This window comes from Enoplosus armatus, chromosome 2 (assembly GCF_043641665.1).
Source record: "Enoplosus armatus isolate fEnoArm2 chromosome 2, fEnoArm2.hap1, whole genome shotgun sequence".
Classification (NCBI taxonomy): Eukaryota; Metazoa; Chordata; class Actinopteri; order Centrarchiformes; family Enoplosidae; genus Enoplosus; species Enoplosus armatus.
The window spans coordinates 806322-913726 of NC_092181.1; the positions used below are offsets into that span (position 1 = coordinate 806322).

At 40.1% G+C, this 107405-nt stretch overlaps 6 protein-coding genes and 7 non-coding genes across 14 annotated transcripts; 11 read left to right on the plus strand and 2 right to left on the minus strand.

Moving 5' to 3' along the window:
* Positions 1 to 18943: 18943 nt before the first annotated feature.
* On the minus strand, positions 18944 to 20946 carry LOC139298822 (fibroblast growth factor 20-like). Its single transcript, XM_070921606.1, has 3 exons — positions 20613 to 20946; positions 19362 to 19465; positions 18944 to 19189 (listed from the first exon to the last, which is right to left on the minus strand). The coding sequence occupies exons 1-3, from the start codon at positions 20944 to 20946 to the stop codon at positions 18944 to 18946; spliced, it is 684 nt and encodes a 227-aa protein (XP_070777707.1).
* A 4147-nt stretch (positions 20947 to 25093) lies between these two features.
* On the plus strand, positions 25094 to 51753 carry micu3a (mitochondrial calcium uptake family, member 3a). Its single transcript, XM_070918938.1, has 15 exons — positions 25094 to 25357; positions 29259 to 29406; positions 30785 to 30816; positions 31379 to 31457; positions 34187 to 34234; positions 35436 to 35518; positions 36923 to 36994; positions 38311 to 38352; positions 40431 to 40526; positions 47347 to 47441; positions 47590 to 47761; positions 48291 to 48299; positions 48973 to 49081; positions 49222 to 49379; positions 51655 to 51753. The coding sequence occupies exons 1-15, from the start codon at positions 25094 to 25096 to the stop codon at positions 51751 to 51753; spliced, it is 1506 nt and encodes a 501-aa protein (XP_070775039.1).
* Positions 51754 to 54648: 2895 nt separating this feature from the next.
* Positions 54649 to 54864, plus strand: LOC139281808 (small nucleolar RNA U3). The gene has a single exon (XR_011596939.1). It is a non-coding gene; the product is annotated as a small nucleolar RNA U3 (small nucleolar RNA).
* Positions 54865 to 55713: 849 nt separating this feature from the next.
* LOC139281810 (small nucleolar RNA U3) lies at positions 55714 to 55929 on the plus strand. Its single transcript, XR_011596940.1, has one exon. It is a non-coding gene; the product is annotated as a small nucleolar RNA U3 (small nucleolar RNA).
* Positions 55930 to 56735: 806 nt separating this feature from the next.
* On the plus strand, positions 56736 to 56951 carry LOC139281814 (small nucleolar RNA U3). Its single transcript, XR_011596944.1, has one exon. It is a non-coding gene; the product is annotated as a small nucleolar RNA U3 (small nucleolar RNA).
* Positions 56952 to 57518: 567 nt separating this feature from the next.
* Positions 57519 to 57732, plus strand: LOC139281813 (small nucleolar RNA U3). Its single transcript, XR_011596943.1, has one exon. It is a non-coding gene; the product is annotated as a small nucleolar RNA U3 (small nucleolar RNA).
* Positions 57733 to 58309: 577 nt separating this feature from the next.
* On the plus strand, positions 58310 to 58525 carry LOC139281815 (small nucleolar RNA U3). The gene has a single exon (XR_011596945.1). It is a non-coding gene; the product is annotated as a small nucleolar RNA U3 (small nucleolar RNA).
* Positions 58526 to 59264: 739 nt separating this feature from the next.
* LOC139281812 (small nucleolar RNA U3) lies at positions 59265 to 59478 on the plus strand. Its single transcript, XR_011596942.1, has one exon. It is a non-coding gene; the product is annotated as a small nucleolar RNA U3 (small nucleolar RNA).
* Positions 59479 to 60231: 753 nt separating this feature from the next.
* Positions 60232 to 60447, plus strand: LOC139281811 (small nucleolar RNA U3). Its single transcript, XR_011596941.1, has one exon. It is a non-coding gene; the product is annotated as a small nucleolar RNA U3 (small nucleolar RNA).
* Positions 60448 to 62645: 2198 nt separating this feature from the next.
* vps37a (VPS37A subunit of ESCRT-I) lies at positions 62646 to 70202 on the plus strand. 2 transcript variants are annotated; one of them, XM_070919558.1, is made up of 12 exons: positions 62646 to 62885; positions 64675 to 64749; positions 65551 to 65668; positions 66120 to 66223; positions 66656 to 66884; positions 67205 to 67275; positions 67429 to 67556; positions 67670 to 67728; positions 67849 to 67917; positions 68211 to 68354; positions 68490 to 68578; positions 68795 to 70202. In XM_070919558.1, exons 1-11 carry the CDS (start codon positions 62776 to 62778, stop codon positions 68568 to 68570), a joined length of 1188 nt encoding a protein of 395 aa, XP_070775659.1. In that variant the 5' UTR covers positions 62646 to 62775; the 3' UTR covers positions 68571 to 68578; positions 68795 to 70202. The 2 variants fall into 2 exon arrangements, with proteins under 2 accessions (XP_070775659.1, XP_070775666.1); XM_070919565.1 differs by having other exon boundaries at positions 66659 to 66884.
* A 2029-nt stretch (positions 70203 to 72231) lies between these two features.
* nsmce1 (NSE1 homolog, SMC5-SMC6 complex component) lies at positions 72232 to 76107 on the plus strand. The gene is made up of 8 exons (XM_070923955.1): positions 72232 to 72265; positions 72867 to 73008; positions 73334 to 73455; positions 74022 to 74099; positions 74395 to 74541; positions 75061 to 75177; positions 75405 to 75531; positions 75980 to 76107. Exons 2-8 carry the CDS (start codon positions 72891 to 72893, stop codon positions 76012 to 76014), a joined length of 744 nt encoding a protein of 247 aa, XP_070780056.1. The 5' UTR covers positions 72232 to 72265; positions 72867 to 72890; the 3' UTR covers positions 76015 to 76107.
* A 1171-nt stretch (positions 76108 to 77278) lies between these two features.
* LOC139298781 (trace amine-associated receptor 13c-like) lies at positions 77279 to 78271 on the minus strand. Its single transcript, XM_070921549.1, has one exon. It carries the CDS (start codon positions 78269 to 78271, stop codon positions 77279 to 77281), a length of 993 nt encoding a protein of 330 aa, XP_070777650.1.
* Positions 78272 to 89327: 11056 nt separating this feature from the next.
* Positions 89328 to 93741, plus strand: caly (calcyon neuron-specific vesicular protein). Its single transcript, XM_070926830.1, has 4 exons — positions 89328 to 89456; positions 90108 to 90227; positions 91480 to 91593; positions 93502 to 93741. The coding sequence occupies exons 1-4, from the start codon at positions 89328 to 89330 to the stop codon at positions 93733 to 93735; spliced, it is 597 nt and encodes a 198-aa protein (XP_070782931.1). The 3' UTR covers positions 93736 to 93741.
* Positions 93742 to 107405: the final 13664 nt, after the last annotated feature.

Here is a 107405-nt window from a genome sequence, read left to right on the forward strand (position 1 = left end):
TGGGGAAAGCACACCAACGATCCGGTGTTAACAAAGTTACTGAGACACTCCATCCATTATTTTGCACCCACTTATCTCGTGCAGGACTTTTCAAACACTTATCCCACATGTTTGCCTGTATTTGGGAGTTTAATTACATACTCACATGTGTAAATGTACAAATAAACAAATGAAACAATTAAGGAGCAGATCACACAAGGCAAAAAAAGTTCTCCATTTGCACCTGAACCATAGATGCTGATTTTTTTACAGTAACATGTAGCCTAGAAGAGACTGAGTGGTGTTATCTGCGGATCAGCCAACTCCCCGTAACAAGAAAGGGAATCAAAGCAGTGGAGGAGAGACGGGGAGGGGCGACGGGGGCGACGGGGGCGCGGGGATGCATGGTAGAGAACTTCAAAGGTGAACACAGAGTTCACACAGATATGAGGCTCAGACAACAGAGTAGAGCCCACATGGACTCTACAGAGAAGCGAGAGGGCAGGACGGAGAACATACACATAACATACACTCTGTGGGGGGGCAAAGCTGCCAATACTGTCAACAATAACATCCTTCATCCTTGTGTGTCTGTGAGTGAAGAAGCCAGCTGGCGGGCAGACAAGAGGAGGAGGAGTTTGGGGGCTTTGGGGGTCCAGTGGGGACTTTGGAGGGCGAGGTGGTGAGTGGGTGCTGTTGTGGGGGTATGAGCCAGGTATCAGGTGTATCTGGGCTGAGAGGCCCCTCGCATGGGCATCCTATTCACCTGCTGCCTGGTCCTGGACAAAGGCTGGGGCTCTGGGGCTCCGCTGGTCCACAGACAGGCCAGGTAACCCTAGAAGGTCTTAATGGCTCCAAGGTGAGGGGAAGATGGTTAGAAGAAGATTATCACATGGGAAAATGTTGGGTTTAAAACCGAGCTTTTTGATGATCTGAGGTTCCACCATCAACACTTTTTCCTATGCAGCCGTTTTGAATAACTGAACAAGGAGTGTTTATTTGTGTTTATTTATATGGTCCAGAAATGTCTGTATTTATTTATTCAACATACAAACATACAAAGTGAACATCAGACTGAATAAATCAATAACGCTTATCATAATACCAGTTTTGTGTTCCTCATACCCTGATCACCCTATGACACAAAGATCTAGATGAAAATTAGATTATGATTATCAAAACAGCATTTTCAGGGCAAACGTTTTTGCAGTTTCATCATGACTTTGATTGATTCTGTCTCATTGGCAGTGTGATCAGAAGATGTTTGGCATTTCTTCTCAATTTTCTATGTAATTTTCATTACCAGAAGCATATTCTGAGCTGTATTTGTAATGTAAGTACCTTGCTTACAGTAAATGTCCTCTTCGAGCAGGAAGCAAGGAAACAATTCCAGGTGAAAACCAGTTTCAATGAAAAGTTTGACAGTTTGGGAAATTTTTCTTATTTGCTTTCTTGCTGAGAGTGAACTGAGAAGATCAAAACTACCCTCATCTGCATCAAGTGCATCAAGTATGGAGCTGGAGCTTGGAGGCGATTAGCATAGGTTAGCATAAAGACTGGAAGCAGGGAGAAGCAGCTAACCAAAAAAAACGCAACTGAACAAACAAAATATAAGTGTTATTTGGTGAACTATTTGGTGCTGGTACACAGACTTTGTTACCTTCGGAGAGAAGAGGCAAGCTGTTTCTCGCTTTATGCTAAGCTAATCGTCTCTTGGCTGCAGCTTCATATCTTACAGCCATGAGAGTGGTATCAATCTTCTCATCTTACTCTTGGCAGGAAAGCATTTAAGTTTATTTCTCAAAATGAAAATAATGAGCCTTGACTGAATGTTGGTAAATGCAAATATAAATATATATATTTACCAGTAAGTGTGCACATTTTCTAGTAAGACAATAAACATGAGGTAAATCTGTATATTGCTGGTTAATGTGAGCATCTCTGTTAATCAATTTCATGTTTTTTAAAGCTGATGATGAAATCGTTTTCCTCTCTTGCAAAGCGGTATTAACATCAGCTAGCTGTGTGCAGCTTAATGATGTCATGTCATTTCTTAATATTGAAGTGCTGGGAACTCATCTCTTGCTGTCGTTTGTGGTTGATTCATCAATATGTACACTGTAAGTGCACCTTAATGAATAGATATGGAATGAGAAAAACTGGCTCATGGAGTTGAACAGACCAGGCCAGGCTGATTTAGCTAGTGGCCTTACTCATTGCTCATCAATCTTGAAATGTTTGGAAATAGACAACAAAATTCCCTATTGAAAGAGTGAACAAAAAGCTCACATACTGCGTCTGTGTGTGCCTGTTTGTGTATGAGTGAGTATGAAACTGATCCGTGTTTTAGCGCCAGGGTGTCCCCGTGCAACAACAGCAGTGACATTTATGAAAGAAAAGGAGTGTGGATTTCGGCATTGTTCTGAAGACACATACCTACTGCAAAAGGGCTGAATCTAAACAATAATTACCATACCGGACTGACATACACACAGACAGACAGATGTGTGTGTGTGTGTGTGTGTGTGTGAGTGTGTGTGTGAGTACGAACAAATGATTCTTCTTGTTTGCTCATGAAGACTTTTTTTACTTTTTATTGTAAAATGGCAATCGTACTGAGACAAAAACGAATCAAGTCAAAGTACTTTTTAGTTCTATGACATTTAGATTCACTACCAAAAAACATGTTTGTTATTGTTGTTTTGTTTTACCTGTCAATCGATTTAAATTTTCCTATTTGTTTTAAAGTTTTGTATATGTGTGGTTTTGATGTAATTTCATTTTTGGATGTTAATGTTGTAACTTTGTTGTGTGCAAACAATTGTTGGCTGTATGTACTTTATTTGAATATGGACCCCAAGGAAGTTGCCTTGGCAACAAGTACTGAGAATCCCAATAAACAATCTGTCATTTGGCTGAATATTAAGCAATTTTTTTCACCAGGAAAAAATGCTGCCTTTGGGCTGACATAATAATTTCCAGCGCTGTTTTCCTTGTTTTAAAACTTTTAAAGCCGTGTCATTTTTCAGCATCTAGTCCAGAACACATTGGTGGTGGACAACACATGTATTAAGCAGCGGCAGACACCTTGTTTTCTGTGTAAGACGTGCATCAAGTGACACTTTGAGAAAAGTTAACTTTGTAACATTAATTTGTCAGTTAATTTGTTTTATAATTGGGTGATGGAATGGAATATTTTAGCCTTCAACAATAGGCTACATGACTTGTTAAGATGTACGGTTAAAAAAAGGTCAAATACTGTTCGTCTTTAAAAGTTGTAAACGGTTGTAATAACATTATAAGAGATGAGATGATGGGATATAGAGAGCTACAGTAGTGAACAGTGTGTGTGTGTGTGTGTGTGTGTGTGTGAGAGAGAGAGAGAGAGATGCAAGTAAGGTGGGTAGGATGGAAAAAGTAGAGACATCAAAGAGCAGTGGAAGAGAGAAACAGCTGGTCAATGTGTGTGTGTGTGTGTGTGTGTGTACTGTATGTGTGTGTGTACATGAACACACCTTCAAAGGGGACCCTAGATGTGCCAGCCCCCCTGACTTCAAGCTTCAGTATAGGGACACATACACACTCATGTAGACACTCTTGCAAACAGACGCACATACACTCTGAAATGAACACACACAGTACACACAGCGACTGAACTCTCTCACATACACATGTACTGTATCTGCAAACCCCACCTGTCACGGTGTCTGTGCATGTGCCTGCATGTGTGTGTGTGTTTCTTGTCAGTGATTAAAGTGCGCAAAAGTCACACACAGATAAATCACCAGTTCTGTGGATGTTGCGGGGAGTGTACGTGTCCTGACATGCCCAGACTCAGTGCACCACAGCTGGGCAGGATCAGTGGGATTCAGCCCCTCTGGAGGAGAGAACCAGACTGTAGTTAGAGGAATGTTATATATGTATTTATGTGTGTTTATATGTAACTGATTCACTGTGTACATTTGCGTGTTAAATCTTAATAAAGACTTTTTAATAAAAAAAAAAGAAAGAGGAGCTGATGAGGCCAATGTCAGATTTTTCCTGTGCATAGTTTCTGCATTGTAGACACTTTATCTGTCATGTTGCAGAGGAATTTCATGTCTTAACATTTGAGTCTAAATTTTAGTCATTAAACCCAGAGCCGCTTTTAAGCCATCTCAAGTTTATGCAAGTCAGAATGTAAGTCAAGTCTTTCAGGTCTCTGCTGACCATTAACATTGACAATGATGACAAACTGTAGCCAATTAAAGGAACACAAATTATTTTTGTCTTCTTACTCAGAGTCAGATGAGAAGATCCATGTAAGCTTCTTTTCTATGTGTTCAGTACAGATATTGGTCCAGGACGGGTTCATTTGCACAAAGGCTGCAAGCAGAGAGAAACTGCTGGCGTACAGCCAGATTTTCATCCAATTGTAGTGTCAATTTTTACAGAATTTACTGAATATCAACAAAAGAAAATGTGAATGAATGCGTGTTTCAATCCACTACTGTTGTGCAAATATTAGAAGTTAAGTGCAGTGAGATGAACAGCTGGTGGCACCAATTTTCCAATCAGGTGCCATTAAATCATTGTAGAACAAGATGGCGCAACAAGATGATGTAATGAAAAAATAGCACCAGTCAAACCTCATTGCTCCAAACTAATCAGATTTTTTTTTTGTCTCACGTGCACCATAATTCATTTGCTAAGTCTGTTTCCATTGCATTTTGTCGCATTTTTGTGATATTTTTCAAAATGTGGGTGTTTCCATCCACTTGTATATTTACGATCCTGAAGTACATAATAGGCTAATATTAAAGCACTTTATAACATGCATATGTGTATTCGCACATAACAATCTCAGATCGTTTGTGTCTAATAAACACAATGCCATTTATTCCTGCTGGTGCCATTCACGGCCATGCACTGAGCATGTTTGTAATTGTCATGAGATGCAACCAAGGTCTGGTTTGTTTAACTGAAGTAATGCAAATCATTACCTGTCCACTGTGCATATTTTTATTTTTTCTTGCCAGAGAGCGATTTTAAAGTTTAGTTTCTTTGTTATCCCAGGCTAAATAATCTCTGTATGAATTGAAATGTATTGATAGTGCATTTTTGCACATAGGCAAGGTATTCATGTATGCGCGTGCATGTGTACAAAATACCCTGCCAACCCCCACCCTCGAAAAATAGTGCAATAGTGTAATTTGAACACTGATGCGCGCATGTGTGTGTGTGTGTGTGCATGTGCTGACCTGCACTCATGAGTGCGTAATTGAGATATATCTAAGAACAACCTGAGGTGACGATGTTGTTTATCTCCTGGCGGGTCAAAGCTGCTTGGAAGTGGTAAGGAGTACACACACACACACACACACACGCACACACACACACACACACGCACACACACACACATTAATTTAATAGACCTGCAGCCAGGAAAGGAAACTCCCTGGCAGTGATCACTCATATCCTGATCTTCTGATAACAACATGTGTATGGTTTTGGTGTGTGTGTGTGTGTGTGTGTGTGTGTGTGTGTTTGGTGTGTGTGTTCTCGGTTTTAACAGTGTTTCATATGTTTCTATTGCCATAGTTACTGACTGTGTTCGTTCATGAGTACAGCTGCTGCGGTACGTATAAGACAAGCATTCCATAGCTCTTCTGCCATTTATTCTGCACGCACACACACACACACACGAGCAGATGCTTTTCCAAATATTGTCTGTCACCTCCACATGTCGTAACGCCTCAGGTATGGATACTGTCATCACAGGCAAACACCTCTCTCTCTATCGCTCTCTATTTCTTTGTTGAGGTCTCCCTCCATTTAAAGAGAAGTCATCGGTGAGGCAGAGGTGACACAACTACTAAATAAGACATGATCAGATGCCTTCTATCTGTGTGCGTGTTTGTGCCTGTGTTCGCACAGCAGCTGTGACTGATAAGAACAAGCCCAATGAATAACAACATATTATTAGGACAATCCTCCTTTTGTTGTAGTTAACTGTTAAGTAAACACCTAAACCAAGTAATCTTACTTACATTAAGGTGATAATCTTGAAGCCTGGCTTCTTTTCCTCAAAAGGTCAGTGGGTGAACCAGAAGTACACAGGTCTGTTTTAGAATAAGAAGCATAACTAATGGAGGATAGAAAACATGTGTTATATCAAACACAGTAAGTACCATAAATGTTAAAATGAATAAAAATGTTCCTGTAGGCATAAAGCTTTCTGGACATGACATGCAAATAAGTTGCTCAAACCCTTCACAGCAGCTTTAATTTATATTTTTTCCATTAACAATAGATGACATCACTATGCGTAATGTAGAAACACAACACGTCTTGTCTTGTGATCAATGATAGATAGATAGATAGATAGATAGATAGATAGATAGATAGATAGATAGATAGACAGATGATGGTAACACACGTCTTGGGATAATTTAAACATCAAGATTATTCTACCCAATTTCCACTCTGCTAAAAATATTGCAATTAACACTGAATTGTTTGACTTCTGTATTTTTAGCATGACATTGTTGCATCAGCATATAATGTACTGTACTCTCTCAGAAGCTTTAATCCAGAAATATTAAAAAATCCAGACCAGCTGAACCCTGTGTGTGTGTGTGTGTGTGTGTGTGTGTGTGTGTGTGTGTGTGTGTGTGTGTGTGTGTGTGTGTGTGGATTAATCCTCCGTGTTTGCACTGACAGCTACATGTTTCATAAAAGAGCAACAGATAAAAGCACTGAGGAAGGCTGTGTTGTTGTGAAGTCATGTTTTGTTCTGAAAATCTGGCAACTCTTCAGCCTGGCCACTGTCTACGACTCTCCCAGCTGAGAACACAGTAACACACACTCACACACACACACACACACACTCACACTGAGACACACTCACACACTTGCTTTTAGAAGAGGTGTAATAAAACTTCCCTGTCAGTCTTTCATGTGTGAGGCTTAAGAGCTGTCACACTAACAGGAGGAAACCACCATGCTTTGATAGGCCCTCCACACTGAACAGATATCTGCACACAGCATGCATGGACGTGTGTGTGTGTGTGTGTGTGTGTGTGTGTGAGTGTGTGAGTGTGTGTGTGTGTGTGTGTGTGTGTGTCTGCCTGCCTGCCAAATATTCTCAGGTTTCATTGCTCAATAAGGCCACTTGATAGCTGAATATGTATTAAATAGTGGTAAGGTTAAACAGCACTGACTGTTTGAACTCTGCAGGATGCTACGCATCAACTTATCAAGTTATATATCAGTTGCATTTAAGATATTTACATCTGGTATAGACACTGTGGTAACAAACAATAATAGAGGATCATTCCCTAAAATTGCAATGATTTTGAGATTTTAATGATACTGTTGTTTTTAACCGTTAGCGGCACAATGGAGAAATGTTCAACTGACTGGGTCCCTGTTTCGTTTGTATTGCATGTTGTGCTCTGCTAGCACACACACACATATATGTGCTAAGCATGCAGGTGACGTGACATGATACACATTCCAGTCAACTGCAGAGTGCGGTAATGCAAATGCATAGTGCATGCAAGTCACGGTATTCCACTGCCTGACAGCTAGCTGATCTAAACAAGGATGCAAACATTGTAGGCCTTCATTAAAGCATGCGTAGAGCAAATTCTAAATGCATGTGGAGCTGACTGTATGAACAAGAATATTCACATCCCACATGCCAAACAAGGTCAACATATCTCTTTGAAAGTCCTAGTATCCTTAATGCAGAGTTACTTGTTGTTAACAAAAGTAGCAAACAAGAAAAATAAAGACAAAAAAACATCACAGACAATGAGGTTAAGATACTGTGGAAGTAAAAAATAAAAGATCCTTTATCGTGCCAGGAGCAGGCTTATATTAAACCACAGGTGCTGAGTGGTGCAGCACAAGAGAAATATGACAAAATCAAGGCATTAATGGCATCATTGACTCAGAAAGTGTTTACCTTGTTTTACAAAGAAAACGGAAATGCACATTTCAGGAATGATTGTTTACAATATATCCATAATTACATGATTGATAGTAGAGTTTGGAATTGGTGTGTCTGTAATTTAGCAATTGGTTTGTCTGCTCACGAGTGGCTCTAAATGTGCAGAAATATTCACGCTCAAGAAGAAATTGATAGATCGGATTCAATGCGTACAAATGAGCGTATGCACAGTTTAAGCACAAAACTGTGTTGATTGGTTGATAAATGAGGCCCCAAGTTTCAAATATTTGTAGAAAATGTTTCATGAGGAAGGATATGGATTGAACACGTGTTAGGCCATAAACATGTTTAAAGCAACCTTTTGGACAATTCTGCAAAATCTCAGTTTATGTTCAACGCCAGTGTTTTTAAGATTACTTCTTTCTACTACATCTGCACATGGCAGCTATGGGGTGGTTATGGTTAGGGTATGGGCAGGGTTAGGCAACTAAATGTAACTGTGCCACAGGCAGACTACAGGAATATGCTCTATGACCCAAAACTTGACAAACGCACCCAGTGAGCAGCTTACATTGGAATGAATGGACCCCTGTTCATTTTGTGTTTTGAGCACCTTTAGGGGTCATTTTCTGAGTGATGCATCCTTTCAGATGCCGCCTCATCTAATTTATGTAAGTGACTTTGTTTTACTTGGCCATCCATCTTGTTTTGCGCATAGGGGACATTTCATTTGGTTATTTGCTTATTCATTGTAAAAAGTAACCATCAAATCTCAAATCAAAAACAACTCTCACCAAAATGTTATGTTATTACTCAGCCTTTCAGATGTATCCATCGTATCAAACTCAACAAAATCAACACATCGAGAGAGAGAGAGAGAGAGAGAGAGAGAGAGGGATGGAGAAAGTGGGCAAACAGAATAAATGGAGAAGAAAAAGGAGCAGAGGCTTAGTCACACGGTGGGATGACTGAGCCACTAGATGCAAACCCACTTAGGATTGATCACAAATAGGATAAAATCAATTCAACTCCAATTGAATTCACATCAAGCAGAGGGGAATGGCATTTCAGTGGAGCAGCAGAGGCGCGCTTCTCCTCCACCATTGATGGTGTGTTTGACACACATTTGTCATGTCGAGACCTTGTGGAGAATTCCAACCGATTATTCAGTAAAAATCCATAGCTTTCTACCCCCCCGCTGTTTCTGGAAAATCTCTGCTGTCATTTTTTTTCTTGTCGTTTGTCATTCGCAGGGCTTTGTCCTCGGTGCAGTGCGGAGTCACCTCGGGTATTGGGTTTTATGATGACTATACACTCTATGTGGACTGAACAAACACACACACACACAGGCATCTCCCCAACGACGAACACACAAACGCTGGTCCATTGATCCGCTAATCTAGTGGGGTGGGGAAGAGCAAGACTCTCATTTAGTTAAAATCATTACCCCTCCCATAAGATAGATAGAGAAAAAGGAGAAAACAGGGAGGTGGAAAGAGAGAGTAGGGCAGATGAGGTGACAGGAAAATCTGAGAAAAAGAGGGAGAGAGGAGAAATGAGGGATGAAGAGAGAGAATAGCATGAAGGGCAATCCTAAAATTAGTTTTTGCAAATTCTGCTGCACAAAGCATCACTTTCTGTCTCTCTCTCTCTCTAAATTCTCCTGTCCTCTCTGCCTCTGTACTTTTCCCTCATTCACATCACACATACTCATATGCACACACACACTGCAGAGAGGAGTGTTTTGCAGAGGGAAGTATTTGCAGCGGTCGATAGCACTTGGCGAGTGATCTATTGACAGAGCGGGAGCGTGTGAGAGATGAGTTCAATATACTTCAATTTAGCTCCACTTGCTTTAATTACTTCCACCCTGTGTGTGTGTGTGTGTGTGTGTGTGTGTGTGTGTGTGTGTGTGTGTCTGTGTCTGTGTGTGTGCGTGTGTGTGTGTACCCCCAGAGGCTGAGTAGTGTTAGACTACCCATGAAGGCTGATAATAAAAATACAGCTTTGGCCATTATTGAATTCAGGGTCTGCTGAGTATTTAGGAGGGTCCTTGGGGGTTGTGACCCCTAAAGGTGTGCATTTGTTTAAAGATTATGGGAGATTTTAATTATCTCTAATTATATATTTTAATCTTTTTGTTTTTGTAAAATAATAAATATTTGCAGCTGCTAGATTTGCTAGATGCACACACTTATCTACAAACCATGTAGCTTTTCCATGAGAGACTGTCCTCATGAGAAAAATTACAGCATGAGTCTCTTTTAAAATTACCAAATGTTTACAAGGACCTCTTGCGGTCATGCAAATGATGACCTTTGTAGAGTAGTAGAGTGAAGTTCTTATTGTGCCCCAAAACCTCTTTGAGAGGAAGTCTGAATGGAGAGATGCATGGCTGCAGCAGTTGGTAGGATGTGTCAACCATTTAAGAAAAAGTTCAATATACTTTTATTGGCTGTCTTGCAAAGAGTTAGATGAGATGATCAATAACACAATCATGTCTGAGAATGGAGTTCCTTAAAGCGGGAAGTTATTAGCTTACCAAGGACAAAGATTGCATGCTAGAGGAAATAGCTGGCTCTGTCCAAAGCTTAAAAATACACCTACCAGCACCCCTGAAGTTTTCTGCCAAGCAAAGCAGCAACTCTATACGTAACTCCTCGTAAAACCATAAATGGTCATTTGTACATTTATATTTGTGTATAGATTAAACAAACAAGATGTGTTAAACTGTGTTAATTAGTGAATTTTAGAGGACAGAGTTAGGCTAGCAGTTCCCCCCTGCTTCCAGTCTTTATGCTAAGTTAAGCTAACCACCTCCTGGTTCTAGCTCTATACCAAACACATAGACATGAGAGTGGTATCGATCTTCCCATCTGACTCTCTGCAAAAAAGCGAATAATAACAAAATATCTAACTGTGTCTTTGGCCATAAAATCGATCATTAATCTCCTAAAGAAAGAAATTAAGTCATGATCCATGTGTTGTGGGACCTACTGTAAATACGGTAGATCCATCAACATGTGCAGTATATGCAGTAATTCTACTCTACTGCATCTCTCACCGTATGTTTCAAACTTCCCTTCTGTCTGTACTGTAGCAGATCTTACCACTCCCTCTCTGCCGCTGTCACCCTCTCCCTCCCAGTACCCCTCCTCGTCTGGCATGTTAATGGATGTTTCCACTCCTATTAAGAATTTAAGAGTGAATTTGTCTGTGAATCCATAGCATTGAGCGAACATGTCCGCCATAAGCCACATAAATGATTTGACACCACAAGGGTGGAGAACCACAGGGGAATAAGTGTCTGCCGTCTCATCTCTAATCCCTTCTTTTCCCTCGGTTCAGTTCGCAATACCTCTTTCTCTGCACTTACACTCAGTGAGCACTCATAAATGAGAGGTTTTAAAAGAAAAATGAGAAACATTTTTCAAGTTTCACAATTGGTGCAGTGACACTGATGGTTCTCTATAGACAATAATTAGATCTTTTTATTTTTTGCTCTGAAAGGTACGCTGCAGAGGTGCTGTAGAGGAACATGTACCCATATTGTTTGTATTTCATGTTCAAACAGCATGCACACAAGTGCACAAAAGCACTCCACTCCATTGAGAGTTTGTGCCAGATTTGTGTTGTAAAAGGGAGCAATGCAACAATAAAAAAGGAGAAGAAGACTGAAAGCTGAAAACATTCTGCAGCTTGTGGCGTGGCTCTTGGGATGGCAATGTGTGTCGGTACACCACTTTGATCAAGACTGAAATATCTCAACAATTATTTGATGGATTGACGGATTTTAAGGTTAGTCATTCATGGTGCCCAGGTGATGTATCCTAATGCTTTTTGTGATCCCCTGACCTTTCCTCTAGCGCCACCAGATGATCAAAGTTTTCACTTATCCTATGAATTATCCTGCCACCATGAGGTTGACGTTTGTGGTTTAGAACGAAATATCTCAACAACTGTTGTGAATTTCCATAGAATTTGGTACCCATCTCCAGAGAATTCATCGCTTTGTTTTTTCCCAAATATTTAAAATACTGAGAACGCATTCTACCATTTGAGTAAATACAAAAAAAACTGGGATGTGTGGCTGTAGTGATCTTTTCTGACTTGATTGCTTTATTTCCTCAGTCCTCATTTGACAGGAATAAGACCCCAGAGATTTCACACAGTACAACTAAAAGGAGGAAATTAACTTAAACTCACTTACTGTCCTATAGAGGATGTCCAGCTCAGCTAGTTATTCTGCTTGAGCTCATCGTCACAATGAGCATTTCCTGCACAGGTTCAACAAAAGCACACCTGTGTTCGACTGAGTTTGTTGTTCATTCTGCTGTGTGTGTACTGGCAAACGTGCATTAAGGGGCACCCACAAGCATGATTCAGACAGCTAAATTGATTAAAGTAAGCAGGTAGAAACAGTTTGCAGTCATACACAAACCACTGATTTCATGTAGAAGCCTTTCACCACTAATTATGGCCTGCTGATGTGTTTACATGACTGAAAAGGGAATTATTTGTGCCGGTACTGTTTTGTGACCTTAGGGCAGATGAAAATCTTTATGGTATCACCCATTGTAAACCAACAAATCGTGATTGTCATGATCATCTCAGAAACAAACTTTGTTGTTTTTAAAATATAATCTATAATATCTTGGGATCTGACAGAACTGGCTTTTTTGTTTCATGTTGTGTGTAATTTGTGGTTAGTGGATATGAGCTGAAGACAGTGGTTAGATTGGTATTTGACATGGAATCCGCACGGTGCCTTCTGCTCAACAACATGTTCTACGCCTGCTGCAGAACTGTCCATGATAACGATAATAGGGTTGAAAATATGTGCACCGGTGTGAATCTTTCATCTGCAATATGTCAGGTAACACTCTTTCATTGAAACAGACCGAGAGAAAACAGCATTAGGGTGTGGAGGTGCACATCAGGTACACTTGGTGTACTTTACCTTGTGATGTGGTTTAACTGTGTATTATTGTGTCTTCTGAGATAATTTAACACTTATTTTGTCCGACTTCCTCACACTGTTTAGGCTGTTCTTTCTATGATGTCAAATGTGTCCCCTTTCCATAATAATGATGCTGTTGTTACTCAGATACATTTCTGTAAAACTAATAGTCTGCAACATTTTAATTCAGAATATAGTAAATACAATACAGCTTTTAGTTGCTCATGTACACATCCAGCGGACACAGAGCAACAGTAGCATTTTATTCAGAGTCGTGTTATTGTCTACCTGTCTACCAAATATTCACCCTCCTTTTAGTTAGTGTGCAAAGACAGCGTCTTTATAACACCTGAGACTGTGGTCCATGTCCTGCCAACAGTCAACATTGGTTGCTTTTAAGGTGCTCTTTACCTTCAATTTCAACTTCACACGTGACCATGAGTTTTCCTAAAGCAAAACACACATGGATTACTTTTTGAAGGCCCTGTTCACATCTAAATATTTCGATTAGGAAAAAGACATTTGAACTCCATGTATTTCAATTGTAAGATACTGTATTTGGTATCTTTAGACATCTTAGGATACTCGATAGATTTTAAGTTTTGTGGGCTTCACACCACAAGTTTGTAAAGATGGAGCCACTAGTGGGTACGTCAGAGTTTAAATTTAAGTTTGAGAGGTTAAGTCATTTGTTAGTCAAAAGCTGGATGAGTTCATAGCTGTCTAATATGTCTAAGAATTTTTTGTCCGTGTGTCTGAATTCACCACAGCTGAGTCACTGCACCAGCACCATTAATCTCACATACAGAGAGGTGATGACAGACCATGTGCGCTTGTCTTAAGTGTGTGTATGTGCGTATGTGGATGTGTGTGTTGACGACTGCAGGAAGAACACCTGTGTGGACTCCGCTAGTCGCAGATACGTACCAGCAGAGATCACTGACTTCTACACCTGCCTGTTGAGAAAAACAAAAGCCACACACACTTTATGGCACATAAAGGGACAGTGGCTGAAAATAGCTTGAATTGTTTTCAACCTGACAAATTCTCTATAACATTAAGTTTGAAGGGGCCTAAAAATGCTTACTGTTCTTTCTGTCAACCTTGTCTTATGTGACATTTTTACTTCAAAGTGCTTTCAGTCTTGCTTTCATAAATGCAGGGTTGGGCTGAAGACATGAGAAGACATCTGTAATTGTTTGGACAGTACACTGAGGAGACAGACAGGAAAGATGCACGGAGGAGCTGAAACTATTTAAAGAGAAGGGAATCTTTTTCCCTTTTCTACTTCTTCTTCTTGCTCTGGTTATCTCTGCATGGACCATTACCTGCTGAATCCAACAGTGGAGATCTAACCAGTCAATGGAAAACCCCACAGAGGACAGACAGGGGGGTGGAGGCACGGCACTACACACACACACATCAGTCAGACAGCCCTCTAGTCAGGAGAACCCCTGGCTCACCTTCACACAGATTCACAGATCACACACACACACACACACACACACACACATAGAAGTTGTGCTGACATGAATCTACGCAGTCACTTTGACTCACATAAACATGCCTCCCCCTCCCTGCAAACACACACACACACTTCAAAGGAAGATTGTAACCTGACAGGCCGGCAACACTAAGAACCCACATACAGCTTTTTTTTCTAATTCTTCTTCTCAGAAACCCACCTGTTTCTTACCAACTTTCAAGTCATACCTCTCTCTTGCCTGGTTTTCAGATCTCTCCCTCTGTGTGTGTTTCTGACATACACTCTCAGTCAGTGTACGTATGCTGGTACTCTCTACTGTCGGTCTGATGCTCTCTCTGTCTCATCCTACACTGTATACCCTTATCAGAGGATTATACACACACTGAACCGTGTCTTAACGAGACACAACGTAGCCATGCTCCTGCCTGTACAACTGGGCAGATGTGAACCGCAGCACCCTGTAATCTTATCTGAAACACGTTGCCGAGCCGATGAGCCTCTATGCTGGAACCAACCTACACATGGCAATATCTCCTTGATGTGAAATGCAGCTGAAGACATAAAACTATTTGAGGCAAATCTGACAGAACTGGTGTTTCCCCAGTGTCAGGCAAACATAGGCCAGATGTTGAAGGGTACAGGCTGACAGGCACCTCTGAACTCTGCGTCAGTGCTGTGTAAGGTCAGTCAGGCTTTTTTCAGCCTTTTCGCTCACATCCCCAGTACGCTGGGGTCCTGTGGGTGTCACAGTAGGGGGTTCAAGCATTGTACTTCACTCACATGACACTATAGAGCCTGTTAGAGCATTTAGCCTGTGCTAAGTGGAACAAAGGTTACACATCATGTGGACACATTATGTATTATAGGAACGTACCCCAGTCCTATGTCACACATGGTCCCCAGGTAATTTTAGTCCCATGCAAAGAGGGCTTAAGGTGTGCCAAGGTAATTCAAAAGATTGACAAGTTACCACGCTCTGGTAACTGAATTATGCTTTCTCCAGTTTCACTCCACTTTCAGAGTAGGTTAGTACCTTAATCTGATTACACTTGAATTATTACAATACGTATAAACGCACTGACACACACACAGATTGATAAAAGGCCTCAAGGCCTATTTAGTAGCTGTTCTGCAGCTTTTCATCATACCACAAGATTGTCCTCAGCAGATGGAGTTTGCCCAGTTGTCATGGAATTTACTGTTCTAAGCCCCGCCCCCTTAGTTACTGTTGCTTCACCTGTCAAGTTTTCAGTTCTCGCACTGCACGCATGCAGTTCACAATGATACTGGGCCGCAGACATATCCTTCTAAATTCTAAGTCATTTTTCAAACAATTGGTCCTTAATTTCCCCACAGAAGTAAACAGCTCTCAGCTGTAACTGGCGACCACCAATTTTGCCAGCTGATATGATAACCGCCAGCATATTTTATCGTAGCTAGCGTGAGTTGGTTGAAAAAAGGGACTTAAATGTGCACTTGATGGCTACATACTGTACATAATATCATACTAAAAGACTGAGGCCAACCCCACAAACTAATGTAGGTAGCTAATATGCTGCTTGGTTTTGGTAGTAACTCTACATTAGTGTGACAACTGTAGTTAGTAAGCTCACTGGGCAGACATGCTAACATTTACAGTTTATGTTACTTACAGCTTTGTTCTTGTGTTTTTGGTTTTGGAAAGGCTAAAAAAAGATTTGTATGGCAAATACTGCTCTTACAGCAGTCCTGTGCACATCGCTGCCTGGAGAAATTCAAAGATTGACAGACCTTCCGTGCCTAGTTACAGTTGCTAAGCTGTGATTGGACAATCAATGTTTAGGGGAAGGGGTTAACAAACAGTCAAGTGCCGATGTTTAAATTTTCATTTTATCACAAAATGATCATCATATTGAAACATTAAAACTCAACACACAGAGCTGCCTTCCATCTGTACTTGTTTTTTTGTTTGCAATAGACTGCAAAACAAATATTTCTCATACTTGTCTTTCTCTGCCTTGCTGCATCATTTTTTTTAATTCCTCTTTCTTTCAACATAGCTCTCTTTCACTCACCTTTGCCAGAGTTGACATCTGGTCAATTCAGTCTCAGGTGTCATAAGAACAAGGGATGACTCACCCAAGACAGGCGGATGAAGAGAAAGATAAAGGGATGATGAAGGGGAGGATGAAAGAGTGAAGCAGTGCAATCGGCCTGCCAGTCAGTTGACTAATTGCAGTGTCTGTCAGAGGAAGCGTGTGCTGTCTCTTCACATGGATGACTTCATGTTATTTTTCTCCTCCTTTCCCATTACTCCCATCACTCTGTCTATCTCTTTAGTTGAACCATACTCCATACTCCATACTCCATACTGTTCAAATTAAAATATAAAACTAAAGATTCTCCTCATACTCATTTTATCTGCAAAAATTGTAAACTGGTTACACAGTATGATGTGTCCATAATAACACTGGAACCTGCCCACAAGAACCATTTGGAACTACAAAAATGCGTGAAATGGAGCAAATGTTTTATTCTTGAAGAAATTCAGGAAAACCTGGCTTTTATTGTTACCTAGTAGAGTAACACAGTCATTATGTGGCTCTTAATAAAACACTTTAAATAATTTAAAGGAATGATTTTGACCTTCAGCCTCAAAAAAGTGATCTGGAATTCAACGGTTTAACGTCACATACATGAAACACGGAGGAATTTGTTTGGAGTGAGTGAGTCTCTTAGCACCATCAGAGGTGTGGAACTGTAATTGAGCTTGGCCTCTTCCTCCTCGGATGGTTCCAATTAAAAATAAACTTTACAACAAGGATCAGCTCACAGTATCTCAAAGGTATCCTTTAGGTATTGGTGCTGTTGCAGGAATCATTGAATAGGCATGAGTAGACAAGTGGCATTGTCAGCCATGACAAGTATGACAATCCAATTGTCAATTTTTCAATAACATTATAGTCTGCAGGTTTGTGCTGCGTGTACTTTGCCATATGGATAGATTAGGTTTGAAGACTACAAATATTCAACACAAACTGAGGTTGAGGAGTTTGAAAGTCAAGGGCGTTTACCAGACAAGATGGGTCTGACAAAAGACGCTATCGGGTTGCATTATGGGAATTATTATCATTATTATAGGATCCAGTGTTTTCAGTTAATATCTGTCTCTGCTGCATCAACTTGGACCATTGTTTTTTTATGTCTCGAGCAAGTCCCCCAACTTTATTAAAGTGCTACAAACTCAAACTCCACTTTAACTTGTTGCTCCAACAACAGTTCCAGATCAAATTTGGGACAACCTGGAAGAACTGAAAAAGGTTATCTCAGTTTGTCAACCAGCAGATCAAGTTAACCAGATCAACCAAATCAGCTCAGATATCCAGGTGATAAACAGACTCAGTAGTGCACTGTGTTTGACTGGGACAAGACTTGTTTCATCACTGACCCATAAGATGCAAGGACATTTTACAATTCAATGCTGTGAAGTCTGAGCATAGGTCTTCAATCAAACAGTGAGAATAGCAAACAATAAATAAGAAAGATCTCTCATGGCTTGTTCTGAATATTTTTTATTTTATTTAATCTCATACCTGTAAAAATATATTCTCAAAATAAATAAATATATGAAATAAATATACTGTATGTCCTAGGAAACAAAAAATAAATAAGAATAAAATCTGTCAACAGGTTTGTAAAGGTGTCTCTGTCGGTGCTCATTGTTTGACTGCAGTCAGTGGGAGAACAACAGAATTCCTTCACTGGGTTCTAGAATGAGTCTAGAGTTCCAACAGAACACACAGTATTCCGCCAAGTCCTTATAAAACTCCACTGGATCTGTACTGTTCCTCGTGCACTTTGCAGCAAAGTCATATTTTCAGAGCAGCATATGTCTTTGGAGCACTTTCAGATGGAATCCATCCGAACAGTCAGTCTGATACAGGTGATTCCTCCAGGTCTCGTTTCCCAGAACAGACATGGCTGCTTTCCAGTGCATAAAATTACAGTTTTTGTGTAAACCAGCCACACTGTATACTGGATTATGCATTTTTAATATATCGTTTACTTAGCAGCCACAGTAGTGTTTTGAACAAAATTGAAAAGGCCTACTGAAAACAGTGGAATTGACAAGACTCACCAGCCACAGCAGTAAAAAGCTACTATCAGCCAAGCTGTTAATTAGTTCCACACTTTTGTCCTCTTGAACATGCAGTTTGGACTGGCAGGTAGTTCACTCAACTCAAACGAAATCCTTAACTCATCTGTTTGGCCACCAGAACCTCTGCATAGGCCAATAAAATAGCAATGGCAATATTACAGGGCCCAGGTAGCCTCTGTGTCTGTCATGAGGCCTCACATCTTCCACAAAAGATCCCTGGTGCTATTCAGTCAAACTCCTCAGCTAGTTTGCTTCAGAGATGGTCTTTTTCCTTCCTCCATGCCAGCGGTGGGGAGTGTTGATTTTGGTGCACTTTTTATGATCCTGTTTTGTCCAGAGCAACAAGATCTTCCATCCCCTCAAGAGGGGCTGAGGATTAGGTGCACTTGGTTGCTTTTCAGCTCAGACTGGCTCTGACAGGGTCAAGGTAACACCCCTTCAGTCTCAGCTCTGGCCCAGTATGTCCCCGTACAGCTCTGGTACTCTATCTGGGTCTACAGGCCTCGGTAGGAAGTGAGTGAACCTCTGATGTCGCCTTGACCTCGTTCCGTCCCTTGACGTCCCATCTTTGTTCAGAGCAACAAAGTAAAATGCTCCTTTTTCGCCATGCCGGTAGATGTTCGATGAGTAAGTGTTGTACCAGTTTTCTTCAAATTGCTCCCTAAAAACGGATTCTGCCGACAGCTTCTCCTGCAGAAAGAAAGACAAGCAGAGAAAATATTAGAGTTTAGTGATGCAAAATGTGCCACCTGCTGGCCGAGGGTTACACATCAGAAATGTTGAGAATCAGTATACAGTAAAGGTTGAAATATACATTTGTGTGCAGATGGATATGTGTGTACTCAATAGTGTGTGTACTCACCGATCCGTACAGCTCTCCCTTGCTGTTCATGGCTAGGTAGAGACCACTGTCCACCCCTCTGATGCTAACCAGTCCCACAGCCAGACTGATGAACTCCAAAATACCTGCGCACACACATTACAATACATTTAATTAATTACTTTTGTTCAAATACCTTTATAATATACTCATTCAACCTCATTAACACATCTGATAACACAAATAAACATTATTTTAAACAACATCTTGTAAGTATTCCACAGTTCCACTGCTTCTTCTTGTACACTACCATACATTATGGGGTATTTGTGAAATAATTTAGATATATAAGTCAAATTAAACACATCTAAAGATGGTCGATGATGAGGCTAAAATGTACCTGCACTCAATACATAAAAAGTACAGTAAATAACTCCACACCAGCTGACTCTGACAAGCAAGGCTGGTGTCTCAAGTGGCCTCTGGCATGAAGTTACTTCCAAGTCTCAAATGGTATGAATCAAGTGCCAGAAGTGCTACAGCCTTGCAGCACTAAAAGAAATCTCTAAGAGGTCTACTTTTGATCTGCAGTAAGCTGCAGCTGTTTATCTAGATAACTGAAGATAAGCCGGTAAAAGTAAAGAAAAGCTTCTGATCTAATCTCAAAGAGGAAATGTGGTGAAAATGTGCAAACATAAAATACTCAGTGTGTCCCATCTGGAAATCTTATTTAACTTGAAATAAAAATAATTATTGATGCATCATAATATCTACTGGCTCCTGACTACAGTTCAGTCTTACAGCAGCAGCAGCTGCCGCCACAGTAGCTTACTACATATGCTATTAGCATTTGATTATAGTAACCTGTATGACTGGAGAAGCATGGGTATTATCATGAGATATTAATAGTTTTCATGGTTATATAAAGTGGGTGCTCCAGTGGGTGGGAGTGGTGCCCCTGTGTTGTGAGCTGGAATCCCCCACCACAAATCACATTTTTATCTACTGTTCACTATAGAGCAAAGATCAGCGAAAATAGACATTCAAATTAAAACATTTCACTAAACTTTCTTCTGTCTTTAATCTCTCTCTGCCTCTGTGTGTGTGTGTGTGTGTGTGTGTGTGTGTGTGCTTCCACCATAAGGATACCTGTCAGTCTACCGTATCTTACAATAGAGCCTATAGCAGACATTTCGCAGTTGATTGTTGCTACTATAGCTACTACTAATAATAATGACAATCATCACCACAATAATATTAATATGGACTACAGGTTAGTGAAGGGGTCTGTACCGAATCTGCTGTGGTCCTTCCTGGTGCCCTGCACGGTGCCGTCGGGACGGATCTCCAGGTGGAAGCCGGTCCTGCAGTAGAGCTGCCGCCGCCTCAGAATCCCCTTCAGATGGCTGAGGTCCGCCAGGCTCCGGGACAGCCTCTCCGCGGACACCAGGTGCTCCTGCTGCTGCCCCTGTCCCCCCATCATCAGTCCGGTTACCGAGTTGTAGTCCACCGCCCCGGCTGGGGTGAGAACGAAATGAGAGCCAACGGGAGCCGGAGCTGCACCCGCGGCGCCGAAGCTGTCCAGAAATCCGTTGGCGAAGCTCCCAATCTCCGCCGCTGCCCCCATCACAGATAAGACACCTGATCCGGTTTACACCACAGGGGATCCAATTCGAGGTCCAAGTGATGAGCTGAGAGCCTCGATGCGTGCCAGCGAGCGAACAGGGTCAGCCCGTGAAGCGAGAGAAAAAGAAAAGTTGGACGTGCGGGCGGAGAAAATCCCCGATGAGTGCGCGTTGTGGCGCAGTCACCAGCACCGTTAATTAGATTGTCATCTAATTGAGGTTTAACTCCCGCGTTATCTTGATGTATGCTCCGGTTGCAGCAGCCCGTGTCTCTTCTTCTCCTCTCTCTGCTGCTATTTATCCCTCTCTCCTGTCCTCTGCCCGCTCCCTCTCTCTCCTCTTCACCTCGGGATACTCCCCTTTGCTCCGGAGCACTTCAGGGTTTTCCTCTCTCTCTCTCTCTCTCTCTCTCTCTCTCTCCCGCAAACACACACACACTACAGCCTTTTATTTCTGCGGTACCCTCCGCTTTCTCAGCTCCTCCAGCAGCAGCATGTAGCGCAGTGAGACCAGTACACTGCACTCCACATCTATATAACGCAACACTCCCTATGGAAATTCACCCCGAGTTGCCTTTTTATGCAAATGTCCCCCGATCTCCTCCCTTTATGGCTCATTTCTGGTCCCGTTTGAAACGTGCCCCTTCATCCCTCTCCTCATCGCTCCCCTGTCTCACCTTTGATGTTCAGTTTCAGTGCAAAGAGCGGAGGGAGTTGGAGAGGAAATTAAAAACTATAAAGATTGGCCTGACAGGCTTATATTCCCTTGTTCCCCCCTGCAGCAACACAGCGGCTTCCCTGGAGCTCATAGACACAATGTCATATTGCTCGTGGGCACTCCAGCAGAGACCGGTTCCAGATTGAACTGGGTGAGTGTGTGTTAGAGAGTCGCAGGGGAGTGCGCAACTCAGCAGCAACTTGTGTGTGAAATAGACATGGGGAGAAAGAGAGAGTGTGTATACGTCAAACAGTATGAAAGTGATATTGCCATTATCCTAAACGCTTTACAACCCCACGCCCCCATTTCGAAATGACTCAGGTGCGGCGGCAGAGAGAGGAAAGCCCCCATTTGTGTAATTTTCTCACTCGGCTGTTGATTTATTGCCCCCGTTTTATGTAACCCAGCCGCGCGTTTACAGCGCCCGCACAGACACAAACATAGCCTACACACACAATCGCACACAGGCACCCACACACACCTGTGCAAACGACATCACTTGACTGTCAATCCCTTCATTGATCTTTCCACGATGCTTTGAACAGCTCAGCCCATATATCCTTAATTGTGGTCTTAAAAGACGAATCAAAGACACAGATGCTTCAAAGTGCAGGGATCTTGTAAGAGGATCAGGCAATAACAACTAGAAGAAGGGAATATACCTGTTTGAACTGCAGGCTTAGATAATACCCCGACACTTGACACTTGAAGGGCCTCAGATAAAATCCATAGCTGTTCATTCTTTATGTAAATAAACGGAGCTTCAGTGATCATAACTTTGAACATATTCCATTGATTATATATTTGTCTAACAACTGACCACAATGTATCAGTCATTAACTGTATATGCAAGAAAACCCACTTGATTTTGAATTCAATTCTGCTATATTGGCAAGGAAAAATATGACGATTATAAATTGATGCTTGTTGGCCTTATGGTCACTCACGCACAGCTTGACCACCTTTTGTTTCTCTGCATGGCATTAACAAAGTCTTTTCTTTATCCATGCCTTATAATGTGTCCAGATGTGCGTTGCTTGGCCACGAGGTCAAACCGCAGCTTCCATGGTTGATTCAGACTGTGGTTTTATCTAAACAGTGGCACCAGGGCTCATGTCCCAGCCTATATGGCATTGATTTTGGCAGCTATACAGACACGCGCTCGAGCACACAGCTGCCCCCTCCCTGGGGACTGGCGTTGATAAATGAGTGAAGGTGCAGAGGTGTTTGTGTGCGCGCGCGTGTTTGGTCGCTATACGCAGGTCATTTTGCACTCACGTCGATTCTGCAGCATAACAGGAAGACAGAGGCACTGTGGGACAGCCGCAGGGCTGTGTGTGTATATATATATATATATATATGTGGGTACACACTGGTTGTGTGCATGTATGTGTGACTCAGACTGAGTGGGCATCTCTGTGTGTGGCGTGCATCCCTCTCCCTCTTTCCCTCGCTTCATTAGTATTTATGACCAGCAAAAAGGGAACTTTTTTTTAAAGGAGACGAGATCGATCGGAATCGCCTCCAGGCTGATCAGATCCTGATACATTGGATATCGACCTGGCCACAATGAAGATGTCAACTGCAATGCCACATTTCCACGCAGGCTTACAAGGAGCCGGTAAACAGTTCCCATGGTCACATGGTTTGCTTTAGAATATATTTTCTATAGGTTTACTGCTCTGTTTGTGACAGAGTGAAGCCAACCATATAGCAGCCATGGAAGAGGAGGAGGAGGCCCCCAGGGTTATACCCCCCATCCCACCCCTCACCCTCCCACACACACACACAAAGAAATTACAACCTAATCGAATGCCTGGATAATGGAATAACTGAATAAGTAGCCTAGAGGTTATTAATGCAAGTGGTTTCCAAATTGGGGTCTGGGGAACTCCAGGGGTCCTTGATTCAGAGGGCTCCTATATAAATGTAGACTTGTTTAATTTAATCATAATTCAGTCGGCCATATGCCAGTTAGAAAATGCATAAGCATAAGAGGTTGAAAATAACTTCTAAGGTGTGCAGGACCTAATGTGCTTCTGCTTGGAGCTCTGTTATATGTAAATATTTCAAATGGCCAGCTTTTATGCTTAAGTCAATATTGAATTGTCAAAGGTGTTAAATTGGATGTCAAAATTGTGGGCATTCAATATGTGAGGATTTGTTTTACAGGTCAGTTGTAAGTTTGCATTAATTATTCAACATTTCCATCTCCAGCAGTCAACCAATTAGGGAAACTTTTGTTATGATTAGTCACCATAATAGGCTAATCTTGTTTGGGTTATGAGCACAATAAAAATCAAAGAAACAAATTAAGGGCTTAATAGCTATAATTAACCTTTTAATGGTTTTATTCAAGAGGTTTTGATAGTCATTGTTTGATCTGTTTTCAACCTTTGGCTAAGTGTAGCTTATAGGTTACAGTGATCCACCTTGCTTCATGTGTGAACAGGTGACAGGCCCATCTATTAGACTTCTCTCCTTTATTCTCTCAGCATCAAAGTCATAAGAAAAGCCCCATCAGGTTAACATTAGTCCTACATGTAAAGACTTAAATGATGAGTTCATCTTTGATATTTGTTTGATATCTGCTCTCCATTGGGTCCTTTGATCCTGCACTCCCCACTGGAAATCTGATACCTCACTGACCCTCAATGAAAAGTGAAGATTGACAAAAGCTGATGTCATCGGTCACTTATAATTTCCCCCGTGTAAACCGAGATGTCTTTCAAGTTTATTCCAAGATGTAGACTCACATGTTGTCAGATATTTGAGGTAATAGACTTTTAACAAATGTGGCTTCTGTGATTGGCTTTCACTTTGCACATTTGCTCGATTTTGCATATGTGTCACAGCAAGCAAGTTTGCCAGTTTCTCATGGTAGTAGGTCTATAGAGAGGTGGAAAGTACATTTATTAAGCACAATTCTGAGCTGGTTTCTTTATAATTCTACTTCACCACATTTAAGTAGGCTACATTTTGATAATAATACTATAATAATACTAATAAAGTAGTTTTACTTAAGTACGATTTTGAATGCAGGACTTTAATAGTTAGAACAGAAATTGTGATAGGCTATTTCTATTTTTATTTAAGCAAAATATCTGATTACTTCCACTGGTAGTTGATAATAGGATGGTAAAATATTATCTCCAGTCGATCAATTACACGATTAGATTTGATACATCAACTTTAAAGTCATGTTATATAAATTTACTGTTACCGAATTTGATGTGTGTCCTATTGACAACTATGGTTCCTCTCACTCAGTGAAGCATCAACATCCTCTCCACTGTGTGTGGGACACTCCAAGCCTCAGCATCAACAGAGTGCCCGTACATCTCGCGATGACAGCGAGGAAACGCGATAGTTTTGTGCTGCCCGCAAAGTTATTATCATAGCAGCAGAGCGGCGGCAGCAACAACAGCAGCAATGGCCGCTTTCCGCAGAGTGGCAGCGCTGGCTGGAAAGCTAAACCTCTGGTCGGCGGCGAGAAACGAGTTTGTCGGTGGTAAGACGGCCAGTGGAGGAGGGACACGGAGGTGCCTGGCAGTCGGGATGTGTCTTGCAACAGGAGGCGCCGTGGCGCTTTACTTCTACAACGATATAACGAGCGGCAGAGGCAGGAAGAGGATGGGGAGTCACAGCATCAACGGTTTGCTACCGTTCATCCCGACCGTTGAAGCCAAGGAGAAGGTAGGAGGCTGACTTAAACCGGCGCTGCGACTGGTAACGGTAACAACACGGCTTTAATGACACGTCGCGACTTGGTAGGTCATTGGCAGAAAATATGTTGTCCTCTGTGTTGACATAGGGGCCTCTGTGTGGATGACTGTGGAGTAAGAACCACAGTCCACTGAGAGAAAAGGCAGAGAGCGCCGAGTGTTTTCACATCTCCTTCCGCTAAGATTAGACCCACGTAGGGCCAGTCAGACGGGCCTACTTCTGTTTTGTAGCCATGGTGTGGCTGGCAGTTTATCTGTTTTCCTCTCTGGTTAAACTGTGTCATTCATCCCCATCACGCCCAGTGGAAGCAGTTCGCTCACTGTTTGGCTGCAGGACGAGGTGCGCGCGCAGATGCAGGAATGGCGCTCTCCTCTCGAGCTGGTGCTGAAATGACAGCACGTGAGGATGTTACTGTCAGTCAGACAGCTGTGTGCAGGGACTGAGATCCCTAGGTAGTACTTACTAGTTCCTGCAAGGCCTAGTTATTAGTTATTATTATTAAATGTTAGGCTACTTGAGAACAGACAGATACTATTTCAAACCAGTATCCAGTGGTGGAAGAAGTACTGAGATCCTTTAGATCTCCTCTAGGATTGTAAGGGCGTGCTGTACTTTTCTTTGTCTTGTGTGATAGTAAACTTAACGTTTTGGGTCTTTGGGCTGTTGGTTGGACAAAACAATATTTTTATAGACATCACCTTGGGTTTAAGTAAACTATGAGTATGAGTATTTTTCTCTATTTTATAGACCAAACAATTAGTCGATAAAAGAAGTCCTAGGTATCTGTAAATATTTATGCTACTTTAATGGATGTATGCATAATGTGCCTACACAGTCATATATTTCTGTATGTGTGTGTATATGCATGCATTCATTCACTATTTTATGGCTGAGTACATTTCTGTTTTTCTCATTATTTATTTTAAAATAAAAACCAAATAACAATTAATCATTAAAGAATCATTCCTCAATCAGGTGGTCAATGGCACAAAGCCAATTGCTCATCATTTCTTTCTTGTGATGAACATATTAGTTACTACAGTAGTGTTTGCCCCTTCAGGTGGTGCATCATATTTAGTTGTTACTAGGAATGCACCGTTACTTAATGCTTATCTAACCACCATTTTTGTAGTCCCTCAAGTCAAGTAGAACATCCCCCGACTGACCTGACAAGTAGCTTCCAAAAGTTACCTGGGAATCCAGCAGTAATGTATAAATGACACCAGCCAGAGACAACAGAGTACTCAAAAATAATCATAATTCAGAGCACATTCACATGAATATTCACATCTAGATTTCAGAAAGACTACTAACTTAACAGCAACACTAGATGTTAGGCAGCTAACTAGTGAACAAATATTATATATACATATTATCTGCTTTATGATCATAGGGATGTCCTGATATCCTTATTTTGGCCCAGATCTGTTTAACATTGTCTGGTGCAACACTTGTATTTAGCTAAATGAGCACACTCAAGCCACAACTTGGAAATGAGCCAAGATAGAACTTGATTTCAGAATATACTCAGTGTTGATTAATTATGTATCTGGCACATTGAAATAACAGCTGTTTTTGTAGGCCTGCTGAAATGAACTGATACAGTACCAATGTTTTATTGCAGGGTAGTAAATCAATTTATAACTTGTGGTAAAAATGGCCATCAATCAATAATGTTAAATTGTAACTGTAAGGTGAGATATTCTAAACTGCCAGGGGTAGAAATGTTGCCTGTTGGGACACTGGGATGAAGGAGGGGTAGTTTGGATGCAGGAGAGCTAGCCCATAAGAAGACAGGCAGGCTACCCAACTTGGGAACAGAATAGCTCCGGTGGGGAAAGGGAAAAACAGCCATCTGTTACTCAGTAAAAGTAGCCTGTAAGGATTTTTAGGTTTAAAGAAACTGAGAGAACTTACCTGCAGGGAAAAAGAGAAAAGCTGCAGGGGAACCTACATTTTTACATGCTCAGAAACAAGACAGTGGTTATAAAAGGAGACAAGAAATCCATACTGCCATGAAACAAGAGAGTGGGTCAGTCGAGGACTAGCTAGCAAGAAGTGCCTGCTCTCGGGAACAGGCCTAAAGGGGTCCAGAAGGATTAGGTTATCCAAGACCCCAGAAAATTATCCTGCCCGGGTTCTGAATGACTGGCATACTGAGTGGCTTGAGGTCTGGTAGGCTGATGGGCAGTCTTGACACTAGAGACTACATGTAGAATTGCGTGAGGAGACAATGGCTCCACCATAGTGATGCTGGGCTGCATTTGGTGCGAGGACAAACACAGGACCTCTTGGGAATGTTTTAAGTCTGGCAGCTGGTTTCCTGTTTGTGCTGGAAGAATTCCTCATGTAGGTTAAGGAAAGCCAAGCAGTTTGGATACTGTTAGTCTCAGAGGCACAGACTAAGAGACCAGTTCAGCATTAGAAAACTGCTACTTCCTGTTTGCCTAGCAATTGAGAAAAGGAGCTGACAAACAGTTTTAGCAACCTCAAAACACAAGAGCTGGTTGATGTCTGCTGGAACATTGGCTGGCTAGATTGTACTTTGAATTAACATAACTGAAAAATACTAAACATGATGTCATGAAGATTAGGGTTAGGACAGTTTAGCTCTGAGAAAACTGAGGAGATGGACTAAAAGCTGCAGCTGTGAATGGAGAACACTGGGTTGCCTGAGAGGAAAACACCTGGAGCATCTGCTATGCAGTCAGGAGAACAAGACTAGGTGGCAGGAACAGGTTTGTGGCTACATGACATTATAACTACACAAGAACACAGTGTTCCACACTGCATGTAATTTCAAATCACTGCCATTTAATTTTTTTCCCCCCAAGGAGCTGACATAACTTTTTACATCATGTCATGCAGCATGGCATGTGAACCTAGCTGCCTTTGCAGAACTTTCTAAACTTCTTTCATTAGTGAGAGTCAAAGCCATGGGCGTCTATGCTCTTACACTTGATTACAGTGCATTCCTATGAAGCTGAGCGCTCATCTCCTATTCATGCCTTCAAAAGCCCCCTTGGTGAAGACAGCATCAAAGCTTTATGAATGAATCTGTGTGCTCATTAGCATGTTAGCTGAGCTGAGCAGGAACCTCGGTGCACTGGGCCCTGCGGCCAAACAGGTTTAAATTTGGAAACCTCTCTGCTAATTACGCAGCTTCATGCAGCACAATCTGTTGGCGTAGCAGCTCTCATACACTGCAGCTAATCAAGTTGAAGCACTGGCTCCTCGCAGAGAGAGAGAGAGATGCTAATCAAGTAGAAAGTAGTGACAAAGTATTTGTGTGTGTGTTCGTGTGTGCCTCTGTTCTGTTATTGTACTGCGCCAGAGGTGCTGACTGTTTAAAATCTCAGAGAGCTAAATGGAGAGAGTTGATGCCAAGTATAGATGGATCTCCTCATTATAGAGGTTCAAAAACAGTGAAGAGGCACATACAGTTTGGATTCTGCTGTCTGTTTGAGAGGCCAGAGAGTTTTCTCATCACAAAAAGCTGTAACAGCTGGGGAAGTCACAATCAGACTATAATCATTGGGGCAAATTAACATTGAGCACTGTGTGGATTATTTAAATCTGCTGATTAAATCGCCTACACTAAATATGATTTTCATAACGTGAGTAATGTAATAATAATAACCATGTAATAATGAAATAACCAAAATGCACTTGTTCCTTCTCCCAGCCTTACTGATAGTTGTTTTGTTGTAATATTGTAATTTCTTTTCAAATGTCTGCCACCTTGACATATTTTGATTGGAAGAAATATCCTGAAAATACTTAAGCCAACAAAAAATAGTGCCGCTAATCAGGAGGGCAACCCTGTCAATAACAGTGGATTTTGTTTTGCGTTGTGTTTTTGTGTCTGCAGGGACGTCCGTTTGACTTTGAGGACGGAGACGTGTACATGTCGTCCCACGAGCATCGCTTCCGCACGTTCAGCTCTGTGGAGTATGAAGGGCAGCTGTACATGACTCCACAGAACTTCATCGAGTCGGTCACCATGAGCGAACCTAGAAGTATGTTTCACACATTCACAATTGAGCTTTTACACTCGGGTTAAAAACTCTTAGCCTGGGACAGAATGTACTCAAATGAATGGGCTTTGTATTTATGTAATTGAGACTTACCTAGAGTAGATCATTGTTGCTGTTTGTGTATTGTAGAGACCATGCTTTCCTGGCCCAAAATATCCTTGAACTTCACTTAGAAAATGGCATTCCCTATCTGCATCAATTCTTAAAGACAGTTATTTTTATTACCCCGGTCCCACTTTCACCTTATATAAACATATCACTTATATTTGCATTGTATCTAGCTTTTGATTGATTACATTTACACTTGACATTAAAATATTTGGCATATAAATGTCTCTTTCACCATCTTACAGTATCTATTTTACTGAACATTTGTCTGCTGGTTGGATCCAAATATTAAAGTTAAGCTACATTTATGCAATTTCCATATTTGTAAATGTGTCTTTATGTTATTTGATAACCAACTAAATTTGATGTGTTTTTAATTTGTTGATGGTCATCTCTCTAAAATTGATTTCCCAATATGGATGTTAGTGCCAGGTGTAAAATAGGTCCTTTTTTTCTTTTAACTGAAACCAAGTGTTAAAACACTTTAAAATCCTGGGTTTAAACATCTTTGCTGTTTCTGTCAGCCTGCTGCCAGTCGTAACAGATTAGTCCTGGCCAGCCAGCCTCAAAGCAGATGGCTTTACAGCTATTGTTTAGTCTGAGGTTAATGTTAGTCACACACACACACACACACACACACACACTCCTCGACTTGTTCACATTCCATTTGCTCACATTTACCCTTTCTCTTAACCAGTAAATATCTAAACCAGACACTTAACTTAGTTTTTCCTTTGTGACAACTTTTTTAAAAATGTCCTCACAAGTTACACCTGACCAAAAAAAGCTACCATTCCTTTCCTCAGTGGGCACGTGTTTGTATTGCGTGCAAACTCTGCACCTGTATGTGTGTGTTTACATCTACCCTGGCTCACTGACATATGATACAGCCGCACCTACCCTCTCAGCAGCCGACATTCTCTAATGCCCCCTTTGAAGTTGAATTAGATGAACTTTGTTGTATAAAACAGAACAAAAGTAGTATGTGCTTTTACAGGGACATTCCACATACTACAAAGACAAGCACGGAGCACTTTAGACGGTACAAATGGGCCTGTGATGATGACAGTGTATATACAGTGAGTGTGTCTGTGTGTGTTGGTGTGTGTGTGTGTGTGTGTCTGTTGTGACTGTACCTGGCACATTAAGACCCATTTCTAGATCATACAGATGCTATCTGACCAAGCCCACCCAAACTCTCTTCTCCTCTTTCCCTTCTTCTTCTCTCCTCTTTTGTCTCGTTCCTTGGCAGACAAGAAGCCCTGGAGGTCCCTGACCAAACAGGTGGGAGACACACTGTTAATGCTTCTTTCTTCTGCTCCTCCTTGTTGCAGGCATCTGTTGCAGACTTTGTAGACTCTGCAAAGTTAAAATCCTGATTTTGCCAGGAGTTTCTTTATGCAAATGTAAAAGTTCTACATGTAGCATTAGTTAGCATTAATTATCGGAAAGAAGAAGACAAAGGAGACGCCTTTACTGGCCTCCTCACTGAATTTAACTCTGGATGCTGTTCCAGACATGAAATCTTTTAGATTGCATTGGTGCACAAAACAAGAAATGAAATAAAAAGAGACACAGTCAACATTTTGAGTAATTTCTGAGACAATATGTGAAGTAGAGGACATCTGTCTTGAGTTTATTGGCTACTTATGTGGGTCAAACGTTCTGTTGCATTAGACTACGCAGAGCAGTCCAGGTGTTTACAGTGTGATATATACAGTAGCTCCAGAGAGTATCCAGATCTCTTCACCTTTTTGAACACTTGTTTCTGTTCTAATTTTAATTTGAAACAAATTACATTGATGAGACAACTCACTCGTAAATTGTGTTTTTGTGCGTGTGTCAGGAGCTGGAGAAGATTTTGACAGACACTCCGCCAGTATGGAGAGGATCCTCCAAACTGTTCCGCAACCTGAGGGAACGAGGTGGGAGAGAGAGAACACATACACACACATGCACAAACAAAAAAAAAACAGGAGCAAAGGCACCTTGAGTACCTTTGCACTCACGAATACAAACGCACACAGTAAATAAGTAGCAGTCAGATAATAACAAGGTCAGTGAATGTCAGCATTTTTTAGCCATTACAGTTTAATATGCTTTATAAATGTACTCAATATATTAATTTCATTACAACTTATGTACAGTTGAATTTTTCTCTTGACATGAGGAGAAAGAGAGGAACAGTTTTACACATTTTACTGCATTTTTGCAGCTTTTTTAGTGCACATGCTTGTGCATATGTATACCAGGGCTTACCTGCCGATGTGTGACTAAATAGTGCTTGTGAGCTTGTGTGTGTGTGTGTGTCACTGTAGGTGTCTCTAATCCGGGGTTGGAGCCATGCTGTCCCTCCTTACAGCCAAACAACCTGCTGAAAAAACTAAACTAAAAATAAACCTCCTCTCCTCCTCTCTTTGCATATGGGAACAGAACAAATTATACAACACCAAAGAGAGAGGGAGAGGGAGAGTAGCTCCCCCTAATTAAAGCATTTGCTTCAGGAGTGTGTAACAGAGGAATCACACAGTCTGGGAGTGAGTCCCCGTAGTGATAATTACACACACACACACTGGGAGATGCTAAATATAATGCACCCTCTGTGTGTTACGTTTACACTTCAGGGACCAGTATCCAGGAGCATTGCCTTCATCCTTTTTTTAATCAGAGAGATTGAGAGAGAAAAACAGAGAAAACTGAGAGGAATTGAAAAAAGAGATGGAGAGAAGAAGAAAGGGGAGCAGAGAAAAAAAACAGGAGAAGAATGAGGAGTGAGGGAGTGAAAAGGAGACATTAAAGACATTAAAGAGGAGTGGGGAGATGCAGAGAAATTGAAGAAGTAGATTTAGTGTAAAGGAATGAATATATACAGAAAACCAGACTAAGTAGAGGGAGAGAGCTGAAAGAAAAAGAGGAAAGAGAGAATGTTTGTAAACCTATCTTCATGGTAAGAGGAAGACATTGTAGGTATATACAGTGCATGTCTATTCAAATTGCTGGTGGCACATTTCCAAGACCACACACACACCATCAGCATTGAACAGTACCTCTCTATGCTTATTTGTTTTTATTACCTTTAAACCACTCATTTGTTCATTCACACATTTATTCAGTTCAACCTTCTTACAATGCTGTCCCTCATATAAGTCATGTGACTAAGCCATATATGTATGTGTGTGTGTGTGTGTGTGTGTCAGGACATGCTCTCCTCGTCATACCATGACGAGCGAGGACAGTTAAAATCCTTGGGATGGCTTTGGATTTCTGAGAATGACAGACAAAGGAATGCATAGTGTTGCCCGAACATTGTTGACTATGTGTGTGTGTGTTGTGTCAGTGTGATGTCAGTATTGGTTGGCCGTGTGTTACACAGTAACCATTACTACAGTAATGTTCTTACTTTGGTTTAGAAACATCAGATTCAGCACTGTCATGACTATAGCTCAGTAAATATAAATCCATGTTGTCAGCTGTCAGACATATCAGCTTATAGTACAGTATAATGAGTTTATGGTTTATCTTTTACCTGTGCTAAAATAATTATTTATGACTAGAACAGTCCCATATCTTGGTATCTTGATCCCTAACTCTCTTCACTGGCTATCGTTTTTACTTAGTGTCTGTGGCATTTCACGTTGGACAATAAATGAATACAAGTGATTTCCTGCAGAAAACATCAGTTTAACTTTGTAGGTTATTAGGGATATTATGGAAGGTACTGTACCAACCTTTTAATTTACAGTTGTTGGCCCAATTTTAGACTGACATAGAACTTTAAAATGTACAAACTCATAGACACTCTAGCAAATATAAATCAATTGCAGAAATAAATTATAAGTAAATATGTTAACAGTTGTATCAAACTAAACAAACTTTTGTTTAGACTGATCATTGACTGAAAGCTGTTCACCTAATGATAACTACTACCTGGGGATCAGTGTTAACCCGCCTTTTTATTCTGCAGCATATGACTGAAAGTATGTGAGTGTAAACACGCAGAATGGATTTTAGAAACCTGAGTAGAGTGTATCTCCTGGTCTTTGCACAGCTCAGGATACATGGGGAAGAAGAGAATTCAGTTCCAATCCAGCTCCTCTACACAAAGCAGTCAAGCATCAGGAAAACACAAGGCTCACACTGGCCTTAGCTGGTGTCATGTTCACCTACACGCACATACACACACACATGGGAAAGCAGTCTCCCGTAACACTCAAGCGAGTCACCCTGAACTATCTGAACGATCAGACAGAAAGCGAAAAAGAGGGCGAGAGAGATGAGATGGAGCTACAAAGATTCCTAAATGGGCCCGAGGCAAGAAAGGATGATCTCCTAAAACATTTTTCACCTGCTTATCCAAACACAGACACATACACATGCACGCACCCCTACCAGGCAGTGTCTTTACTTTGGACACTTGGGGTGTTGAAAAAGAAACGGTGTGTGGCCAAATGGCTGTTGGCAGCTCAGCTCCAGAAGACACATTTTAAGATGCTATCGTCATGAAAGGAAGGATTATGTGTGTGTGTGTGTGTGTGTGTGTGTGTGTGTGTGTCAGGAGGCCCACCGTCTTTGAACATCTGTAAACATTGTGCGTGTGTATGTGTGTTGTATGTGACCTTTTCTTTAACTCTCTCTGTCTTGGTCTCATTACCAGGCATCATTTCATACACAGAGTACCTGTTCCTGCTCTGCATCCTTACAAGTGAGTCAATTCAGTCTCTCTACACATCCTCCTTCGCTCCACGTCATTTTCTACTTTGTTATTATATCTTTCTCTCGCTTTACTTTTAACAGTATGCTGTGCTTTTGTTTGGGAGAACAAGGTTAGCTAAGGTACATGATATGAACTATACTCAGGCCCACCCACAACTTAACAAGGGGCAATTATGACACAAATCTGGTGGTTTTCCCCTTCCCCTTGGGGTAAGACAGAAACTGTGAGAGAGAAGGAAAAAATACCTCTACTTATAACCTTTAAAAACTTAAATGTAGACAGGAATGTGACGCTTATTCCTCAAAAAAACTGCTGCACTCATTGCCCACTCATCAAGTAAAAGTATTTTTCTTATTACTCTCTGCAATTTCCTGCAGTATGTATTAAGATATTTCATCATTACACCTTTGAAATTATTGACTATGTCTGCTCTTCTTCCCCTCTAAGTCAGGAATTAAAGTATTTGTCTCTTCTGTAAATGATCAGTGTCGATGTTATTCTCCTTTTCTAACTGAATAAAATGAGAATTGCAGCAACTTTTCCTCTGAGAGAAAGTCACAGGAGTTTTGCATCTAATGCAGCTCAGTGTGTGTACACATCAAATGGGAGGGCAGCCTCATTAATCATGACAACATTAATCAGGAAAGCGTTTGTGTTGTTGCTGTTTGATCAATTTAATCAATGTTAATTTGAAATGCAGATGGAAAGATAAGGAAGAGCAGTGACTTCATATCTGACAAGTAAATAGAACAACTGTTATTGATGACTGAAATTCAGTTGGTAAATTTCAAACTAGTCATGTGTTCCTCATACCTGCATGAGTTTCAATAATAATACTAAATGAATGTGTATGATATCTTGGATTTTCTTACTCAGATCGAAGGACCAGCATAGGCAACAGTAGAGAGAATTCTTGTTTTATTTTTGGTTCATCTGTAGCAAACATGCATCTTGGTATTTTCAAAATGAAGACATGAGTGACCCAAGCTTTATCTGTGGTATAAAAAAATGTTAACTGTAGCTCATAGTCCATATAGATTTATCCACCTGCACCATCTTCCTCCTCTCTAACCTGTATACCACTTCTTCTCATGCTATTTGTGGATTTAAAATTGACTTTAACACACACACACGCACACATGCATTCACTCACACACTCACCCTATGTGCTCTCCTCTCTGTTCTCCAGAGCCCCATGCTGGCTTTAAGATTGCTTTCAATATGTTTGATGCAGACGGCAACCAGATGGTGGACAAGAGGGAGTTCCTGGTGGTGAGTCTCTGATACTGAGAGAAAATCCATCCCGTTATATGTTATTATTAACATTACCTTTTACTCCCATCCCAAAAGGGCAAGGTTAGGATATTAAAAATATTGACAATGAGTGCAAAGTGACTATCAGTGCTTACAGAGATACCGTATGATGTATAAGATTCCGCTTGAAAATGTGACTCCATTATGCGAGAATTCAGGTGAAAAACACATTTTGGGGAACACAGAAGTAGAGAGAGACAACAGAATTGAGATCCCACAAAACTCAACAGAAATTGACTGGGAATATAGCATCATCATCTCAGGATGAGCACAGGACGATTTTTTAAAATCTGAAAATATGAGGGGCTGTTATTATTGGGTTTTATATAATATATATAATATATTTGCATGTAAATATATTACCATCCAATAAACCACTGCCACCAAATATGATACCAAATAACATTTTGTTTCAGTTTAGTTTGTCCCTCTGGCACGCTCACTCTGTTTTCCTGTCTCTTCTTTGACTAGTGGTGTGGTCAGTCACATAGATTTTGTTTAGTACAGTTTAGACTGGACGATTACCTTAAATTCCCCACTGCCTTAAGCTGAAGCTGCATTGAAAGCATTTAAAAGCTGATTTTCTTTTTCTTTATTGAAGACAGCTTATTAAACAGCTGAGCAGCCTAACTGTAATAGCATTTCTTTAGATTAAAAACCTATAAGGGCTACATGTGTCTTTCCCTGTGGGATGGGACTAACAGATTTTCAATTGAAAACAAACACTGCTGCAGGCAGGAAGTGATCAGAATCTCTGTGGAGGCTGATGGGAGTCAGGGGTGATGGCTGAGGATCCTGTGGGAGTGGGCAGGTGCGGGTTTGGCAATAGATTTGATTTTTCAGTTGTCTTGAATTCAGACTTTGCCAAAAATGACAATATTTAATTTAAATAAACCCCAAATGAACCGTTGTGATCACAACTCTTAAAATGTTCCTTGAGATATCCCTTTCTAATTTATATTGCAGTGTTTTCTTTGATTAATGGAAAATTGTTTAGTGTATGAAGTATAAAGGCTGCATTTGATGATACACAAAGGAATGGCCACCTACCATATTAAGAAAAACTGTAATACTAAGATACTAATACTGATTGCTGTGCTGCTGCAGTTTTCTGCCCGATGTGATTCAGCATTGATTTACCTTTTAACATATCTGACCATGAGTCCCTTTGAAAGCCAAACTAGAAAACACCTAATCATGTTATCAAAAGGCCAATGCTTGAATCACATCATAGACCAGCATGAAAGAGTGAATGACTTTGTGAACTCAGTGAATGTCTGTACAGATGAACATTTAAGCTTCAAACAGAGCTTTGAATCTGGCTTTGAATTGTCAATGAGATCTTTCTTTCTCTCATTACAGCTTCAGGAGATCTTCCGGAAGAAAAATGAGAAGAGAGGGAGGAAAGGAGACGCTGAGAAGTCAGCACAGTTGGTAAGAACGTCGGTAACGGAGGAAGAGGGTGTGTTTGCGTGTGAAGAGAGGTACATATGTATGGATGTAAAATTCAGTTATTTCGCTAATTACCCTTAGTACAGCCAACAGTGGAATGAGCATGGATTTATGGACATGGACTTCAGTAATGCTGTTATCATCAGTGGGCTAAACTTGAAATACAAGATTCAAAATGTCCTGGTCTTATTGAGGTTAACATAACAGTAAAAAAGTAAACATTACTGTATTTTACTTCCTTCTTAAAATGGCATTTTAATACATCCATGAGTGTAATGTGGCACAACACCTCTCCTGTTACCTCTTTAAGGTTTCTGAAGGGACAAAACAAATGCTGTGCCAAACTGTACATGTGGACGTATTGAAAATGACACATCATCATCCAAGTTAATTGTCATCTGTATTTAAGCAGCAGGTATTAAGTGAGCTAAACCCTTCATGTAACCATGTTTGAGTGCATGCCACCTAATACAAACTGTTTTTGGCAATGTGGTTTCTCTGTTTTTACTGTGACAGTTTTCCCTACTGTGTACTTGTTAAATTGGATACACTCTTAAAATAATTTGGCCTTTTCAACACTTCTGTGATTGAAGTTTTGGAACAACACAGGTCATTTTGCTTTACTACACTGGTTAAATTATGTGTTTTATGTTTATATCTGCAGGCTTGATAGCTAAGCATAAAGTGTAAACTTAATAATCTATGAAGCGTGTGTGCAAAATTATAGCCAAATAATAAATTGGCCAGACTGGGAACTGGGAACTCTCAAATAAAGATATTGTATTTTCTTCAAAAATCCACTATTGGTTGGTCTATAATAAGAATGTTCAATTATTAATAGGTCATTAACGAATGGTTATTGGCCCAGATGTTTGCCACCTTTTATCTGCAGCTAACAGGTCGCAGAGGTTTCCCTTCTTCATTACTCATTAAGTTGGCAGAGGACACACTGCACTACAACCAAAGAGACACTTTGATTAAAATGAATGCTGACAACCTGACAAACCCACATTTTACAGTTCATTTGAAATGAAGGAAAGATAAATCTGAATAACAAAATTACAGTTACACTTTCACAAAATCATGTCTGGGAAGTGCAGTGTTGTAATGCAAAGTGTGTGTTGTTCTCAAATGTAATCACAGATGTGTTGAAAATGACACATCCCTGCAGAGTGTATCCACAGCCTTTTTCCTCGCATGTACTAACATGTCTTTTACCTTCTCTCCTCCTCCTCCTCTCTGACTGCATGCTCTGTCCTCCTCTTTCTCTTCTTCATGTGTCTCTCTCTGTGTGTTAGAGTATGCAGCTCTATGGATATCAGGTTGCCCCCATGAACAGCGTATGTATCCAAAACCATAATGCCTTAGTCTCCTTTCTGCTCTTCTTTAGACAGTTAAAGAAATGGATGGAGGGATGAACAGAGCAACAGAGAGCTAGGTGTTTCTGTCAGCTGGGTTGCTACAAGATACATGGTGTCATTCGAAAAACAAAAGGCAGTATAGTTGACAGTTTTACAAGATAATACCACAATTGGGACTTAAACATGGTGATGAAGGTTAAGCAGTCATGGTAGACAGATATTTTACAAACAATATTTTTGTTTTTTAATATCTTCTGAACTTTCTGGCTAATCAAGTAAAATTCACCCTGTTTTCACTAATTTAATATTTGTTTTCCCTCATTCTGGGGACTCTAGTAGGTTTGTTAGGTGTAAATGTCAGTTATATGGGGATGTGAGGACTCTGTTTAATGCCCCTGTCAACCACTTTTGTGTCCTGACCTGGTCTTTGAAAAAGCCTTAACCCTGACCCAGTCCACCTGATCCTCTGTTGTCAGTAAAATGTACACAGTAGACTCCTTGAAAGGACGGATGGATAGAAAGAATGAGAGGGATCGAGAACGACTTCCTTCAAGACAGGGTGTCCATCTGTCAGGTCAGCTGAGAGATTGATCGAGGGATGATGGCAGAGGGTGGGATGAATGGAGAGAGGCATGGCAGAAGAGGAGTAATAGATTTAAGGGGTCAGGGGAGATGAACTCTTACAAAAAGAGAGTGATGTGATTTAGAATGACTTGAGGCACTCTAAAGCTCTAAACACAATCAGACACTGTCCATTTTAGACCGCTTTAGGACATGTGCTGTTTGTTTGGCAGTGTGTGTGTGTGTGTGTGTGTGTTCCTGTTGGGGGTGTTACTGAGATTTGTTAATTCAAAGAGAGAGCAGGAGATCTTTCTTGAAGGAGGTCTAGACTACAGACAGAGAGTTGCTTCTATTGTGTGAGCACATTTCACATTTACATGATGAAATTCAATTGACAGAAGGATTTATTCTCTTACATACAATGAAAACTAATTCATGAGATTTGGACACTATCAATACTCAAATGAGTGTGAAAATGTTAGGTCCTAATTTCCCCTTGAGGTACATTGATTATCACTGTAGAAGTTTGCCCACACTGAGTGGTAATGAATATGTTCTAATGGAGATTGAGTAGAGTGCAGTGGATGTGTACTGTCCAGTAACTGTTAGGTTTCCAGCCAGAAGTCTCTATTCAGACTATGAGTTTTCATTTCTCTCTCTCTCTCTCTCTCTCTCTCTCTTTCACACACACACACACACACACACACACAGACTGACACTTCTTGTCCTGTCAGTGTTGTGATTGATAGCTGCATTGTCACTGTGAAGTTAAGAGCGGTGCAAGGTCATGTTAAAATGGCTGCTGCTGCATTCTCCCTGGAGAGAAGACACAAGGTGGGTGGTCAGGAGCTCAGTACCATGGGTTGTCTTTTATAAAGGCAGAATACACTCAAACAGAACCAGCTCTTTTTGGTGGTGTTTGGGACAGCAATATGTTCTGCTGGTTCACCATCATAGGACTAATAAAGGAAAACGTGTATTTGCCTCAGAGATCAATTAGATATGCTAGATTTCTATTCAGATTTTGCTTGTGTTCGTTGTTGACTCAACACAAAGGCAAAGTAACAAATGGCAGTTATTTAAATATAAAGGTCTTACAGCTGATTCCAAAACCACTGTATTTCCATTATTTTGTATTTTGTTTTGCTTTATCTGTGATGTACTGTACTATATCTCCATTTATAGAGAAAACAAGAGTTTTTGCCTAAGTCTGACCCATCCTCCCTTCCTTCCTGTTTTGTTTGAAACAGAATGGGTAAGGTTTCCCATATTAGGTAGTTCAGTGAGCACCAAATGCCAGATCAGAATTGTGTTAGTATGAATGTTGTATGTGACACTGTTCATGAATATGCAGTATTGGTTCTCTAAAACAAGAGTCAACTTCATGAATCTGTTTGTATATATTGAGAATTGATAGTAAATGTTGGAAGCTGAAGTTTACTTCCTTAAGTGGTTGGAGGTGAACTGACCCTGGCCCTGCTTGACCGCTCCTACAGGTGCTAAAAAAAGACAGTCAGGAGTTTGTGGCGCGGAGTTACTGGGACGTTCTGAGGCGAAGCGCCAGTCAAGTCCTCTTTTCTGACCTGGCAGAGGTACACAGACCCAACTGTCCTCTGTCCCTACATCCCTCCATTTTTCATCCTTCACTCATCCTCATCAGTTCCCTGTAATTAGTGTTGATCCATAGATTCAGAATAATGTAGCTGCATTGAGCTTGGCCAGAATAAGACCAGAAATCTTTGCCTTCAAAATAAAAGCTTTATTTGACACGTGAGCATGAAGGCCTTAATGTTTGTTTCTGGAGCAATCATGCCTAGCTGCTCAATGCTCATATGGACCAAGAACCAAAAATATTTGTCAATATGGGCTTATTGTAAAAAGTTATTATCACCCCAACTCTTTTATTCTGGTTTGGCTTGATAATTTCCATAGACTGACTTGTCATCTTTCCCTCTTGCTTTCTTTCCTAAACATTACTTCATATATCATTTAGATGATCTGCCGTACTTCGACCTCACTGTTTTACAAACCAAAGTAGAGTACAGAAACTACTGTCAATCCATTCCTCTATTGCCTTTCCCCCTGTAAAATTATTTCTGTTTGGATGAGCTAGAAGTCTTCCACCAATTACAATATGTCCATCAAATTGATCTCTTCTAAAACAGTGAAAGTTGTAGGAAAATATTTCTTTCTCGGAAAAACTTGAGGCTCCTCCAAATGTTTTGGACTTCTTTCTTGTTCTTGTTGATTATTATTTCTAATTTGTAGCATATGTACTGTTGTGACAGTGATGATCCAATAATGCTAGTTAGATGATGGATATTATTGTCCATAAATCCAATGTCCATATTCTAATAACCTGTTCTGTTTCTCAACTGCCCTCTGTCATTTGGTCTCCTCATTAAGCTTTTGTATGTGTATCTGTGCCTTGTTATCTGTGCAGTGTTGTGGCTAGTGTTGTAGCTTTGGTGTCAAATCATTGTCAGTTTACAGCACATGTTTAATGACAGTGGTAAAATGATAATAAGGCTGAGTGCAGAGCACATACAAAAACCCTGATCATTATAGCACCACGCACTTATACTGAAGCACGTAGAATTTATGAGTAATTTTGAGTACAGCAGTCTGTTGCCTCTATACTTTGAATTACAGAAGGGTTTTAAGAAAATGTTATCACTTACATCAGCAATTCAAACCAAATGTTGAACTGAACTACATGTGGCTAGCAGGCTATTGATTCCTTCAAACAACCCTCAAAAGCTTCTACTTCCAAGATTAGACATCTTAAATGTTTTTTATCAAACATTGTGGACAGAAAAACAACCCTAACCCTCAGTCTCGCTGCAGTCATGCTAGCAGCTATGTGAGGCTGTACCTAGGCATAGCGGTGCTTTGGGCTAAATGCTAATGTTTAGCAGGTATAATGTTTACTATATTCACCATCTTAGTTTAGTGTGTCAGAATGCTAACATTTGCTAATTAGCACTAAACGCAAAGAATGGCATTAGTTTTGCAGGTATTTGGTCAAAAACCAAATTAGAAAGTGCTAGATGTAAAGTAAGGGGATCAAAGTTACTATAATTCATCATATGGGGATTTTGATTGTATGTTCCAAATTTCATGGCATTCTATCAAATAATTATCGAGACATTTCACAACAAACAAAAGTCAACTTCATGGTTGGAGGAAAAATCAGGGATCCCAAAGTCAGTCGCTAGCGAGAATAATAATCTGCTAAAAACAAGCGGATAAACAGGACAAAAATCAAAAAGGTAAAGATACTGTCCATCTGCAAAATCTCACATTTTGGCATTTTGTGCTTCATAGAAAATTCCCAGTGATTTTTACCTTTTCATTAGCTTGTTCATGTGCAACACAAACTGTTTTCCTGATATGTCTATCACAAGGTTAAGATGCTGGTAATGATTAGTAACAGCTAACAGTGCTAGCATGCTAGCTGAGTAATGACAGGCTATGTGCTGTGGTGGCAGCGGAAGCTGAGGTGGAGGTAATGACAGTGGAGAGTAATGGGACTGACCTTGTATTTACACCGAGCAGCCTTTCATCTGCCGAAATGTCAGACGGAAAGAACAGACGGATCAGACGGAGGGGGAAGAAAAACAGGGACGTTAAAAGAGCGAGAGATTACAAATATATAAAACAAAAAGTAAGAAATGGGGACACAATAAAAAGTGAAAGAAAACACTGGAATTGTCACAAATCTATAAGATCAGATAAAAAGAAAGCCTGGGGTGAAGAGGAAAAAAAAGAAAGAGATAAAATCAGAGAGACAACAAACAGGTGAGAGAGGCCCAAAGAAGATGGGACAGGTCAGCGAAAAGAACAAATGTTGGTGAACAAAGTGGGTGGGGAGAAAAGAAGTTCGGGAAGCACATTTAGGGGAAAAGAAAGAAGCAGGTTGTATTTAGAGAGAGATGTGTTTACTCAACAGATTAGTCACCATTATACCTCTTTGCTTTTGTCTGGAGAAGGAGGGACTGACTGACAGGCTGAGAAGGAGGGAGGGAAGGAAAGAGCAATTCACCTCTATGTTTGTCAGGTGAAGGAGGTACTGACGGGTAGTATGAGGAGAAAGGAAAGCAGAGTAATCAGAGCAGGGGCAGGATAAGAGAGAGAGAAGTAATAGGAGGGGGAAAGAGACAAGGTGGGAGACGAAGTAAGGAGGGAGGTGCAGGGAGAAAGACAAACAGGTCATGGGAAGGGAAAGGGAGGGTCAGCTGTTTTTACCCTGGAAGGTGTGACTGACTGACTGTCTGACTGACTTGACTAAAGACCGACTATAAGCTCTTCCTCCGAGGTATTAGTCACAGATAGAGAGGGTGAGGAAGACCGTTAAGTGTTTACATCAGTAATTACTGTTTTTAACCTTCAGGTTCATGATCAAAGTCTGTTGAAGCTCACACACAAACACACACAGACGGACAAATAGACACATGCATACACCAGGTGTTTGCTCGTGCCTTGTGGGCGTGGTAACCATTACGTCTTCATGGGGATGTTGAGCTCATGCCTGTGCTGCCACACTTCCAGGAATGATAAGATGTTATGATCAAGATTAGACTGATATGGGTTCTAGAAAGGGTTGATATTAATACCAGTATTTTTTATGATTTCTTACATTATACATTGGCTTTAAATTCAACCAAAAAGAAACACAAATTCTGTTCACTGACAGAGACTTTTGAGTGAAATTCCACCACAGCACAATGTGGGTTTTTTTGGTCAGACATCTGATATAAAGATAAGTGATAGTTATGTACGATTATCAAAACAATCATTAACTTTAGTAAGGAAGAAACCTTGACAGCAGTAAGAAAGCTGCAGTAATCATTTTGTTTTATATTAACAATGGATCAAATTATTATTATTAAGACTTGAACCTGCAGAGAATTATCACTCCACTCTGAAGTTTCCCTCTGCTCTACAAAGCGCTTTAGCTCATTGGTTTTGGTTTGATGGCCCCAGCTTTACTGTTTTGGCCTCATCAGCCTAGCTTTCAGCAGGAGCAGGCAGCTGTTTTCAGCGGAAAAGCTCGGATAAACCCACTGTAGACCACATGTCCAGTACCAAACAGCAGACACAGCCACTAGCTGGTGAACATAGTGGAGCATTTAGCAGCTAAATTTGCTAAAGTTGCTGGAGAACAAAATAGAGCTAAAAGGAGAGTGAATATTGGTGGCCGAACTCCAAATGTATGTTAACATGTTCACCATAGCAACTTCATGAGGTGATAATATACCAATGTGTTTACAGCTTGTTCTGCAGCCTCCAAATGGCCAGTCAGTTGATACAGCTTTAATAATCATTTTTAGTGGTGACGGGGAGAAGAGAACAGCTGGTCCATAGCTTGCAGATGAAGATGACCACCTCTGGTTCCATATTTGATTTCATTGATTTTATTCATTTCCCAGGGTGCACGGCATCTAAATATCAATAACCTCTCTTGCTAGTTTTCTCAGTTCAACTAAAATCTATCACCATTACCAAAGTACCTTCCACTCAGTGCCACACGGACCCATTCAACTTAAATCACCTGACCCATTGGATTTACACATTTAAACCTCTTGGGGTCAACTGATAAGTCAGTGATTAGACAATGATCAGACTCATTATGAATTCCTGAACCACATCTATTAATTTACAAAAGATGAGCAAATTGATTTTAGTTTATGCTGTCTTAGTTTTAGCATTCCTAACAATACAATAGCAAAACAGCAAAGCAAACACTTTTGCAATTGTGAAAAGGATCGGAGGGATATGGTAAAAGGAGGGAAGAGAGGCAGAGGCACACCACCTGGATGCTGTCTAGATGTATGAACAGCTCGTGTGTCATAAAGACATCAGTAATGCGTCAGTTATAAGATAAAAGAGCAAAAGTATTTTTGTCCTGTTTGTCCGTAATCAGAGGCTTAATGAAAAGACCCTCAAATAAGTGACACATAGAAATCAAGACAGTGAAATGGTAAGTCTGTAATTGTTTCAGTTTGTCTGTGTTTATATGAAGTCCCTAATCAACGACTGGAAGACCAGACTGCGAAGTGAATCAGAAACAGACTGAATGTTGGGAGTCACACTAATGTTGGTGGTCCTAAAACAGGGTTTACTTTTAATGTTTTTTTTTCCCAGACATTTTAATCCTGTGAGTTACCAATCTGCTTCCATTACAGTGAGATCTACAAGGCATTTTGTTAGGAGTTTGGTCAGTGCCTTAATCAACTACATCTCACTGTAGAGAATATTACTAGTGTGCATTGGTTTCCTTAAGGACCAAAACTTGAAACACACGATCTGATTCGGCTAACTGCTTTGAATGCTTAGCCAGTGGTGTTTTTAGTTTACCAATAATCTATCCCAGTGGTTCCCAACCTGGGAAAATATGATCGACAAGTTAGGAAAGAAGAACAAAAATGCTTTTCTGCCACATAAAATTGTTATTATTTATCATCATGTTTGCTTTTTTTCTTACAAAATAATGGATATTTTTACCTTTTCAGGCCTCTAAATAGAAATATGAAACCACTCACTAATGGAGGTTTTAGCATCAGTCACAGGCAGTGACTTTTGATATCAGTTTCACTGTTATGACAGAAAAATGTTCTCCTGATTTTCTTGCAACTTGTCTTTGGAACATAACTTGAACTCTAAACAGTATTTACTTTGTTCTCACCCAGATCAATATGCTAAGTTTTCTCTCCGTCATTATCCCTGTGCTTTAGTCATTCTATAATTTTTCTAAAATTAATACACATTTTATGTCACAGCACAACAACGAAAACATCTGTCAACGATGTGAATCTATGTAGTTTGCCAGCTTGAACAAACATATCTTTTATTCCTTATATAAACCTGTGTTATCTTTTTTGACATTTTCTTCTTGTCCCACATCGGATTTTAGGATTTTACTCTTGAGGTAGAACCACGAATGGCATCGTGGTGGTGATGATGATGATGATGGAAATGGCCTAAATGCTCTTCCTCCTATAAAGGACATGAGATTCCACCCAATCTGATGTCTGCATACTCAGCATGGCCATGGATTGGACAGAGGGGTTGGCTGGGTGGGGCATGGCAGGGAGAGAGAACATCCTCTCTTTCTGCCCTAACGCTGGCTGAGTCCTTTCTGGAACTGCTTGAAAGCACAGTCACCTTTTTCTGAGATAGATATGTTAACAAGCATAAGCATACGCAAACAGTGAACCCATATCCCCTTGTTTTTGTAAGGATTAAGAAAATGTTAACCAACAGATTAGAGCAAACAAAACAAACATCCGTAAACATCAGTAAACACACACTTGGCAAACTGTGGAGGGAAGACAGAGGGGCTAAGATTGAAGAATATGTAAACGGAATAAAAATGTAAAAAGGAATAAACAGCGCAGAGTTGCAAATATGACACTGTTGATTCTGTTGAAAAAGGTGGAATCAGCTCACATTCTCTGCATTTGTGCTCATGTGTTTGTGGTTTGAGGTTCTGTTCGGGTGTGTCAATGTGGCATTAGCAGAGACATGCATGGGATGTGGTGGCTTTAATGTGTCTGTGTATGTTTGGCAGCTTAGTGTTGTGTGTTTGTCTGTCTCGCCCTCAGTTGTTCTTGCACACGTCTTCTTTCCCTCCTCTCTCTTTCTCTCTCTTTCCTCTGTTTCTCTCTGTCAACTGTACTCTCCCTCTTCAACACTTTGTCTTCCTTCTTCCTACTTTCTTGCTGAGCCACCCTCCCATCCCTGGTTCAATGAATACTTGCACGACTGTTTTTCACTGTGTCTCTGTGTCGTTGTGTGTGCTGCTACCTGAGCACTTCTTGTGTCTTCACCAGACCAGCACTGGTCTGTCTTTCATTCTGCTACAGCAACACTCCTCGCCAGTCTAGGCAGCATGGGAAAAGAATAGCTCCATACCTCTCATTTTATTTCCTTACTTAGTTGATGATAATAAGGATGATCTTGAAAGAAACCTTTCTGTCCATTTTTCCTCATTACCCCATTTTACCTGTCTACACTTTATCTCACTGAAAGCTTCCACTGAAATGTTTCTACCATGTTTAATTGTGCCATCATGGCGGCAATGTACTGATCCCGCCTGTTATTTATATTGATACTTTTCCCATTTCAGAGGTTTAACTGAAACGTTATTGCTGCCTAGACTGGTACGTCTGACGTCATGATGGCCGCTGATTGTTTGTCTGAGCTGATTTGTTTGATTGACAGTTTGATGTTGCTCAGCTGGTGCACGTTCTGCACACGTGCAACGGACACCTGCTTCCTGCTAGCCATGTTGGATTGATGATGGACTCGTCCCACCCACTGCTTCTCCTCCAACCACAATGCTTGATGTTTATTGATTAGTCACTCATTGATCCTCTCTCTTATTCCTCCCTCTCTGATGATTCATAGCGAGCAGATGAGAGCATCACCATCGACACCACACTATTAGTCCATTTCTTTGGGAAGAAAGGGAAGGCAGAGCTTACATTTGATGACTTCTACAGGTACTACAACATATACAGTGGAAAGCATCAAATGTGTGCTAATGCTATAAACAATATTAACCAAATCACAAAATAGAAACATGCTACTTTTGATAAATCTTGGAGTAAAATCTCTTTCTTCTTCTCTCCTGTCCTTGCTGTTTTTCAGGTTTATGGATAACCTTCAAACAGAGGTGTTGGAAATAGAGTTTCTGACCTACTCTAAAGGGATGACCACCATCAGTGAAGAAGACTTTGCCAAAATCCTGCTGCGCTTCACCAACGTGGAGAACATCAGCGCCTACCTGGAGAATGTCCGCCAGTGTATACCTGACGAGAAGGTACAGTACATCCAGGCACACAGTTCTTTATTAGGAGAGGAATACACGGACAAATCAACAGCTGTGAACATACTCTCAACTGGTAATCTCTCTAAAAATGGAATAAAAATGAAAATGTGATATTACAGAATGCTGTACATATTTACAATACAGTTCTGACCAGGGTTTTATCTTTAGATAACACCAGATATCCATTCACAGATCTGTTTCATTTATTATTCCTGCTGTCTGGGTGTTCCCACCTTCCAGCCATGTAGAGCATCCGTGATTTCCCACCACTATCTCTGCCTGAGGCTGTTGTGGCTCTCCACACTTCAGCGCTCCACTGCTCCACTTGACCACACACACACACACACACACACACACACACACTGCACCTCCAGCTACATGTGAATGTCTATCTATCTATCTATCTATCTATCTATCTATCTATCTATCTATCTATCTATAGCTATACATTGGCATGTAGTTCTTATGCAACCCAACTCTATTTCTGTCCCTCCCTTCTTTCCTTTTCATGCTGTGGAAGAAGCAGGAGGTTGGTTTCCACCTCGTACAACACACAACCTGCAGTTACAATCTGTTAGTCTATCCTGCTATTTAGTTAGGTCGCCATGTTCTTTGTTTCTCCATGCAAGGGATGTGTAGGTTAAGGCTATCTAGTTCTTTGTGTATTTGTCTGGATATTTTAACCTGCATCTTTTCATGTAAACCTACAAGCAATGCATTTCCTTATTTGTTTCAATGTATGGATTTTTGTATAGTGTTTGCTGTTAATCAAGCCATTGTAGGTTTGATCTGGATTCACAGCAAAGAGCATGTGGCGGTTACAGCTACTTGTTGAATGGCTTCAGCATTATTACTGTATGCAGCTACTCTAGGGTCATGAAACACTGCAAGTAGGCTGCTGTTGAAATGTACCATGAACACACAATCCTGTCATTAATGACCTTCTGTGTTATTAATGGGGCTATTTCGTGAATCTCTCGGTTATTGAATGGTAGTATTAGTTGTGGTCAGTTGCTTTTTTTAAATTTTGGTTCGTTAATATTTCAGACAAGCAGAGTGGATGTGCCTCCTGGAATGTTGGCATGGCAATGATGGCAGTCTGTGCTGAAACACTCAGGCGGTTTTTCTCCAGAGAATGACATTTTCATCAATACTTAAGTCTTTTTCTAAGTTTCATTGCTGTGTTTTTTCTGGTATTTCAGGGAATCACCTTTGATGAGTTCAGATCCTTCTTCCAGTTTCTCAACAACCTCGAGGACTTTGCCATCGCCATGCAGATGTACAATTTCGCAGCTCGCTCCATTGGACAAGGTAGGAGGAGAGCAGTGGCAGTTGGGGCTACAGGCACTGAGGGTCTGTGTTTACACACATAGATGATGTGTTTTTCCTTCAAGCCTGGTGTGCAATGAGCAGCCGAAATCATCAAAATTGTTTCTGCCCTTTCATACCAGATGAGTTTGCGAGAGCGGTGTATGTGGCCACTGGGCTGAAGCTGACACGTCACCTAGTGCACACCATCTTCAAGATCTTTGACGTCGATCACGACGACCAGCTCTCCTACAAGGAGTTCATCGGGATAATGAAGGACCGTCTGCACAGGGGAGCCAGGGTGAGGAAACAGAAACAGAACAGAAACATGATAGCTAGTAGAGAAAAGAAGTGCTCTTGGCTCTTGGAAAGTGACTGATTGATGGTCCAAATAACTCCACATGAAAAAGACTAAGAGGAGACTAAATTACAGCCAGTCACAGCAAGGAGAACATGAAGATGAGTCAGAGTTTATTGATCCCCGTCCTCCATATGGAGGTTAGAGGTCAAGATCTGCTACAGAAAAGATACACAGAGATTGTTGGGATTTACAGGAATCTGAAAATACTGAGACATGCGGCATTACCTAGAAATCGTATTATGTTCTGTATCAAGGTCACATATGAACAAGAGCTTAAGTTGTTAATCTGATAAAGATGATGCAATATCATCTCTCATGTCGTGGTGAAATTCACAGTTAGAGGAATCTTCTTTTATGAAGCATGAACAAAACCCATGTGATTTCCAGGTCAAGCATGCAAAGAATTACAATGATCTTGAGGACAATAACAAAATTAATCTTTACCATAAATACAACATCCAGCCTTCCTTCACCTGTGCTGAAGTATGGAGTCATGGGTTAACACATTTTGAAAATAACATTATGTGGACAGTAGTGAATAATCTGAACAGGGATAACCACCAGCTTTAACGCAGAAATCTCACAGCTGTTTTTGTAAAAGGGGCTTTGTTGGTTCAAACTCAGGCTATCCAGCAGAAGAATAGTCTCTATAACAACTAGACTGGCCTGCTGTTTAAAAGCGTGTTTCCATTTATTGTAAATGGGTTTTAAAACAACAACGGCTAATATTACCCTTCCTCCACTGCAAACAAACTCAAGTACTTACAGGAAATGAATAATGTGGTCAAAATGGAGTCAACAGAAGAAAAAGGACTTTGAAAATGTCATAGGTAACATATACACTGGCATCTGCAAAGACTATACTGAATATAATAAAATCCATCCATTAGATATAAAAATATATAAGGCTGATAAAAGACCTTAAGGAAGATTTCAGTTAAACAGGGATAAAAAAAAACATCTGAATGGCACAATGTTGATATGGTTGTGTTTTTTGTCAGGGGGTTGAATCTTGGCCATGTAGGGTGACGGCTTTTAGGAAGAAGCTGGTAACAACTTCATTGAAATACTTGAAGTGATGAAAAACTCTGAATGAACTGGAAATCCCCTTGAGCGACTTCATAGTGTTGTTTCTAAGGAGGGATGCTGCCCTCTAGTGATGTATTATGATACAGCTTACAATTTGCCATATGTGCCACGCACATGTTACTAAAATTGCACAACAGTGAACCTGGAAGTTTGCATTTATGACCCTATGTGCTTCTTTGAATGCAGTCTTGGCCTCACAGTCTTGGCTTATTAACATCGTTCTGCCTTTCTCTCCCTCTCTCCTTGCTTTACTTGCACCCTCCCACCCTTCTTACATCTTCCCTGCCTCCTCTCTCCCCCGTGGTTTCCCTTCTTCCTCCCTGTCTCTTCTTTGCTATGATGTCTATCCACTGACCTCTCAGGGCTATAAATCTGTGGAGCGCGCCACCTCTTTTAAATCCTGTCTGAAGAGGGAGCTGGCAAGCAGATAAGTACCACCAACAACATAAAGCTGGATGATGTTCATTGTTTTCATCATTTTAATGTTATTTTTATATTATAATCTAGATATTGAGTAATGTTTTGAAAACATATTAACCCCATATCTGGAAATGATCACCATACTCCTTACCTTTCCTCTTTGACTTGGAATATGACTTTTACTCAGAGCAGTATTACTGGATTAAATGGTCTTTCAATTTCCACCATTAAACCTAACCTATGATCTTCACTCAGCTGTCCTCAGGTGGTAACCGCTTCATTACAGAACAAGTACAGTTACCTGATGAATTGTTGTTTCACTTTGCTAGCTAAGTCTCTCTTTCATAATATACACCATTTTAAGATTTAAAGGTCTAGATTTGTTCATCACATTTCACAGTCATGTTAACCATTGCTTGTACGTTGCTACGCAGTGTGTCAGTAGTAGCACAGAGCTGCAACAGTGGGTTCCTGAATTTCTTCATTTTGGAGAATCCAGAACGTGTGGACAGCTACAAATTGTGTTTTTGAACATTTGAAAACGTATTCCCTCACTTCAACGCTTTCAACCAGAAACAAGAATTGCAATTTCCTCGAGACTGGAATATTTTGTTATCACTTTAGCTCCAGTATAACTCACAGTTTAAATAACTGAATTTGGCTCCCAGCATGACCATGCTCCCTCCCTTTGCTCTGTGTTTACCAGGTGAAGGGCAGACACCACACCTCCTTCTCCAGCTGTGTTCGCTCTGAGGCCAGAAGACAAGTGCACCAGCTGTGGAGGAGGTACAAGGAGAAGCTGTAGAGGAGGAGAGAGGAACATGAGATGAGAGATGAAACATGAAGGAAGAATTAAGAAGAAGAATTGAGCTCTGCCGTTTATAGTCAGTGGCCTGAGTTAACAACATTGCAGTTTTCAAGGGCAGATCTCCAAAGGACCTCCAAAGCAGATACTAACTACGAGCATGACCGCACATGGCTGACTGACGCTCTGCAAGCTGATAATGAGCAACACCATTCCTATTTTGGTTTCTGTTTTCCCAGTCATCTTGATCTGATGCCAGTCATGCCAAGTATGATTTACAGTGTATTAAAACAATAAGGAATTAGATTACGCTATGACTTGACTCTCCAATCATGGCTCATCAACAACAGCCACTAGAACTGCAACTAATCATTTTTTCTATTTTTTGTTTTTTTCAAATAAGCTATAAAAACATTTTTAAAAATAATTTTACTTATTCTGACCAGCCTACAAATGAAAAGGGTTCATTTTATAACGATATCATATAGATATAACTAAGCATTTTGGCATTTTTGAAGTTCAACCAAACTAATGCTATTTTCACTTAATGGATGATTTTATTACTTACTTATCAAAACTATGCATTTTTAAAGTAAGAACAACAAGTTGAACTGCTGCACTACAAACTGTAACAACTGAATAAGCACAACAATAATTAGATAACAAAATGTATGTGGTAATGACATATTATCCATATAAAATGAATAACAGTAATATAAAATAATATATTAACATTCAGCAGAAAACTAAAATTGTATAATTAAATGAAGGTGTTGTGAGTATGTATTGTCCTCACGTCATTTTAATCATCTCAGTCTTTTTTACTTAAATTTTGTTTCATCTCATTTAGCCAGTAGAGTTGTTGCTTTTTATTGCACTGAGAGTATATAAACACTATTGCTACAGTTAGTATGCTATATTATCCTAATATTACTACAACACTTGGGATGCCGTTGACCTGGATGTGACAGCATAGAACATGAAAGACAAGGAATTATTATTCTTTTGTAATTTAAATATTTGACATGACTGAATCCTTAATGTCATTACCTGTTTTGTGTTTCAGAGTTTTAGTTGCATGTATGACATATATATGTATGTATAAATGACATAGATATCCACATAGGTGCCTTTTATCCATTCCCTTTCTCATCAGAAATATGTTGCATAGTAAACCAGACTTTTTAGCATAGTGTAGTTTTTAACAGCAACAGACCTGCAAAACATGTGCATGGATTAGATTATATGTACTATGTGTGATTCATCAGCCAGTCTTTAATGTTGTAATATATTATGGATTATTAAATATACTTTTTTGAATGTCTTGGTGTGAAATGTGGGATATATTTTGAATATATTGGAATGAAGGAAGAAGTCTCAATGTGTAAGGAATGGTGGGTTTTTGCCAAGTTATTTCTCATAAGTTAAATTATTGTCATTGTGTTCCCAAGAAATTCCTGTATATGTCACATCAGTGGACCTGGTAAATGAATTTTCATGCATGAATAAACTATTTTAAGAAAACATGCGAAATTCGTGGTATTCACTGAGCATGCGCAACGACTCCCTTTACGCAACCGCTCCTTAAATGACGACGGACATGTTACACCTCAGTATTGGCATTAAAACTCCTGCGGAGAAATCAAATGTGCTGCATTCCCGCGGCCGCTACATTGGTAAGTCGGTTGACTCAATGTTTGTACTACCGAGGCATCATGAAAAAGTTAGTTCACACCACAGGAGCTTATGGGTCATCTGAAGCACTGTGGGTGAAAATGCTAACTAACTTCACACGCCAGCGGTTGAGGTACTAGCTAGCCATCTGACAATAAATGTATACTATCACCAGTTTTCCCCTGTTCCGTTCTTCCAATTTTAGTTATTATAATATGTGTTTTTCTTAAAAGTGTGTAAATAAAGGTTAGCTCGTTGAACCACAGAAGCCGAAAAATAAACATGATTTCTCTTAACCTAGTTAATTAAAGCAAGACACTAACGGTAACGTTAACGTTAGCTAGCTTAACGTTAGAGAAAATAATGAGCTTTTCTATAAAGTTCAGTAATGTCAGTGTTCTTATCATGTTGTTACCATGAGTTATAATGGCACCAATACAACGTAATGTCCATTTTGATGATATAGTGATTTCTACCGTGAATATTTATTGTCAAGTTTAAATTCTCGTCGGTGAAAGTGTTAGCTGGCGTTAGCTAATGAAATACTGCCATCATGTGTCGCACCAAATCAACTGCTGGTAAAACGGCAGAAATGAAGACAGCACCGTTAACGTCACACTAAGGCAAAAATAAACACATGATTTTCGACGTGGCGTTAGCTTTCGGGTACCTTAGACCACTTGTTTGTGCGTGTCTTTTGTCAACATTTAACTTATAAGTTAACGCATCTGAAACCCATTAAAACAAGGCGGATCTGGCGTTGGAGTTGAAAACGGAACTGTTTTCCTGTGTCAGGTTTCTGTCAGGAACATTTAAAACGACGCACTGTTTTCATCACGTGTAAACGGTGTAAACCCCAAACGTAAGTACTTTTAATACTTCATGCTTCGTCCCTGTTGTCTTAGTATTAATTGGCCAAACAGTCCGGTCTATTGTCGAGGTTTCTGCTCGTACAGTTCTTCAAAAAATCAACAAACGCATAAAATAAACGGATGTATGTGACTCGCAAAGCATTGTGGGTGTTATGAAATCGAACTAAAACATTAAATCAGCAGCTTTCGTGGTAATTTAGACTAAAGTGGTATTATGATGTTTTTTTTTACGGTTACTTTGTTTACTGTTATTAACTGGTTGTGTTGGTCATACGTGACAGCAGAGAGGAACCCTTAGTGAGAATGATTGTCCTGCGAATGACTTCCTGTCCTCACGCTCTTCCAAACTAAGACTATACTTTCAGGGATCATTTCTATAGTTTCTTACTTGAGAAATGTGTTTCTAAAGTGTTTGGTCTCGCTAACCACGATGATGAGTCGTGATATTCCCTTCTGAGCGTGAAGCGGACACAGAGTAATGATTCAGTTCATATGCTCTCTGTCATTGATGACCGTTCTTTACTTCCTTGTGGAGTATTGAGGATGGGAATATGATCAGAGTGGTAGAGAATATTGTATAAAAGGAAAGTTACAATTGTGTTTAGTTCAATACTATTTCAATGAACCAGTTTATAAATTTGGTCCATGTAAAACTAAAGTACTAGAAGTGTTAGTGATGTTTTACACTGCTGACAGAGGGGAGATTAAGGTTGGGTGCTGAATCATAATATTGTTTTGTTGATTGAAAGTGTAATATTGAAGGTCTGTCAGTTACAAAATTACTGTGGAATAATGCAGCGTCTGCTGTACTGTCAAGTGTATATTTTAGTCTTCACCAGAACCAGCGTGTATGCCCTCCTAGCAGCCGAACATTGCTTAATGCAGCTTTTATTGTAGAAGATAGGTAGGCTGAAACAGAGGACAAATTGACGTCTGAACTTTTAGTCTTCTCAAAAACAACTTGTCTGATGATGATTAACAAACAGATCAGTTCAAACAAATTAGGAAAAAGATCAAACTTTAGGGTCATTAATGTGAATTGGGACTTTAATACAGCCTGTCTTACTTCTTCCAGTTAGTGAGAGAAATTAGTCTTTTGTCTTGCCACTATGAACTTTGACTAAATGTAGTCATTGTAACTTTTTATAACTTTTGTTTTCTTACTTTGTTACTTAAGACATTTTATACAAGCATTTACTTTATCTCAGTAATGAGTGAATCTCCTGTCCATGTGCTCTCTGTATCTCAGCTGTGCCGTCAGAGTCATGCCGTGATTGGCTGTGCTATTCTGTGTCATTTACAATAACACACATGACTGGAGGAGACACAGCAACAGGAGGAGCTTGGGAGAGGAACCCTGAGTGATGGTGAGTTTACAGTTAATCACATGCTGTTTTCACCCTCAGCTAAATTTAAGACTATACTTTCAGGGATCATTTCTATAGTTTCTTACTTGAGAAATGTGTTTCTAAAGTGTTTGGTCTCGCTAACTACGATGATGAGTCATGATATTCCCTTCTGAGCGTAAAGCGGACACAGAGTAATGATTCAGTTCATATGCTCTTTGTCATTGATGACCGTTCTTTGCTTCCTTGTGGAGTATTGAGGAGGGGAATATGATCAGAGTGGTAGTCAAATCTGTGATAAGACAATATATTATAACGCAGCCAAAAACACATCTGTGACTGGTCACTACTTCGACATGTCAAACCAGGTTTCCACAGCTTAAACATTTTAGAACGTAGTTCTGATGTATACTTTGCTGTTAAGGGGTGGCTTAGTTTTGGCACTTAGTAAAAATCAAATAAATTATTTGTAACAATAATTTGTCACTTACGTGACAATGCCAGTTATTCTTTCAGTCCAGCTTCTGGGAAGCTCTCTGACATTTTATATACTAAGCAATTCATTTTTAAAATAACTGACAGATTCCTATTTTGAAAATATGAGAAAGGGAATATGGTCACAGTGATTTCAAAGACTATTGTAAAAAAAATATGTACTATGGTAAATATCTAATAATATCATTTGTTTATTTTTAGACACAAATTAAAAACATAATAGTGTAAAAAGGCCTGTCAGTTACAAAATTGTTGTGGGTGGAATATTGTTGCACTGTCAAGTGTACATTTTAGTCTTCACCAGAACTTTGACTAAATGTAGTCACTGTAACTTTTCTTGCTTTGTTACTTAATTAAGACACTTTATACAAGTGATTTCTTGATCTCAGTGCTGCCATTCTCTCCTGTCCATGTGCTCTCTGTATCTCAGCTGTGCTGTCAGAGTCATGCAGTGATTGGCTGTGCTATTCTGTGTCATTTACATTAACACACATGACTGGAGGAGACACAGCAACAGGAGGAGCTTAGGAGAGGAACCCTGAGTGATGGTGAGTTTACAGTGAATCACATCCTGTTTTCACCCTCAGCTAAATTTAAGACTATACTTTCAGGGATCATTTCTATAGTTTCCTACTTGAGAAATGTGTTTCTAAAGTGTTTGGTCTCGCTAACCATGATGATGAGTCATGATATTCCTTTTTGAGCGTGAAGCGGACAGAGAGTAATGATTCAGTTCATATGCTCTCTGTCATTGATGACCGTTCTTTACTTCCTTGTGGAGCATTGAGGAGGGGAATATGATCAGAGTGGTAGTCTAGTGAAAGACAATTAAATAGAGGTTGAAAGACAGCCATTAGGTCCAACACATGGATGGACTAGCCTAACACAGGACCACTACCTAACAGTAACTATCTCAATATGGCTCACTTGAAATGTGGTGGATTAATGAAATAATCCTATGAAAGGATTGTGTTGCTTTTCTTATGAAATGTAATTAATTACATTACAGACTGTTGGAGAAAGTGGACACTGATGAAGGAAGGCAGAGGAGTTTGTGCAGCTAATGCGTGTGCTGGACACCTCCATGTTAATGATTGGTTAATGCGGGTCAGCTATCGGTCAAAAAAAAAAAAAAAGTTAGCATCCCTAAATTGGACTGATAAGCAGAACCGATAATGGCATTGGTATCAATAAAGTCTCATCAGTTCCCATCCCTTTCAGTGACTGGAATTCAATTGTACATATTAGTCTTCTTAAAAAGCAAGATTTTCTCACCTGAGTCAGCTGAAGCAGGTAATTATTAGTTACTGTGCCTTTGAACCCTGAGTGAGAATCGCTTTGCAATAAATGAGGTGCTGTTTTCACCCTCTTCCAAACTAAGACTATACTTTCAGGGATCATTTCTGTAGTTTCTTACTTGAGAAATGTGATTCTAAAGAGTTTGCTCTTGCTCACCACGATGATGAGTCATGATATTTTCTTCTGAGCGTGAAGTGGACAGAGAGTAATGATTCAGTTCATGTACTCTGTCATTGATGACCGTTCTTTACTTCTTTGTGGAGTATTGAGGAGGGGAATATGATCAGAGTGGTAATAGTACAGATGTGAAAAGTGGAATCTAACAATGTTAAAGCTTAATATTTTTGTGTGGCCTTTATTGGAGGAAATAATAAGGCTTAAACACAATTAGTACAGTAAGACAAACTGTCTGAAAATCACGTTGACACACATTGAAGTGTGCTTTTTAGTGTTCTCAAAAACAAGATACATGTTCTCATGAGTCATTCATTTTGTTATTTATAGGGTCACCTCTGGAGGAGTTGATGTCTGGTTATGATTTGGAAAAATTGATCAGTTGAAGGAAATTAAACAAAAGTCCAATTTACAGTATCATGAATGTTTATTGGGACTTTAACACGGCTTCTTCTTCCAATCAGTGAGAGAAATGTATCTTTTGTCTCGCCAGTATTTGAACCATCAACTTTTCTTACTTTAATACAAGCTTTTTCTTTATCATCACTCAGTGCTGCTTTCCTCTACTGTCTGTGTGCTGACAGGGTCATGCAGTGATGTGCAACTGGAGGAGGCAGTCTGCTGATAGCAGAGAGGAACCCTGAGTGAGAATTATTGTCCCGTGATTGAGATGCTGCTCTCAAACTCTCACCAACCAAGACTATACTTTCAGGGATCATTTCTGTAGTTTCTTACTTGAGAAATGTGTTTCTAAAGTGTTTGGTCTCGCTAACCACGATGATGAGTCATGATATTCCCTTTTGAGCGTGAAGCAGACAGAGAGTAAAGATTCAGTTCATATGCTTTCTGTCATTGATGAATGTTTTTTGCTTCCTTGTAGAGCATTGAGGAGGGGAGTATGATCAGAGTGGCATTAGCAGATATGTGAAAAAATAGTATTAAGTGAATAATAAATCTAATAAAAAAATGTTAGGGGAAGGTTATTATAAAATGCAACTTAACTTAAAAGATTACCATATTAAGGAAATAAACTCAATCACTGATAATGTAAGAAAATGATAGTGTCTGTTTGAGGATTAGCCAAGGTTTAGCACTGAAGCAATAAGTCAGTTGAATGGTCTGTCAGTTGACAGGAAAACAAATGACAACTATTTTGATTATCAGTCAATCATTCACAAGTCATTCTTTGTTTCCAGCCCCTGAAATAAGTAGATTTTTGATAATGAAAGTAGCTGTTGAATGCAGCCCTGCTAAAGTTACTTGGGGGATTTTCAAAGCGTTTGATCTCTCTAACCACATTGACGAATTGTGTTCCTGTCTGAGTGTGAGGCAGACAGTGAATAATGATTTAGTCCATGTCTTCTGTCATTGATGATCATTATTTGAGTGTATTTTGAGACTAATACACAGCCTGTAATCTTTTAACAATATCATCTTACTTTTATACAGTTTTTTTTCTTTATCTAAGTGCTGCCGTTGTCTCCTGCGCTGTCAGAGTGATGCAGTGATTGGCTCTGCTGTGCTGTGATCTTTACAGAAACACACGACTGGACGAGACACAGCAACAGGAGGAGCTTGTTAATGGCAGAGGAACCCCGAGTGAAAATTGTTCTCCGGGGAATGAGATGCTGTTCTCACACTCTCTTTAATTAAGACTATACTTTCAGGGATCATTTCTATAGTTTCTTACTTGAGAAATGTGTTTCTAAAGTGTTTGGTCTCGCTCACCACGATGATGAGTCATGATATTCTCTTCTGAGCGTGAAGTGGACAGAGAGTAATGATTCAGTTCATGTACTCTGTCATTGATGACCGTTCTTTACTTCTTTGTGGAGTATTGAGGAGGGGAATATGATCAGAGTGGTAATAGTACAGATATAAAAAGTGCAATCTAACAATGTTAAAGCTTCATATTTTTACTTTAAATAAAAATTTTCAAGGAACATTAAGAATTTAAGATACTTCACTAGACTGCTGAGATTTAGTGAGGAAACAACTTGATTAATTGATTAGTGAATTGATGGAAGTAATCAACAATTTTCAGTTAATAATTTAGGTCATTTACTAAGTAGATCAGTGGCCAAAAATTGCGTAATGTGGCCTTTATTGGAGGAAATAATAAGGCTGAAACACAGTTAGTACAGTAAGACAAACTGTCTGAAAATCACGTTGACACACATTGAAGTGTGCTTTTTAGTGTTCTCAAAAACAAGATACATGTTCTCATGAGTCATTCATTTTGTTATTTATAGGGTCACCTCTGGAGGAGTTGATGTCTGGTTACGATTTGGAAAAATTGATCAGTTGAAGGAAATTAAACAAAAGTCCAATTTACAGTATCATGAATGTTTATTGGGACTTTAACACGGCTTCTTCTTCCAATCAGTGAGAGAAATGTATCTTTTGTCTCGCCAGTATTTGAACCATCAACTTTTCTTACTTTAATACAAGCTTTTTCTTTATCATCACTCAGTGCTGCTTTCCTCTACTGTCTGTGTGCTGACAGGGTCATGCAGTGATGTGCAACTGGAGGAGGCAGTCTGCTGATAGCAGAGAGGAACCCTGAGTGAGAATTATTGTCCCGTGATTGAGATGCTGCTCTCAAACTCTCACCAACCAAGACTATACTTTCGGGGATCATTTCTATAGTTTCTTACTTGAGAAATGTGTTTCTAAAGTGTTTGGTCTCGCTAACCACGATGATGAGTCATGATATTCCCTTCTGAGCGTGAAGTGGACACAGAGTAATGATTCAGTTCATATGCTCTCTGTCATTGATGAATGTTCTTTGCTTCCTTGTGGAGTATTGAGGAGGGGAGTATGATCAGAGTGGTAGGGGGGATGTCCTGTGAAAATCTAATATGGTTTATGTTAATCTGAACTATGGTCTGAAGTGGAAGCACTCTGTTCAACCTAATCACAATCCTTTTCCAAATACTGACAATTTGGCTAGTCAGAGAGGGTTCAACCAACCACAGCCACGATAGACTTTCCTGTCAATGGTTTCACACTATTCAACTGATCTACAGATAGCGGTAAAATGCAGCAATGCACCAACAAAGGTAGGCAAGATAAATGATTCTGGATTTAAAAAATAAATACATTGACTTTACACGTTTTATCTGGAAGGAAATGCATTCAACATGTTTGCTGGAGCTTAAGGATACACTCAGTATGTTTTGGTGAGTAACACTGAATGTAAACATAACTTTTGTTTGTTCCTGGTTATTTTCATCTAGCTAATTTGGTTCTTTGAAAACAGTTTTCGGATTGATTTGTTGACCCTGGATGAAGGTATCATGAGTAATACTCTTATTCTTTTTTTAAAAAAGCTAAAAGAGAGTTGAAACCATGATCATTATTTAAATGGTTAACTGCGTGCTGATCATGTGATTGCAGGTAATGAGATAAGTGTGTTGGTAACCCTCCCATCGTCCACTGGGGCAATAGATTAATGGACACAAGTCTCATTTTATGTGTTTCTGATTTGTTACGGGGGTCATTTTGTTCAACATTGTGGTCCACCATTTTCCCCTGTTTCCACACTTTCATCAGTGTTGAAGATTAGGTATAGAGTACTGCAAGTATGTTGTGTTTTTGTAAGGCAAACCCAGAAGTTAGCATCGCCCTGGTTCTCTCGACAAAAAGCCAAAGGGATTTTTTCATGGGATTTTGGATTATTGCAGAAAATAAGCTCTGTGGCAAACAAAAGTTTATGATACTTACACATTTTGTTCAAGATAATCTTCACAAATGAACACAGCTTTTATGATTTTTGAAGCGTAAATGGAATCGCCAGAAGTAAAAAGCTAATGTTAGGCTATAAACGAACTACATCACTGTTGCATTACTTCAACATCAACACCACTAAGCTTCACTTTGAAGAGAATATGGATAGATATAGAGTATAAACACGAGGCTGTAAAGGCGGACTAGTGAGTAGATGACTTTCCATGTTCGGCATGACGACATTAATGTCCGTGACAACCGCTGTAGTCTCATTTAGCCAGGGTTTTAGGACTCATGGTTATGGTTAGACTATAACTGATGTTGGGTGCATGATTGGTGAGTGTTCCCAATGTACACGCAAGAGACTTATAAGTGATAATCCTAAACCTGCTATGAAAATGAAAGCTTCCTGAAATCTCTTAAAAAGCAGCTTTAATTGAGTGAACACATTTCAGCAAAGTGAGTCCTGCAGTTAATCATTTATTTTAAAGTTCTAGTGTTCAAATGTTTTAATGTCAAATTACAATCCATGTTTTTGCTTCATTGGTCTTTTAACAGTTTATTTCTTTTTGCTCACAGTATCTAAATAAACTAAATTTAGTCTTATTCTTTTTTGTTTACAAACTTTTAGTTATTGCTATATGTATAAGTAAATGTTACACTTAATTATGAATACATTAAAATATAATTGTGGTAATTATAAATAAATATAAATAAATAAATAAACCAAAGCTCAATGTAATATCCTACTAAACTTAGTTTGCAGTTATTCTCAGTACCATTAATATGCCAAACTAAATGTTGAATCTTTTCAACTGTATGGGGTGTCATTTGTACCGTACAACCTTAGATTTTGGAAATATCTGCACATATCCCAAATTATTATCTGTATGTCATACATGAATTCAACTTTTGCTGGAAAAAACCGTCTTCTACAATAATAATATGAATTTAATATAATACAATATTACACTCTTCGAGGACCAGAAAGGTAGGATTTACATGGAATAATGAAGGAATCTTTATCATGTAAACAATATAAAAACAGGAAGTTACGCCTTACGCAGCCTTGCTGCGTGACGTAATACGTACATAAGTTGATCAAGCTTCTGGTGCTTACTCGGAAGGTTGTTGTCATCAGCTGTAATTATCTTTAGCCTCAGTAGAATTAATGACAATGCTACATACAAACCCTTGGAGTTAAAACGGAATTGGCGTTTTATACGACACACAAGGATATGCCGACATAGAAGCAAAGTAAGCCTCGTGTGGACAACAAACCGTGTCGTCAGTCAACCAGCTAACAGGGGTTAGCGCTACAAATCTCCACACCGTGTGCTGTTCAGTCTCACTTTCTCTTCCATTTCGTCTTCATCTGTAGTCGGCCTTTAGATTCTGTCACCAAGTTCAGTCCGTGGTTTCGCCAGGAGAGGATGAACTGGCTTTTCCCCCTGTCCAAAGGCTCCGGACCTCTCCCTCCTCTGAACAGCCTACAGCAACAAAGACAGCGGCAGATCGAGTCACTCAAAGCCGCTCATCCCAGGTGACGTGAACGGCAACCTCAAACACCTAAAACCAGACCCTGGTGCTTCCGATTAGCCTATTTTTTTCAAACTCAGAATATGTTGAATGTTTCCTGGCCACTTAACTAACGTTAATTACTAGAAAGGTGTTGACTGAGTGTACACACAGCTGATGTTTACTTATTGTAGCTAGCTACCTGGCTTACAGTTAAGTACTTTAGGCTAATAAATAGCTTGTTGCCTAGTTTCTCGCAACCGTTTGTCCCTGCGATTCTGTAAATATGTCAAAATGCAGGAGTCACACGATTTTACGTGATCCCACAACCACTGCTTTGACATACCCCAGCGTGGACGTTGAGCGGCTAATGTTTGCTAACCTTTCCTCATAGCTAACTAGCTAGATGTGGTTTGTCACAGCGCTGTGTTAGCTGGCTAGCTAATCAAGTCATCCAGTGATAGTGTCTATTTTTACGGATGATGACACGAGTTGTAGCTGGCCTGCCTTGTCCTGTGATCATTCCAGTGTTTGGCACGCCAACTTGTCACGCATGTGGTTTTAGGAGGAGCTAGCTAATTAGATGTGAAGATTAAAGTATTAGCCTTTGTTTACTTTCATGTTATTGCAGCTGCCACAAGGTTAATGTGCTGTTGTGAATACTGATCATAGCATGGTAATGATGTTAAGGAATAAGTGGATGGGAAAATACAATTCATACTCTTTAAAGATTGTGTGCAGAAGTGTAGGAGTGTAAGACCAGGGCTTTTTTTGACTTGCAGCCCTCAGCAGGCCATATTAAAATTCTGTAGGAGAAAATGGTTTATTGTTAGACCAATATCAGCATTACTAGCCAATGGATTTCTTTGCAATTGATGTAAACTCCTTTAAGTGATGACAGCAGTAGACAGCATAGCATTCAAGTTATTGTATACAATATAATAGTAGGTGAATGTCGCTGGTGGTACATAGCCATTCAGTAGTAATGCAATAAGACAAAGTAGTTAGGGCTGCAACTAATGATTGTTTTCACAATTAATTGTTTGCTCAATAAATGGTAACATAATGGTTAAAAATATCCATCATATTTTCTCAGGGTCCTTGGTGACAACAGTCCAAAACCCCAAAATTAAGTTATATAAAACAGAGAAAAGCTGCAGATGGACTGGAGAAGCTGGAACTAGAGAATGTGTAGCATTTTTGCTTTAAAGAAAATTAACAAAATTGTTGATTATTCGACTTATAGTTGTAGTTCTGAAATAAATACTGGGATCAACATTGGGCACAGTAACCATGGAAGTTACTAGTTATCAGAAAATGGCAGCATGGTTTTAAAATTGAAAAATAATACCTTAAATCGGTAAAAACCATAAGTCGGTATGAAAATAAGCTTTTTGTGTTAACTTTCTTTTACTCATGTTTTCTTTCAAGTTCAGATATAGTGTTGAAAAATACTTTTTTGTTGTCCCATAACATTGACACCGAAGAACAGCAATTAAACTCATACATGGTACAGTATATGTACCATATATGTAGTATATATACAACTATGGTCATGCCATGTTCCACTTCATAACATTATATATGTCCAATCCCTGACACACTAAAAATTGTGATACATGTTACACTTTGTTGTGTTGGGTGAAAATAGGCATTAAAGACCTCACTTTGTGAATCTATCTCTCTCTCTAAACTAGCATTTTCATCAAGATTGATGAAAAGAACACGTATAATATGTTTTCTACATGTGCTGATCATGTTGACAGATGCAATATTACAGATCATAACATTCCTGTGTTACTGTTTCCCAACAGCCTCGCAGAGATCCAGAAGGATGTGGAATACAGAATACCATTCACAGTCAACAACTCCACCATTAGTGTTAACATGTGAGTACATCTTTACACATGCAGTCACAGTGTCAGAGTATCCAAAGCAGGCAGTGGGCTGGTTTCACAATCACTCTGTGTCTCGCTGTTGGATTTTTGACTTTGGTTTGATAACGAATTAACCACATGAAAGTACAGAAACATGGAGTGGTAATATACACATCGAGCCACGATTGTAGGTGATTCAAAGTTTTATTCCCTTTTGTTATTATTTTTTTCTATTTCCAAACAAACATATAGACATTCATTAATCACAGCTAACTCGCATAAGAACAAAAGGTTTTAAATGTATCGTATTAACAACTCACAAATTGCGATAGCTGCTTGGAGTGTCAGAAGAGGAGGCAACCCCAGCCTTCCATTGATGAAACTAAATTCAAATCCAAAGGACAACTAGCATTACACTAGCAACCAGATTTCAATTGTCATATTTTCTTAAGACAGTCGGCGAAGAAAGAAAGCAAGAAAAGGCACTTAGCAACTAAAACAACATTTCTCGTTGGCTTTAGTCCCCACAACATGAACTAGTCAAATTGTGTTTGTTCATGAGCTCTGTTGGTGAACACCTTTACCACATTCCCTCCATTGGTGCTAAGGCTTCCAATTTTATGACTTGTGAAGCCTCAGAGATGATAGAGCTGGGCTATATAGGCTATATATATATAAAAATAAATATTACACTAGCATAATTCCTTTATTTCAATATTAATATATATCTAATGTGTTATATCTTGTTGGAAATCCTGTTACTGGGATTCCTGAAAGCTGAACTTGTCATACTTTTTCTTCTCTTTCCTCCAGTCTGCTGCCTCCTCAGTTCCCCCAGGAGAAGCCAGTGGTTAGTGTCTACCCCCCTGTTGGTCATCATTTAGTCGACAGCAATAATGGCACCATGATCACTAGCCCCCTCATCACTAATGTAAGTACTAAGCAGTAGTGGTGGGCTGACATTATTTTGACTGCTGACAGTGACATAATCTTTCTTGCTGTGCGATGACCCTGTTGTTAACAGTAACCTTATCTCATGGTGCCCTAACTTGTTAATAGCAACCCAGTAAATAAACCACAGCACAGGGACAGTATTACTGTGCAGCTGTATGGCAGAAAGGTCATTACTCATAGCTGTATTCAAAATGATTAAATCTCCCATCTGACGAAAAGTAAAACTGAAATGAGCAAGTGAAAATAATAGCCTGGTTTCTTGTGTGCAAATGCATTGTTGGTCAACTGTGCAACATTAACTTTCTTTCTCCTGGTTCTTTCCATGCCTCTTTCTCCACTTATTTACTTTAATTTATTTAGTCACTTGATGCTTTAGTCATGTTATTTTCACTTTACTTCATGTATTGTTGTTGTTGTGTATGTCGTAGTTTGGGATGCACTCAGATCTGGGTAAGGTCATCCAGAGTCTGTTGGACGAGTTCTGGAAGAGTCCTCCTGCCTTGATGTCCACTGGCCCTGCTGGCTTTCCATAGTGAGTGTCTTCTGACATTCATGGACACTTTCTTATTACAACAGAAAGTTTAGGTGCTGTGTAACCTGGCTCTTATTTAAATATTTTTGCCATCATGCTTTTATTGGGGCAGTAATAAAGTAGCCCTAAAAAGCAGTTGATCATTATGATGGGAATTTGGGGCAATACTGTGTCACTTCCTCCTCTCATCTTGTTTTTTTCACTTCTAAACAAATTGTGTAAAACTTGACTTCTTAAAACATGTCTGAGGCCCGAAACCAAAATAGTCACAATTGAAAAGTTCTGTGTAGTGGTTTCCTCATGTCCTTACAATGAAGCTGGTAAATAAAATAATCATGGTAGATAAAAAAAAAATGTTTTCTTTCAAATACATTTGATATGTTTGTTACGCTGTAATGAAATAATCTAATTTCCTTCCTGCGTTTCCCACAGCAGTATGTACAAGCCATCAGGCATCGCTCCTTACCCCACTCAGGCTTTCCACTATGGTCCCCGCCATGTGGGCCCCAGTCACACGGCGCCTGCTGGTCCAGGCCCAGCTCAGTCTCCAGCTCCCATGCCTCACCCAGGGGTCGATAGTGCCCATGGGCCCCCTCGAGCTCCAGCCCCATACGGACTGATTTCTGACCTGCCACTGCCTGTTCCTACTGGAGACTCACAGGTACACTGATATTGATTATTAACAAACACCCAGAGGACCATGAATGTTTTTAAAAAGTGAAGTACGTATGTTCATGAAGTGCTGCCTTGTAAACAGCTCACTAACCTGTATAAAGAAATGAATGATAAAAGCAAGTGGTAGAGCAACGACGTTTCAAACATTGACACCCAGCAAAGTATGAGCCAATTCAAGGAAAGAGGCTGTCCAAAATATGTTTCCCCTCAACTGATTGGCCAGCTTTAGACAAATCTAGCGTGGACATGGACATGAATTCATTGAAGAATGTGACTTATTGCTCATATTAACACTGTCTGTTTCAGGCTGGACTGAACGGACACATGTACAGGATGCCTGAGATTCCTGAGTCTTTTCCTGAACTCTGTGACATGAAGTAAAGTATTCCAAAATATTGTCAACTTAAAATGTCTCTTGTATTTTATTATTGAGACATTGTTTAAGCAGGTCACAATGTGTGTTTTGAGATGAGGGAAAAGATTCTTTGTCCTCTTGGTCTCTGATCACCTTCTGCTGTGTCCTGTCCTAGCCTGACCCAGTTGTCAGACATGTCTGAAAACGAGGACGTGCTGTTGGAGTTCTTCGTGAGTTTGCCGCAACTCAAACAGGTCACCAATGATAAAGAAGAGCTGGTCACCAATATAGTGGACATGGCTAGTAAGTTCCTCTTCTGCCCCTGGACTGAAGGTCTTGATGGTCAATCAAGACAGAGAAGTTTAAATTTAGTTGAACTTTTCAAAGATTTGTGCCTCTCTCTTTGTCATTTACAGAGAAAAACCTTCAGATGGAGCCACAGCTGGAAGGAAAAAGACAAGAAATGCTCTACAAGGTCAGATATTACATCTCATGCCTTGTGCTCTTTCTCTCTCTCTCTCTCAAACAGACACACAACACACATATTCATGCTCTTGTCTAGCAGCGTATGATGTGTGTTTTTGTCTTTTGGCAGTACGAACAGCTGACTCAGATGAAGTTGGCCTTTGAGACAAGGATGCAGAGACAGCATGAACTCAGTGAGGTCAGAGGCTGCACTCATCACACTATGGTTTGATTGATAAGTACTGATGCACTTTTTTTGGATTAAAGCTGTTGATAGCCTGTGTTATGTGTTGGGTTTAAATTTTATTTTTACTATTTTGATGACTCAAAACTGAACATTTGGGTTGTTCCTTGAATTGTAGGAGCCCAAACAAGTGTAGCTGCACTTGTGTTTTGAGGATCCTTTTCTGTTGTTAGATGGGATTATGCTCCCCTCCACTGAAAATGTTGGTCTCTCTGTTTCTTACTTTTGTGTCTCTTATCCCCCCCTAGAGTTGCAGCCTTAGTACTCTACAGGCTCGGTTAAAAGTTGCAGCCCACCAGGCTGAGGAGGAGTCAGAGGAGACGGCTGAAAACTTCCTGGAGGGACGCGCAGACATCGACGAATTCCTGACCAGCTTCATGGAGAAGAGAACGGTGAGTAGCCAGAAGGGCAGTATTTGTGTAAAGATAATCGTGATATATCGTGTTGTTTTGAGCCTGAATGTTATCAGAAGTGCAGTATATAACATTTTAAGAAGAAAGGTGTATTGACTTTGTGTTGTTCCACAGCTTTGCCACAGCAGAAGGGCCAAAGAGGAAAAGTTGCAACAGTCCATCAACACACATGGACAGTATCCTACCAGCCACTAGAACACAAGGTACAACACACGTCAACAGATTACAAGTGTAATTACACAAGACTGTAACACCCAGACAGTCATTTGTCTCTGTGGAGGAAAGATGATGGTTCTCAGCTGACAGTTTCACAACAGACAGCTCTCGTGGTTTTTGTTTACAACTAAACTTCCCTCCATTTTTATCCGGAATGAACGATTTGTCATTGTCTCCTGTTCATTCTGCTTCTTACCTCTCAGGTTTGGTGTTTTCTCAGCCAACTGCTGCCAACTAAAAGGATAAAGACATTTGAGGGGGACGAAAAGCACACTAAGTCAACAATGGGCACTTTGGAGAAATAGGAAGACAGTGATTGCAATGGTGGGCTAAAAAAAAAAGGAAGAAGCCCACTGTGCCCAGATCTGGGTTAAAAATAACAGCTGAAGTTGGATTGTATGAGAGCAAGATGGAGAAGCTATTGAGTCACCACAAGAGGCCAAAACTTGGAGAATGAGTGATACATGTCTAGCTTTTCCAATCAAATTACTAAGGATTGATCATATCGTGGATAATTTCTGTCGCACATGCTGTTTATCTAGTTTTGACTTGACAGTGATGGCAGACATTATGTCACGTTGCTCAATAAGAGCAACACCTGATGTGATGTGAACACATTTGGGAGAAAGTATAAATTGTTTAGGACAGGATTCCCAATTTTCCACTTTTCCACACAGTGAGCAAGTAAATGTCACTATGAAATAATTGTTGAAATGCTAACGTCGGTGTCTGTACCTCCCGTCTCTGAGATCATTGTCTAGTCCTTGCTTTATTATCCCAGAAAGGGCAGACAGAAGTAGTCTTGGCACTGCAAGTCTCCTGTTTACATTGGAAAGGATCTAGACATTTACATGAAACTCAGCACTGGCAGTGTCACTTTAACGAGTCAAGATAATCTCTCCAACAAAAAAGAAGCAAGGATGAGGCAGTGTTCTCAGGAGACATTTGGCTTGGGCTGTTAAAATTTAAACTCTGCATATGAACAGTTGTCAATTCTTTATCAAGTTGGTGGGTTTCCCCCTTAAGTAACGTCTTGAACGTAGCCTCAATATCAGTGTGTTTGCACAAGCATTAATAATTTGATTTAACATGCCAAGGTGATGATGATGATGATTCTCTTAACGTTAACACCATAACCAAGTTACACACCTGGTTACTGGTCAGTTTTTTGAATTGCTGTATTCATTTTGTGGGGGCTAATAACATTTTTCCTGGAGGTTACCACAAACAAATTTCAGACCTTGACCAGTTTGAAAAACAAATTATGTACTGGGGTTATTGGGAATTCAGTACAGTAAACCATGCAAACGGTTTGATCTCACGATTACCTTAATTCTGTGCTTTTTACATGAATCCAGTTATTTGTGTACGTGTAAACATACTGATCACGATGAGCACCGTTGCGATAACCTGAATATTTTCTGACATCATTTGAGCTTGAAATGTTTGATGAAGAGCCTCATAAGATTTGGGATGACGTTGAGAAATTTTAGGTTAAATGCTGCAGTAAAACTCGATGACATTGGATACTGTATTTAAATAATGTTAATAATAGGCTATATTGTAATCAAAGACTCAGACACCTTGTATTATATGTTCTTATTTAATTTGTTAGAGTAATAAAGCATTTAGAATAAATCTTGTTTGCCTTTCTTACTCTTAGAGATTATTGTTACTATTAGCACTGACTGTTAGTATAACAGATACTGTAACACCGGAGGAATAATTCATTAAGTTGAGTATAAATAATGTTTTCACCCTGTCCACTTCCATGTTAATCTCATAACAAGCAAGATATCAACTTACACTGAAGTGTGCTATTGCACATCATTCAACCTTAGTTTCTCGTTGTATTCCACAAAGTGCTGCTGCTGCTGCATAATATCAGCAATGTGTCCTTCAGTGATATCGAGGAGTTATTTGTTACAGGGTCAGCGTTTATAATGGGCCATAAAGTTCAGTTACACATGTGTTGCCTAAAGAAGTCTTTGAGGACATATTTGCTTCAATAGGGAAAAGCAATCATTACTGTTGTATACAGTTGCTGTCTTGTGTGAGCTTGTTCACACACCTCCTTAACAAGTCAAATCACAGGTGCATTCCAGTTAAAGGTGTTAATGGACATTTTCCAGCACATGATGCCACCATATTAACTTTACATGTAAACCGTGCAGTCCAGTGCTGTGGAAAGAGCTGAGGGAAAAACAATGTTCATTAACATTATTCACTGAACTGAAAATGTTTTAAAAACACGAGGTAGCACAGACTTAATGTGACACTTTTATCTGACAACTTGTTAGAAAGTGTAACATTGGCACAAATGGAAGTAATAATAGGGCTTACATATATTTGTTAACCTAAAGAATGGTTGACACAGTAGAATAAAGTTGGATTCATATTTTAAGGACCAGGATCAGCCCCTGACATCATCGTCTATCCATAAAAGTGTCTCTTTAAATGACAAATACAGGATGTTCTGTGAAGGACCTGTGTGTCTTTAAGTTCCATTCACAGTGTCTCAGCCAACTAATGCTTGGTTAAAAGGTCAAACAAAGTATGAATAGATTGCTATAAACTGTCATGCCTCTAACAGGAGTGCTCAAGTATCTATTGTAAATCTCTGTAAATCTACTCAACGCACACAGCAGTGTAAGGTTGAATACAGACAGAGGCTGCAGACTCACACATGCACACAGGGCTGATGGGAAAATAGTCATGCTCAGCAGGTTTTATTGTTGCTTGGAAAATGAAGCCAGAACAATAGAAGCTGCTAAGCCTGAACTCAACAACCTGACCAAACCAACAACTGGGCGCTAAACTCTGCAGGTCACAGCATGTCTGCAAGCCAAGGAGTTAATCACGTACTGTATTTGTCCTGATTACTATTGCAGCTGTGACAGAGACATTAACATTAGCTATATATATATATATATATATATATATATATATATATATATATATATATACACACATTGTTATTGTATATATTTTTTACTTTTATTTTCACTTAAATATTGTAAACGTGTGTATTTATTATTTTCTATTTCTTTTTTTTTATATCTTATTTTTGTACATACTCTTATTTCTAAATTTATGCTAAATAAATGTATTTATTTCTACTTTGAATGGGAGCACCGGTACTGTATAATTCCCTCCCGGGGATCAATAAAGTATTTCTGATTCTGATTCTGATTAACAGAACATCATCTCCAAATAAAAGCTTTGGGACTTATGCTTTATCAAGAGCCCCATAATTCATGTCACCACTCCTCATTTACATCCCTCCATTCATTTTTTTCATTCATTTACAAATAGAAAATAAAGGATACCAAAACAAAATTAAATGTATTTATTTTATTCTGTTCATTTCCCCTTTTCACTTCCCAAAGTAGGTTGGAGAATCATCACATTTATATGAAAATTGAGTTTACATTACTAAGAATATAAGCATGGGTGAAATTACACCCACAGAACCAATATGTTGTTCAGTGTTTGGAGAGACACATTGTGTTGTGAAGCATGGTGCACATGATCCTCCCTCCGGACCAGCAGGTGGCGGTAATTCACCATACAGGCCAGCTACCGGAAATCGGGATAGGAGGAGAAGAAGAAGGAGGAGGAGGAAGAGGCGGAAGAAAATCAACACAGGAGGCGCGCGTTGCAGGAGGCAGCTGGTAGATGTTCAACACTTATTTTTGTTAGAAGTTCATTTCTGCCGAGTATTCAAAATTCGAGCCGCCGTAAAACTAAACGAGTTCAACCGTTAACCGAAAAAATCTAACGTAGCGCTGCCAGTTGGCGCAGATTAGCAAACAGTTACTGTTAGCTAGCTAGCTGACTTCAGAGTTGTTGAGGAACTTGTATGCAGCGTTAACGTTAGCTAAGTTACCAGCATAGCGTTAACTAGCTAGTTAATAGCTAAAACAGACAGTTATCGCTGTTTACACTTTCAGTAATTGTTATAAGATGGATTAAGTCGATACGAAGTTTCAAGCCATCGCAGAGTTGCAACGTCAACATCTTTAACTTGAGTTGGCCGTTAATGTATTGGTCCATGGTCAAAGTCATGTCCATGGGAAATACTTTCGTGTTTGGTTGTTAGTTGTCCGTTAAAATCAAATTACGGGATACCTAATATTAAAGCTAATTTGATGGGGTCTGTGTGCATTGGGAAACCGTGTGATTGTTGGGTTTAACAGCACTTTACTTTAAAACCATTTCCCAATATATTGTAAGTTGAAGACTGTATAAAGTACCTGTGTTCTGCATGTCCAGGTCAGTCCAGGTCAGTCCAGAGACATGTCACGACAGATGGGAGACAGCCATCGAAGGTTCCTACAGACCATGATGGCCAATGGCATGGTTGATGAACAAGGGGCAAGGACACTCTATCAATATTGTTGTGAAACACACAACAGTGAGTCGTTTTAACTGTATATAAACTACATGAATGCAACTTTAACTAGGAACATGTACGTTTTGGGCTTTACAATTGATTCTGAAAATGTTGAATTAAACAGAAATTGAAATCTCCATAATAAAAGTCTTTAAAATATTGGTTGAAAAGCACATTAATTAAAAATCACAGGCAGTGGATTCAGACAATTTCCAACGTATTCATCTTACTACAGTATTGAACTGTGTCACCACCTTATTGGAGGAGACAATGCGAATATGAGAGTTACACACACAAGTCTTCTTGAGACTAACAAACTTGGTTCTTCTTTCTTTGTTTCTTGCAGCGCAGCACACCCCTGACAAACTGGATGATTTCATTGATACCATCAACTCAAAGCTGCAGCCCATGTTCATGCAGATTAGAAAAGGGATGTCTGAAGACAACGGTCACCAGTACTACGCCTTGGTCAGTGGGTTTAATTCCTGCTCTGGGCCTGTTTTTTAAAGTCACAATAATTTTGGTTGATGAATCGAAGCAACTGTGTGGTGACAGTACACAGATCTGGGGATGCAAAGCACAACTAGCTTCTATTTGCCGTTTGACTTTGCAGAACATGCACAAAGACTCAGCTAAATCAAGGAAAATATATAATGGTCTGTCAGATGTTGCTTAGATTAGATCTAAAAACTAATCTGTCAAGAGTCTATTGTTTTTGAGATCAGCATTTTTGTACAAGCAGCTGCCGTATTTTGGCTGTGAGATCTGTTTGAGAACCACATTATGTTGTGATCATTCATTGTTAATGGTTGCTCACTTAATCCAGGTTTAAGGGCCACTGAATGAATTTAAAAGAAAAAATGTGTATATGTGTCAGTTTTAGAAGTTGGAGGGATGTATGACATTTGAAAATAGTCACACATTGATAGACAGATGTATAAACCTATAATGTCGGATGAAGGTTGTCTGCAGTAAGTATATGTTGAGCCACCAGGAGGCGTTGTTAACCACCATTTCACTTTAATCCTGTCCAGGTAAACATGGCAGAGACGGACGTCACCAGGATGTCGACAGATTATGCCGACAATGAGCTAGAGCTGTTTGGGAAAACGGTAAGTTAAATTCACGGAAGGAAACCTGCAAAGCAACATTTTGTAGACACTTTTCCTTTTACAGCCCAGCAGATGGAGCTGAGTGGCAGCTGGTGCTTTGAGTCAGATGCACAAATATACCAACATACAGAAAATTCCCTGGAGAGAGTTAAACTTAAACTATTCTATCATATTTTAGTTCTAAAACACATATGTATGGCAATGGGACACATGTCAGAAGTAATCAGAGTGCTGAGCTGCTTCTTTTTCCCCACTAGAAAATGTGTCACAACTAACTCAAGCTGTTCTGATTCAGATGGACCTGATCGTGAGCTCTGAGAACGGCAAGGCTTCTTCCACTGACATTCTGAACAGCGCCGACAGCCTGACCACCAAAAAGCTGAAGAAGAGCGAGACAGAGCACCTCTTGAACCGACTCGTACACGACAAATGGCTGAATGAGGTAAAATGCAGTATCTCAATCAGAATTTCAAATTACATTTTAACTTATGTTCACTCAGCTCAATTTTTATGTTGGGGTTGTCCGTACGTTGAAAGACCAAAGCACTTTCATGAAGTGAGTTCAACTTAGTCAGGCTATCTACGCTGTAGGTTCATATTTACCGTACAGATATGACTGACTGATATCAATATTTTCATCTAGCTCTCAGCAAGCACATGCAGCATGAACAGTTCAAATGTTGTGTAATTAATAGAGAATGAAATTAGATCACTGAAGCGTGAAAACGCTTTGTGATTCAATGAGGTGAAATATGGAGAATATTAGTGCACAATAAGATGTTCACCAGAAACAAACAGTACATAGTCCGGACATCTGTTCAAATCATGGAGAATATTCACCACAAAGTCTACTAACCAGATGAAATGTGACCAGTCTCTTTGCTGTGGTACTGAACCTCCTTATCTCTCCCTCTGTGTTGCTTTAATGTAGTGTGTAATTGATTTCCATTCACTGATTTAGAAACGGGGTGAATACACTTTGTCCACCAGATGTGTCATAGAGATGGAGCCGTACATCCGCACAATGTATCAGGACCAGGTCAAAGTGTGCCACATCTGTCACAACGTTGCTCTCCAGGTAAATGTTTCCTCTCTTTCACCCTAGTACCCCTGCGATGAAATGAATTACGATCAGTTCTGTCATTTAGAAGCTTTCGGGTACTAATTTCATTAAATCACTAATTTAAGGTAGAAATGCTCTGCCTTACTGAACTATTTTTAGTTGAAAGGAGGCTACTCTTACATGATTACATTCATAATTTGTAATAGTCTGATATATTTGTTTTTTGTTTTGTTTTTTTTCAGTGCCAAATTTGTGAGAATCCTATCTGTGGCATAAAAATCCACAACCCATGTGTGGCCAGATACTTTAAAGGCAGAGCAGAGCCGCGGTGTCCAGCTTGTGATGACTTTTGGCCACATGAAATCCCTGGTATTTATTGTTTATGCATAAATATTGTTTGCACACATATTAGACCTACAATAATTCTATAGATGCACGTTTAAGTCCCACCTTTTTACTACATACAGTACTTGTGAAGAGACTGCTGCCTTCAAATCTGTTCTCAGGACATTTTGCTTTTCAAAAATCACACTTTGCTCTATATTCATATATGGAAAATATATTATATATATAATATATATATAATATATTGTACAGTATTCTGATCTACTGCTTGAATTGTTTCTGTAAGTTGAATGCATAAAGAAAGACTACACTGCACCATGATAAACATGTTGCCCTTTGTGCTGTCTTTTTTATTTTTTGGCCTTTAAAACGAGACAGTATGTTAGGATTGCTTGAGATGTATTAATGAATAGAATTAAATCGACTGAGTCTGCTTGTATGTTTGACATGTTATTTGTTGTGTTCATTACAGAAGTCAGACGGCCCCAGTCTCAGTCCAGAAGATGAGGACGTGACGGCATCAAATGTGTTTTTTGTTCGTTAAAACTGTTTTGTTTTTAACACTTTGACTTTTGTAATAAACCAAACTGTTAATATAAATTCTTTATTGTTATTTTTACAAAAATAAATGAATGAATATTTCACTGAAATGTCTTTATTGTGTTTGTTTACACACAATCATCAAAAACAACAAATAATTTCTTGTTGTGCTAAGTTTGTACGTCTGTTTCCATCCTTTGCTCTTTATTTCCAGATTGTTCCCTTCAATATGCCACTTCAAACTCAATTATTAAGAACGTACAGCTTCTCAAAATGTAATGTTACAGTATATTTGCTGACATAATGCACAGCTTGTCTCTCTCCAACTAGATTCTTGATCTGACAGAAATCAGGCTCTTTATCACAAACCACAGGAGACACATAAGGTCTGTGGTTAAATATATTTTCTCATAAAGTGCATATGGTTTGGACATTAGTTTTGCATTGCTGCTGAATACCTATATGTGTAATTCACAGGTTACGTTGATAATCCTATGTTTGAATGGATTTGCTGACATTACAATGAATTACCATTTTACTAATTATTTCCACCCAAATGAAGACGATGCTTTCTTCACATTTTCTGTCCCCTAAACACTTGAGACAATGAAAGGTAATGCAGTTATAGCTGGAATCATGCTTTGTTTCTTTAAAACTCAACTATCTAATGAAAAATAACTTTGACATCTTTGCTAAATTCTAAATTGTGTCTTGTATGATATCGTAATGACAATATTTGTCCTTGTGCAGTAACAACGCTGTGACCTGAGCATAAACCACCAGAACATTTCACCTGTCGGCAGGTTCAGAAGTAAAGATTTACACCACCATGTATTGGACAAATAGACTGACTTTTAAGAAGTGGCTGTTTAATGAAACTATTATTACACCAGGGCTGCAACTAAGAACTATTTTCATTATTGAATAGTCTGATAATTATTTAATCAACTAATAGTTTAGTCTTCAAAATGTCAGAAAATAGCTAAAGAAAATTGCATTACGGGTCCAAGGTGACATACTAAGAAAAGCAGGAAATAAGAGAAGCAGCTGAAACTATCAGACATTTGGCATAATTATTAATTGATTATCAAGAGTTGCAGATACATTTTCTGGAAAAAAAAGTGAAATGAGAAATGTCAGGGAAATCAAACACCCAAACATATGTTACATTCTAGATTTGTGTTGTTTACATGACAAACAGCGGTTTGATTTTTGTTACACTCTCACTTGACTAAAGTATATTTGCCAGAGAGGAGTCCTGCTCTAGTATCCTCAGGGTGGCGATGCACTTGATAGCTTTTCTAAACCACGGATAGAAAAAAGCATATATGAGCGGGTTCAAACAGGAATTAAAATACAACAGCCAGGACACAACGGCCCAAGACGAGGCGCTGTTTGAGATGTCCTGTCCTGCGAGAGAGGGGTAGTAATACGGACAGAAAGTCATCAAAAACACCACTATGACAATTCCCAGAGTCCTGGCGGCTTTTTTCTCTGATTTCTTTGCTGTGACTGTAACTCTGCCTGCAACAGCTGTAATGTGAGACTGCATGGCACGAGCCTGAGACACCGCCACGATAAACACTCTCATGTACAGAACGAGGATGACCGAGCAGGGGCCGATAAACGTGAACACGAGGTCGACGGTACCAGAGCTGTAGTTAATCACCACCACACACTCCCCGTAGCAGGAGTTGTGTCTGTCTGGCTGCTTGAGATGCTCCTTTAAAATCAGCCCGTTGTAGAGAAGTGAGCAGGCCCAGCACAGACACACGGACACCTCCACCCTGCTGCGAGAGATTTTGCTGTGGTACTGCAGAGGATGACAAATAGCCACATAGCGATCGAGCGATATGAGCACCATGTTCCCCACAGAGGCCGAGGTGAGGGTGAAGCCGATAATGTAAGACAGAGCGCACATGAGATCTCCCAGCAGCCAGCAGGTTTCTATGAACCGCACCGTTTCCACCGGCATCACCAGCACCCCGACGAGGAGGTCTGAGATGGCCAGGGAGAGCAGGAGCAGGTTGGTGGGGGTGTGAAGCTGTCTGAAGTGGGAGATGGAGATGATAACCAGCAGGTTGAGAGCTACAGTGAGCACGGTGACGGAGGAGAGCAGAGTGTAGAGGAGGACGGCCTCAGAGCGAGGACGCATCAAACCCCTGCAGGACCAGTTCAGGAGCTGAGGGTAGCAGAGCTCGGCTTCTTGCAGGCCGTCCATCATCCAGAACTGAGGGGAGGTGATGACCTGAACCTGCCGAGCTCCACCAGCTCTCTGATCGTGCAAGACGGTGCAGCTCACTTATCTCTGACTGCACTCCTCAGTCACCCTCTTCATCACTCAGTCTGCTTTTGTCAACCTATTCCTTTCTTTAATTTCTCCTCATCTCCCCTCTACTTCCTCACCTCTCCCTTGATTATTCCACCCTCCCTCCTCCCTTTTAATCCCACTGTTACATGATGCAACATGTTAGTTTCATGCAACAGATAGGAAACTTTTCTCTGAACCGTAAAGCTGTGTTTAAGTTTTGTTTAAGTCTCATCAACCTCCTTAAAGGAGGCGTCTGTTATCTGGTCGGTAATCAACAGAAACATGGTTGTAGACATACAGACTTTACAGCAGTGGCTTTCTGAAACAACCCCAGTTGTGGTTGTGTGCAAAAATATGTTTCACAGCATGAGCACAAAGCCGCTGTGGTGGAACTGAAGGCTGTTCTGAGTGCACTTGGTGTGGAGATGCTCGCAGGTTTGGTCTCTGAACTCTGCAGCTCTGTGCGGATTTCAGTTGTGCTGAAACAATTAGCTGATTTGTCCATGGACAGAAAATTTAAAAAATATTCCACAGGAATTTTGGTTAAGTTAGGTGTTTAAGTCATTAATGGACTAACTGGATTTGCTGCTTCTCTCTGTTTTATATTGTAGTACAGACAAAACTTACAAGTTGAAGATGTCAACTTGCCCACACTCACCAATATCAGTTCACAATATTATTACATTTAATAGACTAAAGCAATCAATAAGTCAAAAAGCAAATCGAATAACTGTTAGTTGAAGCCCTGGATTTCAGGCCTTGCATACAGCGTTCCTTGTAGAGTCACGTGCCTCTTGTTCACACATGCTCACACACAGATGGCACCAGAGCCACCATGCAAGGCACTGGCGGAAGCATCAGGAGAAATTCGGGGGTTCGCCGTTTTGTGCAACGACACTTGGTCATGTGGACAGGACCGAACTGTCAACCCTGCGATTAATGAGTGACCCATTCTGACAAACTGTCCTTCGGGTCGTTTGGAGCCCTGGCCAATCTTTAGCACCTCACGGACTGGGTCCTGCAGCCTCATTCATGTCCCCAGGTTAGCCAAGGTAGCTCTAAAACAGATAGGAGGTGGTTTATAGGTTTATAGGACCTCACCTGCAAGGGAGCCTCAGATTCAGTCCAACATGTCCCCTTTGTGTCTTGAGGCAGCTGTATTGGACAGCAGGCTCAGTGAACCATTTTTGTCCTGAGAGGTGAACACTCAGTAGTGTACATCAGATGGACTTTCACGTCTCAGCAACAGCACTTGTTGAAGGACTTTTAGGGCGCTTTTTCAGTGTTTTTGTTTGGGACAACCCACTGGCTTCATGATGGTCCACAGCAGGCAGACAGACAGTACTCTACTTAAGTTGTTGACTGGTGTAGTACTTTTGCTTCTGCAGCTGTGTGTGTAGGCCTATTTCACAGTAGACATTTTGACACGTCACAGTAGGAAAAAGAACAGGTTTAAATGAATGACGGCTGAATTCCATTCCAAACTTAAGTTTCAGGGTCCTGGTATTGTGCATGCTGGCTCACTGTTACACTGACAGTTTAATAGAACTTTAATAGAGTTATTAGTAACACCTGTACTTTTCCTACTATGACAAGTTGATTTAATAGAGCTGTGAAAATATTAAAATAATGTAGTACTCCTGTCAGCTCCACCGTGGTTTCAATAATTCTGTCCATACTGTGTAATGACATTGTGACCATTCCTCGAGTCACTATCATGACTGTAATGCTGAATGATATGCAGAAGGGCTCTTCCTAACATGCGGCCTCTCTAGTTTGTACTATTTGTACCTTTGAGCTGGTGGGAAACAGTGTGAATCAAAGTTGTAGTTGTACATACTCCTCTGAGGAGACAGTTTCATGAATTAATGTCCCGGTTTGAGCTGATCTTGCTCATTTGAAACTGTCAAATATCAACTTTATCCTGTTAAACGCTCAACGCCCTCCCAGTTTGAGTCGTATTTGTGCTTATATTCCTCTTTCTAACAACTTTTTCATTGGCATTTTCTTCTTTCTGCCCTGTCCAATGTGTCTTTGTGAGTTTTTCTTGAATTGTTGGACATTTGTTCCATTTTCAGCTCAGCTGTTCACGAACAAGTACATTCATGTTTTCTGTCCCAGCTGTGGTCGTGGCTCACATGTGTCAAGGGAATATGGTTGCATCATGTGTTGATGTTAACGTGTGTTTATTAACACCTTTGATTGAAATTCACCTGTGGTTTAACGTGTTATCAGACATTATTACATGGTGTGAACGCGTCCCTCTGGTTGTTTTTGTATGTTGGAACTAATGTATCCTCTGAGGTACTGATGACTTGGATGAGTTCATGTGTTTGTCGATCCTAAATAATGTCTAAACAAAACTTAAGTCATTCTACACAGTGCTTTCACGTATTAGTTTAACCATTTATTTTAAACAATTGCTTTAACTTGTGAACGTTTGTTACAGAGGATGCAAAGTGTGAGACTTCACAACTAGTTTTACTCCGCCATATATCAGAGAGCGGTTTTGTATCTTTTCACCCCACTACTTTTATCTGAACTTGTTTTGCATCCAAATCAATCATTAGTTTATAAAATATGATAAATAGTTAAATAATTGAAACTAACCACATGTAAATGTGACACCGCAAAATGGTCACTGTTTAATGCTGCTTAATTTAACTCTCTGAACTGTGGCTGTTCTTCCGGCCGCTCAACACTGAAGTATATTTACTGCTATATGTTCATAGGATAATAATGTTCTGTGTTTCCGTTTCTGTATTGCTACTTCTAAGAAGGGAATTTTAATCACAATTAATCAATTAATGATATAATTAATACAGGCTTTTCCTGAGTTGACACAGTATTAATGCATTATTGAAAACACATTTTATTTATCAATTCTTTAACAGTATAAAATAATGTCTTCATCAGTAACACCTGATATCTAAATCTTCAACACAACATTAACCCACAATTGACATTTTGATTCTAATTTATTTGTTAGCATTCAAATGAATCATTACCCATTTATTAATGTTCAGTTTTCACATCGATAGACTATAATTTGCTCTCTGTCGGGTATCCAGTTATCTAATGAAACAAACACAGTCCCATGTTAGACCACTGCTGTCTCTGATGTGCTGCTGCCATCTGTTGATGAAGAAGAACAGCTGATCCAGATCTGCTGCAGCTCATTCATCTGATGTGTGACCTTGTTAGCCGTCAGGATCTCAGTCTCTCTGCTGTCGGGCTCAGCCTCTGCCGGAGCGGTCATGAGGCTGATCAGACACTAGATGGCCCTGTTGGTAAAGCAGTTGACATGATGATTTAAAATACTTCAATAGCTTTGACAACTTATTGCACTTTGCTCCCAGAAATATATGTTTATGAACATGTCACGGGGTGCCTGAAAAGCCATTTCTGCTATATGTGTTTGGATACTTTATGTTAGGTCTTAAGGTTTTTTAACTCCCTACCCAAGTTCCAGCGGTACGTCACTCAGACTACCCAAAACAAACTATTGGACTGAGTGGCGTCCGATTAAAAGAATAAAGTCAGTGCTGCTGCTCATATTATGAGGTGAATTACCAAATGTACAGCAGACAGAAAGTGGAGAGCAAATCAATCAGAGCTATTAGTTATTAAGTGGAAATATATTGTGTGTGAAAATGAAGATAGATTTTAAAGTTCAAACAAAACATCAAATTAATGCAAACAAATTAGGATTCTCTCAAAAAGCTTTATTACTATTGTATTGTTCATAAAAATAACATTGATGACTGATGGTTTAGAAACTCACTGTTATAGACAACACAATCCACGTTACTTCACACTTTACATAGCATGTGTTGTACTCTTTTTATTACCATACATCTTTTATTTCAGGCATTTCACTCATGTTCTCTGGTATTTGGGTTTTGAGAGCTACAAATAAACACTATTAAGCAGCCAAAAATAAAGAGAAGCTACAGCAACCGTGGCCTTGGGTTTCTTGTAACATCAGTGTGACCAACAAGGAGTGAAACAGAACTACACTGAGAGAGAGACAGATGGGATATGGGCTTGGAAAAGGTTACATTCTTCAGAGGGAAGAGGGCGATGTTGTTTCGAAGATGAGTTTTCAGTCGAGGAGGGAGGAAATGGGCGGCCGGCGCTCCGTTGAGCCAGAGAGGAAGTGATTGAAGGTCGGATGGCAGAGAGAGCGGAGCGGCGCAGTACGAGGGGCTACTGTGTTAAGGACTCTCAGATCCTGCTGCAGATCTCTTTGAGCTACAGTGTTTTCTGTTTCCCTATATGAAGGCTGGAGACCTTGTACTTCACGTTTCCTTCATTTACTATATAATTCACTGGCCTTTATAGACGTGGTCTAGAATTAGGGTCTGGGTTTAACTATAATATTTGGGTTTGTTTATCCTTTTTTTCTGTACAGTCTCTAAGCTTTTGCTGTTGAAGTTGTTGGATAGTATCCAGTGCTCACATGTTGTACAACACTGAGATAAAAATAAACATAATGTTTAACATCGGATATGTGTGGAGAAAAACAGCCATTATCTGAATAAAGTAATGACCAAAAAGTCAGCTAAAACTTTCACTAAAATTGCTTATTCTAACAGCATCAAACTGAAAAAAATTAGACAAAAATACAAGATTGTAGTTATGTTAAGAATTGTTTGTCGTCACCTCTGAGTTATATGAAGATGTGTGGCCTTCATACACTTCAACCAAAGTTAATGGCTGTGAGAAAACATTGGAGACACAAGGAAGCACTGTTGTTCTTTTTCCCTTAACCACATCGTCACTGCTCTGCCTCCAAGAAAACGACACAAAAGCTTGAAATCCACAGTTGAAGTGTTTCTGAGCGAGAGGGGAAGTGCAGTAGCAGCTCGTTCACTCTTCGTGTTGATAAATTTGACTTACAAAGACCTTTTAGAAACATGATCTTGTGACTAAATTAATCAATTTCAATAACAACATTTTTATTCGGTTTAATTTTTAGTTTGAAGGACATAACTGTTCTTTTCATTTGATATTTTGGTCCCTCCCTTGACCTTCAAATGTCAGAACTCACTTTGCCAATTGGAACCAATTTACTGCAAAATAGTTTTAGTGCTCTGGGAAACTTTCCTCTTGTAGTACTCAACTTTTTAGACCTCTAACACTAAGAAGTTACTAAAAGGTCCTTAAATGACCATTAATGACTGTCTGACTCAACAACAATGAACTGGTTGATTTGTTTTTTAATTCTTTATAAGGAACAAATATGATTTCTGTTTTTCAGTTTAAAATATAAACAAGAATAATATCATCATTATTATCATACAAACCAAATATTTTAATATAAAACAAACAAATAAAAAGCATATTACCACAGGTTTCACAAGCTGTGGCAACATGTACATACAATGATTAATATAAAGAACTGATTACGGAGGGGATTAATCAAGATTATGTAAAGTCGAAGTCGTAATATATTTTTAAAAATACCACATTTAAATTTGTGAAATCCTCAAATCATCAGAATGTCTCAAAAAAGATTTATAAACACACAGAAGTGTACACACACACACAAACAAACAAACATTAGTCACACATTAGCCTGGTTTCAGACATTGTTTCTTTCATACACCACGGCCTAATTGATTCTCATTTTAATTATGTTGACCCAGACTCCGTCTCTCTTCTTCACTGACAACAAAACCAGCGCAGGCCGGCAGTCTGCCTCTCACACTGTGAGGATGACACCTCCGTCTCCTTACAGAGGAACGAGTGGAGGATCCACTTTGATGTCACTCCCCCGCAAAGGAAAGGTCAAAATAATAAATGTAGGCCCAATTGATGGGTTGGCAGGGGGCGAGGGGGGTTTCGCTGCTGATTTTTGGACGAGTGCTCCCCTAAAGGCATAATGAATTCATACAGTCAGGCACGGCCAAAGAGGAAAACAGCATGGGTCCTCTTTCCATGAAAAGGTTGATCTAAATCTGTAGACAAGCCTGGCTCCTTCTTCCCACTCATTCTCCAACACATCACTCTCTGAAACACAGGCTTGTCTCAAACTCACTCACACACACGTATGAATAAATACTCAAAAGTATCTCTGTCTTTCACTTCTCTTTGACACACACCTCTGCATATGCATCGCCTTCACTGAGAGAGGTGAACCGCATCACCATGGATCAAAAAGCCCTCCAGTAAGCTGCTCCACCTAACTCTTCCTCACAGCGAGACGCCTTTGTTTCAAGAGTCAATAACCCAGAAATACACAAATGCTTGAATATGTCTTTGAAGATTCCTCAGGTCATCCAGGTCACGGGATATCAGTTAGTAGGTCAAAGGCAACTGAGCTGCACATGTCTGCCGACCTTAGACCTTCTGACCGTCATTACAAACTCTGCAGCTGGAGAGCTATATTTTAAATTGTAGTAAAGATCCAAATATTTCCAAAAAGGGCTTAAAGGGTGAGGCTGAATTACAGGTAAATGTGTATTAAATAATACTAAAGACATCAAGAATATTTACATGGGATCTAAAGTTATCACCATTAGAAATTCTCAGCAGCTTGAGTGTGAATATTTCCTTCAAACGGAGTTCAGCCAGTGATGGAAGAACTGTTGAGATCTTTTTAAAGTAAGAGTACTCAATTCTTCATGCTGCTTAGGAGAAGGTACAGAGGTAAAATGTACTTATCATGCAAAACGACACATTCATATGTAAGCAGAATTTTAATGTTCATTTTATCTACTTTATATTCACCTGGGAAGTTAAAATGTCATCTAACATCATAAACCATATGTTTTGAATGTATATCTTAATGTGTAAAGTAGCCAGGGTTAACACTTTAGACTTGGCATTTACAAGCAGTATATAAACATGTAGTAAACACACTATGATGCAGTTCTTTATTTGTGTATTTATGTATGTATTAACTATAACTGTAAGCACGAATAGGCTGCTGAATAAACGGATAATGAATGATAATATGGTCAAATACAGTTGATATAATGATATAAGATATGTCTTCATGAGAGAGTTGTTGACAAATACTGTACATTAATAAACACTTGTTTATTAAATGTCTTGCTTACGACTACATTATAGTGCGTTCTAAACCAGTGAGGCCCATGTTTATATACTGATTTTAAATACTAAATAGTAAGGTGTTACTGTAGCCAGTAACTGTCTAATAAATAGTAAAGAGCACAAAATGTCCCTGTGTAATGTAGTGGAGTTGAAGTCAGAGTACATGGAAATACTCAAGTCAAGTAGAAGTACCTCAAAACTGCAACTCAAGTCCAGCACTGTAAAAGTTCCCTTTTGACTTTCCACCACTGAGGTCAGCAGACACAGAAACACACGTGATGCTGTCCTGCGCTGTGGAAACATGTCCTGTCTGTCTTAAAAGGACATTTAAGGGAAATGTTGAGAAATGAAGAAGGCTTAAAGGGTTAACTCAGTTTGAACTTTACAAAAAGGAACATGATTAAGAAAAAAGGAAAGTGTCCCAAATGAAGAAGTTGTTCTTTTGGGTTGACCATGCATGAAGCCTTTGCGTAATAAGATGTGGCTCACTACTATTTCATGTTGTTTCGTACTTTGTGAAGGCGTCGTATCGATCCTGTCAGAGTTTCCGTGTGGACGCGGTCTTACAGTCTCTGCAGCTGTTAAATAACTGTGCAATGTGTAGTCCAGACACTTGGTGACGAGCCCTTAAGGCCCCTGTCTCACCGCACTGATGACAAACACTCAGATAAACCGAGATATGATTATTTCCCACAGACGCAACGCATTTCCTGATCAGCCACAATCCCCCCGTGAGCCGCGTGAAGATGCGCATTCACACTGAGCTGCCAGTTTCCTCCGGAGCACGGAGCCGCTCCGGGCTCAATTACATGCGCAGTCCTGCCGTGAATCACACATCACCACGGCAACCGGCGTTCACACCGAGTCCCCGTCAGCACCAGCGGGGTCCGATCCCATCCACGGGCGACAGGAGAGCGCAAGAAAGCCACAGTAAGTTTATATCCTCTCTTTTCTGTCCACATGTCTGGGGGTGCGGCCGTTTGTCTGCGTATCGGGCAGATGTGTTTGCGGGTGAAGAGAGTCTCCGCCGCTGCGGAACATCGCGCTGTAGGACAGGTATTTATTCTCATGACGTGTTAAGTGATTAAGGTAATTCATTCATTCATTAATCTGCTTTAGGGAATGAATGGACTCGCGTCTCATCTTTATCTTGTTATATGGGACTGTATGAGGCTGGATTGCGTTGTAATGTGCGCCGACTCCACGTTACATAAAAGGCTCCAATTAAATACGCATCTATTGATTGTCCTTATGGCTGTAGGCTACATTAATTAACTCCTCAACTCATTAAAAACAAGCCCTATGTGGAACATGTGCAGTGTGGGATTTGAGGATGCAAAAACGCTCTTCACCGGCTCCAAAATACTTCATTCAGATCTATAATTAGATAGAAAATTGTTTTTGTATCAGCCTTCCATCTGTTTCATGTGTGGCTGTTGTGTCTCTGCTCTCTGAGTCCTGGTTGTCGCAGCAGTCTTCAATGCAGCAAGTTCGGATATGCATGACCAGTGAACCCTGAAGTACTTGAGAGAGGAGCAGGCATAAACAGACCACTCTTACCTATTCATAACACAGCATGTCTTCTCCGTTAGAGAGCTGGACTCTTCCCGGTCCTGTAGGCTGATAAATATATATCAAACTGTGATTTTAACATTGTTTTACAGTGGATGTAAAACGGGCATTTGAAAGATGTCACATGCAGCTCTGATTTCCTGTGTGGGAACACTGAGTGTTTGACAGCAACACCCGGCTCGTTTGTTAATCACAGATTCAGGATGATTCATCGTACCCACACTTCACTTTCTCCAACTGTGGGGAGGAAAAATGGTGGTCAGCACAGATGACCACTTCAGCCACCCACTCGCCAGGGACACCAAGGACTGTAGTCTTGAGTAATATAATCATTCAACATCCTTTTTTTTTCACTTGACAAAAGCTGCTGAACAGATTCAGCTTCAGAAGACACGTCTTTGTCTTTTACACAATTTAGATTCGATTATTTTGCACTGGTTTTCCTGATTGATTGGTTTGTAGGGTTCAATGCCCAGAATGAATTTTGGTTTTAAAATTTTGAAGATGTAAAAATGCTGATAGGCCTCTGCTTAATGACAGTGTATTCTTCCTTCTTTAGCAGATCATGTATTCACACTGCAAGTGTCCAGCGGCCTCACTCCTTTATCTCCTCTATCAGAAAAACATTTCCTGAGCATCAGGGATTTCTCCTGCAGCATAAATGCTGTAGCTCGTTGCCTCCTGCTGTGTGTATCATCATTGTGAGTTGCTGGCGTCAGTGGGGCCCGTGGGGTCCTTTGGCTGAGGGAAGGTGTTGTGTTGCACTGTGTGAACGAGATAAGTGGCTCCTCACCTCTTTCCTCCACATTTAGATCATTGTTTGATCGAGGAGAGAAAATAGAGCCGTTATCAGAGCAGAGAGGTGTTCGATTATAAACATTAAAGATAAGAACTTGGAGGAAGCGATCATACACAGTAGTTATGAAACATGTTTACTCTAGACTGTTGGACTGGATGAACAGGAAGAAAGCAGACTTCCTGATGAGGGTGGTTACACATACAGAAGTCTGAAGTTTTTGAAATATGCCCCCAATTCAAGCCACATAATTATGATTCCACTTACCACAACCTCATTGATTTATTCAATTATTGGTATAAGATATAGTTTGATATTTTGTGAAATATGCTTATTTGCTTTTTTGCTGACAGTTAGATGAGAAGATTGATATCATTCTCATATCTGTACGGTATGAAGCTACTACCAGCAGCCGGTTAGCTTAGCTTAGCTTAGCATAAAGACTGGAAACGGGGGAAACAGCTTGACTCGCTCTGTCCAAACAGAATCCGCCTACCAGCACCTCTTAAACTCACTAAATAACACGTTATATCTCATTTGTTTAATCAATACAAAAACTGAAGTGTCAAAACCACATGTTATGGTTTTACGGGAGGTTATGTGCTGGACTACGTCTCGGCTCTGAGCTGTTGCCAGGTAACCAGCGGAGGCTTTACGAAGTCACTACTCCCAGCCAAGAAATAATCTGACACATAACCTACTGTAAAACAGCAATTTGACGTTTTTACACTTTATAAGGATACAAATATACTACATTTATGTTTTCCTATTAGTTATTTATGGTGTTTTATTTGATTTTACAAGCTAACAAGTCTAAGAGTCTACAGCCATGCTAGCAGCTCTTTGAGGCTGGACTTCAGCTTGCATTGAGCTACAGCTAACATCCCCATGCTAACATGCTCACGATGACAACGCTGACATGCTGATGTTTAGCAGGTATAATGTTTGCCATGTTCACCTTCTTAGCTTAGTGTGTTAGCATGCTAACATTTGTAAGTACAACTGAGGCTGATGGGAATGTCATTAGCTTTGCAGGTATTTAGTCATAAACCAAAGTATTGGACAAATAACAGTTTTGACGTGATGATAGTGACGTAGTTGTTGAGACATTTCACTAAAAAACACAAATCTCCACCTCGTGGTGGAGCTAGATCAAATGTCAGGGATCACCAAAGTCAGCAGGATTCATCCTCTTGACACCATGAATGAAGATATTTCAGTCAGGAGCAAAGTGGTGGACCAACAAACCAGCGTTGCATCTCAAAGTCATTTCTTGCAGTAGTAGTGAAGTACTTCTTCATTCTAGTCTTCTTTTGTTGCGGTCTATATAACTCTTGCCCTGTCCTGTTTTTCTTCATCACTCCACCTCCTTCTGTCAGCTTCTCCACCTTCTTTCGTGTCCTGCCAGGAACCTCGATTTGAGCTACAAGCAGTGCTGTCACATTTGGTTACAAAGCACACAGTCTGAGTCAGCCTGACCTGAGCTGTCTGTCCCTGCTCTCCAGATCTGTCCAGGCATTTTCAGGCAGCTGAGCAGCCATGGTGAAGCTGGGCAGCAATCTGTCTGATAAACTGGAGAAGCAGCCGTCTGCGGACGACGGCTTTGATAACATCCCCCTCATCACGCCCCTGGAAGTCCACCAGCTCCAGCAGCCGTTCGCAGACAAGGTAAGTGCGGCCTGTTAGGTCTGTGTTTGTGAGTCTGTTTATGTGCCTGCCCACTTATGTTTGTTTTTCTCTAAAACACTGCGTTTCTTCTGCTCACAGACCACAACAAACCCTGCATTACAACATTACAAAAATAGCCAGCAGATTACGACTCAGTGTGGAACACGTCTGGACAAACACCATTAATGTACTTACCTTGCCAGCATGAGCCCCAACATTGAGTCCGCTGTATTTTCCCTCCCTTAGCTACTGTCCCAGGTTATACCCTTGGTATCTGCCCACGCCATGCAAGCACCTCTTTGAATGCATAAAACAAGAAGAAAGCCCACACAATCATATTTTGGTTGGATGATGCACTCAGCAGCACAGGATGTTCCACAGGCTGATGAGATGTTGCTGAATCATTAACATAAAAAACACTTTGTAGCTCCCAAATTTCTTCTTAAGCCCTCGATTAAAATTGCTTTTGCAAATGATGTTTGTGTATTATTAGAAATGCAAATTAGTATTTTCAGTTGATGCAGGATCACCGAACCTGTGCTGAACACTGGGGACAACGTCATCCATCAACCATAATGCAAAACAAACAACAGCTAATTTGTTTTTTTTCTCCAGAATAGTTAAGATGACGGTGCATTGTTTGTGCTGCAGGTCATTGTGAAGACATCAACACAATATCAGCAGCAGCAGCAGAAGAAGAACAAGCTGTATGTGCCCAACGTCAAGAAGCTGAATATCAACTTCTACAGTGATGCTTCAGATAAAGCCAAGGTACAACAACAACGACCTGGAATCAGCTCAAGTTCTGATTAAAAGATAAGTCTGGAAATATTCAATATTTTTCTTATTGTCAACAAATCCCATGCATATACCAAAACCAAAAGTGGACTGACTACACTTTGAAGTATTGACTGTGTATCCAAACCCTGATATAGTTTATTTCTCTGTCTGTAGAGCTCCATTGTCCAAAAATAAAGTCAGACTAAAACCACATTTACTTGTCTCTTGTTGCAGTCTAGAATAATGTCAATGTTTTTAAGTGTATTGTTAATAGTTTTGTGTTATTAAAAGGAGGAAAAAAGGTGTTTGGGGAAATATCAAAAATGCTCCTTCTCATCTCAGCCGGCTGGAGGGGCGTGTCGGTGTCGGTGTCTGTGTTTGATTGACAGCAGCTGACAGGCTGCCAGAGTGCCGGTGTTACATCGTGGGGAACAAACTTGTGCTGTAGTGTGCATGTCCTGGGCAGATAGTGTTCATGTGTTCATGTTTGTAACTTAGATAGGAAGGAGACTTTAATGTGGTCTGCAATTGAATGTAGTTGTAGTTCAGAGTCTGGCTCTTGTGTTGTGTAGCTGCTGTCTGGCTCAGTGTGACGTCTGCTCTGCCTCTGATAGGACGCTGACGTTACTGCTTTATACAACGTTTGATTGGCTGCATCGACATAGACAGTTTTCTGTCGGATTAATGCAAAACTAGGGGGAGCCTTCATGAAACTAAAATATTTAAAAAATATAAAATATTTAAATTTCTCCCTTTTAGTTTCAAAGGATAACACAGGACAAGTTATGTACAGAGCAGATATGTGCTGTAGCAGAAAAAACACAATTTAAAACAGTTTTATGAAACACTGCACTGGCAGATATGTCCCTTCATTACCATACACTCACACACTGTAGTTTATCTTGAGTCAATCCTACATACTGTACGTCGTCCCACTGCCATATATACTCACTGGAGCACTCCATGTGTATTAATCCCCTGATGAAAATAGTCCTCAACAAATGCTCTGTATTCTCCAGTTTGAGAAATACTGCCGCACCCAGCTGTTTTAGGAAATCATTTGACTTTTAAAAAATGAAATTTTATATTTGCCTTTTTGGTTTTGGTCTTTTCATGGAATTTGTTGACAATAACAAAAATATATTTCCAGCCTTATTCTTTTAGTACAGATGACGCTTGTTGCTGAAGTGGTGTATATGTATATACAGTGTGTGTTCATATGTGTGTGTGTGTTGTTGGTCAGATCACAGGTCTGATCCTCATCAGTTTGGCCTTCCTGACCAGCCTGCTCCTTCTGCTCATGTACAAAGCCATGTGGTATGACCAACTTACCTGCCCAGTGGGTTTCATCCTTAAGGTAGGCAGCACACACACACACACACACACATTTCCTGTTCACTATCCTTGCAGAAAACTGAGGGTGCATTAACACACATGAAGTCTTGTGTCCACACACACACACACACCGATGTATAAAGGTGGATTTTAATGACTTGGGGAGAGAAAGAAAATCTAAATATATTGGCCATCATCTTCCTGCAGTACAGCAGAGACAGCAGCAGAAGCAGCTCATATCAGGGCCTCGTCCTTGGATATCACAGACTTTTTATTGAATTATCCGAACCAAAGTAGTCTGTGTGACACCCATTCAAAGGGTACTTACACAGATACACATACTAACTTACACAGACTACAATGCAGCTGGTGCTTTGTTTCCCGGCACACCCTCACATCACTTCAACAGCATTCTCTGAAAACTGGAGCTGGAAAACCAAACTCATTATCTCCCAACGACACCTTGAAGGCATCGTGTAGCGAGCCGGCACTGCCACGCATGTTAGTTAAAGAGCCTGTTTCGCAGAAGAAAATGAGAGAGTGGGAGAGAGAGAAGGAGAGGGAGGGACAGAGCCCGCTTTCTGGTCAGGCAGAGATTGGGACGCCCGCCTGTGAATCAGAGGGGTCTTTAATTAGGGCTGAGCGTGACTAAACTGTGATTAAAGGCTTAACAGTGAGGGGGGAAGCAAGGAAGGGAAGGGGGAGGGAGGGGGGAGGGGGGGGCTTCCGGCAAGGCTTTTGAAGTTTTTGCCGGTTACAGTTGCTTTCAGCATTTTTTCCTGCTAATGCGTTGTTGGAGACATAAAAAGAGGAGCGAGGATGGAGGATGGAGGATGGAGGGAGGCGTAGTCACTGCTGTGCTTTTGAGAGGTCCGACTCCTCACTGCGAGGGAAGGTCAGGTAGTGGATCCTCCGAAGGGAAACACTTGCGAGGTCAACACAACTCAGTGGGCTCTTTCCAAAACATAACATTAACAGGATGGACGTTCAGTTTGTTTGATTTAATTCACTCTCCTCAAAAACAAGTTTAAAGATGTCGCAAAGGAAGCGTTTTCCGTGAAGGCTCGTGCTAAATGAACTTCTCCTGGCAACTAAGTCTAATACAGCATGTATTGGTATTGTAAATCTGTGTTAATCTGTGCACTAGGATAAAGAAAAAACACTTTTGCAGGAGCTTAAATGTCTGTGACTTGAGACTGATTCTATCTCTCTCTTCTTATTTTGTATGTGTTGTAATGGTCCTTGTTGTGACTTGATGACATATTTATTTGACCAAGCCCGACCAACACTACTGGCACCACCTGGAAGTGCTTGGCTGGATATTATTACCTGAGCAGGGCTAAAATTTATTTTCAGGAACTTCTTGTGCGCTAAAACAAGCCGAAGCTGCGTCGATCGCTACACGACATTTCACTAAATCCCTGTTTTAGAAGAAGTTGCACCAGAAAGCTCAAGAGAGCAGCCGCACATCATCACACCTCAGCAAATATAGACAAGGTGAAATGTACAGAAGAAGATTCCAACCTATGGAATCATTTAAAATTACTTTGGTATTTCTACCCCAAGACAATATAGCATCACTGTAGACCTCCTCTATGAACCTATTAATGAAGACTGTTAATGTTAATGTGCATCATCACCTCTCTCTTCTCTAGAGCTTTGCTAAGCGATGTCAAAGCGTTTGATGGAATGTCTGACTTGCATAATAAAAATAATTGGATGCATTCCCCTCCATGGATTGGACTTCCTAACTCTGCATCCTAGACAAGTTTGTTAATCATTATCAATAAAAGTTCATTTCAAGAACAAATCTGCAGTCTGTGGTGGCCCGCTGGGATGTACTAGTTTCTGAATGTCGTAGCAATTTGTGGCCTAAATTGACTTCTTTACTAATACAGACAAATATATTTTAATCTTTCTGTTGCAGCAGCGAAAGCACTGCATCCCAGCCGCTCTGGAGATGCAGTACACAGAGCAGCAGCAGCAGCAGGAGCGAGATGTCCATGCCAGCATTGGCGACTGCTTGCCATACATGCTCAGCCCCAGTCCTCCTGGGATTGAGCTGCCACCACCATGGCTGCAAGTCCTCAGCACTCTGAAGGAGGCGGAGGAGGCTAAACAAGGCAGCGAACCGCTGAAAGGAGTGCTGGAGGGAGAGGAGTGAAGCGGCTGACAGAAACGCAGGTGTTAGAGGCAGCGGAGGTTATTTTTTGACCGTGTGTGTGTTCAGGAATTGTTTTTTCTTCCCCCGTACAGTTCATTGAATCACTTGTTTATACTGGTGCTCCAAAACCTTAAAGGTGTCTGTATAATTACTGAAAACTTAAATCACCAATGTAAACCACATTACTCAACTTCAATCCAGTTATTCTGTTCATATTTAACACAAGCTAATACCCAACTGTGGCAGTGTGTGTGTGTGTGTGTGTGTGTGTGTGTGTGTGTGTGTGTGTGTGGCGAGTTGTTGTGGTTAGAGGCAGGAATGTTATTAAAGTGTTTGAGAATGTGCCTGACTTTTACAGTGTTACTGAGTCGTGACTAAACTCTGCCATCTGCAGTCTGTGTGTGTGTGTGTGTGTGTGTGTGTGAGTATATGCTCATGTAAATACTGTACGCTGTAAATGTACTGTATGCATGTTTGCATTTATGTGTGTGTGTGTGTGTGTGTGTGTGTGTGTGTGTGTGTGTGTGTGTGTGTGTGCATACATTAGTGTACTTGTCAGAGTTGGAGGTGAGAGAAGAGAAGCGAGGCGAGAGCTCCGAGCGAGAAGTGAAGATAACAAGTTTTTAACGAGATTATTATACAAGTTTTTCTCTTCATCCCTCCGTCTTGTTATCTCGCCGTCTGTTCATTTCGTTTCAGAGGGCCACGTATGACATCATCAGCGAATGTGCTCACAGTTGAACCATTGAGGCAAAGAACTATAATTAAAATGAGCTGATTCCACGTCTTATTATCTGATTTTGTTGTGTGTGTTGCACAACAACAAGCATGCTGGCTGTTTTAAAAACTTTGGAATGTACCAAACTATCAAAATCTACAGTCTCTGAAAATGTGTTTTTTTTCTTTGACATTATGGGTTATTGTGTGTGAAATTAATCGCCCAAAAAGTACGTTTAGTCCATTTTAAATTCAATCTACAACACAATAAATTGTGCAACAAGTAAAAGGTCCTGAACTGTACAGCTCTTCATTTGAAGGCTATTGTTCTGTTCTGTTATGATGTGAGCTACTTCCTGTAATTAGGGATAAAACATTTAATGTATTACTACAACATATAAAAAAATCAATAATGCTGTATGTTCATGTATGTACGCTAACTTAAATCTGATGCTCCATCCGAGTTTTGTTACTAAATGTTGTCTTTGATCACATATTCTGTGCTGCACCTGTAAATGACCATGTACAGTATGACCGCAGGGTTAACTCATCATGATCCTGATATGAATGTATGTCGCTCTAATCATGCAGTAGATATAATTAGAGCTTATAATGTACTACCTGAAAGCTTCTATTGTCTTCACATTTTTCTATTTATTTAATTAACAGACTATTTATGTGCGTATTATTTGGTGTCTTTTCAGTGGTAAAGTTGTGTTTGCAAATCTTGCTTTGTTACGCATGAAGAGTTTTTTTCCAATCCATTGTACATCCACTTTTAAAGAAAACTATTATGTGAAGCAAATGTTGTTTTTCTTCAATTGTCATCAGAAATAATAACCCACAATTCTCTGAAAAATCTTGTGATTTGTCCCAATTGTCTGCCATTACTCATTCTGACCCTCCTCTCCGTCTTTCTCGAAAGAGTAACTTTTTGTCAAATGGCAGATATCTTATTTTGGAACAAAACTCTCCATGTGAGCAGGACGAATGTGAGATCACAGCACAGCTTGTTCCTCTTGGTTCAAGCGCCAAACGTTTACATCAGACCCATCTGCTCTGATGTCACCGCCTGAACAGAAATAAATGACTCAAGTGTTGACTTCTCTCATTCACAACCGGCCTCGTTGACTTACAGTCATTGCCTCTAATGACCTGAATTAATGATTCGCCAAGACTGGTGAAATATTGGTGTTTGGATTTAACGGGATCCCAGATTCATTAGGTGTTTTTTAGCCTACAGGAACCAAACCAACTGACCTTTGTACTTAGAGCACTGTCAGTACACATGGTACACTCATCAAATGTTTATATATGTAAAGTAACTACAAACGTTTCAGATAAATGCAGTGTTAAAATTATGAGGTATTTGTACTTTATGCATTTCAGAAGCGAATTAATACTATACTTTTTTCTTCACAACATTTGTCCAGTAGTGGAAGAAGTTCTCAGATCCTTTACTGAAGTAAAAGCAGCAACACTTTGAAAGTAGTCCATTACAAGTTAAAGTCACATCTAACTTAAAAGCAAAAGTACATGTATTGACCACTGAATGTACTTTAAGTTTTAAAAGTAAAGGTTGTTTATGTTCTTATATATATTAAATTATGGGATTGATGTTGGACATGATACTTACAATATAATATATGATTTGCTGTTGTAGACTCAATGACCTAACATTATATAAAATAGTTGAGATAATCTCCATTTCAACCAGCTACAAAAGTAAAACGCTGCTTACACTTTAATGCATCAATACAAATAATCAAATACTAATTTAACGGCAACACTTAACAATAAGGCACACGAATTACTGAGTAGTTACCAAAGAATGTGTGAGGAACATGAAGTACTAATAAGTGTTTCCTGAATAACTGAAACAAGCTCTGAGTATATAAGACACAGTCATAGTTAAAAATGAATTGAACGGTAAAATTTAGCTTCTAAAAACTGTCTTCATGAGTCATTCTTCATTAACTCCGAATCAGCTGCTGAGCTGCGCAAAACTAATTAATCACTAATTACCTGAGTTAGTGTTTTTTCTTTGATGCGTCATACTGAGAAGCTACTAGTTACCCTCCATCACTTCATGATTATTTAGCCTTTTTCTGCCTCAATAAAGCGTCATCATACAAAACTAACAAGAAGCTATAATGCGTTTTTACTGGCAATGCTCAATTAGCTCCTTAAAAACAAACCTGAGACAGCAGGATTCATTATCATTAGTTTCTCATTTGTTCCTCTGTCGTTCTCAAGTGACATTTGTGTACCCTGTGCTACCCATATAACGATACCAGGGGCCGTTCTTCATTGTGATACGTTTGCTTTTGATACTTAAAGAACATTTTTCTTATAAAACTTATACTTTATTCAGGTAACATTTGGAATGCAGGTCTTTTATTTGTAATGCAACGCTTTTACAATCTAGTATTGCTACTGCTTAAGAAGAGGACTTGAATATTTCTTTCATATCATTCGTACTCTTTGTGCTACACAGGAGATATGCATATGTAGGTTTTTGTGAAACATTTGCACATCAGAGTCACGTTCCTAAACTACCAGCAGAAGTAAAACGCACAGCTCCTTTTACACTCACACACTCGCACAAAGATGATCAGTATGCATAGAATTCAAAATATGGCTCCTTCCTCCTCAAACTTTAGTTTAGCAATTCAAAGCCAAGCCACATCCTCTCTCTCTCTCTCTGTTGGGTTCACTGCTGTGAGCCTGTCTGCATCTCATTTACACTCACATATTTTCACACCATCGCTCTAAACCCAGGGATGTGTGGCTTGAAGTTTGCGTATGTGTGTGTGTTGCCTTGTTAGAAGTGCGTGTGTGCCTATGAAATCATTAACCTACAGTTATGTGTGTGTTTGCTAAAGTTTTTGTGTGTGTCTTTGTGTTTCACACGTTCATCTTTGTGCTTCTGTGTCTGTTAGTGTGTGTGTTTATGCCTTGATGTGTGTGTGTGTGTGTGTGTGTGTGTGAGCCCATGCTTAGCTCATTAATTAAATCTACATTACGCCTTGTTTAGCCTTTAGGGTTTTTTTTCTCCCCACTGTTACTGGGTGACATACTTTAGACGCAGTTGGCCCAGGGCATGGAACTGAATAAAGTGCTAAAAAATGTTTATTAGGGCATTTACAGATCCCGTGTTTGGTCAGGGCATAGCATGTTGTGCCAAAAAGGCTTAGATTCAGGGCCGGGGGAAAATCACGTAAAATCAGCCGAGTAGTCATGTAAAGGCCGCCAAGCCCCATTTTCCTGCTTTATAGCATCAACAGATCTGAACAGTAAAATAGCAGGTTGGCTTTTTAATTTGTCCTGACCGTTTGGAGTCCCCCTCCCTCCCCCCCGAAGAAGTGAGGGAGGGCCTGCCAAGAGTAATTTAGCCGTTAACATCCCACTAGAATCAAATTCCTCTTAGCCCTGATGTCACTCAAATGTCGGAGAGAAGGACGGAAGCTTTGTGGTGATGTAAGTACTCTCTCCCTGTTTTTCTTTCCCCTGTGTATCTGAAGCTGATCAGAAAAGATGCAGCGTCAACAAAATGGAACACACAATAAAAAGATGGGTAGATGTGGATCGAGGGGAGAAGGAGGAGGTGAAAACAAATAGGAGGGTGTGATAGAAAGCACATTTATTAAACTTCTAAAAGTGAACTTTTGGACTTGAGTGAGAGTAAAAATGGAAGGAATGACATTTTGGGAAATACTCTTATTCGTTTCCTTGCGGAGAGTTAGATGAGAAGATCGATACCACTCTCATGTTTATTGTTCAAATATGAACCTGGAGCCAGCAGCTGGTTAGCTTAGCTTAGCATAAAGACTGGGGGGAAACAGCTAGCCTGGTCACCGTTTTAAGGGGGGGTCATTCAAGTTATTGTTCCAAGAAAATGGCCAAATGGCTAATTGTTGTTTTTACACCTTGGTTTTTGTACAGTTTAAAAAACAACTCATAATGTGTTAATTAGTTTGCTTTAGAGATGCTGAAGCAAATTTTGTTAGCTTCACACGGAGCCAGACTAGCTGTTTCCCCTGTTCCCATTCTTTATGCTAAGCCACGCTAACCGGATTCTGGAGCTTCATATGGTAGAGGAGAGTGGTATATAACTCTCTGCAAGAAAGTGAATAAGCCTATTTCCCAAACTGTAGAACTTTTGCTTTTAAGAATAAAAGCTATTTATCAAATTACTTACGACATAAAAATACTCTTAAATGTAGAAGAGCTCCAGAGGTTTGTTAAGTTTGTTAAGCGTAGATCTTAGATGATGGCAGTACAGAAGACACCTTCTGAGATGTGTGAGTTGTAGCAGTTAGCCTATTATTTGCATTTGATAGGACACAACTCTTTTTTTACTTATAAAACTACAAGAATAAAGCTTATATTGATTTTGTTTGCAATCACTTCCCATGCATCTTCATTCCAATTTCCAATGATAGATTCTAAATATATCAGATTGTTGTTCACATAAATCCAATTAACATTTTAAAAAATGACAATGAGTAAAGTCATTTTAAAATAATGAACAATATAGAAGATGTGGGGTAAATCCTTGTCTCTGATTGGCCGTTCCTGCTCAGAGCATACAAGAGATTAATCATGTGATCAAATGTATATTGTATACATTGTATATATAAAAGTATATTGATAAAGGTCTTATTCTTTACATGCAGCAAACGACCTTTCTTACTCCTGAATTGGCTCTTTAGAGCTTTTTTAAGTGTAATTCTTGGAAGTTTGATGGATAAGAAGAGAGAAAGTGAGGAAGTGAAAAGGAGACAGCAGAGAGATGGAAGAAAAAGCAGAAGAAAAGATGAACAAGCGAGAAAGAGCAGATGAGAGGCGGCGAGGCCTGGGAAGGGAAGGCGGGGGGTGAGGGTTTGGGTAGAAGAAGAGGAGGCGGAGGAGGCCAAGAGGCATGGAGGTGGTGGTGGTGGAGGAGGAGGGTGAATCCAGGCTGACCCCTGTGTCTGTGTGTGTTGTTGTGTGTCTCAGTGGGTTTCCTCTGCCCTGGCGCCAGCTGGAAATGCCTCCACTAAGCAGAGGCAGTACACACATCATCCTCCATTCACCCCCATTCAGTCCCCTTTGATGAGAGTAACACTATACATGCCCAGCGCGCCTCACAGATCCTATCAAGCTGCTGTTTAAAGGGCGGGAGCGAGAGTCGGGGCAGCTGATCATAACTTATCGAGCGTTCAGACGCACTGTCATCCAGTTTCGTGGCCCTGCGGAGCAAATAAAAGCGAGGACAATTGAGGAGGTTTTGTAATTGGAGTGATGTTGTTGTTACAGTGGTGGAGGTTTCATGAAGTACGCTGCCACCTAGGGGTCATCTCCCATGGTTGCAGAGAGGAATGTGGTTTCCCCTCTGCTTGTTTTGAACCGCTAGTTTGATAAGCAGTATTTAAGTGGATTAGGTTTTCTTAAAAGCCTTTAAAGTCACTAAAAAGCTGATGTGGAGACATCTTAATGCCCCTCTTTTTCACTTTATGGTTACCTCGTTCACCATACCTTGAATACCTGTTGTCGGATTAGTCACAGTTGCTCTTTAAAGTTGATCCTCATGATGGTCTTTTTAAAATGACTCAATAGCCATGAAATTAGTCATTAGTTTGTTATCCTGCCGTGATGGTGCCCTCATGCAACAAAAACCTCGGCAGTAAACAATTATCCGACCGACACGGCGAGGTAAAGTCCCAAATCTGCAGCCCAGACATGCCGTGAGGAAGAAAAACAACCGGCTTTGCTTAGCTTAGCTTTAGTTTGCTTTGTTCTGGCCATTACGGAGCCGAAATATTGTCATTACTCATAGACCAAATCATTTTACGACATCCTGCAATTAAACTTTAAGCTAATAGGTTAATGAGACAAATGGAGTTTGAGCGCTGGAAGTTGGTTTCTATTAGGGATGGCAATGCGGGGAGAATTGCACTGTTGCATGCTCTGCACACACACTCGCTCACACTGTGTTTCTCTCTCTGTGACACACACACGCAAACACAAACACAGAGAACAGACTGGTTTGATTTAGGTTTTGCGGTCCCCTCCCGGTGCAGCCTCAGACAGGCTGAGAGGACCAGAGCGCAGTGAACTCCAGTTCAGCCTGGGCCCGGCTGTCTCTGCTAAGCCTCAAGTTGAAACCCTCCAAATTGGGTTTAATCTGTGTTTTGCTTTGCCAATTATCGACCCGCAGAGCTGCATGGCAAATGGGGATGAATGAGCTTTAGATGGGCCTGGTTGAGGGGAAGGTCACGCCGTGATTAATGGTGATCTGTTGGATCCGTGACTCGGCCGGGCTAAGACGTAGCGCGGGATGAGTTATCAGAAAATGCAGAGCATGACGCAGCAGAAAAGCAGTTTGAAACAGGGAGTGTAAAAATTAATGTCAAACTGTTACTAAAACCAAAGTGGGTTTACTAAACACTACATTTGTTTTTCAGTCAACATGGTGTGTAAATGTATCCAGACAAGAGCTCTGGCTTCTGAGTCATGTAACACCAGCGCTGTGGTATAACTAGTTTTATGAAGATGAATATACTGTGGATGAGCCTTCTGTTCATTATAATCACTGCTAGTTATACCATGTTCACGTCATGTGGAGCACTCAGAAAAAAAGAATGACATCTCATTTCCACAGCTTTCAAGTGTTCATGTGCTTAACTTGCTGGACAGGCCACATCCTGAATTTTTTATTTTTTTTCACTTAAAGTTGCACTCCACTGATTTCACATGTGGAAATCAGTTTACTCATCACGAGGAATACTACTTTAAAACTCTTCTCTGTTCTGATGATGTCGTCAAGGTCATCTCAGCTTGGTGTTAAGACTGCGTTACAAAAACTGGAGGTGTGGGGTTTGAAAGAAGTTTAGGAGGAAACTAAGTGGGGATCTAATGAAAGATGCTATTAAGTACAATACTACAGACGAAAAGTCAAGATATCTCAGCCTCCACTCTGTGAAATGTGTCCCCTTTGAGTCCCTTGACTTTATGGTCGTACACTACTAACCGCTGGAGTGTCCCTTTAAATCAACTACAGAAGACATGAGTTGTTTTTTTTAACTTGTATTACTGTGACTATAACTATTGAGGGCTGCAAGTGAGGAGTATTTTCATTATCGATTAATGTGGAGATTATTTTGGTCTACAGAATGTCAGATCTTAGTGCCCATCGCAATTTCCTGTGCCCAAGGTGATGCTATCAAATGTCCTATTTTATTCGACCAACAGTCCAAAACCTGAAGATGTGAAGTTTGCGAACACATACGAAAAAGAAAAGCACCAATTCCTCACAACTGAGAAGCTGTAACTGTGGAGTTTTTCTGATAATCTACTAATCAACGAATCGTTTCATCTCTATAACTCGTGTATTACTCATGTATAACTCTGTATTGATACATTTTTGCTATTTCTTATGTTATCTGTGTTAAAACATCAACCTGAAAAGCACACAGTGATGGAGTGTGTGTGTCTCTCTCTCAGTTTGGAGTATTTCTATCTGTCTGTCTCTCTCTTTATTTCAGGATGTCCTCACTGACCTGTCTCTCTCTCCCTCTGGGTGTCTTCGTCTCTGCTGTGTCATTGTTGACACACAAAGCATATTTGGGATTCCATCATTTAATTAAAGGAACACATTTTACTTCACTGTAACCAGAACACTGAATGCTCTCCTCTATTTCTCTTTTACAGTCCATGAAACAATCATTTACTTTCTGCCATTCGAGTGTCCAAATTGTCTGAAATACATGCACTATATCGTGGCTTCAAAAGTTCCCACAATGGAATGAAAAAGTAGCGTTCATAGCATGTATGCTACTTTTTGCTAAAAGTCTCAATGTCCCAAGGTTGACTCAGACAGATGTAAAAAGACAAAGCACTGTTTCCATTACACTTCATCATCATCATCATCATCATCATCATCATGTTTTAAAGTCCACTCAATTGCTGTTCATCACAACAACGACCTACTGTAGTTACAAGAACTGACTTTTAATCACGACAAAATGTGTTTCAAGTGGACGTAAGACTTAGTGTACAGTGAAAGAAAGGAAATACAGTTGATCTACATTTCTGCTAACGTGTTTCATCTGCACATCACTCACCTGTAACTGAAAATACACAATAAGCTGGTGACTATCACATCCCATGTTAAATAATAATAATAATAATATTACATTTGTCTCCCTCCCAATATTCATTCAAGCGTTGAGCAGTTGAACTAATGGACTGCACTTTACAAACTCTAAGCTCACTCTGAGCCTGTGTTAGCCAACCATTCAGGACCGAACTGAATTAGGACTCATCAACATAATCTTTCAAATAATCAAATCATATTTTCCCTTGTTTTTTCTTCATGGCCATATATATGTATCCAAGAACCCAAGAAGGATATGTAGGATACGTTTGCCAGGTCCAGACCAGCAAACAGGGGTTTGTAGAAATTCTGGGACCCCTGACAACATCTCACAACCCCCAACAAGTTTCTAATCCTTGACATGTTCCAGGGACCCCGTCCAGCATCTGGGCTTCCCGAAAAAAAGGCGTCGCAGTCCAAGAACCATGACCCACGTTCCAAAACCCGATGTCCATTTATTTATTTAACATTTTTGTATGTCACTGAGCCACTAAGTGACATCTCACTGCACTGCAGTAAAAGTCAAACATTTAAAGAATGTAAGACGTCAAGGGGAGAAAATGCATTGTTTCCAGCTGTGCAGGGTGACTGAGCCACGGGTACAGTCGGTTTCAGTCGGGTGTTCTGTTGTTAGTAGCAACCACTACTGGCACAACTCTATAGCAGTTTAGCTGACATTGTTACAGCCGCCATTTTGTCAGACATCTTTTATCTAGTCCCCGAATGCCCTTGTTGGAACATTATCTGTAAGGGTGCCTTTTAGTACAGCTGGTTTGTGACTTTTGATATAGTAGAATTTGGTTTTCTATGATCAGTGTATTGCTAATCAAGCTAGCCACAATATTAGCTGTCTGGAACTTCTGTGCTGCTAATGCAACATTATAAGTAACTGTTGAATTAGTGTTCGGATCTTTAGTCTGCTGGACTCTATGTGTGTGTTTACCAGATGAATCACTGTACTTCCTGTCTTTAGAGATCCTTCGCTGGTGATACCTTGTTTCTTCCTGTAACTAATTGGACAGCTCGTCTATACTTTTGTGAGGCCAGTTTCCTTGCTAGTGTGCTAACTCACCTGGGTCTAACATCATTTTCTGATTTATAATCATCATCATCGTCATCAGTTATCAATACCATTGAATCTTTGTTGTCCAATACTGGTTTCACAGTTTCACACTTGCCTCCAGTAAAAACTTGAAAGGCAGTCTGCTGTCTTCAACCATTGCTGTGCCACTACACACACAGTGAGGGTAGAAGATAGGGCCAGCAGAAAATCCCACATACTCAACAAGTTGTTACCATGAGGAGCCTGACATGAAGCTCTTTTCCCTGTCTGCAGCTTGTGTTAACAGTATTTCCAACATTAGCAGGTGGGTCCACTTCACTACACCCAGTCTCAGAGGTGGTTACAGTGTGTCCTCACCACACCATCACTTCCACTTCTGCTCTACAGTCTCATTATCATGTGAGACCTCAGTAAACAGGCGGCTAAAGCACAGATTTTTTGCAGGATTAACATTGATTGCCACTGCTGACAGATTTCCCAAAATCCCTCAGTGGGGCGACTCAGGGCCACTTACACGCCGAGCCGACTGTCAGAAAACCCCACTGAGATCCAGTTAAAGCTGACACGGAGCGGCTCAGCAGCAGCCCTCACTCACACTGCACAGGGCAGTCCTCGCTTTCTGTTATTAGGCAACTAAAATTTCTCCACTGGATCTTCTTGCTGCCCCGTAGACGATATACCATTAAAGCTATTCTCCTTTATTAAAGGAAGGAAAATGTCACTGTCGATTTGAAGCGGTATTGCAGGTCTCTGGGTCTGGTTACATGGTGTAGCATGGAAGCCAAATGTGAGACAAGAAGCTCTTGTAAAAAGGTTATTGATATTTATGAGAGTATCTCTTGAGCAAGATTCGTAGCAACGCACAAGGAAGGTTATTATAAGACACCCCCCACCTCCCCTTAACCTCACTATTGAAAAAATAGATGTCATGTCATGTGCTCGTTGCTCACAGAGGCCTAATTCTTGACATGTTTTCACCCCTCACTTCATTTGACAGTGGTCATAACTGCAGAGAAAACAAAGAAATACTTTCAAGAAAACACAATAAATTTGGAAACGATGATGAACAACTGTCAACAAATAATGACAGTCGCTATTAAAAACCGAAGCGACCCTCTTGCCACAAGCCTCTCTCGAGGGGGACGAGGGAAGCCAAGAATAAATTGCCTGTCTGTAGTCATTTGAATGCAACATTAAGCTGTGATTTATGTGAAGGCAAGAAAAGCATTATGAGAAAACATTTTCCAAGTGTAACAGCTTGCAACAATTTACATTATATGGGGGGAAAACCGCTGAAACAAATATTTGACTGGCCTCCATAATGAAATGGATATATTTATACACATTGAATTGAGTCAAAGGCTCTGTAACAAACGCATGGCTTCACCAAAGGACCTCTCTGCGTTCTTGTCGTAAACATTTTACTGATGCTACAGGGGCTTCGAATGAAAGTTATTAGAGCCATAATTCTCCCAGCGGGCCAAGAGATACAAAGATAGTCCACATGAAGAGGGAGAAGATACGCTCGAGGGATATCAACGCTGTGTTTGTATCAGTGACAGAAAGAGATTCAGAGATTTGCTGATTCAATTTCAATTAGTTTGAAGCTGAAACTGATTTGCTTTTGCTCTCCTAATTAGCGTGCCGTCTGTCTTAGCCTTTAATCTCCCACATTTTTCTTTTCTGCACAAAAGTTGCTGAGCAGAAGGTAAATATATTTGCAGCATATTTCTACAGAGTGACCTCGATAATGGAAAATATTATAAGTTACAAGTTTTACTTAACAACATCCAGAATCCAAACTTCTAATAAAAATTAACACATTTGCATAGAATTATAGTCATGTTCTTTTTCTTTCTCTTTTTTGTGAATTTGGTTTTGTGTTTTGTCAAGAATCTAAAACTTACTCATGATGGGTTTTTATAAGCTTTTTTTTACAGCATTTTTAGACTCAGTATGTTAAAATCAATATTTTCATATTAACAATGGAAACAATTGACTATGTGACATTGTCGAATGGGTCCCTTGTAGTGTTGAACCCACAGAGAATTATCACCCGGCTCTGCAGCTCCCCTCAGCTCGACAGAGGTTTTTAGCGTCTTTCAGCTGATTGATTGAACTTTACCGTTTTGATTCACTCTCACTGCTGTCATCAACAGCAGCAGGCAGCTGACTTCATGAAGCAGCTAAAGAGCCAGATATTTCCCTCAGGAGGTGGTGGGGAACAAAAACAGAGCAAAAAGGAGACCGAATATTGTACATGACTCCAAATGAATGATGGATGTGTAAATGAGCCACTGTTTTGTCTTAGCCAGAACAACTTATAGGGGGATAGTGTGTTAATGTTAACGTTTACAGCTTATCTCACTGCCCCCAAATTGATACAGGTTTACGTTAGGCTACTGTTAGAGAGAACTTGTAGAGAACGCGTTGAAACAGCATTCAGACCTTAAAGTTGAAGAATAAAAGTATTTGAAAAGTGAACTAAATAAATAAAATGTTTAAAATTCTAAATAATCAAACCTTCCTGTTGGTTTCTCGGAACTCCCGGCTACTGCCCTGTTAGCTAGATAGAAATTTACGCACAACATGTGTGATAGTTAAACTTCCAGTATGAAGCATCTTAAGACATCAGCGTCTTTGTTTTTAAATGATAAGCCGGTGAGTTGACACATGTCTGTGCAGCTATCTTGTCCCTGTTTTGAACATAATGTAGCTTGAATGAAGCCACGCACGCATTTGTAAGCAAGCACGCAGAACTTCAGCACTCCTCATGCGCAGGCGAGAAGACACGAACGCACACTAATTAATATGTCAAAGAGAAAATATTTTAATGACTTACAAATGTGGGTGACTGCACGCTGCCCTGTGCCATTTATTTACAGTGAGGCTGAGACTTACTGGCATGAGGCAGCAACATACAGCAAATTCTTAGACATCTAAATTAGAGGGAGCCCGGTGTGTCGTGGCTTCAGATACATGTGTGTAACCCCTGTGGTCTCCAAGCCCCCTCCTTCAAATTTGCGTCCTCCCTAATCAGTGCCAAATGGAGATTTTTTTTCCCCAGCTTGGGCGATATATGCAGTGAGAGAGAGAGGAAGGAAGTCATTGTATTCAATGAGTCCCTTCCATTTTTATTTTTTACAGCCGCGTCACATTCAGTCCCCCCCCCCCCCCCCCCCCCCCCCCCCCCCACACACACACACATAAACGCAGCAACTCTTACAATTACCAACGCTTTCATGTGTCCCAGTCAGTGGTCGGTGGGGAAGGAGGGCCAATTGCTTATAATTAAGAGGTATTTGTTTTGGAGCTGCGGGGTGCCAAATTCTTCATACACATGGCACTTTTTTGCCATATTAGCAACACTGTAGGACAAAATCTCCAGTGCAGATGCAGAACAAAAACATAGCTCAAGACTTAACCAAAGATACTGTAAGCTCTTTGTTTTCTCACAGATATTATATGTGATTATCAGCTCTAAATGTGATTTTAAAAATAGAATTTGTTTTTGCCTATCTCAGGAGAAACAACGCTGTCAGAGGTGCTGTGTAAAGGGAGCATGTCTGAACAACCTTTACTACACTTTTAATCTCATTTGCACCTAATGCCACAGTAAAAGATTTCCACACTTCACCCAGCATATGCTAGTGATTATTAATTAGTGTTTTGCCTGCATTTTAGGTAATAAGAGAGAGAACCAGTAAAATGTCAAGTCCTCATACCCAAGGCAAATGCCTATAATTAAAG

Bases quoted from the DNA above. Each gene is read 5' to 3' on its own strand.
- micu3a (XM_070918938.1), top strand. From the start codon at position 25,094: ATGGCCGCTTTCCGCAGAGTGGCAGCGCTGGCTGGAAAGCTAAACCTC. The intron at 30,817-31,378 runs GTGGGAGACACA...TGCGTGTGTCAG, and splicing joins GGAGGTCCCTGACCAAACAG to GAGCTGGAGAAGATTTTGAC. The intron at 34,235-35,435 runs GTGAGTCAATTC...TCTGTTCTCCAG, and splicing joins CCTGCTCTGCATCCTTACAA to AGCCCCATGCTGGCTTTAAG.
- nsmce1 (XM_070923955.1), top strand. From the start codon at position 72,891: ATGTCACGACAGATGGGAGACAGCCATCGAAGGTTCCTACAGACCATG. The intron at 73,009-73,333 runs GTGAGTCGTTTT...TGTTTCTTGCAG, and splicing joins TTGTTGTGAAACACACAACA to CGCAGCACACCCCTGACAAA. The intron at 75,532-75,979 runs GTATTTATTGTT...TGTTCATTACAG, and splicing joins TTGGCCACATGAAATCCCTG to AAGTCAGACGGCCCCAGTCT.
- LOC139298781 (XM_070921549.1), bottom strand. From the start codon at position 78,271: ATGATGGACGGCCTGCAAGAAGCCGAGCTCTGCTACCCTCAGCTCCTG.
- caly (XM_070926830.1), top strand. From the start codon at position 89,328: ATGGTGAAGCTGGGCAGCAATCTGTCTGATAAACTGGAGAAGCAGCCG. The intron at 89,457-90,107 runs GTAAGTGCGGCC...TTTGTGCTGCAG, and splicing joins AGCAGCCGTTCGCAGACAAG to GTCATTGTGAAGACATCAAC. The intron at 91,594-93,501 runs GTAGGCAGCACA...CTGTTGCAGCAG, and splicing joins CAGTGGGTTTCATCCTTAAG to CGAAAGCACTGCATCCCAGC.
- LOC139298822 (XM_070921606.1), bottom strand. From the start codon at position 20,946: ATGGGGGCAGCGGCGGAGATTGGGAGCTTCGCCAACGGATTTCTGGAC. The intron at 19,466-20,612 runs GTACAGACCCCT...GTGTGTGCGCAG, and splicing joins GAAGGACCACAGCAGATTCG to GTATTTTGGAGTTCATCAGT. The intron at 19,190-19,361 runs GTGAGTACACAC...TTCTTTCTGCAG, and splicing joins AGGGAGAGCTGTACGGATCG to GAGAAGCTGTCGGCAGAATC.
- vps37a (XM_070919558.1), top strand. From the start codon at position 62,776: ATGAACTGGCTTTTCCCCCTGTCCAAAGGCTCCGGACCTCTCCCTCCT. The intron at 66,885-67,204 runs GTACACTGATAT...TGTCTGTTTCAG, and splicing joins TTCCTACTGGAGACTCACAG to GCTGGACTGAACGGACACAT. The intron at 67,557-67,669 runs GTAAGTTCCTCT...TGTCATTTACAG, and splicing joins CAATATAGTGGACATGGCTA to AGAAAAACCTTCAGATGGAG.